Source organism: Nyctibius grandis, chromosome 4 (assembly GCF_013368605.1).
Source record: "Nyctibius grandis isolate bNycGra1 chromosome 4, bNycGra1.pri, whole genome shotgun sequence".
Taxonomy (NCBI): domain Eukaryota; kingdom Metazoa; phylum Chordata; class Aves; order Nyctibiiformes; family Nyctibiidae; genus Nyctibius; species Nyctibius grandis.
In genome coordinates this window covers 35,889,592-36,033,770 of record NC_090661.1, presented here as the reverse complement: position 1 = coordinate 36,033,770, position 144,179 = coordinate 35,889,592, and the positions used below count along the sequence as shown (strand labels likewise).

General features: G+C 38.8%; 1 long non-coding RNA gene across 9 annotated transcripts; it reads right to left on the bottom strand.

Moving 5' to 3' along the window:
- Positions 1-35,992: 35,992 nt before the first annotated feature.
- Positions 35,993-92,270, bottom strand: LOC137662180 (uncharacterized). 9 transcript variants are annotated; one of them, XR_011047966.1, is made up of 11 exons: positions 92,025-92,270; positions 91,231-91,308; positions 89,172-89,256; positions 72,767-72,885; positions 70,333-70,402; positions 69,295-69,459; positions 50,291-50,352; positions 39,879-39,979; positions 39,674-39,732; positions 37,742-37,851; positions 35,993-36,126 (listed from the first exon to the last, which is right to left on the bottom strand). It is a non-coding gene; the product is annotated as an uncharacterized lncRNA (long non-coding RNA). The 9 variants fall into 9 exon arrangements; XR_011047964.1 differs by lacking the exon at positions 91,231-91,308; XR_011047965.1 differs by lacking the exons at positions 89,172-89,256; positions 91,231-91,308; positions 92,025-92,270 and adding an exon at positions 44,059-44,295 and having other exon boundaries at positions 39,879-39,974; positions 72,767-73,166.
- Positions 92,271-144,179: the final 51,909 nt, after the last annotated feature.

The following is a 144,179-nucleotide window of genomic DNA, read 5'->3' as shown; positions in this document are numbered from 1 at the left end:
TCAGAAACGTATGTCAGAATGTCACTTGATACCGTGATTACAATTATCACAAGCCCTGATTTGGATGCACTCTGTCTCAGAAGTTTGACGAGCTGGGCGGCAGCTTGGAGAGCTGTGTTTAAGTATGTGGAGCGAACTGTTGCAGGGCTTTGGGATGTGAATCAGGGTACATCAGATGAAGAGGTGACTTTGCTTTCTGGCTGGCTCAGCATGCTGAGGAGAACAGTAAGGGAAGAGGGAGTCACAACTCCTCCCTCCCTTTCCCTCTTTGCAGATACAGGAGGAAGTTGTTCCACATATGCTGCCATATAAATGACTGCAGATGAGGAGAGTCTGAAAAAGCAAGGTAGAAACCAGGGCATTCCCTTCACTTTTTTTGTGTATGGTAATATACTTTATGTTGTAATTTTACCCTTCCTAAATCCGGTTTCTATTAGATATTTATTTCTGATTTATTTTTGGTCTGAAATTATTCATCTAAACATTTGAAATTTTCATAAATATTTTTCCTTAGACTTGACAGCCAGCAGTTGTATTGATTCTGTTGTATTCTTCCTATGAGGTTTATTTATTAACAAACTAGCCTTAGGCCAATTTCAAATGGAAAAAATCCTACCCTTCTCACCAAGTATTAATATGTGTAGGGCTCTTTCTGTAATATTGACCTCTGAAATAAAGCCATGTCCAGTTTGCTGTAGCAGTCACCCTGTTGCTTAGTGGATCATTGCTATTAAGGGGATAAATTTGGTGTCTTGGCAGTAAGTTAAAGTACGGTTTGGCAAATATATTTAGTCTTTGATGCTATTAGTTGTGCTTTCCAAACAAGAGTTTCTGGGTGGTATTTTAAAGTTATGCTGTCTGCTGCTGTTTTCCTGGATATGATAACACTGCAACGTGTCTGTTTTGTTAGAGGCCGTGCTTTATGAATACTGCACATTTACTGATCTCTTCTTCTGACCCTTTTTTTCCCAGAAGTGGAAATGACAACAAATGAACTCACACTGCAAGGACTCGAGTACCTCAAGGTACCTCGGAGCACAGCCAGGCCCTGGGGGGGAAGCGGACTGAGCCCGCAACAGGAGCTATCAGAGGGGAATAACACCCTCGTCCTCTCTCATAACTGACCCTTGGCCTTCTGTCTGGTTGGCTGCTGAAAGCCCGAAAAGGCCATTTCCATGGTCTCGCTGAGGACTCGTGCAAAACTGCGTAACTCACTGCTTTTTAAGGAGAACTTTCCTGCATTTCTGCCAGGGGCCGTGGACAGGAGGCTGGCTCCCTTGGCCGGGGTGCTCCCCTGGGACACACCGCCCACAGCCCTATGGTTGATCACTGCCCAAGTGTTTCTGTCCAGCTCAGCACATCGTGGGCACACCGCTGTCAGAGGAGGGTGGAGGGGGAAGGCCGGGAGCCCCAGGGCTGCCCCCTCCCCTCGGGACACACACATAGCAGCGAAGCAGGGCCTTACCTCCAGACCTCCTGCTGCCTCTGGGCCTCCCGGGCGTTCGGCCTCCCTGCCGACACCATTCGTGGGCACTGCATGGCCCCTCGCACAGCTGGTGAGGAGCAGAAGCTAGGAGCCCAAAATGCAAATGGGAAGGCCGCACTGATTCCATGTTGGTGTATGCTGAAATGGAGAGATGGTGGAACAGCAACATCGGTTGGACTTGATGATCTTAAAGGTCTTTTCCAACCAAAACGATTCTTTGATTCTGTGATTTTCCTATGTTCAGATTCACTGCACTTGCCTTTGTAGCTTTGGGAAACCCTTCTCCTCACCTTTCCAATAAAAATTCCACTTGCAGTGTGACAAACTTGCTCATCTAGTCCTCAGATTCTGAACATTATTGAAATAACTTGTGTTTTTTTCTTTAAGTCCTGCCTGTTTCAATTTTGTATTCTGTCTTCTGAACCAAGGTGAGACAACATCACTCTCCAAATAAGTCCTCACATATTTTGGTGTATCTAACATCTGCCAACAAAGGATTACACAGGTTCCTTTGTTGAGGTTAGGCAGCAGCATCTCAGGTAGGGAGGCTGAGGTTGTTCTATGGTGTGCTGGCCCGATACAGGACCTGGAACTTCAGCAGTTAAGAATGGTAGAAATTTTGCTTCAGAAATGGACATTCTATGGAACTTTTGCTTTTGCACAGCAGCTGCAGCCATGGATCTCAAACTGAAGGCAGAGAGAGGGGAGATAAGGTATTCACACGAAACCTCCAGGAATCAAGATAATGGTATTTCCAAATTAAAAAAAAAAAAAAAAAAAAACACACAAGTTTTTTTTCAACCCAAATCTTCAGATTTAGCTTTAAGAGCACTCCATCAGATAAATTTATTATTTCACAGCAAGACAATGTTTTTCATAGAAATCTATGATGAAGAAAAATCTTTTTAGAAATATGGAGGTAAAGAAACTTTCATCCTCTAGTCAGTTCAAATATTAAAAAATAGTCAGTTTAAATAATCAGTCAGATTAAATAATACAGGACGTATTTATGTTTTGAGCCTGTGAAATGTGAGATGTAGCCCCACTTTAGTACCATATTGATGAACTGTGTTTATAATTTCAAAAAGCACAAAAAAATATTATTTTTGAAGACTAGATGCTCTCTTCCTTTCTGGACAAAGTTTGAGCTCACATCTTGTGTAATGGTGTCTTGTAAGTTTAATTTTCACATGTTATTCTTAAATGTACCTACATTTACAGTTGTAGAAGTGGGGAAAAAATAAGTTTCAATGCAAACTTTAGCATAAATCCAGCAAGATTTATATAAGAGACCAAACATGCCAGGATTTAGCAACTTGAATCTTCAAGGAACTCTGGGGAAATTCTTTTCCCCATTTCTGTTGTTGCTGCTCATGAGCAACTCGGTTTTCCTCTACAAAGTTCATTCCTTACTCTGCCAAAAGACTGCTGGCAAACATTTTTTTACATGAAACAGACAGTCTGTAATTAAACACTTGTAGATGGTTGAACTCAGTGAGTTATGAATGCTCTGGGACATATAAACAATCCTACAACAAGAATTGCTTCCATAATTTGAGTCAACAAAGTGAATGAGTTCTAAGCACAATTTAATGAAGTCTGTAAGACAACATAGCTACACTTCGCTCTCATTAAAATGGTCGTATGAGAATACTGTACTTTCACAATATCTTTTAAAAGGTGGGGAAATCAGCAAGAAAGGAACATTTTTCATGTTTAACTCAAGATATAAGAGTTAATGTACCCTAAAGCATAGCTCAGGCTAAAGAACAAGTGTGAAACCTGTAGAAAATACCAATAATTCTTCTGCAGGCAGGATCTCAATATTTTTGCTTTTTTTTTTTTTACCTCAAATAATACCATCCCTCATTTCTGCAGATCTGAAAGACCACTCCCTTCTCACTCTTTAGTTCTGCAAGTGCTGGAACAACTTATATTAGTAGGTCTATGGTAAGGTTGACCAGCTGCTAACTTTTTGATCCTGATTTTGTCTTGTGCATCATAGAAGCTTTGCAGCAACAGGTGAAAGACACGGGGAATTTTTACACTGTTTGGCTGAGAAGTGGAGGGAAGTATTTGTGGGTTCTGTGCCATGATAATATGGCTAGGTTGCTTTTTGGATCCAATACTGTCTTCACATTGTGAAGATTTATCGGTGCTGATCAGGGTATTCATCTTGGTCAGTCCTTAGCATATTTAGCAATATGTTGCATTGCACAAGTGTAAATCTCCCATACTGATTCTAGTGTCTGAGCAGCTTTCCATCAGCTCAAAATCTGATGAGATATTGACTGTAGTCTATAGGTGTAAATGTAAGCATAATGCACTTGCCACTCTGTAGGAAAGCAACATGACTCCAGCCCAAGAGCATGCAGCAGCTCATGTGGGAGCAACCTTAAAACAGACTGGGAAATGCTGAATATTCGGGTTTGATTTTTAAAAAAATATTTTGACATTTCTGAACTGATTTTTTTCTAAACATATTGGTCTCGGAAAATGGCAATTTGAGATGAAAATAGTTTTGAAAATATCAGCCTTTTTCCCTAGGAAGGAAATTTCATCTGTCAACTAGCTGTACCATCCAAAACTGGTCAAGGGCAGAAGTAAGTAGAAAACACATGTCCTAAATACATACCTCTCTGTCTATTGCTGAGCCCAAGGAGTTTAACTCAAATGGGAATAATTTGGATTGGGCTGTTTGCCCTTTTTTTAATGGTCTAATTTTGCAGCAGTAGCCATGACTATCATAACAACCAACACAAAGAAAAACATGGAATTGGACTCAGAATTAGTACATTCTGTCTGCCCATGAGGGAGAAATCCAACCCAAACCTTCACTCCCAAACACACGCTAAATTTTCAGGAGGCTTGACTGGGGATTCATAGTTCCTAACTCAAGTTCATCTCTGCTACCAGTAGTTATATCAGATATGGTTATGACAAACAACATGCATGCTTTCATATTTCTTTAGCAGGTTTGTGTTCTACACCACCTTGGTGTTATACAGTTACAAAGAAAGAGAGAGAAGGTGTCTTTAAGCCAAATTCTTTGTCCTCATAATTTTGGCAGCATCAGGGTCTTTTGAATTAGCTTTTGTATTTAAGCCCAACAGGTCACGCTGCTCTCATTTCTGACTTCTCTTCACTAGGAATGATCACTAACAGTTGTTCAGACAGCAGGAAACCCGCTTTGTCCTTTCAACCCAGTGGTGGCAGGCTCTGCTGAGAGTCTGTCTCCCTTCTATTCCTAATGCCTGGGCCTCTACAGTGTCCTGTGTGGGTTTCACTGTCAGCTGCTCTGTTCAGTAGTTACAGCAGAGGACTTCTCTCCCAGCCGCATACAGATATTTACATTCCTTGTTTATTAATGCCTGGAATAGAAGCCAGAAGAATAAAACTGTATGACTCAACATCCTGCCTGATCTTTCCTTAAGGTAAGGAAATGCTTTTTCTACCTATCAAGTAAAAAGAGAGAATATGAATGAACAACAAACAAAACAGAGTAGGCATGACACAACCACAACATTATATTGCCTCCTTTCTAAAGGGTCAGTCTCTGATCTTGGATACATCCAGCTTTAAAAATTTCCCACCATTGCAGCTGAGGGTGATAGGCAACGGACCTTCTGCTTGGGAAGGAGCCTGCTCTCTCTCCTCCCTTCCACTCCTTCGAGGTCTTTTGCAAGGTAGATTTGTAATTACCTCTGTTGGTGTTAGATTAATTCTTTCACCACCACCTGTTGGGTCTCTTTGCTTTCTTCTCCCACTTGAAATAATAATATCTTTGAATAAGGTTTTCCTGTTTTACAGTAGGGTTAGCATTTGGACTGGGGAAATACTGTAGGCAGAAGATTATTGCTAACAATCCATGTTTTCTGAAAGAAGAGTAGGCTGTTTCTTGGCAGCACCATCTGTGAGAAATGGGATCCTCCCTCCTCACTATCTCTGGATGTGTTTAAGAAAAGACTGGACAAGGCACTTATTGCCATGGTCTAGTTGACATGGTGGTGTCAGGGCAATGGTTGGACTCGATGATTCCAGAGGTCTCTTCCAACCTGATTGATTCTGTGACTCTGTGACTCTGTGATTCCCTATTGCCAGGTCCCACACATCACATTATTTTTCCCTCTGTATTGTGTCGTCTCTTAAACTAATAACTAAATGTGAAGATGTAGAAACAAAGTCAGCTGCAAACCTTACTCATGTACTCACCATCCTGGGTGTAAGGGCCACAGCACTGTCAAAGTGCCAGGAAGCTGGAGGCACATATGCCTCACTGAGGTCCCCAGTATGGGACCCTACAGCTGTCCAGGTATCACACAAGTGTGTAATAGCCTGGCACCGCTACGCCCAGCTGTGGAAAGCTGTAGGAAGAGGGCTCATTACATCTGGGAAGAGTGATGCTTCAGATGACAAATCTCGGTCAGGTCTGAGGTGGTTCACAATTCAGAATAAAACGCAGGATGATATTAGCTGTTTGCCTGTAATCAGCATGTTGAGCCTGTAGTACAACGTAGAGCTGAACGTGGAGTTAAAAGCCCCTCTTTAAAGAAAAGCCTGCTATGCAGTGTTTCTGGACATACTTTGATACTCTTTTCTTCCACTCTGTGCATGAGTTATTTCTTTATTTTCAGGGAACAAAGGGAAGTAAGCAATGAGTTTTTGAACCTTGAAACAGGTGAACCATGCATGAGGGAGAGAGATGCTGGACACAACCACAGCATAGCCTGTTCCCTCTCAGCTCTTTCCCCTCCAGCTTAAAAACTGCTCAAAAAAATTAAAAGGAACTGCAAGTGCTTGAGGTGCCAGGGAGTGAAAAGATCAATTTTCATTGAATTCATTCTCTATGCAGAATTTAATGAAAAAAATTGAAGTGAAATATTTGGAAGAAAGGCAAGTTCTTTTCAGTTCTCCTGGGAAATTGGGACAAATGGAGCTTGAACTTCTTGCTTGGAAATGCCTCTTCTGAGAGGGATCACAGAAAATTTTAAGGGACAAATTGGAGCTGATGGATGACTTGTGGTTGTGACTTTTCAGTGGAGAGGAGGAAAGGACGTTTTTAATTTCAGGTTCATGGAAAAATCTCATAAAAGAAGGAAAAGAGTGGTAAACATGAACATGAAATGACTCAGGGGGTTTAAAATGCAATGCAAAGCCTAAAAATGTGACCAGTGACAACCAGGCAGACAAGCTATAAATATTAGTCATGAGAAGCTGGCCTGATAGAAATGGCTTTAGGAATCTGAGGGGGAAAAGTACATTACATTCAAGGTTTTGAACCCAAGTCCTAAATAAATGCTTGATACACTCATTGGGTTACATATTTCTGTTACTATGTTTATAAATTTCCTTTCCAGAAGAGTCTGTTCTGGACAGCATGTCTGACCTCCTGCATAACTCAGGCCATACAGTTTCACCCAGTCTTTTCTGCATCAAACCCAAAAACTCGCAGCTGAATTAGAGCCTATCTTTCACAAGGGCAGGACATCTTGCATAGAAGATTCCAGCCAATGGTTAGCAGAGCTGTGACCAGTTGTGTTTGCTGTTAAGAGCTTCCATCCTATTTCCAAGTTGAACCTAGCAGCTTTCAAGTGCAAGCCATTGGGCCCTTATATGCCTTTGACTACTAGATTTAAGCACTCTTTAGTCTTGATTATTGACCTATCTTTTTGATGTATTACCCCTGGCTCTCCACATTTCCATTCACAGAATGGGAATGCCAGTGCAGAGTAGGTTATGGGAGGAGAAACTTCCTCTGTTCATGCAGATGTTGTCCACTGTTTGGCACTGCGCAATACCTGGTTCAATAGACAGATAAACTGCAGAAGATGATGGTTTGATGAATAGAACTGTGGTGCATAGAAATGTTTCCTCTACTTAAATGTGACCCCCATGAGAATCAGTGATGTTTCTGGAACAAGACAGACCTTCCTTATATACTTACTTTATATGAAACATAGCTGATCATGATTACTTATTATCAATAATTTTAAGTATTTTAGATCAGTGAGGGGATTTTATTTCTTTGACAAACTATACTATGCACCTATCTACATGCATATCATTAAAACCCAATTTTTAAAGATCAGTGAGAGAAGGAAAGATATGTCCAGGTCTAAGCATTTTGTGTTCCGACTTGTTTAAAAATCTAGTGGTAACTCTGCATTTGGCATGGGTTTTGGAGTCAAACTTATTTTACACAGACCATAAGTTAGCCTATGATCTGTCAAATTGCAGCAGAGACTGACTTAAGATTCCAGTCAAGCTCCTTTGAAATAATTTTTATGGGTTTTGTGCCAGTTTCCCATTTTACCTTCTTGAAACAGAATATACAGAATTTCATATGGTCTAAGGGTTTTGGTTTTTTATTAAAGTTGCATCAACTTTGGGAATAAATCTACTTAAAAGATAGAGTTCTAGTTTCAGCCACACATATCAAAGGTGTGCTACTACAGATTTTTCCCTCCAAGCAGCACTATAGTTCTCCTTTCTGTATTACAAATCTTGAAAAAGAATTGTGCTTTTTCTTTTTTCTAGAATCCTACTAGGAAGACAGCTCACATCTGATAGGAGTATTTTAATCTTGCTCTGTAAAAATGTCTGGTTTTACTATAAAATAATTACCATGAGCTTATTAGTGTGCTTGGCTCAGGCACTGCAGACAGTGCAGCCTGGATACATGCCTAATGACGTGCAGCCCCATTTCCTGGCAAATTTGTATACAGCCACAGAGGAGTTTGAAAAAAAAGTATAGCAATGAATTCCTGCAGATGGATAGAGATAAAAATTAAAAGTAGTACCTTAAGAAGAACAGGGAACACCAAGTGTATAGAAATTTTTTTTTGGTCATCTTCACTACTAATAGCAAACTTTATCTGGATCTATGAATCTGTGAAATGATTCACACTCTTTAAGGGGAGATATCTTTGAAGTTTCTTCTCATCACTAAAGAGGATTTCCGCTCTATGGATTTCATTATTGGAAGGTGCCTCCTGCAGGAATTTTTCATTATTCACCCCTCAGTACCCCCTGCAAGATCTTCCCATCAGCATGTCACTTATTGTCAGTTTTCCCATAGAATGCAATGGGGGATGAGGAGAAAGCCATCCGCTGCCGAAGGTAATCTGCCCTTGTTCTGCACCAGTAACATCATATTGAACTGTGGGCAAATTGCTCTTATGGAGCATATAGGTTAACGGAATTAAATCAGATTAATATGGTGGTAAAACATTTCACATCAGTTTTTTATTAATTTAAAATATCTCTTGTGTCATCTTCTTCCCGAACTGTTTTAAGTTTTCAGATTGCTGGAGAGCCTTGACGTATAAGCCCATTGCTTGTCCTCCTTAATGCTTTGGCAGAGTTGCTACAGAAAAAAGACATGCAGGAAAAGCACAATAACTGCTTTTGCATCCCCAGTTTATTGACCCTTTTTTGATTATGGCCACAAAGAGAGACGAAGTATTACCATGCTTGTTTACAGTGTTAATTGCTTGCCTGCCAGTCATTGATTGTCTCTGCTACATATCCACTTGTTAGTCCAAAAGAAAACAAGAGCAGAAGAAAACCATTCAGACATTCCAGCTTTATACAGCTGCACCTCCATTGCCATAAGAACCAGATAGGAATTCTTTCCACAACATATTTCAGTGAAAAACTTACAGCTTTTGGGACTGTCATTTTTGCATACCTGGCATCACCAGCCATCATGGTTTCAATGAACATGAGGGAATTCCAACCAGACTGTCTCTTTTAGGCTCTTCTGCAAAGGGATCCTGGCAAGCAGCAGGTCTTTTGCTTTCTTCCTCATATGGTGTATGCTGTAAGAAAAAGAAATTGCATTAAAAGTTTACCAAGTTTTCTCTTCCTTTTTTCTGCCTCCCCTCACAAGGTCCTGAATACGTGCTAGAGCTCAGCAGAGTGCTGATGCTGATGTTAGAAAAAATACATCAGTGTTTATTGCGAATTACTCTCCCCTGCTGTTCAGCAAATCACTTACAAGCTGATCGTGATTTCTTCACATGGTTTTGACATTTTTAAGTATTTGCCTGGATAATTATCTGGGAGAATTTCTCGTCTGCTGTTGTTTGCCTTGATGGCTCAGTAGTCATCTTTTGTGTTGTATAGCTGGTCATTTAATTCATGAGAGACCATATTTTCTGTCTGAACAAAATAACAGATATATTCTGGATAGGAATTTTGAAGTGAGTAAACAGGTGGGGTAAAATTTAAGGATTAAGAAAAATTTTGTGGGATTGTTGCAGTTTTCTTATTACTCACAAATCTTAGCATGGCACTGTAAGTAAAAGCAAATGGTGATGGTGTCTTTTATTCATGAGAATATTAACAAATATGAACAAGGAAGAATTTTTTTATTGTAACTTTCTCATCTCTAGCCAAAACACTATTTCTTCACTGCCACTCAGCATTTGCAACTGGATACTTCTGGGATAAGCTTGAAGAGGAGAGGCATGCTTTGCAGTTTAAAGTATACAATAATTTATTTTTCTTTCTGAGGGTGGGCTTCTGAGCTATCTGAAGAAATAATACTAGTTTCTTCTTGGACTTTCTTCATGGGATGTGGGTTTTTTGTTGGTTGTCTCAGCCTGAAGGCTGTTGAAGGGGCTGGTTTTGATCCTCAGTCACACCCCAGTATTTTCGATTTAGGATTAGAATCACTTCAGCCACATTTCTTAGAATTGCTCTTGGCTGTGTCTTGCCCTGCACTGCTTTTCATTAGGAAGGCACTGTCCCTGATCTGTTTGAGAAGTGAATGACTTTTCACTGTTGTAGTCACAAATACTCACAGGTTCCCACAAATATTGGTGTTATTTGTGCACTCTCTTCTTTGTCATGCAAATAGGAGAAAGACTTTGACTCCTATTCCTTCCTTTAGAGGCCTTCTAGTCTGCCAAATTTCAATTTACTTTATTCTGACATTGCATTTATGATGTTCATTAAACTTTATATGTGCTCAGCTGGATTAGGCAGTTTTCAGATGGTGTTTTTTCTCAGAACAGCTATATTTTAATTCTTCCTTTCTGAGGCTCTACCTTCAAATTAAATTTCTGCTTTCATCCTGACTAGGTTAACTGGGCAGTCCCAACTGACCTAGTCTCAAACGCCTGCTTGGAAGCCAGCAGCTGAAAACGTGGTTGGAAGATAGAGTCCACAGCCTATGGGGATGGTCCTCTGTTCTAGCAGTGCTTTGCCATCTATTTTATTTTTTATTGTGTGTATGGGGGAACCTTCATATTCCTGTTTCCTATTTTCTTCCTCTGATGCCCAGGATTTGTGTGAAAGATGGCAGATTTTTTTTTTATTATTATTCTTGAAGAATGTGCTGACAACTTCTTTCCCAGTCCAACAAAAAACAACTCTGTTCTCTTTTGGAGAGGCATTTACTCACTGTTGTTCTGTATTACAAACCAGGAGGATGATGTGGATCCTTCGCCACTTAGTGATGCCTGTTAAATGCTCACTTGAGAGAGTTTCTTTTCACTTTTGCAGTTTTTTATGCCTTACATGTGCTTTTATAGTGATCTCTTTCAGGTCAGAAGTGATCTTGAATACATTGATCTAAGAAGCCTTGCTGATGAAAGTTTGTTGGCATACAAACACTAATGTAAGATTGTGTCTTCTCTTTGACACTGTAGCTGTGGAATATCCACGGGAAAGCACATCAAGCAAAGGTGCCAGGAGGGTATGGTGCAATCAAAACATGTTAGAGAGTCAAAGAAACTCCTCTGGCTGAAGCAGGAAAAATGTACAGGAAATACATACATTAGCTAAACAGCAATGTCGAAACATGCAGGACATGATAACAGATTACAAATAGCGTAGCAGTTAGAATGGACATAAGGGAATGGTACTGATGGTCTTTTTCCTTATGCCAAAGTTATCACAAAAACTGACTGATGTTGAAACTGATGATCTCCTAAATAAGCTTGGATTTGATGAAACAGGAGTTTTTGATGAAATTTTATTTAATTGACAGTACTTTGAAATGCTTAAATAACAAGCTAAAGTTTCTGGCTTCAGAGAACATTTGACAGAGCAAACTAACATTTTTAGTTTTAATGTCACTTGAGATATTTTAATGAAAAATACAGCAACCAGGATATTAGCTGACATTCTCAGATTTGGAATAATTCCTAACACTTTATGATAAGGAAGCCTCAAGTTTTTAGAACAATATGTAGTTCAAAAGCAATTGTTGGATGTTCTGCTGAGTTTCATTTAATCCCTGGTTGGACTTGTTCATCTCCATTTAGTAGAAATACACAGACCAAAAATAAGCAAGGGATGTGCTCTGATTACCATGTTAATCCAAGGGTTTTATTTTTATCCTGTTTTCACTCTCTCTTTGTTAGATATACACATTGTCCCAGCTTAGACAAGTGAGTACTTCAGTGAAAGGGCCATTCTTTTGTTATAGTTTGGTATATGTTTTGTATACGCATTTGTGATGGACATTACAGTAATTCATACATAAATACCCTGCTCAAAGAGAATAAAATATAACAAAAGAAAGTAGAAGGCCATTTGCCTCTCCTCCCTATTTAGTTAAAATATTAATTGTTTGTAGTGATGGGTTTCCTAGGGACTCCTGATCTTAGCTTGTGGGCCTGTTATGTTAAGCACTAAGCAAACACATAGTAAGAAGACAATCTCTGCCTCAGAATTTAGGCCTAGGGGCAAGTGCAGGGCAAGCAAATAAAATGGCATTTATTGAATAAGAACAATAAGACAAATTAATATGTTCTTACACCATTGTGTATTTTAGCTGTTTCATATTTGTAATTTAAATTACAGTTCCTAAATACTTAGTGCTGTAACAAAAAACTCGATGTTACAAATCCAAATTTCTTCAAAGGCGTTTGAATTATTTGTGGGCACTTTCACTGTGAAACTTGCAACTAATCCTCATGGCATCTTTTAAATATACCTTATCATTATGTTTCTGCCTCGTCAAAACTAATAAACTCTATTAGCCATGTATAAGGATCACAGAGAAGGAAATTGATCGTGTTAATTATACATTTTTGTAAGTATTTTACAAAAGTTTTGTTTGCTGTATAAAACCCCTGATTCTCCTTTAGCTAACATGTAAAGGCAGCTGGATGCTTCTGCATGTAAGCGATGGCTTGAGGCAAGTAGTGGCAGAACATGCTTTTGAGAGAAATTAGTATTTGTAGCATGACTTCTGGAAAACTTTATTTTCTCTGCTTGACATTTTGACCGGGATCACCAGAAGCAGCAAACTATTCTAGTAACACCCAGCATTAGTCCATACTTAGGGTCCTTTATATTGATGCTGCCTGTCCCACATATGCAACAAAGTTCAAGGTCCCAGGATCTCATGACAATGTAGACAAGGAGTGGCAATTTTTATATATGTACTCTGGACTGAATGTAAATATTAGTTGTTATTGAAGACACTTTTAAGAAATGGTTAAATCCCTGGAAGTAGAGAGAGAAAATGACAGTGAACTCTAGCACAAACACCGGGAATACAGGGTAGGAAAAGAGCATAAATAACAAGCTAAATCTCATACACAAACAAAAAAACACTGGCAACAACATTGGCTCTGAGGTGGCAAAGGGGGAAGAGCGGCGGGTGGAGAATTTTGTTATTTTATTCCTTCTGTATTCGAAGTAACGTGGCCGCACTTTCAGGGTAGCCAGAACTGTTGAGAAAGAAGGAAAGAAATGGGTAGCCACTACTGTTGAAGAAAAGGGTGACAACACATTTATAACTGGCTGCCAAAAATGCTCGTTGATAAAGAACTTTTCATGCACATTTGATATTTCTGCCTCTTGAAGAAAATTTACCAGTGACTCTCTGAATGGAAATGTTCAGTTTTCTAAGCTGAAAGAAGTCATAAATACTCTACTTTTCTGCAGACATGAGAGATGATGGCATAAAATCAGGGCTTCTTTCATCTTTCTGATTCCATTTCTTAAGTCAGATTTGTAAAGATAAAGCATTTGGAAGAAGATTCATGTTGCTAAATAACATGAATGTTTATTTTAGTCACAGTTTGCTGAGAAAAATAAACTGTATTGCAGATCCATGATGTTTCTGTCAAAAGCTTAGAAAAAATAATAAAATGCTGACATTTTGGAATAAATTACACCTTATTTAAATAAATTCCACTTTAATTAAAAAAAACCCCAACAAACCAAAACAAAACAAAACAACAAAGGCAGGAAAAAACCATCCACTCTGCCTTGGTGATGTAGCTACCAAATTTAGGCACTGGATACATGCAATTACATCATTGGGAATCTATAACATGAGACCTCAGTGCATTCCAGTCCCAGTTTGCGCTCGGGGAAGACGAACACGGTGTTCACATATGAGTGTTGTCCATATATGGCTGGAAATCCCAGCGTGCGCAGCCTCCCAGTCGCCCTCTGCGCCGGTGCAGCTCAGCCCTCCGTACGTAACTGGGACAGACAGAGCCGCCACAGCTCGCTCCGCCAGAAGCCTTCCTCCGGGAATGTCAGGAATGCCCTCAGCGTTTATTCAGCAGGAACCTATTGGCTGAAGGCACACAGCAGCAATTGCATGTGTTTCTTTAACAAAGACGTTTGGGTCTCTTCAAAACAGAGAGATGTACTGCTTAGTTATATGGGTAGATGATAATTTGTTTTCAATGATATTAAATCCGTTAAACAAGAGATCAATTTTTGTATACCTATTTTTATTGTTTGCTTCTTGTATACAAACTATTGTTGTCTTCTAGCCCCACTGTAGCAGATATCTATTTCTGAAATGATTTTAATATATATGAATCTAACAGTAGCCACAATGGCGAATTATTTCTTCTTAGAGTCATCTTGGGGAATGGCAGATCAGAATGATAAGAATTGATAAGTTTAAGGACCAAATTTTTTGCTGCCTTGCTATTAAAAACAATTAAGATAATGAGCGATTCATGTATCTGCACGCTGCTGAACAGTCAATAGTGACAAAGGACTACAAATTTGCTTCTGAGACCAAGTTATGATCCATTCAGAATGTGAATGTGATTTGACAGATAGTGAAAAAGGAAACAAAAATCTTTAACTTTGTTTTCTTTGAAGAAATGTTTGTATTAGTGAATGGATAGATTAAGTCACCAAGAGATGTAAAACTTCGAGGCTGCCCATAAACAGCTACATTAGGAAAACGCTCAAAGAAATCCAAATAAATTTTCAGTGTCTTACAAAAGCATGTTGCTCTGGCTTGCTCAAGGCTTGTTACTGTAAGTGCTGAGCACTCCAGCCTAAAGGCAAAGGGCACTAGTCCTGTTAATTTCAACAGTATCAATTATGTGTGTAAATCTAAACAAGCCCCAAAATTCTCTGAAGATTTGCCACCTTGCAAGTTCAAGCATTGGCAGCAGCTATGATGCAAACTGTAGCGTATACGTAGAGCCCAGGACTCAGAGAGAACTGGATAAACTACTGGCCAAAACTAGTTCTTCTGTCCTTTTCTGAGTTGGCATTACCCACAGAGAGATTTTATGAATTAAGAACGTATTCAAAGTTAGTGGTTAGTGAGGTGCATACACAGTGCTCTTTTCTCATCTCAGTATGTGGCATATTATTTCCTATCATGATGGGAGGCTTATATTCAGTCTATGTGGTGTTTGTTCTCTGGTAAGTTGACTCCGAAGCCTGAAAAGACAAGATTTTGCATAAAAATTCACAGTACTCCACCACCACCTCTGCATGAATGCATCTTTAATTATGCATTTAAGAACTGGGATGTGTGTAGAGGATAGCAGAGCACAGCTCTACTCCCTGAAGTGGGTACCAACTGCAACTGCCTGTTGCAAACTATGATGATTTTGCTTCTTTACTCTGCAACTTCTAGGATGGTATCAAATTCAGGTGTTTCCTCCTTGATTTAAATCACAAAACACTCATAAATAAGAATCCACAAATGTCTAGTGAAGATTCAGATCCAATAAATCTTGCTGTGATTGAGCTGGAACAGTTTAACTGAAATAGCTGTTTTCCTCAAATCCTAAAAAGTATAACCTATGGAAGAAGCTGGCAGTACAGCTGTCCTCACGGAAATCCTGTGCACCTTTACATAAGTTTATTTCCTACATTTATACATATATGTGTGTTTGTGAGTGTATGCATGCATTTTTTGGTGTGTGCATATTTCTGTGTGTGCAGAGTATAGCTGAAAGGGGATAGATCACATTTTAGAGGCTTTTACTCCACCACAGAAGCAGTATATAGTATTCTTTGCTTGTACAAACAGTGACCCAAGATCTGACTTAGGGTTAAATGCATGTCCACATACCCAAATAATAGCTTTATTTTAACTGGTCTGATATACTGCGAATTCCTCATAATTTGACTGGAAGCCAGATATTTGCCAGATTAGCCAAAAGTTGTTCATGTGCCCAAATATAAATGAAAAAAATCCATTCGGCTTTTGGACAGTAGCATCACATACAATACACATAAACACATACATATGTATGTATGTATTGACTATAAAGATTACAGTTCCAATTTCTGTATGGCCAGTGGTTTGAGAAAATTGATTCTTATTCCTGGGATGAAAGTATGTATTTCACACCTCATCTTTGCCAGAATTATTTCTTACCAAAAATTTCTGATTACACTGTGTTTCCTCTGTGTTGTGGTCTTAACCCGGCAGGTAGCCAAATACCACACAGCCACTCGCTCACTCTCCCCGTGGGGAAAGGGGGAGAGAATCAGACAGGTAAATGTAAAGAGACTCATGGGTGGAGATAAAAACAATTTAATAATTGAAATAAAACAAAATTATATAATAATAATAATATTAATAATAATAATAACAGAATATGCAAACAAGCGATGCACTGTGCAATTGCTCACCACCCACTAATGTCCAGCCCATCCCTGGCTAGTGATCCCAGAGGAGAGAAATCCCGAAATCGCAATCCTGGAAGAGCAAGAGCCAGCTTCCGGGCTAATCGTCATCTATATATTGAGCATGATGTTTCATGCTATGGAATATTCCGTAGGCCAGTTTGGATCTGTTGCTCTGGCTGTGCTCCCTCCCAGCTTCGTGTGCACCCGCACACTAGCAAAGCATGGGAGGTTGAAAAGTCCTTGATTTCTTAGCAACAGCTAAAAACATCAGTGTACTATCAACATTCTTCTCATACCAAATCCCATACTAAATCCAAAACATAGCGCTATTCTATCTACTAAGTAGAAAATTAGCTCTATCCCAGCTGAAACCAGGATGCTCTGAGACAGTAGGTCAGTAGGCCATGAATGATTGACATTTCACTAACCGGACCACAGAAACAATCAAATGCTTCTTTATTGTTAACTTTTGTTTAGTTTGACAGACCAAAAAGAGACATAGGGAACGGGTATTTTTATTTACTTAATTATGAGAGTAGAAGCCATGTTACATCATCTTTGCCGTCTCTCTTTTCATTGGTAGAAATTCATGTAGTTTATTTGTTAATAGAATGGTGAAGAGTTAACACACAATCCTTATGGCCTCACGTGTTTTTCATGTTCTGGTTTGGAAACTCACAGAAAGATTACTACTGGCATGTTATTAAAAAGACTGATATGTCTTTGAAGTGAAGTGCAGCCTCCGTCATCATCTTTTACCAAATAACAGTACAAATCCTGATTAAACACTTTTCATGAATTTTCTTTTAATAGACTTCACTTTTACAGTAGGAAAAAAGAATGCAAAGTAATGATTTGAAAAGATAAAATACCACATGCTATTTTGGAGGAACTCTATGGTAACTCTAAGGCAACATGCTAACTCTGCAGGAAACCAAAGTAACTGAGCAATAAGTTGTGTCATCACTACCTCTGTTATCTCTTGATAAATATGGAAAGAATATTGCAAAGATCTCACCAGACATATTCTTTTTATCGAATAAAGTGATATAGGCCAGAGAATTGCTGCTTCATTTTGCATTTTCTTGTGATAGCAAGTTGCAAGGTTTTATATTTATCATAGTTTGCTGTTGAAAGTCTAACCATCTCCTTACAATTTGGAAAGAGAAAGAGCTGCCTGTTCCTTTTTCTGTGTGTCTACACTGACATGCACTCGTATCAAGTACCTTATTCTTCTCGTTCACTTTTTCTCAACCAGCTGTTCCTGGCCACTGATCGATATAGGCTGGATACCAGTTCTGTATATTGGTAAGGACTGTTATCTGCTTTGTTATATACACAAAGACATTGATGAACAGGCCAAAGGAAAAGAGAGAATGCTGTTGCATCCATCCATATGCTAACTGCATAATTGCGCAAGATCCCAGAGTTCTTGCTGGGCTGCTTTGGCTACATGTCCATCCAGCTTGCACCCTCCCAACATGCTGGGTCAGTTGTACTGCCAATACAGCAAAGAGAAGATAACAGAGTCCAGCAGCTACAGAGATGCAGCTTTAAGATTTTTTAATATTCTTAGTATAATTGAGACAGAAAAGAACTGTCATTACAGGAACAATAAAACTGGAAAAAGTTCTAGATTTGAAAGTAGTTCCAGAATATGGGTTGCATAAAAGTAGGGCAACACACACCCTACACGCTCATGCATGTAACTGTAAGATGAACATAGAAATACAGAATTATGTAGGCTGGAAAGGATCTCTGGAGTTCATTTAGTCCATTGTACTGCTCAGACCAGCCCCGTTGTACGGTACTTTTTGGCAGTATCAGCAAGGCGTCTTTTAAATAAGGCCTAAAGACCACTTCCACGTCAGACCAGTTCTGTAAAAGAGTATTAAAGGGTAAACTGTTTTCCCCATAGTCAAGGGATCCAGAGAACACAAGAACATTACTGAAGTGTTACAATACTAACGAGGAGTAAAACAACTGAGAAATTGCTACTGCTGTCATGTTGCTTCTGAGCTACAATATAGTCAGTAGGTAAAAAAACAATTTAGCCTGTGCCCAGGAGTGGCAGCCAAGCCAAGAGCAAAAATATAGAAGCTCTTATTGGTTGTTAAAAGGCAAAACAGCAAACCACATAACATCAGCCTCCCCACATATCAGATGAAGCATAAGTTGTGACTACTTCAACAAAACAAGGGATACCTCAGATCCATAAAAATAGCTATCCATTCTACAGTATGGATTACTTTTATACTAGCTGACAGAATTAAAATAATCTATGCTGACTTTGGGTAGGACAGTAACCTTTTTCATTGTTTAGGAATGTTTGGGTTACATTAATAATGGGAGAAATCCAGATGATCTTAGACAGTGGCATGGAATAGTAGTTTGTTATAGGCCTTTTATAGATTTGGCTGCTTCTCTTCATGTAGTAAAAGACAAAACCAAAAAGGTCAGGAACATAGATCTGTAAAACGGCTATTGCCTTTAACTGTCGATTGGGTACAACACTACAAGAAGATAATAAAAAACTATAAAACGTCTGCTCTTACGTGAGATATTACTCCAGAAATTGCCAGAGTTGCCCAGAATTGAAATTTAGTCAAAGTTTTTCCTTCTACCTGCTCAAAAGCTACAACATATGAATGGAATTGCAAGGATAAAGGGAAGCCAAGAAAGTTTTGTCTTGAATTTTCCATATATTTGTCCTTTGTTTCTCAGAAATGCAGGTGATCTCACAATAAATGTATGGTAAACAGCATGTAATAAGAACAGCTACATATATCCATCTAGTTTCCATATTAAAATGACATTTATATAACAATACAGTGACTTTATTACTTAATGGAAGATAACTATGATACTGAAAGAAGGAGTATAAAAATGCTATTTTTGAGGATTAATAAACAGATATCTATTTTTAAAAAATTGCGTCCACTATTCTGAGTAAATCTGGAATAGCTGCTGATCCCATTCATTCCTAATATTTGCTTAATACTGAAGGACTGAAATATAGTGAGCAGCTAGAATGTATTGAGTTCTGTCCAGAGGCAGATCAGGAGCGAGTTGAGAGTTTCTGGGTGCGAATTAAGGGGCAGGCTGGCGGGGGTGATACTGTTGTGGGTGTCTATTACAGGCCACCGGATCAGGATGAGGAGGGTGATGAGGCCTTCTACAGGCAGCTGAGAGCAGTCTCGCAATTACAGGGCCTGGTTGTTGTGGGGGATTTCAACTACCCTGATATTTGCTGGGAGGCCTACTCAGCCAGCCATCCTCAGTCCAGGAGGTTCCTCCAGTGCATTGATGATAACTTTCTGATGCAAATGGTGGATGAGCCAACTAGGAGAGGAGCGCTGCTGGATCTTATCCTCACTAACAAGGAGGGTCTGGTTGAAGAGGTGAAGGTTGAGGGCAGCCTTGGTTGTAGCGACCATGAGATGGTAGAGTTCAGGATCTCATGTGGCAGGAACAGAATAGCTAGCAGAATCGCAACCCTGGACTTCAGTAGGGCCAACTTTGGCCTTTTCAAGCAATTGCTAGGGGAAATCCCATGGGACAGGGTACTAGAAGGTAAGGGGGCCCAAGATAGTTGGTTAGCATTCAAGGACTGCTTCTTCCGAGCTCAAGATCAGAGCATCCCAACAAGTAGGAAGTCAAGGAAGGGTACCAGGAGACCTGCATGGTTAAACAGGGAACTGCTGGGCAAACTCAAGTGGAAGAGGAGGGTGTACAGATCGTGGAAGGAGGGGCTGGCCACTTGGGAGGAATATAAGTCTGTTGTCAGAGGATGTAGGGAGGCAACTAGGAAAGCTAAGGCCTCCTTGGAATTAAACCTTGCAAGAGAGGTCAAGGACAACAGGAAGGGCTTCTTCAAATACATTGCAGGTAAAGCCAACACTAGAGGCAATGTAGGCCCACTGATGAATGAGGTGGGGGTCCTGGAGACAGAGGATAAAAAGAAGGCGGAGTTACTGAATGCCTTCTTTGCCTCTGTCTATACTGTTGGAGGCTGTCCTGAGGAGCCCCGGACCCCTGCGGCCTCAGAAGAAGTCAGGATAGAGGAGGAATCTGTCTTGGTTGATGAGGGCTGGGTCAGGGACCAATTAAGCAACCTGGACGTCCATAAATCCATGGGCCCTGATGGGATGCACCCGCGGGTGCTGAGGGAGCTGGCGGAAGTCATTGCTAGGCCACTCTCCATCATCTTTGCTAAGTCGTGGGCAACGGGAGAGGTGCCTGAGGACTGGAGGAAAGCAAATGTCACTCCAGTCTTCAAAAAGGGCAGGAAGGAGGACCCGGGTAACTATAGACCGGTCAGCCTCACCTCCATCCCTGGAAAGGTGATGGAGCAACTTGTTCTTGGTGCTGTCTCTAGGCACATCAAGGATAGGGGGATCATTAGGGGCACTCAGCATGGCTTCACCAAGGGGAAGTCTTGCTCAACCAACTTGATAGCCTTTTATGAGGATGTTACCCGGTGGATAGATGATGGTAAAGCTGTGGATGTGGTCTATCTCAATTTCAGTAAAGCGTTTGACACAGTCTCCCACAGCATCCTCGCAGCTAAACTGGGGAAGTGTGGTCTGGATGATCGGGTAGTGAGGTGGATTGTAAACTGGCTGAAGGAAAGAAGCCAGAGAGTAGTGGCAGCGGGACAGAGTCCAGTTGGAGGTCTGTGTCTAGCGGAGTTCCGCAAGGGTCGGTACTGGGACCAGTTCTATTCAATATATTCATTAATGACTTGGATGAGGGATTAGAGTGCGCTGTCAGCAAGTTCGCTGATGACACCAAACTGGGAGGAGTGGCTGACGCACCGGAAGGCTGCGCAGCCATTCAGAGAGACCTGGACAGGCTGGAGAGTTGGGCGGAGAGAAATTTAATGAAATATAACAAGGGCAAGTGTAGAGTCCTGCATCTGGGCAAGAACAACCCCATGTATGAGTACAAGTTGGGGGCAGACCTGTTGGAGACCAGCGTAGGGGAAAGGGACCTGGGGGTCCTAGTGGACAACAGGATGACCATGAGCCAGCAGTGTGCCCTTGTGGCCAAGAAGGCCAATGGCATCCTGGGGTGGATTAGAAGGGGTGTGGTCAGCAGGTCGAGAGAGGTTCTCCTCCCCCTCTACTCTGCCCTGGTGAGGCCGCATCTGGAGTATTGTGTCCAGTTCTGGGCCCCTCAGTTCAAGAAGGACAGGGAACTGCTAGAGAGAGTCCAGCGCAGAGCCACGAAGATGATTAAGGGAGTGGAACATCTCCCTTATGAGGAGAGGCTGAGGGAGCTGGTTCTCTTTAGCTTAGAGAAGAGGAGACTGAGGGGTGACCTCATTAATGTTTATAAATATGTAAAGGGCAAGTGTCAAGAGGATGGAGCCAGGCTCTTCTCAGTGACATCCCTTGACAGGACAAGGGGCAATGGGTGCAAGCTGGAGCACAGGAGGTTCCACTTAAATTTGAGGAAAAACTTCTTTACTGTAAGGGTGACTGAACACTGGAACAGGCTGCCCAGAGAGGCTGTGGAGTCTCCTTCTCTGGAGACATTCAAAACCTGCCTGGACGCGTTCCTGTGTGATATGGTCTAGGCAATCCTGCTCCGGCAGGGGGATTGGACTAGATGATCTTTCGAGGTCCCTTCCAATCCCTAACATTCTGTGATTCTGTGATTCTGTGATACATGCTGTATTCCTTTGTTCGCCTCAGCTCAGAAGCAACATTTCTCAAATTTGACATTATAAGGATATTTAAAAAAACTGGATGCTTTTAGTTTAGTCTATCTTATTTTGTATTATTTTATTTTATGAGAAAGTATGCACAGCAAAAAAAGATCTGCTGTTCCTAGTGACTGTACTACAGGTTACATTGAGGTGGCATGTTGTCTGCCTTCAAGTTTACTTCTCTTCCTTCTCCTATGTTTTGTCAGGGAATGATGTACTGTTTTAGTGCTGCCTGCCTAACTTACTTTTGCAGTACCTTTGTCCTACTGGAAGGTTAAACATGGAGTAGGAAATATTTGCTCCCAAAAAGCAGAAACTGAGCTCTTCCAAAAGTTTGTAACGTAAGAAAAAAATTTTCTCCCTTTTACTGTGGTTTGTTGAAGCTTGTTTTCTTTCATGTTTTATAATAAGCTATGGCATTTAATAATGCCTTCAATAAACATCACTAACATTTTTTTCCTCTTTAGATGCCAATGATTAATGTTTTCTATGTATTCAAAGTATTTGTTTTATGCCACAACCACAAATACAGTTTTCCACAAAAACAGTTCCCAGTTAAACCCTCCATTTACTCTAGTGTTTATTTGATGATCAGAAGTTCTCTATTGTATTGCAAGCAACAAAGTGAGCATGTTCATCAATTAATGGATATATTTAGACGCCTTTCTTAAAATCTTCACTCCCTTTGTTTTGTTAGTAAGGAGAAAAGAGCTCTTAAATACATCCCAGCAATAGAAGCTGAAAACAGTTTCTTCAGATGACATGCTGATCTTTTTAAAAAATAGGTTGGTAAAATGGGACAGACATGCCAGGGCACTGCAGTTAGGCCACAGTCAAGGCCATGCTGTGCTCTTATTTTCTCTGTTAGAGAGCAGTGGTTCTCAGGGTTCATCGAGGCAGGAATAACTCTTACGGCTAAATATATCAGATGTTTCTGGCTGAAGACCGAGGCCTAAATGATAAAGCATTGCCACTTGCACACATCTGATGATACTCAAATTCTGTGTAATTTATCATGTTAGGCAGGTGATATGTTCTGGGAAAACAAAACGTCACACTGCTTCAGTACATCCTGATCTTTTCATCCAGCCTTTCTATGGAGGCTATGACATGGACTAAAGATGTCTTCCCCACCTGACATGACAACATCAGTGCCTCTTCCAGAAAGAGTTGCTTCACAGTAAATGTGTTCTGGTTTGTTCCAGTAAATCTGGTAATGACAGAAATGAATCTTTTCCAATCTGGTTTTCTAGATGTATGAGTGTAGAGGGAGGAATTTAAACACAAACCAGAGCCATTGACTATTCATCAGGGAAATATTTTATATACACAGTTAGGATTCCTTTACCAAGCTTGTACCTTAGTATATTCCATTTACATTGTACAGATCTCACTTCCCAAATATTGTGCAGTCCCATGTCATTTCCCTGACCTTGTTTTTCTTTTAGGATATAGCAAAAGAGTAAAAGCTTCTCATCTCCCGTATTAGCTGACTGCTTCCTTTATGGCAGGGCTGAGAAACCTATGGCTCATCAGCCTTTACTTCGTACAAATTACTACACATTTTTTGGGATATTAAAATTAGATGCCACAAAGAAGGAGGAAAACGTATAGCCTGCTAACAAAGTTTGAAAGGTTTCTCCAGTCCTCAAGAAAGAATAGGGTCCTCATACGTGCTCTATGGCAACTCATAAGAAGAATGTGCAAAACATACAAACAAGAGCAAAGCCAGGATGAGGCCCTGACACATTGGGTACTATGTCCTTAGCCAGAAAAAACTTCCACTGGCTTTCATGCACTAGAGAGGATATGTACAGTGCCAGTTTATAATCTCAGCTGCACCAGTTCGCACTCCCGAAATTACATTTCTTTCAGCTACTGCTAGAATTAGAACAGATTTCAAGTAACAAGGACACTTATTTCAGGCATATGATTTCAAAATGTTTCAGCAACAGTACTTTGAACTAATGAGATTTTGATCCAAAAGAAGCAGAGAGCAAAAGAGTTAATAGATTTTCCACTTATTTTCATCAAGCTCAGTGACAAGTAAACTCTCAGCTCAGCTGTCAGGCAGACAGCAGCTCAGCTCTGAAATGATGGAAGGTGGAACCTGTTCATTTTCTTGCATGCCTCTTTATGGCCAACAGTTCATTCTCTAAAAATATGACTGTGGAAAAAGTTAGAAATATTTCAATTGATTCAGGTCTCCCTTGTAAATCAGGAATTTACTCCACTGATATAAACAAAGTCTCAGCATTATGAAATCACTTAAATCAGACTTTATGTTAGCTTGAATAGTCTTACTTTACTTTAATTTTTAAAATCATCAATATTCAGATTTTGCATTGCTTTTCAGGACTTTATATCTAAAAACTGCAGCAAGGAATTTGTCAGAGTGGGCAGAAGGAGTTAATATAGAAATGTAAATTATTACAACTGAAAGGATGTTCTCCAGCTTCAGTTAGTTTCTGTGATTTATATCCTAAAAATAAAAATGAGTAGCTGAAAATAATACATTAAAAAAAACCAACAGTAACTTTGTCTCTCTTATATTCTCAGTCTTTGTTGTTTTGCTTGGAGACTTGGTACATGGAATTTTATCTATAAATCAAACTCTTGGAAATAAACTTGCTGAAATCACAATCAGAGTCAAATATTTATGTGATGATTTTTGTGAGAAGTTCAGTAAATACTTGTCATCAGCTAGACTCTCAAGAAAACATCCCAGGTTCTTTTTTCTTCAACTTGGAAAAATATGATTCAGTCATGAACAAGAAAATTATGCTTGACAAAACAGCTACCTAGCAGGTCTGCACAGGAGCACCTTCACCACGCTGCCCAGTTTTTAAAACTTTCATAGTGTGCTCATATTCCTTTGACACTTCCCACAGTAGACACTTGGACAGTCTTTTACAGACCTCCTCTGCCTTCCTTCCCCATACTGATCCCATTTGCCCCTTTTCATTACTCTCTCCTCCCTAAGCTTTCTGTCAGTTACATTTGATGGCTCCTTGCTTTTTATCTTAATCACCCTGCCTTATCCCAGCAGCAAAAATTCAGATCCCATTTCCATACCCTTCTTTTATTGTCTTCTTCTCATGTTGTTTGTCCTCACCCTTTACCTTCCAAATCTTCCCTTCTCCACCATTCCTGTTCCCACTTCCATATCTCTGTTATCACCTTTCCTCACTTTACACCTATCCATTTGTCTTGACATCCCTTCTCTAGCTGTATCTTAGCTGCTTGCTCCATGTCTAATAAAATTTTAGTTATCCAGATTTTCTCCATAGCTTATTCTTTTTAGTGCCTGGCTCTCAGAGAGATGAGATCAATTTCTTTCCTTCTTTGTTTATGGCATTGAGTTTGCAGCTACCCTGCCTGGCCTAGGAGTGCTTCTTCCCTCATGTCCTCTGTCATGGATCAGATCTTGCTTGTTTAGGTCCTGGTATATAGTGCCAACAGCCATTGTCCTGATAGTGGCTTATTGATTCCTTTCAATTCTCCAGCAATTTCTCTCTTCAACAACCTCTCTTTTCCTACCCCTTATCTCCTGAGGTGTTTGGGTCTTCATTTTCTGCTTCCATATGCTGGCTAGCATCTGGCCACTGTTCCCAGGAACCACAGCAACATAGGTAAACACATGGATAAATAAATAAATAAATAGCACACATCATATTTCATTATGAGGCAAAAATAAGCTGCTATTTCTAAAAGTTTTTCTCAAAAGACTCAAATGCCTGTAAGTTAGATATAAATTAGAAGTTTATATAAATTTAGAGCACACAGGAAGTGTGAGAGATTAAGAAGCTATGTATTGAGCATTTTACAGAGACAGGCAACCTTGGTCCATGCTGGAATCCTCTCAGGTTTTGTGTGTTATCTGAATACCAAGACAAACAGGAATTGTTTTTGCATCATTTACAAACAAGGAGGGAAAAGGAAAAAAGTAAAATGGCAATGAAAACCACTAGTCTGCAAGTCTGTGCAGTTGCATTCAAAGCTGTAACTGCATGGTCAGTGCAAACCTCTGCTTACGTTTAGCTGCTGACAAAAAAAAAGCAAATAAGATGTCAGACTTATCAAGGAATGAGAGAGGAATGAATGTGGAAAAATATGCACCTCTGTGGTCTAAAGTAATGGTACAGCTTCACCTTAAATATTGTGATTAATTCTGCATACGCCATCTCAAAAAAGGAGATTGCAGAATTATAGCAAGTCTAATAAAGAAGACAAGAGTAGATAAACTGATCTTTACAGTTCATAGACTGCACAGATTCACAGTGGTTGTTGTCTATGTGGGGACAGAAACCAGTATCTTCACCAGAACCTTTCCTAAACACGAGCGTAGTTCAGTTTCAATAGGTAGGTCTTCACACAGGCTATTAGTTTGGTGAGGTCTAAAGAGACTTTAAACATACTTCGAGAGAAAAGGTGCTGTATAAATGTAGATTGATAAACTTTGCCTACAGATAATAGTTATCTTAATTTTGTTATTTTTCAGATTTCCAGAGAATGAACAGCTACTGTCTTAGTGTTCAACTCTGCATATTTACATAAAGCTTTTCCATGTAACTCCTCATTCCTGAGAAATAAAACATGCCTGTTTAGAAAAGTTCTGAGGCACATTCCTTTAAATTTTCATCTTTAACCTTTTCCTTGCTTTCTATTTATATTGCACAAATACAAAGTTAAAAAGCTAGGCAAATCTATATAACTGAGGTGCAGGCAACTGCATGAAATTTATTCTCCTTGTGTTCCCATTGGTTGTTTCAAAAACTCACTCCTTTGAGTGTCAGAAACTTTTTAACTTCCCATCTAAATTAATGCTTTATTCTTCATATTGTATGTCTCTTTCTTCCTCACTGATACTTATTATGGCTGTGCCTCGAGAAAACAACTACACATCTTCTCTACTTTTGCTTTGCTAGATTCTATAAACTGTCTAATTTCATTCCAGTCCCCTAAGTTTCCTCAAACAATGGGGAGCAGAACTGTACACAATTTTCATTTTGGATTTGGTCTCCCAGTGCTGTGTGCAAAAACATGAATACTTTCTCTTGTAAAAGTCTTTCCTGGTACATCCTAAGATTGCCTAGACAGTTGACTTTTTCCTGGAGATTTAGTCATCCTGTGATTGATTGATTAATACAAATGAATTTCTCATCTTCTTTTATTTGCTTGAACTTTATCCCAGCCTACTTGATTAGGCATTTCAATGCAGGCCACACCAGTTCAGTTCACATATATTTATTTTTAACTAGTAAACCTTGTATGGGAAAGTTGAGGGCTGGTTACTTTCTGTTAGTCACGAGCCCCCTGTTATTAATAAATTGTTTGTTGTTGTCATAAAAACGGAAATCACTGACAATATTAAATCACTAATTCCTCTCACCACTTCTTGACTGTCAGCAGCTGAACTACTAATTCTGCCTGTTACTAGCTGAATGCTTGTTTTGTAACTGCAACTATATTTTACTGATAGCAATGTTACTAACACAGTTCTGCTAATCTGAAGGTTTCCTACAAGTCCCTGTGAACTCAGCCTAGCCAAATCATGATAAAAAATCTTCCATTTTTTTCTTTATCAAAACTTATAAGAACTAATGTGTCAATGATGCATAGAATTTTATGGATTTTCAACATATAAAAGGAAACAAACTGCACATTCCTGAAAGAATCTAAAGGACTCTCTTAAGGTTTTCCTCATTTAGAACATAGAGCAAATAACATTATTAGGCCTGTGCTCATTTCCACAAAGAATGAAAAATAGTTTACAACACTTCAGATAACTGTCCAGTCTGCTGAGACTTAGAGTGCCATTTCATTCAATGTCTTCATAGACATAAATGATATAATAATTACAAATATTCGTAGTAAACATCTGTTGCATTTTGAACTTGAAGTCAGAACAACAAAGACATCAGGACAGCTGTAAAATGTCACTTAAGTCACAGGCCCATAGATTCCTTTCTAGCTGAGTCAATAAATAGGTAATGTTTGCATGTTTAATCACAAGTTGAGAAGTTGTGAGTGACAAACAGGACCAGTTGCATAAGGAAAGGAAAATCTGTATTACAGGAGGTGGTATAAAAGTACATTCCGAGAGTTTTCTGATTCCCCAGTGAAAGTATCACTAACTGTCTAGCAGGGACGGTTGAGTCACCTTGTTCTAAGCGAACTAAACTTTGTTTTGGATAAATTTATGCCTTGTAATTTTCATATTTCATATCATGGTTTTCTATTTGGATTGGCTCTAGAGCTGGCAGCTTAGAGATAGTTAGGGAATAAACTTATAGCACTTGCAATTTGAGCAGAGGAAATAAAATTAATCACTTTCTTTACACCAAGTTTCTCATCTTACTACTACAACAGGAAAGTTCAAAAGCTGATTAGGTAAGATCCAAATGAGACAGGCAGAGTGCTGGGAAGTAAATCTTCTGATGTTTGTGCCTAAAAATAAAAATTCTATTAAATAGTATATTTGTGTTTGAAGAATTCATCAGACTTAGAATCTGATTCCATTTCATAGGTCATGAAATTAAAATAATTCTATGCAAGATAAAAAGATACAAAGATCAAATAAAGAAGATGGTATCACAGTAATTGAGAAAAAGTTCTAATGCAACCTCTTAGCAGTAGTGAAGAGTTTGAAGTTTAGTTTCCAGCTTCAGAGGCTAACATACATTGAAGTAATTGCTATTCAAAACATTTACCTAATCAAAGCAATCTGCCCACTAACCAATATTTTCAAAGACATCCCTAAGAACTGTTTAAATCAATATTGATAAAAAATCCTTACATAATAAAGATTTCCCTCTTCCTAAAAAAGTTAAATTGAGCTTGGCCTTAAAAAAACTTATTCCTGTTCCACAACACAGAACATGGATGAAACCCACGGTGGAGAAATATACAGCTGAAACAAGTTACAAAGAGGCAGAGATGGATTCCCTCTCAGCATTTAAGCATAGCCTCATAGTTCAAATGCACGTTGGGGGATGTTGCTCAGTTAGGGCCAAATATGATCCCTCGACACCACACTGGGGGCAAGTTTCCACTGCGATTGCTTTGTGCTCTTCTTGCTAGACACACGAAGGATTTCTGAGGTCTTCTGGTTTCACCAGCACCACATTCACTTTAAAACAAAATAAGATGTTTAAATTGAAAGTTAGTTTGTCCTGTATTAAAAAAGGCAGAATCTGTCATATATTTGATAATTAAACTATGTTGAAAATTCTCTAAGCATTTTTGTAATGTTAAATTGCCACTAATTTTACAGTGGATTTTTCCTTTGTAGAGGGAGAATCCCTAGTGCTTTGGTTCTTAGAGGATGATTAAAATTATAAAGAATAGATGTGAGAAATGCTCAAGACCTTCAAAGTCTAACATAGTTTTTTCAAAGATAATTTCCAATCTGTTTTTTAAAATTATTTATTAGAATCTGCATCAATCTTCCTGGCATTCACGTGGAAAGGGGAGTTCGTAAGTTTAAGTGTTGAAGGCCAGGTTGGATGGGGCTTTGAGCAACGTGATTTAGTGAAAGATGTCCCTGTGCACAGCAGGGGAGTTGGACTAGATGATCTTCAAATGACCCTTCCAGCCCAAACCATTCTATGATTCTATGAAGTCTAGAGTAGGACAAAAGAAATACACATGCTTCCACCTTTCACTGCTTGGAATCAAATACTTCAGGACCAAGCACAATAAATTACCAGATTGAAATTCAGTATGTAAGGAAAATGAAAGAAACCTCTTCCAGGTAAGAGTTATTATTTTATCTGTCTCTTTAAATCATTGATATTCGAAACAAGCACTTCAAAGATTTAGAACGTGAAAACTCTCCTAAGTAAATAACTCCCTAAGCAAAGCACAAGCAAACAAATGACGCAATGTACTGCATCTATCACCAACCCAGACTTTTAAGCTACCTACCAGCCTATACATGAAAAATAAGATATCAATGGCAGTTTCCACACTAGGCTGCAGGAGTAAATGCAGTGACGTCAAAGACAGATACAGCACATTTTACAACTGAAGTAAACAAATTAATTCTAAGGCCAAAAAAAAAAAACACTAGCAGTTGTGCAAATGTCATACTATCAACTATTGTTTCAGCAGAGTGGTTGTGGGGTCCAAGCGGTGCTTTGGCAAAGCCTTTGTGTGGAGGGCTGGCTGCCAAGAGCAGCTGTGCAGTGACAAGTCTGGAATGTCCTCTGAGTAAGGCTGGCTGCAAATCTCTGAGGACTGTGAGAGTGGGAGGTTCTTGAATAGCTTGAGAAATATGAAAGCCCCATTCAATAATTAAACAAAAAATGATTAAACTTAGTCATATAAAAAGGAAACATGAAAATAACTTTGTAACAATGTTGCTGTTTCTTCACCCTGGAAAAACAAATTTCATGCGTGTTCAGTATGCTTCCTCTAAGGTTCACTTTTTCCAAATGGTAGATTTATGAGGGTAGGGTTCAAATCGCACATCAAACTTTAGTAGGTTAAGTTGCATTCAGCATTCTGATCTTTCTATAGCAAAACATAGCTTCATATTTTTACACACTATAATACAGTATTCCAACTTCCTTATTGGCTGGAATTAGACCTTTCCATATATTTTAGAAGTGTTGCTATGCTTCATGAACTCCTAATTCTGCTCTCTAGGCTCAATACAAGGCGTCACTGATTGTGTAATGAGGTTAATCACTGTAACATCAGTATAAGCCAGCTTCTCAGATAAATAAAAACAACTTCTGTACTAATGTCCTGCTTTGCTATTTTGAAATCTAGTAAGAGAACATGCATTCCAGCCCAAAGTTATCTTCAGAAAAAAAAATTATATCTATACCACAAAAGCCTTTTGAAGAGAAGCGACAAAGAATAATGGAGAATATATTTACCTGTATATTTTTAACTGTATCATATAAATTGAATTTAGAATAGAAATGAGGCAGTAATTGTGAAGTCCTGAACAGAAATTATCTATGTGACCATGGAAAGAAATGACTCCGGGAACCAGAAAGTTTCTGAATATCCAGAAAAGTGAATGGACAGAAGTGCATGAGCTGCTGTTACTACTATAGTTTAGATACATATGTTATAGTTACTTATAAGAAAACATCTCTCCATCCAGAGAATGCTATGAAAACTTGATATATCTCAGTATAACTGTACAGCAGCTTTGTTCAATTAGCAAGAAAATATATTTGGTTGCTTTATTATATTCCCTTGGGCTTTGTAGGTAAGAATCTCTCGTAAGTCCTTTCATATGCAAAGATACATGCAGCAGAGGGCATTAACCTGAGGCTTCACAGATGTACAAAGACGCAACACGAAGTAACAAAACAAAAGTCCTGTTAATGAAACAGGAACTACTCTAAAATATGGTACTCTTCAAACACAGACCAGATAGATTCAGGAACAAAGGCCCTCGTTTAGAAACTGAAGTTCAGCTGACTAAGTTTGAAACTATTAGGTACAAGTATTTAGGGCAGAGTGATCTTCCTCCTATAGATTTCAATGAATTGTTCCAGAAAATTAAATTTTAATAAATTAAATTGTAGCGCATTTCTCCTACATTTGATAGCATGATTTTCAGAGTTTTTTCTGTAAAGTTATATTCCTTTATGTGCTACAAGGCTTCATTGTGTCCATTTAAGGCATTTGCAGATACATCAGCTGATGTGCAATCTGTTGAAAACAGCTTGTTCGTAACCAGCCTAACTAAGTACAGACACCTCCATCACCACACAGTGGCCACCAACCACGGCTATCAGTGATCTATCTGCAGCTGTTCTCTTCCAACTCCAGATTGACAGTAACTAAAAAGGTATGAGATGTGGCTTCTTCCTTAAAACCGCAACACTGTTCATTTGCAGATTTTTTTTGACTCAGGTGCATTTGCACACATAAGGCTACAGAACTGTAAAGTTCATTATTTCATTGGAGAGAATTGCAGCATTTCTGCTTGCCTCCCCCTCCTACATTCAACACGGCTTGGAAGAAGATTATTAGGAGCTTTCAGTGTTATAACACAGCCATCTGTAGGATAAAGCAAAAAAAAGTTTATAAATTATGTAGCTGTGTGCAGTCTTGTAGGAACAGCAGACTGAGAATATGTCATAAATTGACTTGAACATTGAGAAACAACAGTTGAATTCATGTCAATTATATTATTCACTAGTAATTCATTTTACACTGCCCATTGGAGGTTGATAAATGAAAGTTTATCCTGAAATTGTAAAAAAAAACATATTAGTGAAAATTAATAATCCTTTTGACACAAGATACTTATAATAAGTCATTTCTTATAAGGAGAGATAGGAATCTCTTGTTAGTTTATATATTAAAAATGTCAACACTTTCTCTCTGTATTCCACATATGATCATTATTTTCTGAAGGCATTGAGACTATTAATGTTTGCAACATAGCCATGTCTTAAAATGTTAAAGGCAAGAAAATTCCAAGTTATAATATTAAATGTCATCTAATATCTAGTGCCATCCTTGTTTATTCTTTCTAGCACCAGGGAGCTCTACAGGACCTGTACCTCTAATGGGTAAAGAAACACGCTATATTCAAGACGTTGGCCTCCCAAAATGTTGAATACAACCTCATCAGCGTTGCCAGTTTTTCAGCACTGACATCTTCATGCAGGTGCTACATGTGGGAAGTATGTGGTCATAGTTTCAGCTTTGCAGAGAGAACTAATTGACTTTCACACAGGATTTTGATATTTCGAAATCTGGGTTTGTTCCAGTTTGGAACAAAAGCCAAACATTTCATAATTATCTGTGAAAAGCAATAAAGCTTCAGTGTGGGAGCAGGTCATCCCCTAGGCTTCCCCAAAGCATTGGCCCTGTGAGCACTGAGATCTCTTGGGTTGGGGTAGGAAGGGGGATTGCCCTGGAAGGCTGCTCCTGACGGACCTGCTCCAGAGCTGCACCCTTCGGCTGCTGGAGCCCCAGCCCTAGAGCAGCTCCCCAGCTGCCTGGCTTTGGAGGGAACCAGGGGAAAATGCCACTGTCTCAGTAAAACATTTCAATCTGTCTGAACTGGCAAATTCATAACAGAAAATGTTTTGTCAGAACTTTTCCAGTCTGTTCCATTTGTAATTAAAGGCTTGTGTTTTACTGTAAAGGAGATTACTGTGCTGTGTGTAGCGTGCTCCTGGGTAACAGCAACAGTGCTGTCATGTGGGTATTAAAGAAGTGGGGGGTGGTGGAGGTTTCCTGGGCCTTTCCATCCCAACTTCATACCATATAAAGTACCAAACAAATTTCCTCTTTCTTTAGAATTCCTTCCCTCAACATAAATGAAGGTCAAAATTGCTTATAACCACATCTACACTGGCACAGGCTTCTGAGAAGAAACTGCATCAGAAATGGTATGAGTCTGCAGCAGGAACAGTAACGAGAACATCCTGGGCCAGGACAGGCAGCAGCTGAATCCTGGTCATGCAGAGTAGTTTGTGTAACATATGACAGAAAATTCTCTCTTGTGGTAGTGAAGGAGCACTGTTTCAGTGCACCAAAAATAATTAAATATAACTTTTGCAAAACCAATTTTCATATCTTTACAAACTCTTAATACCAGTTATTGTTATTTAAGAGTGATGGTTATGAACATTTAAATATGTTTTTCCTCCTTGCAAACTAGAAAATTGGCATGGCCCAGTAGGATGCAGACTGAAAACACGCAAGCCAGACTTGGCCTTTAGAGCCATGCAGTTTCTTCCATGTTCTTTTTAACCTTCTGGTTCACTGCTGTTGATACATTGCATAGAGAAAGAACAATAGAGTATGAAGGCCACAGATCTTTGGGATTCCCAGCAAAATTCCTCAAGGACTGCCTAATGGAATCCTTTTCTTTTTTTGTTTTCTGTTAAAAAGTGAAAAATACTGAGACGAAACTTTTAAAAATAGATTAGATTTTTGATCAAATAAATGTGTCAGTGAAAAGTGTCTCCTTCTCTTGAAATCTTTTGTCGTTTTCCAGGAATACAGTTTTTATTTTTAGTTTGGGGATTTTTTTTTCTGAATGGAAAGTCATATATTTTAATAGGAAAAAAAAAGGCTTTTTTAGTGCATAGCCCTTATCCAAGCTTATGTCTAGTGTTTGTAATCTATGGTGTATGTAAGATGTATATTGGGAGCAACACAGCCAGTCACAAAACAGGGAGCACTAGAAGACACTTTACATCAAAGGCACAATCCATCTCAGTGCAGGATGGTGCAGGATCTGCTTTCCTGAAATGCACATTGCACTAATTTGTTGTCTACAACAACAGGTTACAGAATCGTTCCTTGCTGAGTTGGCCAGTACATAGAAGGTCACAATGGAAACTTATTTCTGCTTGTACTTCAGTCTTCTCAGCATGGGGCATGGGTCAGAGTTGCAAGAGACTGAGACAGACTAACAAAAATAGTGTTAGCTTATGCTTGCTCGCATATGCTTGGTCAGACCTTGCTCTTCCATGATCAGAAATCAGTGCTCCTCACATGCATGTACATATTTGTCCCCCTAGGCCACACTTACCTCTTTCTAAATGCAGCAGTCGGGGAGCAGGGGTGAGGAGGGAACAGCACCTGACCCAGAAAAACACACTGAGAACAGAATAGTCAGAGCTGTTTGCCAGAGTAATGTCAACAGACAGCCTTAGCAGCCTGTGGCTTTCAAGTAAGGATCTAGATTTGGTAGGTCTGCACTACGGAAGTTGTACCAAAGACAAAGTTTTACCAGTTTAGACATCTCTCCCCCAGGTACCCACATGACAGCAGCTTTATTTCTCTTTTGTGGGCACATATTGTGTGACCTCTCCCATTCTTGCCCAGTGAAGAACAGTCAACTGGCCTACCCACTGCTTCTCACATAGCAGCTATGTCCTCTTATCAAAGAAAGTGCATCCACTCCCCTGTAGGACTGTGACTAAGTCTGTCAATACTCCATGGAGCTATGTTCAAGATATTAAAAGATGGCGTAAGTCTTTGGGGAAGGCTCTGAGCACTTTCCATGGAGTTCAGACACCTCCTAAGCAAACCCTTCTTACACACCTGAGATGGATAAAGAGAATACTGCTAACAACAATGCAGATCCTCTTCTCTGTCATGTCAAAGCACCTCACAAAGCACTGAGGTCTCTCTAGAGGTGGTAGAGGTGGTGATGGTGTGAGTTTGGGCTTCGGAGGAAGGGTAATAAAACCCACTCTCTGCCATTCACCCAAACTGGTAGTTTTACTGCTTTGCTACATCTTTCATAGCCAGTTGTTCTTTAGATTCTTTATGAGTTTATAGCTCTTTCATGTGCTCACCTTGTTGTTTTCATTAACTTTCCTGTCAGCTGCTTGAAGTGAGCTGTAACCTCAAGAGTGACAGTCACCATAGGACTAGTGGTTGTGTCCAACACAGGATCATTACAGGACTAACACACTACACTGTAGAAGTTCACAGTGAAGAACCACTGAGGTTCTGTGAAAGGCATTTTGCATCCCAGTGCAGCCCCGATGAAGCTCAAAGATAAGTGAGGTTCCTTGCTTTACATTAAAATACACTGGAGTAACTGCTGGTTTCTGCACATGTGATACTACCTCATGGGACTCCAGACCTGCAGGGATGATGGAGCTCAGGAATGACAGAAGTGACTAAAAGCAGTCCTCCTTATTAGACAAGAAATGTTCAGCTGCAAATTACATTACTTCGATGACAGAAGTTAATAGAAGTGCAAATGCATTGCCTCTGTGGCCTGAGATAATCTGAGCTGAAATGTGATGGATATAAATCCTAACAGGATCTAGGTGAAAAAGCTTATACTTATGAAGTGCTTGACTTACTATATTGTTTTCCCAGAAGAGGAATGGTCTCAAGGGAGAAACAGGGTAGAAAGTGTGCTAAGTATAATGCCTAAGTGCCACTGAAATGACAAGACACAGGTAGTCTCCTTTAGCCCATCCTGTTTAATGTCAGTGACAATAAAAATGTCATAAAGATGATGTCAGGCTAACAGGAGAGCAAGTTTGTTCACAGAACTGTGATAGCATGCACGGGGAATCCAGAGCACCAGTGAGTCATTCTGTTGAAAGAAAGCAATGATGAGAAGATTGAAGAAAGGGAAACTTTCTATACAATTTCTTAGCAATGTAGAGTGGGAGAAAAAAGACACCCCAGAGCATGAACCAATGCAGACTCTAAAATGGAAAAGTAAGAAATGTTTATTTACTGAAACCTGTCAAGTTGAATTCCAGCTTGACGTATCTCTCTCCTCCAGACCTCCTGTACATAGGAGAAGGGCACTTATCCTGTGATATATAACTGGGGGGTGGGAAGAAGAAAAATACAGAAAAACATGGAATAGGGACATAAAGTACTGCATGCTTAAACCATTTTGGATTTGTTCCAAGAAAAAGCTTTTTGGCTTCATGCTCTGAGGCCCATATAAAGTAATGAAATTCTCCCTATTCTCCAAAAAAAATAATTTGAGGACCGTTACGTGACCTTACACAGCTTTAAAATAACTGCAATTCCACTGAATCAGGATCTTGCTACTTAGCATATTGGTATTTTTTAGGTTATCAAGAAAATTAATGTTTAGAAGAATATATTCTATTATATATTATATATATAGAATATAATCAATATTCTATTGATTCTGGTAAGTAGTGCCAACAGACAGACACAGACACACATTTACACACATGCACTGATAGGCTGCTTTGCCAGGATGGATGCCAACTGTGCAGATCCAATTATTTATCACACTGTCCAGCCTTGCTTTCTTATACACTCTTCTCTGACCATCTGGACTCCTGTTTCTTACCTTCTTCTAAAATTACAAGGTCACTGGGACCAGAACTAGCATCTTCTTCAAGAGGAGTGTAGCGGGATGAATGTCCGCAAAATATTATGGCTTGTAGATGTGATAAAAACATCAGCAAGCAGGCCATGAGTTGACACTAAAGCACACAGGTTCTAATGAGATTTCTTTAAATTTTAATGACTCTTTAAAACAAAACCAAACCAAATACTACTCTTTCAATGCTATAAATGACCACAATTTTCCTAAGGTGCCACAGGTTTTTCAGAAGTATGATAAACCTGTTGCATACTTATTAGACATACTTCATACTCTGAGGGATAAATCACACCTACCTAGAATGTCTGTGGCTTCTAGATATAAAACATAGGATTGAAATATGAATATAGTAATACATGTAAATATCATAAATACACTTTTGATTGTATATTAGACCATGCCTTTGTAAAGTTTATACATGATTTTCTCCAGCTCAATTGTTTATGGCTTCTGGATTTCAAAATTAGATAAGGAAAACCAGGGTGTTAGCCAAAATGCTGGAAATAAGGGCTTCACTGTGAGTGTACCACATCATTAGTACATTTTATATGACTGTTTAATTGAGATTTTTTTCCTAATGGGTGTAAGCACTGTTACATTACGTAACAGCAAGAATTCCCTGACAGGAAATTGTACCAGTGATGAACAACTCTGATAAGAGATTTCTACTAATGTGATAGAAATCACATTAATGTGATCATTAACGTGAATGCATTAATACTGCAAGAGAAAATGCAGCTAGCCTTAGAATTTATTACATGAGATGCTAATATGCTGGTAAAAAAAAAAAAAAAAACAAAACATTCAGTAGGAATCCAAGTCACTAAAGGCTTACTATTTAAACAAGTGCTGCTTTTTAAACACTTGCTGAACTTGCAGATCATGAATCAGAGTGTAATCCTCTCGTGTTTTTCCTCTAAATCAAGTCAATGTTTCTCTCTTTATCTAGAAAAGAAAAAATTATTGTAGATTGGACAATTTCCTAAGAGTTTCAGGGATGAAGAGAATTCAGATATATCAACAAGGCAAAGACAAGTGTTTCTCTGAGTTGTATGGAAATCAAGCACCTGCAGCTTAATGCTGTCTGACATACAAAGATGTTCTGATAGGATCTTTTATTTTACTTGGCTTGTTGGCTGTGATCAATGTAATATGCCTGAATAGCAGCTCTGTTCCTGTTCTAGCAATCCTTGCATGCTTTTTGAAAGGTTGGCATTTTAAAGGTCATGGATGCATAGATTAAGAAATACCTTTATAAAAAATTGTGTTTGTTTATAAACACCTATGCAGCTTTGGAAATCTCAATCATGACAGTACTCCTGCTCCTCTCTCCTGTAGGCCAGATTTTTTCTGCTTTATTTTTTATCTTCTGTGGTTAAAATTACTTTTGTCTTCTTCACCAAGCTGTGAATGTTGCAACAAAAACCGCACTGGTGATTTTCTTATTCTTTTTGTAATCTAGATTCTCACATGAAAGAAGCATACTGTACTTAGCAAAAAGATGAGGTTGAGCAAAGCCAAGTCAAGTATCAAGTATTGTAACATTCTAATCTAAATTAATTCTCATTCCTCATCTTGCTTTTTACATCTGTTGAAATATGGTTTCTGTTATGATTTTGGAAGATTTCCATTTACTGCAAGTTTCAGACAGTATTGATGAGGTCACTGTTTACTTTGAAGAGTTCTTTGATAGGAAAAAAGAGAACACAATGGAACATTCAAGAAGCATGGCATGTAATACATTATTAAATTAATCATATGAGAGTTATATAGAGACGTAACCTCTCTATAGCCTTAGGGCATAGCCTTAGGGGACAGCTGCTCCACAACTCCACATGACAGCGGGTTCTCTTGTAATTGCAACGCGTGATGTTGCTTACTGATAGATAGTATTCATGGGAATTCTGCCTACCAAAGCCACTGCGTACAGCTGTATAAACCAGATAAGCAGACTGGAGAACAACAGGGCAACGTGTGCTATCCCACACACACCTTTTTGTGCGATATTTCTGCAGCTAATACTTAGGTAGCAGAAGTCACATTCTTCATATTAACTGGAAGTGGCTGAAACACACATGGCCCATGCTTCCCTGATAGTCCCCCAAGAACAGACTTGGATTAGAGTCAAAAGCCTTATCTAGGCATAAGTCATGATTAGACATTCAAGTTGAGGCTTCAGAGTCAGTCTGCAGTTATGTGCTGCTATTGACAGGGCCATCATGCTGTTCCCATGTGCCCAGCCTCATCTTTTAACCCTCCTCACTGGGAGCCCTCCAGCAACCATACTGCTGTGGTGGGTCAGATAATCTCACTGATTTGTCTAAAAACTGGCTCTTTTTTTAAGTTTTAGTTTAGCATGTGGGATTTATTTAGTTAGGTATTTAATGCAAAAAATACTTGAGAACATCAATTGCATGTAAGCAGAGCCCCAGTGTCATTATCTGGTATCTATATCCCAGGTAGTCAATGGAAACATCTGAAGTGTGAAGTACTGCTGTACTGTGTTGCTCTGCTAAAGTACAGATGCAAAAGGATGTTCATGCAGCAATCTTCTTTCATACAGCTTCTAATTAATTCACATACTGTGAGGTGTGCAGTGAAGATCCCATATCTTCCAGGGCATATAACTTTATTTGAAGATTCACCTTTTAACTTTTGAGATAAGCTGGCAGCTAGATGATGAAATGGCCATACTTGACAATCAAACCATCATGAACAAAAAACACTTTTCTTCATAAGAATATATAAAGCATGCCTATATACTTACACCTCAGAAATTTTTTTAGTGATAAGTTTCATACATTCTTCAGGATAGACTGTGAAGTGCTGTATTTGTAAATATAGAAACACACTGTTAAGGTGTAGCCAAGAAAAGTATATTTAGAGGCAAACATTGAGGAAGGAGCATAAACAAGACAAGGATATTTAAAATGCAACAAGGCCACGAAGACGCTCCATCTGTAAAACTGCACCTTTTCTGGGACACCAGAGATCCTTAGGGATTTGCACATTCTTGAAGTGGTTTGAAAGGAAGGCTGATGGACCAGTTGGCGTATACACAAGCACACCTGCACTAGAGAGAGTTTTAGAGGAAGTAAGATTATTTTCATAATTTGAAATTTTCAAGATATACATTTAAAGCATAGGGAACTTCCAAGAAAAAAAGTTTTATTTCCTCCAAATAATGTTGTTAAATCCTGAATATGTGCTTGTGTATGTATGCATATACAGTCAGAGGCATATACAGTTATGCATGCCTAGATGTAAAAGGAAATAAGATCTTAAGCTTGAAGAAGTATCACAAAAAAGTTTTTAGAATAGTGAACTAGATGAGAAAAATTATAAAAAGCCATGCATTTCAGGTGAGACAAATTAAGTTTTAAACCTTTTGGAAGCAATCAGTACCTTTAGCAGAGGTAAAGGAGCACATAGCTTTCCTCAAAAACCCATTTAGATTAATTTTTAAAAATGCATGAAATCTAGCTGATTCTTGCTACTGAGCTACTCTGCTCTAGTCATAAGAGAGGAAGAAAACTGGCATGCGTAAACATAAATTTGGCTGCATTAGTAGGAAATCTACTGTAGTCATAAATGGAAAGTATTCAAACTAAAATGTCAGTAGTAGAAGATGACAGGAGTCAGTGTTAGAGGTCCAGATTTGAAATATTTACACAAATATAATGTAGACAGTGATGTGGAAAGCAAAGACTTCCAAGTTTGCAGATAGCACTTAATTAGCAAGTACTGCAAATAACGAAGGAATGTACGGTCAGAAATCAGACTGAAATGGAGAAAAAGCTTGAGCTGTCAGGTGAGAGAAGCTCTAATTACAATGGAGTTTTCAAAAGGCAACATACAGAACATTTTTAATGTTAAACTTTTCTGAAAGACTTAACAACATTTAAAAATTTTAGTAATAACTAAATACTTATAGTTGTTGCTGCTGTTTGTTTTATTGCTGTTTGCTTTTTCAGAGGCATCAGACTTCTGGCTCTAATGAGTGAGTCACAGAACTGCAGCCATTCCACTGTCCCTTGCAGGAGCTTTGGCCTAGATAAACCAAAACACTTAAGCATCTAAGGGATTTTGACCAAACAGAGCCTTAAATCATTATGCGACTATTCCACAAAAAAAGAATCTACCAAGGAAGCTGCCCATGGTGCCTGACTGTCTGCTTCTGTGCATGCTCAGCACAGCCTCTGCCTGGGCAGTAAGTCCATAGGGAGCTGCTCTCTAAGTCTCACACACCATGCTGAGGCTCATTCAGAACTAAGGAGGCAGAAGGATGTTCCCTCTTCAACAGCTCAATCCCCAGCTCAGCTAGGTTCAACACTCAATCAAGATAGGTGGAGAAATGAGTTCTGTATTTGTTCAAGGCTATTTCTAAAACCATAGAAATGCTGACTATTCCAACCTCCTTCTCACAGCAGACCTCGCTCAGGTCAGTTGTGGCTTTGTTTAGTCAAATCTTGAAAATCTCCAGGGATGGAGATTGCCACCTCTTTTCTGGGTACCTGTTCAAGTACTGTGCTACTCTCTTGGCTAAAAAGTTTCTCCTTCTAGTCAGGCTGAGCCTCTCAGGCTGCAGTTTGTGCCAACTCCCTGTTTTTATGTTGACTACCACTATTGAGAAGAGTTTGACATTTTTCCTAACTCCTCTTCAAGTAGTTGTAGGCTCCCCATTTAAATCCCTTTTACTGAGGAGCTAAGAAGTCCTTGCTTAGCCAAACAGGTCTTCTGCTGAAATTCCCCATCTTCCTGCACAACAGGATAGTTTGTTCCTGAGTTCTCAAAGAGTTTTCTTTAAAAATCAGCCAGTTCTCTTGGGCACCTTTCCCCCTCATGGCACCATTCTGCCTAGCAATTCCCTAAATAAATCGAATTCTGCTCTCCTAGACTGCTGCTTCCCTTCCCAGTCTTCGTCTGGATCCTGGACTCAATCACATCATGATTGCTGCTGCCTGAGCTGTCCTCTCTGATTGCTTTTGTCACCAGTTCTTCCCTGTTTTGAACCACAGGAAAAGTGGAGCATTACACCAGTTGGTCCCTCTAGAATTTGCACTGGGAAATTATGGATTATAATAGCAGTCAAAATAGTCTCCCTATCGTTAACATTCTTTAGTCTGCCTCTTCATCAAACATGGATAAATTTGGGTTAATATTTACTGATAAATGTAAAATGCTGCTATAAGCAATGTATCATTGCAGATGACTATCATGCTTAAGAGGTTATTCAGCTAAAATGTGAATCTTAAGCTGTGGGTTCTCTTTCCAAAGAGTGCTACAAAGAGTTCACTTTGAAATGCTGATATTAAAATAAAAGGAACTGTACATATGATTTAAAAATTGGAATTTTGTTTATGATTTAAAGCTGAACTGAGTCAAACATGTCAAAGCATTCTTGAACATGGCCTATAACTACATCACTATCTTTTTCTTCCTCCAGAAAAAGTAACCCTATCTTTGGGAGGTGTATGAGAAGGAGGTTTTTGTGGGAAACTGGATTGACAGCAAAGGATACCATTTTCTTGCTATTGTTACGCAGACATGCAACTTCTCCCAGAGAAACCAGACTGCTATTCAGAATTCAAAGCAGTACTGAGAGTCAATGACATGTAGTAGTTATAGTCTAGAAGCTGAGAAACGTAATTAAAACCCACCTTCACTAAGAGTATGGTACTAACCATTTGCAGACCAGTTAATATCCCTGGTACTTTAAAAGAGTGAGAATACCATAGCAATATCTCTGCTATACAGCATCCTATTGCTTTGGAGTCCCGTGCATCACACAGGCATTCCAGGGAGTTCCCCAGCCTCAGAGTGCACTTTGCATTCACATATTGTTGATTATCAGCAAACAGACAAATGAAAAATTAGTAACAGGCAACATCCAAAGATAAGAGCATTCTGCTCCTTGCTGTGTTATTCCAACTTTATTTCACTTAGTCCCACTGATTTTGCAAGTGTGGTAACGCAGCAGTAGACCAAACTGTAGAGTGGACTAAGCAAAGAAAACACTCAGCATGTGGCAAGGTAACAGAGTTCTGAGATCAGCTGCTAGCTCTAGCTGCATCTGTGCTGTCATCTTAGCCTGAGGTTTGAACTTACTTACACTTGAGCCCAAATTCCTTAATCATCAGATCTGCCTGCAAGTTGGCTTTTACTTGTTCTCCAGCTGAGAAAGCCAAGTGGCTTTCCAGGTAGGGAAATTTAGGCACTACTTTACATCTGTTCTGACAGCAGAGATAATACAATTCCAGATAATTTTGTTAGTGAATTTATGTCCAAATATGAGCAGGTCTACAGCAGGTGATATAGGTAGACCTATTGTGACCAGGCTTTAAAAATACTGAAATTTCCAAGACTTCAGCCATGAATGAATATGTGACTAAAAATATCATCCACAGCTTTTACTTATTACTGTCTATTTGCAGAGAAAATTATCTTGTCAAGGCTTGAAAACATTCTGCCATGCACTTACACATGGGCCCTAATGTTCTTCTACATTATTTCCCAGCACAGAATGTTTCTGCTTTGAAATGCACCACAAATACCATCCTCCAATTGATAACGGCTGCCCCCGTAGTAACAGTAAACAAAAACTGACAAATTTCTGGACAGAAATTACTCTCCGAACAAATTACCACAGGTTGACAAGCAACACAAAATCTCATCTGTTTAAGCTCACTCTGAGCTCTTGCATCAAGACCATGTCTAAGTTTCTTTCCATGTGCTACGACTAAGATAATAAGGTGTATGTTTTCTTCTTTTGTTTCACACTTATGCAGTATCCAGTATGATACTTTAATGACTAGGCCTTCGTAGATAAAGAACCATGTGTAGCAAGTAGTTCATTTGTGTAAACAGAGCTTTTGTGACTATGCTGTTCTGAACTAATGGATCAGTACAGAAATTGGATAGCGATATTCTGATTGCCCTGGGATGCAGGAAACAGTAACTCACACAACTCTGAGGATGCAGCCTGTCCTTCAGAATCAGGCTGGCTGCTCACACAAATGTGAAAAGAGGTAGGTGTGAAAATGCATTTCCTTTTCAGGGTGAAAATGGTTATTCAGACTGTCAGTCTGCAGTGGTACTAGGAGTCTTCACTTTAGGCTAGCATGTCACATGGTAAACATAAATACACCCCACCTGAGGAACCTGCTTCCCATGGAGAGCAGTGCACTTTGTCTCCACTCAGCACCACATTCTGTGTCATTTTCCAAGCAAGCTAAGATGATGAATAGATGTGCAGATGTCAAGCAGCCGGGTGAACCAAGTCCAACAGAGGAATATACAAAACGAACTTTCATCCAATACTCTTGGCAGCAGCTTACGTGAGATTTGCAAGAGTTGTTGTTAATTCCCATCCCGGAAAAGTCACTATTTCTGCAAGCACAAACAGATGATTTTGCTGGTTGGGCACCTAAGGGTCAAACCCCTCCCTCCAAGAGTGCTTGATCAGTCCTGCAAAATGGAACTGCTTCATCTGGCCACGCTGAGGGAGGCCTCCCCTGGGCAGACCCATCCAGAGAAGCAGAGCTAGGGGTGCCTTCCAGCCCTTAGCAGCACTTCAGTCGTGTGCCTTGGGCAAGACCTGTACATACTGGCCCAAAAGGAGCTGTGGTGCACTCCGGTCTGCTCCCCAGGCTGGACTGTGGAGAGGCAGGACCCACAGCAAGCAGGGCCTGACTAGGCTGCACAGTCTCAGTCTTTTGGATCAGGAACTTGAAATTTAGTGGGTTTTGTCCTGTTAAGAAGTACTTCAGTGGCTTGCATAGTTAGTTTACAGATGGGTGAAACATCCTTTTTTTTTTTCCTTTTTTATTCCCTCTTTCATTTTTACCTGGGTATGAAACCAGCCACATTTCTGAACACTTGAAAATGCTGCAGGACAAGAAAATGATTCCCAACTAGCTCTGATTAAAAGCCCTTATTTAGAAAAAAAATCTTTTCACTCTAGAAAACAAGTCTATTTCTATATCTTGATCAATCATAGGGAAAAATATGACACACTTCCAGTCTTCTGCTTTACATTAATAACTGGCAGCAGATATCTGCTTCCACTCACTTCATAATGCTTGAATGAATACTTCTAAGCTAAAAATGTGCCCCTGGCTTTTACTTACAGATCAAAAAAATAAACAAATACAAACCAGCGCTGGCTTACTCTGTGTTTTTTAATGACAATTAAAAAATCTGAAATTCACAAAATGTTGATGTCTGAGCAATAAATCCAATAAAAGAGAAAGTGGGTCAAACTGAAGCCATCTAAGGCTCATCTTGAAGTTAATCAGGGTGAATAATATTTTCCTTAGTAATAGTAACTATTTTCCTGTTGATGGAACAATATTATTTTATTTTGTATGTTTGATTATTGGTTGAAATGATTTAGACTGATACAGGCTCCAAAAATGACACTTTTGCACATGAGTTCAGACTGATAAACAGAAAAAGAAAACAAGAAAGAGGATGAGGGATTAATAATACACTCCTGTGGCTACATGATCAATAGACATTTCCTTGATAACAAATGGTTGTTTTGAGGGTCCTTGCCCTAAGGCATCGATAAGCTGGAGCTGTTTTTAAAAAGCTCTCTGGCGGTCACAAGTAGAACAAAATGCCTGTTGGTCTCAGACTGTCAGTAATGTGATGTTTGTAACCATACAGAAGAGCACATTATTAGGCAGGAGTTTGTTGAACAAAATGTTTACTTCTTTTTACCTGAGGGGCTGTCAGTTTACGATACAGACTGTATCCTATTAAATAAAAATCACTGCTTGTCTTTTACAAATAAACATATGTTTTCAGTTCTGATTAGGCTGATGATTTGATTATAATTAAACATTTGCTTTTTTTTCTAGCAATGGTTAACTAAGACCTGTCCTGGGTATGGAGGCAATTCATGAAAACCACTGCTATGGTATGGACCAATACAAAATTAAAATAAATTAAAATGTCAAATATGCCTGAAACAAATCCAAAAGAACCAAGAATCTGAACATTTGTCATTCTCACTCTGTAATTTACTTGTAGTTTTCAGGTGTCTGTCATAGGTAGACTGTTTGAGAATAAAATTGCTCAAGATACAACTGCAAACAGTATTCTGTAATTTAGCACTGAGGGTTAACAGACTAACAAAATATTTAGCTCCTCAGTTTTATTTTATTGTTGTCCCCTGTGCAATGGAACTACTAATTATGAACATCAATTAATACAGGGAGTCTATTTCTTTCATAGAAGTATCTGTGAAATGATGAAACACTGTTAAAAATCTGTAAAATTAAAGTTTATGATGATAGTTTTAGAGTACAAGAAAAATTTCAAACTAAATCCTGAAGTCCTGATATGGAGGGGGCAATCAATAACGTATTATCAGTTTCAATAGGAATTTAACTTAGTACTGTGGAACAAGTGACGTTTCATGGCCAACAGGGAGGTCATTACATTTTTCCACCCTGAAAGATTTAATCCATACAGAATTTCTGCCTTTCCTCAACCTTTTATTAATCCTTCCAATCACAGGCACTCTTCAACTCCTTTCTTCAGACAATACGTTGCCCAAGATGAATGGCTTTTATGGACCAGATTTTGGATCCAGGCTATGGACCCTAGGATCTTTTTAGCAGACTATATTTATATGTAAGGTTACATTCTTTTGTAAAAGCAAAACAGATTTTCAGGTTTGGGGCACTGTTCTGCAAGTCTCTCTGTATTTAAAGGAAAAAAAATTCTTACAAATTCAGAGTTAATTTCATTTCACGTGCCTATAAAAGGCTAAAAATAAGTGTTTCAGCTTCTCATTTGAACTCAGTGGGGACCAGCAGGTCAGTTATATCAGAAATTTGTTTATTAAGCATCATTAACAGTTAAATGCTTTTGAAAGCTTATATATTATTATATTTATATTACACTATTTGATGCTTTACATACTGCTGCAAAAATTCTCATTAAACACAAATCAGAAGCAAATATTTTTATGAAAGATTTTTAAGTTGTGCAAAAGCATCTGTATATATAGAGCATATGGCTGATATGATCAGCTTCTCAGAGACAGGGCCTGCGTCTGTTAAACAACTTTTCTTCAGATGTTATTTTATGACACCTTAGAACTGAGTTCTTCCCTTCTTTATATTGTTTATCTTTGTGCAACTATGTGGAAGACAGTATGGTTGAACTACCACTGCTTAACCAAGAAGCTATTTCTGTCTCTGTTTGCCCCCTTTGCCTTCCTGACAATCTGATCAGGTCAAACATTTAACCTCACAGTTCAGAGATCAGCTAAGACTTGCCCTCATTTGACCCATGTGAACAATAATAAGACCCCATTTCCAATAGTCTTTGCCCTAACCAACCCAGCTACAATGGCAATTAACTTGGCAAGGTTTAAAGCCACTTTGAAAATTGCTCAGTGTCTGAGGAATGTTAATAGCAGAACAGCTGTTTTCAAGAATCTCACACTTTGTGTTTCTTGTATTAAGAATTTTACTAATTCCTCCCTCATTGTTTGTTCTCATATGACATAAGATATAAACAGATCTACTGACCTCAAAAATGTGTTTTTCTTGCAAAAGGAGTAATTTCTTATAAGAAAAACAGTATTTAGTTAAAATGTCTAAAAAAGTTTTGTTTTGTTTTCTGCATAAGGGTCTAATTTGGTTTCCTGAGTTTCTACTAACACATGCTTTGAGCATGGGTTTGGACCAGATGATGTCCAAGGTCCATTCTAACCTAAACTATTCCATAAGGGTCTTCCGTTGTTGAAGTAAAAGTTGGTTTAGACTCTTTTTCTGCTCAGTACAGCACAGGCTGTGAAGGAACCAATTTCAGCAGCTGGATCGCACTAGCCCTGACTTAGTTTCTCAGTCCAGTTCTAACCTGCTGCACACAGGACTGGTTTATAAATCACATATCTCAGCACTTATAACCCAATGCACCCAACATGAGTCCTTCCCATATTAATGAAGTGCTTCCTTCACCAGAGCAAGACATACTCTAGCCTAGATAAACACCCTTCACTTTAAGGAAAAAAGAATTGAAACATTTAATTATCTTTTGTCTTTGGAAACAAGATTAATCTGGAGTTTGAAGCCCAGGATGGCACTTTCTGTCATGAATGAGAAGATAAAGTCTGATATATTGCCACTCATACAGGTTATGATGTGAACATTATATAAATCAGAAGGAAAGCCTACCAGTTTTCCACTGAGTTATAAAGATTGGTTTTCCAACTTTAGAAGGTTATGAGAACCTAACACTGGAAACCACAGCATTCATTTACATTGCACACTAAAATAAAGCATTAAAAATATAAAAACAGTTCCAGTAATAAGCATTTACACATTAGTAAATGTCAAAATTGTATTTGTAATGCAGCACTGCTGAGTATGGGCATTATGACAATATTTAGTTACAGGACTGAACAATACTGTTTCCACATGACTCCTGCCTTCAAGTTCCCCTCATGGTCCTTTGGCGTTCAAGCTCCAGTCCAAAAAATTAGACTTTCCCAGGGCTCAGCACCAGTCCAGTCACCCCACAGCCCTATTTTCCTATATCCCAATGCCTGTGATCTCCATTTCCCTCCTTACAGACAGATGTTTCAAGTCTCAGTCTTGTCCACCAAGTTCCTTGTCCTAACACACTCCTCCTGCAATCACCTCTGGTCATCTTTGTAGTGGAAACAGAAAGCTTTGTCCTTTACACTGCCTGAGCAAGGAGACGGGGGATTGAGAGTGCTGAGGTCTCACTGCATGCACTTTTGGTACCAGTCCCTGGCTCGATCTACTGCAAAAAAAGCTCAGCTCACTACAAGCTGCTGTCTTGATCAGTACAGAAAAGAGTCTTTCAAAACTGTGACTTCAGAAGTCTAGTGAACCTCTACTCAGCATTTGCAAACTGGGATTTTTAAATTAGGGTTATTATTATTTTTGTTTTCTCTTGAAAGATTCTTAATTTATTCAAGATGCAGTTCCACATCAACAGCAAAGAGCACAGGCTGGACACCTCAGTCACCCCTGCCAAATTTTATGGTTCTGTTTCAAATCTTTAAAATTTCACATGAAAGAGGTAAGGAGAATATTTTGACATGGACAGAATGATGTATTTTCCCCTAATTTTGTTCTTGGAGATAGTAATTTTGACTGAATTTTTCCAGAAAGATTCAGTCTGAGGCAGATACCCAGTATGCAAAATTTCAGGCCAAATAGTTAAAGTTTGGCAAAGTTAGAAGCAACAGAATAATGATTTTGTAATGGAACTTCTGGGCAATTTTAATAGATGGTGCCACCAACCAAATCTACAACACATACAAAAGGTACTTAAAATTTTATTACTTTTCTGGAAATCACTAACTATTTTTTTTTCATCTCCCAGAAATAGCTTGGTACAAATTTTCTGGATCTGCTGTGTTCATGAATACTCCAAGTGACTGCTGAACACAACTAAATACATCACTGGAAGCATGAGTTTCATCAAGGAAGAAGGACAAGGATTTCTTACAGGAATGAGCTGGTGAGGGACCGGGCACGTGCAAATACACATATTCACAAGACTGTCCACATCCTTTGCACTATGACAAACATTTCCATAAAAGAAGAAATTACTTTTAATGCAATTCCAGACACAGTAAAGGTTTTAAAATTATTGCTAGAGACCGCTGGACTAGAGACAGCACTGAACATTATTTGGATTCATATGAAGATGCAAGTGTGAAGTTTCATACTACTTTAAGATATATTTGTATACAATTTTTATGCATACATAATTGCATATGTACTTAGACCCACTAAACAGAGCCGTTATACTCATGCATCATTTTGCATGGCAAATTCAAGAGTAAAAAATTTTTGCAAAATCACTCTTTCAGCTCTTCAAAGCAGAGTTTATTCAGGCCTAATGTAACCCTTTTTCCTTATGATGTTGTTGAAATGGAATTTACTTGATTAACTTGTTACATTAGTGCTTAATTTAGTACGAACAGTAGTCCTTGTACATATTTTCAGCACTTGCCAGCAAACTGATTGACTAATGCTTCAACTTTCAGAGACTTTCAGACATCTTTAAATTGTGCAATACAAAGTCAATGTAGAGAAGCTAAACTGAATAATTTTTAATTCCTGGAAAAGAAAATCCATGGTTTATGACCAAAGGCAATGATCACATATTGATTATTCCACTTGTGAACTTATACTTTGAACAGGAAGAGCAAGCTGTACTGACGAGAAGATTGTTTACTCACCCTATCTAGAAACTTCTTGTCTTCTTTGTCATGGCATCAGGTCCACTGATGCCACAATCCCCTACCCAACAGCAACTGAACTGAGAAACTCAATTTGGTTTTCACAGGTCAGGTAGCCCTAAGACAAAAAAAGCTTTCACTTACCAAGCTCATGTAGTGTCAGAATGGCTGAATTTATTCAGTGTGCCCATTAGTGATTCCTGAAGCTAGACAGTAACAAATAAAAAGTTGTTTTATACATTATTTTCTACACTTTAAAATAGTTAAAATTTTAAAGTGGCTACAGTTTATCAGAATCTACAGGGAAGGAGTTCAAGTGTTTCAAAAACATTAGTTGTTAAATAACAGAATGAAATAGGCAGCAGAAGCCACACTGAGCATGGTTTTGTACTGCTTCCAAAAATGTGAACATCTAAACCATTTCAGTTTCCATTCTCACACCTCCTGTCCTCTTGTAGAGCATCTTTAACCTATTGTCCACTCATGCCTCCCAGCTGGAAACTGTTTTCATGACCTCAAGAGACAGAGAAATGCTTGAGGCATGCCCAGTAGCAGTGCTGTTACCTACACTGGCAGCACCTCAGCCAGATTGCCACTGCCAAGGCTTGACTTGATGTTGTACCATTTAGAAAAGAAACAAATCTTTAACCTGGTAGTGCCACTGGGTATCAGCTTGGGTTTGTTAAAAATACTAGGATTTTTGTCATTTACTCCACAGAAACAACATGCCACAAACTTTTTAAGCTGAAGGAAAATGCTGAGGTACCCATAAGAGGTCAGGGAGGATCAGGGAAAAAAAAAAGCAATATACTCTGAAGTTAAACTGACTTGTTCATGGAAAAAAATTGAAGAGTGAACATCGCCCAGGGAACATTTTGCTACTTGCCTGTGTGACATCTTTTCAGCAGATGAGAAATGGAGTCCATTTAGACAAAAGACCAGCAGCTGATGTGTACAAAGAAGGATTAACAACGCAAGATCTTACTTATCGCCCACTCATAAGACCCAGTTTGTTGGCATAAATGCATAAGAAAGAGTGGTATTGCATGTTGATTGAGGGGTACTGGTGGCTCTCACATCACACTGGAGCACCACAACCTTCCAGCAGAGAGCATGTACTGAAAGAACATCATAACAGCGTGGGAGACAGTTACAGCTGGGTCAAGGTCCCATTCTACTTTACTCTGTAAATCAACAGGTTTATTCCTGCAGAGGTGGCAAAACTAGGCCCCCAAAAGAATTATAGTACTAAACATTTCCTGCTCTTTCCAAGAAGATGAACTTTCACAACGACAGTTTTGCAATCCTGTAGATCATTTGCTGCACTAAGATTCACTGTCACAAAAGCTTTAGTCCACTTTCAAGAAGACTGAAGAACCTAAGTACCTAGATTATTGAAAACGGGAATTAGAGTATGTCTGCATTAGATAATGCAGTGTCGTGTTTGAGATATCGAGATTATCTCCAAGCATCCTGCACAGTGCACTGCTAGCTCCTGCCCTCAAAGCATGGCAGCTCTGTGATCATACAGACTCTGATTCTTAGTCTAACGTATTCTGCCTAGGCCAGGGAATCTCAGAGCAGTAGTATATTGTATTGTGATGAAATCTGCTTTTTTGTGCCCTTGTAAAACTGCTTTTTATTAAAAAAAATAAATCTGTTCTCTCACCATTAATTTAATGATGCATGAATTTGCAAAAGTTACATTAAAAAAGTAATATAAACTGATTTTGACAAAGTACTTTAGAATTTATAAAAAACAATGAGGACAGTGCAAGGCAAGGAAATGCCAGTTAGGAAGGGGATCAGGCGCTAAATGAGTGAGTTATAAAGGCTCCTCCATGCAAGGAGAAGTATACTGTCGTACTGGAAGAGTATGTCTTGGCTTGGAGTAAGTAGAACTGCATTTCCAAAAAAGCAGTAGCTGCATCTGTGACCTGGAAGTCTAGTTATTTTGGGAGTAGAATATTTTTTTGAAGTTTACAGTTTATTGTCAATAGCTTTGTGATCTCAGTTCTGCTGCTGTTCCATGCACATCTTGCACACAAAATTCCCACTGACTGGCATTCTTGTAGACACTTTTAGTGAAGTGGCTCAGTATTGAAGTCCACTTCTGAGGCTTGTGAGAGTTGCTAGATATAATCTTCTTTTTTGTGTAGATCTCAAAAGCTAATCTACATCCAGGGCTATACACCCAATATCAGAGGCTGGCTAAGGTAATTACTGTGGGGACATAGAAACAGAAACAGAAAAAAGGGGTAGTTTCCAAAGACTAGAATCAAACAGAAATATTCCTCTTCTTTGGGAACAGGTTGCTATGCAGCAACACATCCTCTGAGTCATCAGTAGAAGAAAGCAAACTGTCTTCTGCCTTGTCTACTAAAAGATTATTCCTCAATGATTTGTCTTTTTAAGTATCTAAAATTAGCATCCATCTTATTTAACATAGAAAGCCCTCTTGGGAACAAGGAAAGTTTGCTCATTGATGGTGTGCTTTCTGAAAAACTTATTTCATTGTCTCAATCAGTGAGAGCCTAATGAAAGGGCTGTTTGTATTGGAGCTAAATTTTAATCTCTGCAGAAGTCTGTAAAAGCAAAGTCCCTGAACCACCACAAACTCTTGGCAGCTGTATGTTCTTTTGAAAGTGCTGGACATGGTGAACTTATCCTCACGGTTCAGCTTGTTAATATTTGCATAAGAAATGAAAAATGAATCTATGTCTGAATATAGTGAGTGACTTTCTGAGAAACTAAGAAGAACATACAGAAAGGAAAAAAACCTCACAGTTGAGTTTTCTGCTTTGGATTCGCGTAATGGAAAATGTTATTCCCCAGTCATCTTCTTGACTCCTATTTATTACACAATGTCCTCTTGCTTTCCAGTTCAGTTCATGCAGGCTTTCATGTTTCTGCTGAACAATTTCTTAGATACCATAGGACAAAAACTTAGATCTGCTTTTTTAACATGTAGACAAGTTTAGGCCAGACACTCAGCTGGATAAAACTACAAAATCTCAGAAGAGTCAGTATACCAGAAATTGCACTTCCTCCGTCTACCTACCGATTAGTAAACTGCCAAACATCTTTAGCCATACTCATCTCCTTTGCTTTATTTTTCTAACAATGAAACACCAGAAATCCATATCCCCCAGGTTTTATTCCTGAACAGTAGAATTCCCATAAACATTGAGTTGCTGATGCTTGCTTGACACAATCTTTTCTCAAGCTACATTATTCTAGGATAAAAATGAATCACTTTTTCCAGGGCAGGTGAAGGCATTCAATACTCTTGAGGACTGTATTCAGTAGAATCATGGGGAGAAGGGCTTCAGGATCTTGCTGAACATTACACAATGCTCTGTATCACTAAAATATTTAACATCATGGGCTGATACACATGTTCCTTTTCTGAGATTTCAAAAAGTCCCAAAAGTTATGATGGTAATGCTTAGCTTAACTGACTTCTATTTCTTAATCCAGTCATTGTCATAATAAATTTTCTGTACACTAAAGAGAGAAAAGGTGTGAACACATGGAGTTTCTCGGGGTAGTGGAGATTAAAGGGAAATTAAAAGAAGGTGACATCTTCCCTGAAGGACTATTTTCATACTTATTTTAAAGCCTGGAAAACCAGCACTGGCATTAATCAGAAATCATACGTGTCACCAACATAAACTTGATGTCTATTCCTAAGCAGGCTCAGGGTGTGAGTTAGCCTGAATCTGTGACTTCTCTGTATGTGTGTGTTCACATGTGTGTATGTACATACCCATCTGTGTTTAAAGCTGAGCTCAGCTTTTCGAGATGGGTTTTATTCTGGTATTGCTTGAATCTCATTTTGTTGCTTCTTGGGGAAACAGTCTATCACCAGGACAGTTGACTGACTTTTTGAAACAATAGGAAGACATAATATCCAATAAGGTTGTTATTAAAATAAAATTGGAAAGGATTAATGAATCTATAGATTTTGACTACAGAAAGTGGGAAATCATATGCTTATAGTAACAATATTGCTTTGTTCTCTTCTCTATGATGTTAACCTGGTGATTTTGAAAAGGCAGAGGTGGTATAATTTTCCTCAGGTAGGAAGAGGGTCATCACTAGCTGCCTCTCCCTCCCTCTGTCCGCCTCTCTGCCTCTCATTAATTTCTCTCATCTTTCTCTCTCCCTTTGAGGAAAACTTACCTGTTTTTTGCAGTAACTCCAAGAAAAGCTGTTATCTACAACAGCTCAAGTGTCAGATCTATCCTTTCTAGTATTGACAGGGTATTTTGACAAGTATGGAGCGTGCAATTTCAGCTGACGTGAAGTCAAAATAGTTGGGTACCGTACCTTGAAAATCAGAACCCTGGGTTTTTTTTTCCTCTAGCTTCTCTGATATGGTAGTAGCAATAGTAGTAGACAGAACAAAAAGAGTAAAAAATAGTAAAGTGTAGCAGTAATATTACCAAGTTACTGAAAAACTACCCAGCATGAAGGCATGTCTACTATCCTACAGCCAACATTAAAAAAAAAAACAACTACGAAAGCTGCCACCAAAATTTCTGACTAGAAAAGAATTAAAAGCTCTTGCATATTTTGTCAAATGCATCTATTCTGAACAGCAATAATTCCACAGGTGTTCACCATTCACTCCAGGGAAGGAGATGGCAGGGCAGGGATAGCTCTGAGAATTGATAGTGAAATATTCGCTTCTCAGAAGTCAATGGGAAAATCCTACTGAACTTCAGTGGGAGAAGAGTTTCTGCCAGAAGTTAAGAGGGGGGATGGCCGTATTACTCTATTTTTTTGAGACTAATCTGCATTCATTTTCCTAGTACAATGGAGAGCTCGGAAGCAGTTTTCTTGCTGACTGATTGCTGGATGTTGAGGTTGCCTAAGGCAAAAGCACTCCTAGTTCAGGCTAAAAATTTTTCTTTGCAGCTCAGATTGCTGACAAAGAAATATAGGAATCTTGCTCCTTATGCAAATGTTTCTCACAGGTTTGAGACTGCACCTCCAAGAAATATTAAGGGGGCTTAGCTACAAAGGGGTTGGATTTTATTCTTTGCTTATACATCATCTGGCACAATGAGGCTAGGAATTAGTGTAATACAAGTCATACAAGCTAATGAGAAGAGAGTAGTACAGTTGGCAAGGTGTTTGCTGCTTTTGTAGGCAAAGAAATGTAATAACATCCTTCACAAATTGCAATCCCCTGTTCTTCACCTTAATGAAACACCTTCTGTATGGATGGACAATTTGCCTTTTATGGAAAAACACCTCATAATGACTTTGTTACCAGTCACAATAAAAATAGATAGCTGGCTCCGTAAAGACTGGCTTCCATAAAGGCAAAGATTTCCTCTGCTGCAAGAATCCTGAGAGCCAAGGTATAATTAGAATGGACAGGCCTGGGCATGCCTTTTGAAGCTTGTTTCTTTGCTGTTCTGAAAAAGAACAGCATTTTCCCTTATCTAATTGCCTACTGGCATATTTGTGAAGAAGACACCCCACAGCTTCAAGATATATGTGCCTTGTCAGCCACAGTGAGACGATAGATGCTTACAACTGCACCAGAGCAGCAGAGAGAAAGATTTCAGTCTAGATGGTTAGCTGTCCATCCACCCTGCATTCTGTACAAAATCAGAACCACAAAGCCTATGCTGTCTAAGGTTTTGCACTGGCAACATTTTCCGTGGAAGTAAAGGCTTCACTTCTGTCAACTGCAGGTTGAACAGGAAGAACAATATTTTTTGAAAAGAAAACAGACGTATTATTTCATCTGTTTTCCCATTCCTCAGAAGACACTTCTAGTAGTTCATGTTGGTAAGGGCCTATGAGAGAAAAAGTACTTTTAAGTGAGGGGAAAAGATGTTTGTGATTTGTATTTTTCATATTAGATAAATAGTAATACATGCTAAATTACCCATTAATGAAATCTGCTGCATCATCATTATATGAGCTTTGACTGTTAGTTTGAAAGAAAAGAAAAAATAAAAAAAAAAAAAAAAAGATATTTTCAGTTTAGAGTTGAAAACATAACATTAACATTCTATTTCAGTGTGATTGGCACAAGTTCTGGAGGACCACATTGCACATTTTGGACACAGGACTTTTGTTTTTAGTTTTGCTGTAGTTGATAAGAACTAGGAATACATGTTTACTGCATCTATATTTTACACCTGACATTAAAAGAGTGCTTTATATTTCACCTGCAAAAATCTATTAATGCATTTAGTTGCACGTGAAAGCTCTACTTATGTCTACAGAAGCAGATCGGGAAGGAGGAAGTACAGTAAATAACCCTGTTCTGATCAAATTAATTGATCAATTAACATTAAACAATGTTGAAACTATGATACTTGTCAGTATATAGCACCAGGATTCTGTTTTCACCAAGCAGAAGACTTGCTTTTTCACTGTTATTGTGGGGACAATTTTGAGGGCATCTCAGTGCCTAGCACACTCTTTGTGATATCCTAAAAGGAATAGGATTAATAGAAATACCCCAGGGCATGCTAGCAGAACCCACCTGTATTCCATCACCAGCTAATATCTATTACTCATGAAGAGTAGAAATTTTTAATATTGTACTTCTGAAATGCATCTACAGAAGAACACTGATGGTCATTACTGAACGAACTTATATCAGTTCTGTAGTATACTCACTGCCTTTTGTAGCTGTTCCTTTTCTTCTTTATGTTTAATCCCTTCAAATTACTGGAAAAGTAACGGTCTGGCCAAGCAGTAAGACACAACGTGTAGCGCTCTGTCCCTCTGTCCTTAACATAAACACAGAGTTATATCTGCCTGATTACACGGGAAACTCAAGGGAGAGCCAGCTCTCTTAATCTCATATGAATGAAACTTTCATTAAGGCCGATAAAAATGTTGAACCGACATGAAAGAAACTAGAGCCCCTAACCTGAGAAACAAACACTTCTGTCTTTTACCATTAGCAGACCTATGAGGATATTGGCCTATGAGCTCATGAAAGACGAACTCTGAAAACAGGAGGTCAACAGACTCACAGTCTTTCCTGTTTCCTGCCTCAGAGCTCTCCTACTGGGGCTAACTATTGCCCCTTGCTGAATTCCTGACTTGACATAACCTAACTCCCCTGCTCACTCTCCCTGTCATATAAGCTGACGGAGAAGGTCTCCCCCTGGAGTTCTCCTTTATTTGGCTCTTCTTTGCCAAACTAAACTTTCTTACAGGCTTCCACCATTTCTCCTACTATTCCCAGGGTTTAGTGAAGCCATGAATGCTTGGCTGAGCAACAGCTAACTTGACCCAAATCACATTAATATGTTGACTTGACAAATTAATGACAAATGTACTATTCACCATCTTTTACCTGTTTTTCTCTTTCAAAAGGCTGCCAAATGGCTGTCATTAGGTAATGTCAGAGATGCTGATTTCTTCAACAGTCCATGTGTCTTAACCATTCTTTTTAATTAAGTAAAACAGTAAGATTACTAAGCTATTAAGAGTTGTCTTCAAAATGCTCCCAGTCAACAGAAGACAATTTCAGCCATGCAGTGGCAATTTGATATCCATTATAAAAAGATCACCTCACGCAGTCTCATTTCTAGATAAAAAATGCCCTGCACAGCTGACCCCAGGGTTGCTATACACAACAGGCAAGCCAGGTAGTGTATATGGTCTGTTCTCTAGGTGGGTTTAGTTTATCAAGAAAGTGTAAGAATGATGTGCTCTAAGTCTCTGTTTGGTATCTTCTGTGCTTTGAAAGAGAATTTCTGATTTCTGGCTATTGCGGGAGTATCTTTGACTTGCTCTATATTCATTGTGTTTCTCTATAGTTCATTACGTGGCTTTCTCCTCACGGATGTTTGACTTAAGTCCATAATATGACAAATAAATTCATCAACTTTTAATAATAAAATTGTCAATTTTCTTTTCTCCAGAACCTTATCTTACAGAATAAGGTCATGGTTATGTGGAGAAGAGAAAAAGAGGTAGGCAGTTACTGTCTGGAAGATAAAACTACCTGTGTCTCTTTCTCCACAATTGTCTCCTTGATATATATTTAGTTAAACCCTGTGCTCAGCTTGCATTTAGCTTGGACATCTGCTACTTCTGTTTAGACCTGAAGTGTGGCTTGTGTGTCTAATCTTTCTAGCTGTATCAGTTTCTCTAATAAGAGAAATTATCACTACCTACAAATCTTGTCTTGCTTAAATCCTTGGACTATAATAGCTACACCAACAGTGCCTGCAGATACAGGAACCTGTCAGAAATTACTGTTACATCTTATACACACAGTATAACAAACGAAAAATATCAAAAATATACAGTTATGATGAAAAAAATAACTCATGATTTCACACAATCATATGTTGCATCTCCAGTTACAATAAAAATTACAAATTAATCTAGTAACTTCATACCAGAAAGAGGGTTATGTGGGCGACTCATGTCTGAAAATGCAACACCACAAGACTGACAAAAATAGATGCATGACTATCTCCTCACCACACATGACCTGAGACACACTGCATTTTCTGCTAATTCAGTGTCAACCATTGATACAAAACTACTGCTTTAAGTGTATCTCATCTATGAGACATGACTGTATGCAAAAAGCAGCTTCTTAGTCAGCAGAACAGTTCTCTCTGCATTCAGCATCTGAGCTGCTTAGTTCCCAGACAAAAATAGTATCTGACTACACTTGGTTTCTATTAGCACTGCAGAGTTAATGCAGGGATAACTAAATTAAATGAAGGTTCCTTTCTTTTTGGTCCATGTTTGTGTTTAAGGCACAATTCATAAAAGCAATAGGATGGCAGAGCAGTCACCTCAAATATCATATTTGTCACCATTAGCACAGAAAAGAGATCTTAAGTGGATTTTCAAGGCAGAAAAGTACCCTTGGGCTAAGGTTAATTTAGGCCAACTGATCTAAATATTCAGGAGAAAATATGTACAGTTGCTGCCTCATAATACAGTTGCTGCCATCCTTGAGTAGAACCATGTTACTACAAGAAATATGTTGTCCCTGAAAAAATTCAGTGTCTTCATTTACTGTTTCAAAGGATTAAAAGCCAGGGGTAAAATCCACAGAGTGCCTAAAGTGGAGTTTCTATAGAACTGAGGCACTGAACCTAAGAGTGAAATTGTCAAAAACTCTGCCTAGTCCCACAGGCACTTGTGGTCTACAGATGTCCAGGTTTTTGCTAGTCAAGGAATGTAGGTTGTTCAGCTTTGTTGTGTGCCTGGAACTTAAGACATTATGACAAAGCTTAATGCCTGTTGATGATTCTCAGATTTTTTGTATGTAAATGAGGTAAATCACTTGTATGTAAAATGAGATAAATCAGTACGATCATGATTTTTAGAACACCATAGCTCATGAAGAGATGGCAGCGAAAAGAAGAAGCTGAACCCAGTTCTGCACACATCTTTAGAGGCTGCTGTAAATCAAGAGCACATGATCAAGGGCATATCCATATGGGGGGAAGTGGATATCCACAGGTGTTGGGAGATGAATCAGGTCCAGGTGTGAACCCTCTAAGATGGGTTAGCACTCTATTGAGACATGCCTGCAAGCATCTTAATCCAGGAGACTGTTTCACGGTGTGAGTCCCATTCTGACACGAGTGTTTCCATGACATTTAGTCACTTACATATCGTTAAAAGGAAGAAGGCCAGCAAAGGGGGCATTGCAGTCTGCTACAGACTTGCCAGTGCATGGGAGGAATAGTGTAGTCTTTTATAAACAATTGGAACAAGCCTTATAATGGCAGGCCCTGGTCCCCACATGGAAATCTGTCCACCATGACATTTGTTGGAAAGGCAACGTTAGGAGGCACAAGCAATCAGGAGATATTTGGAGTGCACCAAGGAAAATTTTGTGGTGGTGAAGTTGGACTAACCAGCTAGGGGGGCCCGTTGTTCACAAATAAGGAAGAGTTGATATGAAGGTTTATGTTTGCATTGGCTGCAGTGGCAATGACATGGTAGAGCTTAAGAACCTGGGGGAAGTGAGGACAGCAAGTAGGAGAATAATGACCCTAGGCTTGAAGAGATCTAGTTTCAGCTTATTCCTGGTTTTCTGAAGATCAAAGGGGCCTAGAAAAGCTGCCTGGCTTTCAAAGACAACCTCCTGAAAGCACAAGAGCAGTTCATGCCATTGTGCAAGAAACCAGGCAGGCATGTTAGGAGTGAATAAATACTCAGCTGAATGGGAAACCCTTGACTGAGCTCTGTTTTGGGTATATGTAAGGTGGATGACTCTAACAAGGCTTTCTAGACAGTCAGTCTCCCATAGTTCCCCTTTAGAGAGATACAGATTGTATGAGTAAACTACAGAGCAGATGGACACCTGGTCAGATCACCAGGCATCATGGATGGCAAGCTGACAGGAGCCAGCAGCAGAACAACAGCATCCTGGACTATATTAGCAAGAATGTGTAACATTCAGAAAAGTGATTATTCCCCTCTATTTGGCAATTGTGAAATTGTGTTTGGAGTGCTATGTCCAGTTGTTATCTCCCTTGTACATACTAAATTAAGTCCAGTGGAAAACCACCAAGATTATCAGGGGATCAGGGAAGTAAAGAGAGAAGCAGAGACAAATTTTTTTCAGCCTGAAGAAGAGATCAAAGGGGAATCTAATTGTTGTCTTCAACTTGCAGAGGAATGGAAGGGGTTATAGAAAAGACAGAGCCAAATTTTTCTTAGAGGTGTATACAGTGGAAAAAATGAAATGTGATGAACAGAAATTGCAGCACAGGAAATTCTGTATAGATACAAGGAAAAAACATCTTCACAGTGAAGGTGATAAACCACTGAAACAAGTTGCTCAGAGAGGCTGTGGAATCTCCATCCCTGGACACATTCCTTCAACTGTATATGGCACTGGACAATCTTCCCTAACAAGTTTTGAGTTGCTTTGAGGAGCAGGTTGGACTAGTTGACCTTCAGAGGGAAATTCCAATGTAAATTGCTATACAATTCAATGAGTTAAGATATATTCTTCTCTTCAGCACCTCCTATTGACTATTATAAGCTGCTCCCACTTAAGTTGCTGGCTCCCATGACTCCCATTTGGAGGATGTGATATAGCTCTTACAGAGCAATGTAAACCTCTAAGTTTTATAATACCAGGCCTCTTTTTAGAATCAGACCTCTAAGTTTTATAATACTGAAAGTTTCTGAGAAACTATACAGAATGTACCATAGCCCCTGGTATCCTAAACCAAAATAATTAAATTAATCCTACTGTATTATAGCCTGGGTACATGGATTCACAAGACAAGGGTTGTAGAATCACACCCTGTACTACGATGTAATTACTAGCACCAATGCTGAGACTGATCTGTGTGTTTGTGGCCATATACCCTATAGTAACCAGAGCATGGAGATTTAAAGCAGCTGCAATGGTGAAAATGGGAAGAGAACAACTTTCAGTTTAAAAACACAACTTGAGGGTGGTTTCTGTTAATTAAGGAATTGTTGTGGTTGTATCTGTGGTTTATCTTCTTTTTTTTTGGTTACAGAATTTACTTGCTACAAAGTCTTGGCAAGCAAAATCAAGCCTGCATTTATCTTTAAAATATTCAATATAACACACAAAACCAGATTCTGGGAGTTTTAGTCATCCTGAGTAGAGTCTGGATAGAGCAACTAGAATCAAAGGCATACCTTGAGGAATAAGCTACAGCTCAGTTTGAGCCAGAGTGGCAAAATGAGACTCATAAAGACCTACTAAGTGAAAGAAGTAAAATCTTGGCTAATCAGCTCTACACTATGTGAGTCAGTTAACTGTTGTCTATAGCAGATCATATTTTGGGGAACATAAGCAGTTTGTGTTTTGATCCAGCACTGCTTTCACCAAAATACCTATGTTTTAAAGTCAGTTTCCCCTACTTCTTTTCTGCATCTTTCGATTACAAGATGATAGTGGGGAGTACCTAAAGAAAAACATTACCTATCAAGATTTTACAAAATTAAAAAGAAAACAGTCTTGGACTTTTTAAAAGTATTCTGTGATTCTTACTCGAATTGCCTGGAAACATGAGTGAATTTACCTTTTGTGAAAATGCTTAACATACAAAGCAGAATACTCTAGCAAGTTACTTTAAAAAATAGCTTTTCTAACCAATTTTTTTTCTTTTGCCTGAGCACACTAAACACTATTCTAAGTAGATTGCTGGCTGGATGCCATTCAGACATGTAAAGGCACTGAGACTGTGAAATAAATAATCTTAATAATTTTATCAGGCATTTTATGTTGCAACATGTTTGAAAACACTGAAGGAAAGTAGATTAATGGGTCTTTATATCTAGCTGTTTTCAAAATAGTTGCAGTGTAAGCCAAGTAAAATGAAGGTTCCCTCTTAGACATCTATGTTAACCCAACCATTTATCCATTGCTGTTCTTAACAAGATCAACAGTGAGTCATAGCTATTTTTCCCCCTAAAAATTAGCAGTGGTATCCATGTACAACCCTTGTACACAACTGGAGATATCAGGGTCAGTTTTTAATTCTTGGTCAGATTTCTCTGACCAATAAGAATAATGTCATTTGAATCCATAAAGAGCAAACTTTAAAAGTATATCAGACTGGTTTTGGTAATTAAGTGTGAATGCAACTGTGAATCGAAAGTGCATCTTCATATACAACTGGCCTATTACATATTAATACCACAAGACGGAAGACTTTGTCACAAGAATATTGAACACTGACTGCTGTTTAAACTACTGCGTCTGCATTGCTTTGTAAACTGTCCCAAGGGGTGGACCAGAGACCAAAATAAATATCTGTGTACAACACTTGCCTTGCTCAAGGTAGGCCAGGCTTATGTTCCAGAGAGAATGTAGGAAAACCCCACATTCACACTAAAATGCAGCCTTGCCAAATCAAGGCTTCCAGCTATCCCATTAGCCTTTGCAATGATAAGTTCAAGCAGAAGGGCTAAGAATGGTTTTGCTCCGCAGAATACTTGGAGTCCATTCTAAACTCTGGAATTACATAAATTTTAGACAATCTGAGCTTAGGCTAAATGCAGACTGGTGTCCCAGACACCAGGTTATAGGTCTACCAAACATCCTGAAAATCATACTGCAGCTATGGGGTAGACATAACTTGTGAAGTTCAAATGTGACCCAAAGCACAGAGGAGTAAACCATTAATTTAAATGTCCAAAATATTTTGAAACATCATGGAAAATAATAAAGACATCTTGGCCCTTCATTTTTCATCTTTTTTGCTCTCTTCATTCTTGTGCATTTGGGGGTTTTTTTATGCTTTTCCTTCAGTTAACAGTATAACTTTTTTTAAGCTCATACAGCTATTAACTTTGCTTAGTAAATCAGAAGTAACAATGGACTAAGTCTACTCTCATTTAATTAGGCTTGACATTAATGACTTCATGACAAACTTGATAGGTACAGAGCAGAGAAAGCTAAGTCAAGATGATGCCTAGTCATTTGTTATTGCTTTAAATTGCACAATGTATCAGAATTTGCATCTAGACGAAATAAACTTCCATTTTGTTTTGGTAGTTTGCTACATTCACTTTCACTGATGCAAATATGTCTGTAAGACCACAACATCACAGACTCATTCAGGTTGGGAGGGACCTCAGAGAGGTCTCTAGGGCAGCCTCCTGCTCAAAGCACGGCCAACACTGGATTCAAATCAGGTTGTTCAGTTCCACAGCCTCTCTAGTTTACCACTTCCAATGAAAAGTTATCCCCATGGAGACAATTTTTCCTTATATCTAGATAGAATCTCCCTGTTTCAATTTATTATCATTGTTTCTCATTCTCCCACTGTGCAGCTCAGCATTGCTCTGTCTTCACAGTAACCTTCTTGTAGGTATTGGAAGGCTGCTATTAAAAGCTGTCTCTTGTGCAGGCTGAACCAGCCTAGTTCCCTCAGCCTCTCCTCACTGGGTAAATGCTCCAGCCTCCAGCCATCTTGGTGGCTCTTTGCTGAACTGGCTGCAGTTTATCAATGTCTTTCTTGTATTGGAGGCCCGTAACTGGAAGCACTATTCCAGATGTGAGCTAATGAGTGTTGACTAAAGGAGTATAATCAATTCCTATGGCTATGCTCCTATTGATACAGGCTAGTATGCGGTTAGCCTTCAGCCAATAAACAGGACCAACCTCTTGCTCACAAAGGCTAAATATAAGTAAGATACTTAAAAACACAGTTACATCATGTGAAATCTTGCTTGTGCATATACTTGTTCTCAGGCTAGCCAGAAGGAATCAAAACTTTCAGCATGATACTACATTCACTTTTTTTTCCTTTGGTAAGAGTAAATGAAAACCTTTACAAAATTATATTCTAAGAAGTAGCACTAATGTACCAAAAATTGGCTATGTTTTAAAGCATTTTCTATTTTTTGCTAATTAAAGCCTTAGTTTTCCAGACATGCTACAATATAAGTCATTAATACAGGAGAGACATGGACTCTACTTTGCTTGGCAAGCCTCAGAGCGTAAAACTCCTTAACTGTATTTTACACCTACAGTCTTCAAGCCTTGGCAGACAGTTTACAATGGCGAGATCTGAAAGTAGGTAAAATTTCTGGCATTAGACTAGAGTGCAGTGTTTAAAGCTCAGATCCACCAGCAAGCTGAAACATGATTTAAGAAGGATAACTTTGTTGTTTTTTCTCACAATGTCCCATAGAGCACATGCCAACTCATATAAAGCCAAATTCTGCTGTCAACTATACCAAAGTAAATCCAAAAGTACTTCAATGAAGTTCATTGAATTACACTACATTCATGTTTATGTTCAGAAGAAAAATGCTCCTTAATTTCTAAGACAAGCTGGTCACAAGGTGTTATGAACACACAGCCTTTCAAAGCCTAGCGATTTATCAAAAAGGTAGGTCTTGCAGAGTGCTGCAAGAGTTCCTGGGTCAGGGCCTAGACTGGAGATTATCAAGGTGCCATCTGTGAGGTAAGGCAGAACAATTATCCCTGTTCAGAAACTTCGCCAGCCTTGGCTGTAGCATGATGCACCACAGTTTAAGCCTTTCTCATGAAGGGTCTGACATGTGAGGGGTTGGCTGAGAGCATTCTCAGAGACAGATATCAACAGCTATGGACCCGAATTTAGCGTGCACTGACTTCTTATGCCGCAGTGACTTTATCACACCTCTGAGTCCTGAATTTTCTCCTCTGGACATGAACTGTCTCAACTGAGAGTGTATTTCTATCTCTGGATCCTCCATGAGGTCTGTAACCACTGAGCTGCATAGGTTGTAGCTATATCAATGTGTAGCTATACTAACTGTAAAGAGGGGAGGTAGAAGGGGTGCTGTTAAATTCATCACCCAGAGAAGGAAATAACCCCATGTTTTAGGAAGAATGAAGGGCATTTGACTCAGCTGAGGGTTGCTGGCTTCCCTGCACAGATCTGTTCTGCTCCCTGTCCAGATCTGGCACAGCAGTATTCAGTAAAGTTTCATGCTCTCTCACACCCACTGCTCATGTCCCCAAATGAGCCCCCGTGCTGATTTACCATCACTCCTAGAAGAGCTGGGGGCTCCTTGTTGTCTTGGCCTATCACTTTCCATTCCTCCCTACCCATGAGGAGGTTGTGCCACACTGATCCCCCCACCCCAACATGTCTTACTATCCTTATCCCCCTAATGACCATCATATGCAGAGCTTACATAGAGATCAGGCCAGTTGTAACAGTGTGTCACTTTTGAAGATGTTTTAGGCAATGCTTTCTCACAACGATTGTCACAAAAGTCTCAGACCAGCAAAAGAGGACAGCTAAGGAATCATGGACAGATGAGAAGACAGGGGTGCCAGGAAGACACAGATTGCTGCACCATCCTTGTCAGAGACACTTTGCACTGAATCCACTTTGTCCCAAATACCATTCACTGACTTGCAACAACCCAGGTGGCAAACACTGGAATCTTTTGCCCAAGGGCACCCAAGCCTACGCTGCCTGGATAGTGCGCTCATCACCAGACAGTAGGCTGGGCTGGGCTGGGGAAAGTGAGGACTCTCCAAAAACACTAATGAACTTGTGCTTGTAGGCAGCCAAGAAACAAGAATCTGCAATCCAGTCTAGCCACTGACAAGGCTGGTGAGTTCAGTGTCCTAGCTTTAGTGCCTGAGACTTATCTGCAGCTGATACTCCATATTCATTTGCATCAGCAGACCAGTGAGCAGGAACCAGAACCCAGGGCTCTCTCTTAGATGAGCAGCCTAACCACTAGCCTACAGAAATACTCTCCTCTTAGTGCTTTCTCTCTCTCTGTTTACATTGCTCTCTACACAGTAGAAATACCTCAACAGAAGGGGCAGAGCTCACTACCTGAGTGATTCACTACCCTGTCCAGGAGACATTCTCGTCAATCTTTCAGTTCAGATGGAGTCCCAAAAATACAAGCAATGTAATGTACTACTTACAGCTCTATCATATCGAGCTGCTTTCTCAGCACATCTTATTAGATTTCTCAGTAACAATCAAGAAGATTTTTTTTTTTTAAATAGACTGCTGCAGGAGGGGATGCTGCTGATAGCTTCTCATTTGAGACAAGGTGTTAAACTGGCCTAGAGACTTTAACAAGAAGCAGCGTTAGTGAACTTGCCGTACTTTCAATGACAGCAGAAGCTGCACACATGGCTGCTTGCATTAAAGGGCATATGTCTCTGAACTCTGGTCCAAGGGAAGTCCAGCTCAGATAATTGCCATTAATTAACCTCTGTCTGCAGTTAGGCAGCTGAGCTCATCCAAAACACTTCGTGCAATCAAAACACCTCCCAGAGGGATGGTTCAGCTTCTTCATATCCCTGCACTGGCTCCATCAGGCTAGGACCTGTTTGTAGGTGCAGAGCTGCCATATTCCTTGTGCCAGCTCTGACTTATTGGTGAGCCAGTTCAGCTCATAAAACCAGCTGAAAAAATGTTCATTCTTTTGCTGGATGAGTTTTGTGTCACTTCAGAAGCTGAATTAGCTTTTTACTAGGCATCCAATGAAAGGCAGAGCTGGCAGAAGTGAGAAAGTGTTCTATGTGGCTGAGCACAGAGGAAAGAGCAGTGGAGGAAAGGGAATAGGGAATTCAGTGCTTTGGAGTAACCACGGCATTCAGAAAAAGGCTGCATTCAAGTGGGTGCTTAAATTAAGAGTTTTTACAGAAATAGTGTATTGCAATCTTTCTGAATAAAAGTTATAATGTAATGGAAAGGTATACTCAATCACCACCAAAAAAAAGTCAAGCCAGAATCAGCAACAAAGATGTTATGGGAAGATCGAACGCAATAACTTCAGTGGTGTAGGGATTCATATCAAAGAAAGACCTAAATAAAGTGAGTTTGTACATATGTCATGCCTTCAGCCTTCCTTCATCTTACCCTGATGGGAGACAAAATTAAAGAAAAAAACCCAGCCTGGTCAAGATGAAATAAAATAACCTCTTAACAACTGCACAGTTACGTGCAGTTGTGTTGTCTGGCTAGAAGTAACCCTACGAATTAGATAAGGGCACATTTAAACTGTAAAAGCCTCTATTCAGTGCAAAAGAATGCAATAGTGAGCTTCTGTCTGAAGCCAAAAAGTTAATGTGTAAAGTTTTTTGAATCCTAAGAGTCCTGTGTTACAAATAGGATCTGCAAAATGCAGCTGACAAGTGTCTTAAATTCTTGAGGTATCCAAAAGATCATTCTACGCAACAGCAGTGTTACAGCATCAATACGAACCTGTGCTGAACTGAAAAACCATCAGGCTGACTCAGCACTCATGTCATTCTATCTTAGATGTGCTATCTCCTGGAGAAGAGAAAACCTTTTGAGGTAAATCATCTCGGGTTTGTCTCAAATAACCTTTTTCTTTTTTTTTTTTTTTTTTACCTCCTTGTTATGTCTGCTAGAAACCTGAGCTCAGTGTGCTACTGAAGCTACAAAAGGTCTTGCAGAATTGAGTAGGATTACACTCTAGGCATTACATTTAGGATTATACTCCAGGCATGGCTGTCACATAAAACCCTGCTGAAGGTAGTCACAAACCTAGAACAGTCCAATAAAATTGTTGCAAAATGAGAGGGCTGCAAGTGGCTAGCAATGTCAATGTATTTCATCTTCAGGAATTTGTCTCTGAGTGGATTGTTTAAGAATTTGCTAAGTGGCATGTGGCATTCTTCCCCATCCTCTCATTCCCAGAAGGGACTGCTGCCAGTCTGCCTATGCATGCTCAGAGTCCCGAGCAGCAACTTTGACTCAGATCTTAGTCAAGACTCTACGTCAAATCAATGTCTAAATATTACACTTGTTCTTGCACAGCATCTCAAAGCCTTTGACTTTTTCATCATTCAGATTCTCCTAATTTTCTGTCTGGAGGACAAAAGTATCCTTCTCTTTGTCCTTTGTAAATGCAGTCTTTTCCTCATTAAGCCTCTTCTGAATGCTCTTACACAGAGAAGTTCCCTAATCTGCTCTTTCAGTCATACCATACTTCTCTTAGAATTTCACCAGTCATTAAGTACCATGTCCCATCTACCATCTCTCATTCAGTATTGAAAACAAGGGGTCAGCTCCTTCCATCAGCCATCCCAGATGATTGTTTATATTATAGTCTAGCATTTGAAGCAAGCACCCTTTCTGTTTTCTGCTGTTCTGCTTTGAGGATTGTTCTGTACTAACCTGCAAAGCGGTGTTACTACTGTCCTTAGTGCCTCAGTTCTTGACTAGTGTGAAGCCTATGAAAAACTTTACAAGTTTTCGGGTGCCAGCACTAAGGACTGCACATTGATAGGGCTGACTGCGTGAGATTTGCTTACACAGCGTCATTTTAGGCATTGTGCACTTTCTGCTGCTGCTTCAGAGGGATGCCACCATTTCCCTAAGTCCTGTGTCAGTCCTGTGCAGTTATCTCGGGTGGTGGGAGGCATCCTAAATGACACTGGGCACCTTCATGTAGGCAACTGAATCCCTCTTATACTGTCTTGTTTCCTTGTATCGGCTTTCCTGACTTCATTCACAATTGTAATATATTAGTTTTGGGAGGGAGTGAAATGCAGCATCCATGAGAACTAAAAGTCCTATACGATGATGCACACAAAAATGATGTGATGAAGGCTGCTAATTAAATCCAGGTGCTCCAGCAGGACTGTGAGTAGTGGCTGGGACATGAAAACTGTGGGCAAGTGGAATACTCACCTCTCCACAGACAAGCAAGATGCTGGAAGAGAGCCCTGGCGTTTTGTGGCTGTAATCGACTGCCCTTCTGTTGATAGTATGTTTCTTCAACAAAATTGAGGCATAATCTTCACATCAGCTGTTTCCTGCCTCTAGTATATCACTAGGAGTGTACCACGGGTCACGCTAGGACAATATTATATGAATGTTCATTAGGAATTTAATTCCAGACTGTGCTCATTTTGTGTGCATCCTAATAATGAGCATTTTTGCACAATATTATAACTAAGTTTTTTATTGGCAGGAAAAACAAGCAGTGTAAGTCTATTTGAACAAGTGCTTACAGAAAATAGCCTCTAAATGTGTACATGTGGATTCAGAATTAAAACTTGATTTTTAAAAGTTAAAATAATTCAGCCATAATTCAGTCAGAAACTATACAAACTTCACCTTTCCAAGTAAAGAAATTGAAAATGCATAGTAATAGCAGTGCACTGAAATTTACAGGTTTTTCACCTGTTTTGAAGTCTAATTGTCACATGTTTGATGTAGGTGTTGATTTTGTTGAAACTGTATGTACAGCCAGTGCAAACAGTCCAATAATCCTGAGCCTTTATTTGGCTCCATAATAATTTTAATATCTTTCTCCACATTTATTGCTGGCAACATCATACCTCCACAGAAGTTGAGTTGTGCTTTTTGTGTCAGTTTTGTTCTTGATTTACAGGAAAGCTCTTTAATTGAACTCTTACGAATACACTGTGCATTCAGAACCTTTGCAAATAGAAGATGCATTTAAGATGTTAATATAGTCTGCACTGTGGAACATGGATGCTCACTGTCTGGTATGTAGAGCACTTAAATTCAAATAATGAAAATAATCAGAATATTTGCAACTCTCTATTACATGTTCACATGATTTGAGCATCAAGACTGTTAGAAGATGTCTTACAGCCTCAGACAGAACAAGTCTCTTTCACTCCCTGTCTCTCTAAGTATTCAGGGTTTTGCCTCACTACTGCTTCATTCATCTCACAGGCATATTTCGTCTTTCCTTACCAGAACATATTAATGGAGTTTTCCTGAAGGTCAGCCAAAGGGACAGACTGTGACATAGATTTCCAATATGCTGTAGGAAAATGAGAAAGGGACATGTGTGAAAACAGTACAATATCCTTCCTGTATTTTCCAAGTTGCACTACAAACTAGATGATGAGCAGAGTGTTTGTTTTAATGTGTTTTAATGGAAAAGATAATACGTTATAAAGAAAACAATTCTGGGTAATAAAAACATTTTTTAAGGGAACATAAACAACATCATAGAAAAAAAAAGATCATGGAATTAAAACTTCACTGTTCACAATGAGCCATTTTTCTGTGATCAATTACTTGTTTGCATATAGATATGAATTTTGCATTGGTAGGTGCAATCCATATCTTTTTACACTTCACATTTTGCTGTTTTTCACTTTTAACACCAGATGAGCCTCGCCAGAGTAGGCTTGGTTTGTAGGATTAGGGACGTAGTAGTCTGCAGTAAAACGATGAAGGAAATTTTGGGTGACTAGTAATTTTCACATAATTAAGGTTGTTGCTTGGTTTTGAGGTTTCTTATGCTCATTCTAACAACACAGGCGCAATTTTGCTTATAAATGGGCACAAGTATTTAGATTCAATATTAACTCTGTAGTAAGGTTTGTGTCAGCCTTTTGTAGCTTCTCTCCAAATCTCAGACTTTTTGCCAAACACAAGCGCATAGAACACAATTTTAAAAAACACTAGTGTTTTCTATTGTCTTTTCCTCATAATCTTCCTTGAGAAAGAAAATGGCATCTTGAGATAGTGTCTTCTCATGTAGGTCTTACACACCAAGACTGTCCTATGAGTTAGGACATGATCAACAGATATCCACCCATGCAAGGACACCAAACACATGCAAAAGCTCATTGTCTTATGCATGGTGTTGTTACCATAAGTACGTATGACATCCCAAAGACCTCAGTTGCAACAGCTGATGCTCTTCATTTGAGAACACACAAAAGCTTCCATATGTAGGAATAGACACTAGTAGCCAAGCATGGATATAGTAACAAATAACTATATTAGAAATAGCATATGCATAATGGAAGTCAGGATTTTTCTGCCTTTTTGCAGGTGCAAAAACAGAAGCCCAGGGCTGTGGAAACCAGCTGCCAAGGACCAGCTAGAGGACTGGTAGCTGAGCTGGGAACAAGCTCCAGACCTGTGCTCTGCCACCTGTGTCATGGTGGCTCTGCTGCATTCAGCTTTGCCTTCATGACAGAGAAATGGGTGAGATTTAGCAGGCTCCTCAGTCCCTCCCTCCTCTGATGAATACCATTAAAATATCAGCAGATACTGATTATCTTTTGAAGTGCAACCATGAGATATAACTGGAGAGGAATGTATGGCAAAACTGTTTTGAAACACTCCTGAACTTTGAAGGTGAGATGTAAATTCAAACTGTGGTCGAAGCCACATCTGCCTAGCAAAAAGTCTTGAAAGGAACAGGCTTTCTGTTTGAAGAACCTATTTTTGGTTCTCTGTGACAGCTACAACTGACCTTCTCAAATAATCTTCTTGTATCAATTTAAAGAATGTGTGGCCTCATTCCAAGGAAACTCTGGCAAATGTGGTGAGCTTCCTAGGAAGAGCATGATTTAGAAAAGGTCACAAATGGTATGCAAATCTGGCAACTGCTAGCTGGATTATTCCCCTTTAGTGTACGTATTTCTTTACAGGATAAATACCTCTTTAAAAGTATACAAGACCAGCTATCATTCCATCAGTACAAGTGAGGAGATGTTAGGTTTAGGTCACATTTTTTTTTTAAAACACATGGCTAGCAAGGCTGATAAATCACTTCTATGTACGTGAAACACACACTGACGTAATAAAATTGTGACACAAGCACCATGTAGTCTGGCCAAGCTAGAATTACTTTTAATTACTTCTGCTAAAATCCCAGTGATAGAAAAAATTTACAAGTAAAACTAGAAAAATATGCCCAAAAATCGCATCACCTCCTGTCTTCATTGGACAGCATTTTCAGTGTTTTTCAAAAGAAACAAGCAAATGAAGATGCTACATCGATGGCTTTTTGAAGACCTGAGAAAAAAATGACAGGGCTATATTCTGTATGAGTGACTTTTCTCTGGTCATTTTGGTATGGAATGAATTACTTAAATCCAAATGGGATTTGTTTTGGAAGAAATTCCCGTAAAAACACTTATACTATATGCTTGTTTGTCATGGAGTTTACAAGTGAATGAGGAGGAAGGGAGGTGGTAGCAGTTATTCCAATATAAAAACCAATGTAAATATTCACAAGCATTATACATAACACACATAAAATAGGTTAAGATAACTTAATTCATGTTATGAAATCATATTTTTTGAAAACAATAACAAATAAAAAAATCTGTCTGTACAATTTTAATTTGATCCCATGTGTTAAGATTCAGATTTTACTTACAAGATCACACAATTTTTTCTTCCCATATCTTTCGCCTGTAGAAGAATCCTGCTTTCTTTTTGCAGGGGAGGAGGTGAATCAAAGTGTCACACGTGAAGGCATCTCATACGCAGAGCCCTCTGCATCATTTTTCATCAACAAGAAGATGCACAGGGGAAGAAGTCAGAAGTGTTGAGATTAGAAAAAGAAGGTCCTGTGACTAAGGGAGTTGCATATTCCCCTGGAGAACAGGTTTCTATCCCTGCCTCTGCCAAAGGATTGCCGAGTAATGTTTATATCCAAGCACTAAGGTTCAGATGAGCTTTAGATGTTACTGCTGACACTGAAAAGACTATCAGTCAGGCATGTGGCTTCAGGAGAGAAAATCTAAGTTAGGTCCCCGTTTTCCCTCCACTCCTTGTAGAATGGGGAGCCTGAGGCAGATGGGAGCAGGTGTCACAACACCAAACATGCAGAATGGACATAAATCATCAGGAAGCACTGAATAGAGGTGTCCAGTTGCAACCCTTTCCTTTCTGGATGAGGCAGCTCCCTGAGACTGGGATTCATAGCCCAGAACCCTATTTGACTTCACTTGTCCCACTCAGCAGATGCCTAATCTACAGGGTAGTGCTCATATTCTCTAAAATGTATGATAACTAGGATGCTTACCCAAAAAACAGAAGCTATATTTCTGAGGCTTTTCTCAGCATAGCACAACTCAAATTTATATAATAATTTCTCAGGAGAGAAAACCAGTCTATCATAAGATCAAAAAACAAATAGAGATTTATAACCAATACATGCCTGGCTTGTCAACCCCACCAACGACATTTCTTCCCCTATGACCCAGTCCTGACCTTCATTTGTTTTGTCCTCTTTTTCTCCCACTTTCTTTTCCTTACTCTTGTGTCTTTCCCAGTCAATTCCAGGTTCCAGGACCTGTGTCAGTCCATTCCTACATTTCATCCAATAATTCATAGGTCCAGACTTCTTGGCCAGATACTACCCAGGCATTGGTTTCCTGCTAAAACATTATGAGCCTCTGGTTGCAATGTGTCCCTTAAGCTCCTTTATTTGTTCCCTTCCCAGGTTAGCTGTCTCTTTGGCTTTTGTAACATACATCTTCCTTATCCATGTTGTCTGTGCCTAGCTGAAGGGGATGTGAGCTGCAAAAAAGAGACATTTGAGTTCTCATGACCAAATATTTCCTCATAAGTATTTGGAAACATTGTGGACATTTTTTGGTAATATTTTAAAACTATTTAATTTTCAGCAGCCTGAAATTCCTTTTTTTTGTGTCTTTGAAGCATTTCTTTCAGCTTCTTCATGTACATTTTGGATTTGGGGGACTTGGGAGGAGAAGGGTGTGTTAGCATCTTCCCAGAACAAGTATTTTAATCATTGTGAGCACACAAGTGAATTGGAATCAGAAACAAATAGAAAATAAATGTTACGATTCATACTGCAATATTTCTAAAATAACTACGTCATAGTGAAGAAATTCCATGCATTCTGAACCACTATGTGTTTCTCTGCCTATGGTTTTCAATAGTAGTTATTGTCAAGCAACCACAGAGTCAACCTCCAGATGAGGCACATAGTGAGAGAGTTCAGGGAAATGCATACCTGAGAAAATGTATGTAGTTAGTAGTCAGCAACTACAGAGTGTCACTGCACCTGTGGTGGCTGACACTGTCTACTTCACTATCATGAACACAGAGCAAGGAAGTGCATGTAGAGCAAGGCATTATATTTATCATAGACAGTCATTTCCAAAATTAATAGGTCATATGTTGTGTTGTCATGTAGTTTTCACAGCTCAATGTTCATGGTAGAGAGACCATCCTTCCATAAAATGTACGAGCTCTAAGAAAAGGAGAAGGTCAGGAAGGACAGTACATTTTTGTCTCAGAGTGGCAAACCACACTGCAGTAATTTCAAGAAACAAACACAGGCAATCCTCTGCTATCTCACTTGCCTCAATTGCTTCTAAGTTAGGCTGAGGGAAGAAGGCTACAAGATGGGACCTGCCCAGTATTGAACAGTATTTCTAGTAGCATGTTTTCCTTACCCTTTCATCCTTGGTTGACCTGAAAACATACTGCAGTAAAGTTTTGTTTCTGGGTGTTCATCTCAAATTGCATTTCTAGCATTATTTTATACACTGCAAATTATATTACAGGAAATGTAAAACATTTCTGCAGTGTAATCTTTCAAGTGTTCTCAAAAGGAAAATAGTTCAATGGATATTTCTTTAACATCTGGCCTGTTTGATCTTTGTGAGAAATCATCATGTGAAGCAATATACTACAGAACCTTTCTATTTTGTATCATTCACCGATTACCTGTTTCTGGGCACTCTTGGAAACAGAACATTGCAATGAGGGATCAAACAATATTTTATATGTATAGAATTGTATTATTAAATTAATGTAATTCTCTTATTCACCTATGAAAAGTGGGTTGCTCTGCAATTCATAGATGGAAACAGAATGGTAAAGAAATCTCAGTTAACTGAGATAAAAGAGATTTACAGTACAAAGCCGGCATGAAAACCATTTTATCTTACTTCAATGGCAGCATATGATGCCTTTCTAAAGATGGACTGCAGTTTCCATTTTAGGATTCATTTACAGAATACTGTCATTACATAAACCACATGCTTTTTACTGTACTACTGAGTAATTAGTTATGGAAAATTCAGTTGTGCCAGCACTGAATTACATTTATAAACACTGAAAATGCAGCTACCCATCTAAAGGAAGAAAATGAACTGTTCAGCAATGTAAATAGTTTAGGAAAGAGATTTCTAACAGATCTTCAGATTGATGGCCTTTTTAAGGGAGGCACTGTGCCAAAGACATTAGATGTATTACGTAACATAAAAATAATTATCGCACATACACAAAGCAAAAAAACTAATCCCTGTCCTTGAAAAATGATGCTCCAGAAAAGCAGCCAGGTTTCAAGCTATACACGAGAATTCAAATGATTAACTTTATGGTTATGATTATTCTAAGATATGGTATTTTTACCACAGGGCTTAAAAAGCACAGTCATACACCTCTTGAATTCTGCATCTGATTATACATGAGAACAGTGCAAAATCCACTAAATTTCAAGATCACCTTGGGGCTGCAGTAGCAACAGTGTCATCAATTAACATTCCAGGGAAATTCTCAGTTTGGAAGGCAAAACAGGAATAATAAATATATAAGCACATATATCTAGACAAAAGCTCCAGGCTGAGTCTTGCATATAACATCTTGAGGTACAGCTTGAGTTTAAGGTCTGAAACTAGATTTACACACAGATGTGCAAACTACGTATGGATGTCTGTCCTCTGCTCAAGCAATACAAGTTCTTGCATAAAACTTGGCTCCTAATCACTATTTACCTGCCTTATGTTGCATTGTGTCTCTGAAAAAAAAAAAGAGAGAAAAAAAATAATTTTAAAAATGTATTCACACCCTTTTGAGGAACTGATGCTGTATGTGTTCCTTAGTTATACCGGTAATTTCACTAAACTGTATTTGGAAGAAGACAGCAATTAGACTTTAAGGCACATCTCAGCAAGTCATATGGTTTTAGCATAATCTTAGAGGCTTTAAAAAAAGATAAAAATAACAGCTCAGATATTTCTGACAATATATTATTAGAAAAATTAAAAAATCCTTTTGCATTATGGTCCCAGTAAGGAATTTCTGTTATAATAGTTGAACTTTATTATACCGTGTGGCTCAGCAGTGTCTCGAATAATGGCCAGACTCTCCAGCAGACTTAATGATTTAGTGGACTCTCCCCATCCAGTGTTTAATCTCCCAGTGTACTCTTCCTGGACAGTAGCTCCTGATGTTATTTAAACTGAGACTTTTGGTTTGAAAGCAGCAGTTCTACCTGACACAAAAGAAATCCTCCCTCTTGATTGAATCAGTAAGTTCTGTGTTAAGTGACAGCTTGTCTTATCTGGCAGTTTCTCCTTGAATATTTTGCTGGTCCCTCCCAGAAAACATAGAAATATTCTGGCAAAGGAATGGGACTGAAAAGAGGGTTCTTTGTTCCGAGTTTCTGTACAGCTTGACAGGGAAGATATAAAGATATCTGTAGGTCACTGAAGGTTAGTATTTCCTCTGACGTTATTGGTTTGACAAATGAAGAGAAAACAAACACCCCAACCGTAGGAACAGAATGGCAGCGTCATTGCAAATCCAGAAGCAGATAACACTGCTAAACAACTGAAGGTAAGATTTCAGTGGTATCCAAAGCAGCATCCAACTGAGGATCTGGATCAAAACTTTCTCTGGAGATTTATGTAGGACAAAGAGCTTTTCTGTTCTTTCTTTGGGCACCTGATGCTAAATCCAGATGGCTGACTCCTGGTATTGGACACAGTGGCTGCCCACTCATTTGTTGTGGAAACATTTTCCCTCAGCCAAAAGTAAGTCCATTTTGATATTATTGAACACAGATCGAGGGAGCAAGCAGCCACATTACTTGTTCAGTCATTCACATATTCATCTGAGTAAGTTAAGAAAATGAACCCATCAAATTTTCCTCTGTCTAATCAATAGACAGGCAACATAGTCACATGGTTTTAAATAAGATAAAAGGTATGTCCATATTAAATAGAACACTTCTTTTAAAGGCTTTCCTTTTTTTCTGTTTGTTTGGGTTTTTGATGGGGTTTATTTTCCCCTCAAATAAAGGGTGCTGCACTGTCTGTACTCTGTATAAAATGATTAGATGGAGTTACTATTCTTATCTGAAACCCATAAAAACAATTCTCCTTTATTTAAGAAGATAATAGCTGTTTCACCAGGTTTCATTCTACTTTAACTGAATTTATTGTAAAATAATTGTAAGAAGGTGTACTTCTTTAACATGCCACAAGCTATAATGAGACGAACAAAGACTGGATATAGGTCCTGTCCCTATCTCAGGACTGCTTAGCCTATACATGACGGCCACTGTCTAATTCTACATCCCACAGATTCATGGTTAAAAGACAGAAAAGGCTAAAGCTCTTACTATGCAGAGCCAGAACAAGCAGGCAAGTGATGCTTATTAGGGTGAAAAGGTCTCCCATGGCTTCAGCTAGACTTGGGGGTAATATTCCCTGCTTCATCGTCCCCCTTATTTTGCCTGACTGTGCTTTTCATGATCTCTGTTCCTTTTGCCGCCTCTTTTGCTGCAATTTTCAAGTCCTCCTTTGATCTCTTTTTTTTCCTGCCTCCATCCCTGTTATCTGCTCTCTGTCTTGAATATTTGACTTACATAATTATGGATATCTGAATAGAGTTAGATTTGAAGTAGTTACCCAGAATAGAGCTCCAGCAGGTCATTGTAATTGTCACTTTAGCAGTCATGGTATGCAGCGAGAGAAGATATAAGAGCAGTGACAGTTGGTCACAATCCAGTGACAGTCGGTCACATAATCCGCCAATGATACGTGTGTGTACTCTCTCTGACTTCCCTGATGAGTTTAAATCCAGAGAAGGGACCTGAAGCTTTCAAATTAATTGTAATGGAAAAGCGTGAAGGAGAGGAGTCAAAACCATCAGCCCATAAGGATTGCCCTGTTGTGTGAAGTGCAGAAGTCTGTCCCCAGCAGCGGCTGAAGGAGAGGATAAGTAGGGAAAAAATCATAGAATTATAGAATCATTTTGGTTGGAAAAGACCTTTAAGATCATCAAATCCAACCATTAACCTAACACTATAAAGTCCACCACTAAACAATATCCCTAAGCACCACATCTACTCGCCTTTTAAATACGTCCAGGGATGGTGACTCCACCACTTCCCTGGGCAGCCTGTTCCAATGCTTCATAACACTTTCGGTGAAGAAATTTTTCCTAATATCCAATCTAAACCTCCCCTGGCACAACTTGAGGCCATTTCCTCTCGTCCTATCACTTGTTACTTGGGAGAAGAGACTGACACCCTCCTTGCTACAACCTCCTTTCAGGTAGTTGTAGAGAGCGATAAGGTCTCCCCTGAGCCTCCTTTTCTCTAGACTAAACAACCCCAGTTCCCTCAGATGCTCCTCATAAGACTTGTTCTCCAGACCCTTCACCAGCTTCATTGCCCTTCTTTGGACTCGCTCCAGCCTCAATGTCTTTCTTTTAGTGAGGGGCACAAAACTGAACACAGTTTTCAAGGTGCGGCCTCACCAGTGCTGAGTACAGAGGGATGATCACTTCCCTACTCCTGTTGGCCCCACTATTTCTGATACAAGCCAAGATGCTGTTGGCCTTCTTAGCTACTTGGGCACACTGCTGGCTCATATTCAGCCGGCCATTGATCAACACCCCCAGGTCCTTTTCCGCCAGGCACCTTTCCAGCCACTCTTCCCCAAGCCTGTAGTGTTGCATGGGATTGTTGTGCCCCAAGTGCAGGACCCGACACTTGGCCTTCTTGAACGTCATACAGTTGGCCTCAGCCCATCGATCCAGACTGTCCAGATCCCTCTGCAGAGCCTTCCTACCCTCAAGCAGATCAACACTCCTGCTCAACTTGGTGTCATCTGCGAACTTACTGAGGGTGCACTCGATCCCCTCGTCCAGATCATTGATAAAGATATTGAACAGAACTGGCCCCAGTACTGAGCCCTGGGGAACACCACTTGTGACCGGACGCCAAATGGATTTAACTCCATTCACAACAACTCTTTGGGCCCAGCCATCCAGACAGTTTTTTACACAGCGAAGTGTACACCCGTCCAAGCCATGAGAAGTCAGTTTCTCCAGGCAAATGCTGTGGGAGACGGTGTCAAAGGCTTTACTAAAGTCCAGGTAGACAACATTCACAGCCTTTCCTTCATCCAGTAAGTGGGTCATCTTGTCAAAGAAGGAGATCAGGGTAGTCAAGCAGGATTTGTCTTTCATAAACCCATGCTGACTGGGCCTGATCACTTGGTTGTCCTGTACGTGCCTAATGATGGCACTCAAGATGATCTGCTCCATAATCTTCCCTGGCACCGATGTGACCCTGACGTTTTATGAGATGCATTTCCTTTGCCCACTCCCATCATCCAGAGTGGATAAAGCAGAGGTGAACTCTCTGGCACTCCATGTTCTCTATATGAACTGGTTGTCCATGGATTTATCTAATCCCTGTTGAACCAGCAAATGCTCTCTGTATCTACAACTGTCTGTGGTAGCAATGGTCAGCAGTTTACTACCTATGGTGTAAAGAAGTATTTTTGTTTTTTCACCTATTTTAAACCAGTCTCTTACTGGTTCCTTTGAGAATCCTTTGGTTCGTACACAGCAGTGATCAACACTGTCACTCCTTCACTATTTTCATAATTCTATGAAACTTTTTCAACTGACCCTCTCAGCTATCTCCTCTCCAAACTGAAGAATCCCATACTTTCTAGTCTCTCCTTGCTTGATCTGTTATTAAACACTGGGCAATGAGAAAAAAATGATGGCAAACCTGGGTGGCAAAGATGTCAGTGTGCCTGAAAGGTCCTGGGAAATGAGAGTGTTTTGAAAAATCCCGTTATTTGCCTGAACCGCACTTCTTTTCCAAGCTCGGTGAGCAAGGAGTGCTTTGTCACTCACAGTCCAAAACCAGGTTTTCTTTCCTGCCTTTATATGACACATTAAGAGCTTTTTGATTCTTCAGACTTTTCATTCCTCTTTCTAACATATTCTGCTACGGCATAGGATGTCAGGGTCTGGAGGACACCAATATGCCTTACTTGCCTTGACCGGACACCTGGGGTGGGCCCCACCCTGCCCACAGCCCAGAACCCCATTTCATCCCCCTGGGGCCGTCAGTCCCTGCTCCAGTGATGCCCCAGCAATGCTGGGCTCCAGCTCTCCACAGTCCTGCCCTGCCCAGCCACACGCCCCACTGATCTGGACTCTGACCCACAGACTGACACACAGCTTGACCTCAGACCCACCTCATCACCATGAATCTACCTGGTGATCACTGGCCATGATCCTGATGCTGACCTGACACTTGGCTTCCAGACTTTGGACCTGCCCCGTCACCACACACTTGCCTGATGATAACCTAGGCTCTGGGCTAAAGCTGGCTGACACTTCTGGGTCTTCCCTGCTCCCTTGCTGGCGGTGGTGGGACAGGCACTACCCCACTGGTTCCCTGCCCAGCTGGCCGTGGTATTGAACTCAGCTGCTGGCTCTCCAGCCCTCAGGGAGCAGCCAGCCCCTACTGCACCCTGATGTGAAAGGTAGAGAATTCTGTAATTACATTCCCAATGCATGAAAAAGCATACAAAGCACTGAAATTATCTTTAATCTGCCTTTGTGCTGTTGCACATGACAATTACCCTGAAGACAAAAGGATACAAACAAGAGGGACAGGAGATGCCAGAGAGAAAGAAGATGGGCAAGAAATGCATATTCCCTCTTTGCCTGCTGGGCTTCAGAAATACTTTAAGTTGTATGTACGTACCAAATCGAGATAAATACTGACATTTCAAACTCACTCCTTTACAGAATTTTTTATAGAGATGCTTTCAACACTTTATATTCTGCCTTCAGTATCCCTATACTCTAACATTTTTAATGAGGCTGGAAAAAAGAATAATTAATAGGGACCAAAAAAAACCCCTGTTATTGCTTAATATCTACAGGATGTATAGAAGCGGCTTTTAAAACAGCCAATAGCAGACACAAAAACAACTGGCAATGCAGCTAAAACTCTCTCAGAATCCTATACCCTCCTCAGCTCTAGGACTGAGTCAGGAAGTCCAGCACATTGAGAAAAGAATACCTTTCCAAAAAATCCTAAATTTTTGTGTACTTTACTGTTATCAATGTTATGATGGCACTAAGATGTTAGTTTTGTACGTCTGTAACAAAAGCCATCATTATAGGTTGCTACTGGGCCATTGTAATCAAAGGAAATATAAAGACTTGAAAATTAATCCCAAATGAATGGATTCATTCATTTGAAAAAAAATCCAAATCAAACATCCCAGATGTTTGAATCCCAAATATTTCCTGAGATACATGGTTGTTGGAAGCACTTGGAAGTTTTAATTAAAACTTTGTTTACAGAATGAATGCTGATTCTTAGAACTGCTAGCTACCGTCAACAAGCTACCTGGACTGACGAGGCAAAACAAAAAGTTAGAGAAATCGTCTGGATTCAGAGTTTTTAATATTACTGTGGAGAGTGTGGATTTGCCAAATAACCATATTTGGGAATGCTGTTTAAAAAGGCTAAGAATGTTAATAAAGTTATGGGAATATCAGGTCAAAGCTAAATAGATGAAAGAATATCCATTGGCACATGTACCAACAACTGCATCACAACCAACTCAGGAAAGCACCGCTGTATCAGTTACAGCCACTTCATATTCTTCAACGCTTTTCTTTACCAATGTAAGGGATTAAAAATATGTGGATTTTTTTCTTGCTTTGGGTTGTTGGTTTTTTTTGTGGAAGGCTTAATTTCTAAAATATCCACTTAATGTCAGATAAAGTTAACAGAAGTCATCTGTGAAAAAAATACCCAACCACAATAATCAATGGAAATTTCTTAAAGTGGCTGGCAGCCACTCCTGTGGTTCTCTCCATTTTCTCCCCCGCTCCTCATCAGCTCTGCTGTGGGCTGTCTCTGCAAGTACTGTGGGACCCCAGTCCCCTTTGAGGGCTGTCAGTGGGCTTGGCTTGTTGTGGTCTCAGGGGAAAGAGATATTGCCACCAAGGCCACAAAAAGGTAAGGCTCCTGAAGGGTTCACACACGTCAAATAATAAAGCTCCTTACTAAGATGATTCACACACTACTTATGTTAAAAACACGGAGTATTTTATTAGAAATTAAGACAGCCATGAGTCTTGAGTGGGTCTCTAGGGTCAGCCCTATCAACACAACCAAGTAGCTTCAACCCTTTGTAGTGCCAGTGGGAGCCACATCTCTGCCCAGACCTCACAGCCTCCACACTCAGGCTCCACTTTGCCCATTAACAAGTCTTTTCTTGTCAAACAGCTCAACTGAAGGAGTCTCCATGGCTCTCCTACTTTGCCTCCCTCCAGAGTACAACACCTCCCCTGCCCCAACACAGGCTTTTCTTCCCTGTTCTGTTCTGTGGAGGCAAGGAAGTCCTTTGCTGGGTGTCAAGCCAGTGGTAACACTGAATGGTCACACTGCCAGCATATCCAAATACACTGTGAACTGGATCTGTTTTGTTCACATTTCACAGGAAATTAGTGTAATAACTAGATCCAAGAAGGTGAAAATATATTATTTTGACCAAAGTAAAACATTCATTTCTACAGGATCAGACATCTCATCTTTACAACTTCTTCCCTTCAAAAGATTACAAATGTACAAGTTAAAATGACAAGGTAAAAAAAAAATAATTTCAGGAGGACTGAAACTAAATATTTTGGAACAATTTGCTTAACACTCAAAAAGCTCAAATTCATTCCTTCATCCTTATTTGGAAGGTAACAAAATATCAAAAACTTAGGATTGCCTATGGTACTGAAGTTTAACGTTTCATACAGATCTAACAGGCTACAACACCGTGCAGCAAGCAGGCTACCAGGAGGGTTGTGTACTCTTCAGTATGCCACAGTTTTGTCAGAGGACAGGAGTTTCTTCTCTGACTGTATGACTTGGTATATCTTTGGCTAACTTTGTTTCCCTTACCAAGTAATTGTAAGTACCAGCAACATCAAACTTACAGCATGTCTTCAATTTTTCAGCTGCTTTGAAACATTTGGTTTGTGGCTAGGCCCTATCAAATACTCTGTAAGCATCAGAAGGCAAAGATGGGAGTCATCACAACAGGAAAGAAGAACGCAAGTAATATGTCATTGTGGGAACCAGATTACTTTTCTGGGCCCTTGTCACTAAAAGCTGCAGCTGTCATCCCTACTTGCTGGGCCATTTCTTTCATGCCGATCCTTGGAAAGTGAGTCATGACTCACTTCCTCTGGTCCTGATGCTTCCTCTGAGCAGGGAGACGTTGCTCGCTGCCTAGCGACCATGTTTGTACATGTGATGGCTGCTCATGCTTGTCACAGAGGAATTTTCTGCCATGAATCCTAAGACAATGCTTGAAAATAGCATGTACATCAGAGCTACAGTTCCCTGGCATTGCTTTCATGTCCTAGTTTTGGAGCAATGGTTAATTAGGCCACCCTATCTTACTGGAAAATTTTCACTCTTCCCTCTTACTCAACTCTGTATTTCAGCAGAAAAATTAGAAACCACATCAAGAGCCTTCATTTTTCCTTTCCTAAACAAAATCAGGCTGCCAACAACTCAAAAGTCTCGAAGAGAGACATAGTGGTCCAATGTGGGGATTTTTTTCTTGCAGTGCTGGACTCTGTAAGGGCACAGTATTGTGGGAACACAATCTGCTTCAAATTTTAGCATGAACACCAGTTTTCAGTTCAACCAATATTTCTTCAGAAATCCAGGCTTACTGAAATAATATTTTAACAGTTGTCTAAAATCAAACGCTTATTCAGACAGTGTTCCAGCTCAATTTTCTATTGACCAAGCAGATACATTTCATAGAATCATAGAATAGTTTGGGTTGGAAGGGACCTTTTAAGGTCATCTAGTCCAACCCCCTTGCAATGAGCAGGGGCATTTTCAACTAGATCAGGTTGCTCAGAGCCCCATCCAACCTGACCTTGAATGTTTCCAGGGATGGGGTGTCTACCACCTCTCTGGGCAGCCTGTTCCAATGTCTCACCACCCTCATTGTAAAAAATTTCTTCACAGAATCACAGAATCACAGAATGGTTAAGGGTTGGAAGGGACCTCTGGAGATCATCTAGTCCAAGCCCCTGCCAAAGCAGGTTCACCTAGAGCATGTTGCACAGGGTTGTGTCCAGGCGGGTTTTGAATATCTCCAGAGAAGGAGACTTCACAGCCTCCCTGGGCAGCCTGTTCCACTGCTCTGCCACCCTCAAAGTAAAGAAGTTCCTCCTCATATTTAGATGGAATTTCCCATGTTTCAGCTTGTGCCCATTGCCCCTTGTCCTGTCACTGTCTTCCTTATATCTATTCTAAATCTACCCAGTTTTAGTTTAAAACCACTACCCCTTGTCCTATCACAATAGGCCTTGCTAAAAAGTTTGTCCCCATCTTTCTTATAAGTCCATTACAAGTACTGAAAGATTGCAGGAAGGTGTCCCTGGAGCCTTCTCTTCTCCAGGCTAAACAAACCCAAACCTCTCAGTCTTTCCTCATAGGAGAAGTTTTCCATCCATCTGATCATTTTTGTGACCCACTCCAACAGGTCCATGCCTTTCCTGAACTGAGGGCCCCAGAGCTGGATGCAGTACACCAGGTGGGTACTCATCAGAGCAGAGCAGAGGGGCAGAATCAGCTTCCTCGACCTGCTGGCCACGCTGCTTTTGATGCAGACCAGGATACGGTTGGCTTTCTGGGCTGCAAGCACACATTGCCGGCTCATGTCCAGCTTTTCATCCACCGGTACCTCCAAGTCCTTCTTGGCAGGGCTGCTCTCAATCCCTTCAGCCCCCAGCCTGTATTGATAGCAAGGGTTGCCCCAATCCATGTGCAGAACCTTGTCCTTCAGACATGTGCTTGGTCACTGACCACAGATCAGGCTGGCCAGCTGCATAAGACAGAGCAGGAGAGAGCTGTCACATCTGGTGTAAATAAAGTGCATATTGTAGATAGATGAGTTTCAAGCAGAATGCAGCAGGTTTGATAAGGCCGGCCTTCCCAAAAACCATCTTGGTTAAGAATTGAAGCACTTGTAATCTGAAACAGTGAAATTATTTCCTCTGCGGAAAACCACTAGGACCTGCAGAACCAGTATCACTTTACAAATCTGCCAACAAATGGTTTATTAAACCAAAGGAGTTGACTGATCTCCTAGGAAAACATGGATTTTGTACAGCAGCATGACCTTTAGTCAGACAGGTATTTTATAGATATTATTTCCATTTATAATTACCTAAAATAATGTCTTATTATTGTTGGCTGTGATTTCAATAAAGAACCCCGATATTTGAAAGTATTCTGGAGTGTGAGAAACAGGATGCATATATAGCACACCTCGGTGCTGGAACGGGTGACTGTTAAAAGACCATTTCATTGATGTGTTCTGCAGAAAACCTCCAGCTCCAAGGTGAACACATTCTGTGTTGGTAGCCAACATTCCTGAAATACATCATAGTTCACAAGTAAGAACTTCTCTCACATCCTGTAAGTCTGCAGAATGGGAAAACATTGCTCCATAATAGAACTTATTTTCATGACTATAAATGAACAAATATCTCCAGAAAAAAATAAAAGGCAAGGATATGTATTTGTTGAACAATGCTAAGTGATACATTTTGAGAAAAATCACAACACAGCCTTGGAGGATAATTTTGCAAAACACATAGGCTTTTGTAAGTCAGTGGATTTTTCTTTTTTCAGAATTAAGTAGTACTCTTGACAAAAATTTGCTGACTTCTTCCACTAAGCTGTCACGTGACTGGAAACAGTTACGTACCACTAGGATTTTTCAGTGTTGCTCTCTTATCATAAGTCAGGTAATACATCTCCTCACAATTAAACAAAAAAGGAGGTGGGAGCATAGAAAGCTTTGTTCATGCCACGACAGAGCAAGAACCTGACACCCAGGTAGCAGGCAGCAGTCACCGTGCTCCCCGATGACAACGCTGTATGCTACACAAGACACAGCTTCTGACACAAATTTCAAAGACCTTGAAACAAGTTCTGATCATATTTAGAAAGCAGTCAGTAACACTTACTTTAGATAGCCAGTAAAGGATGAATCCAGGCATAAATGCACAAAGTCGTTTTTAGAACTCAGTCATCCTGAGTGAGGATGCTCCACTCCATTATAAATAAGGGTTTACATATTTAGCATTTAGCATTGAAAATGATGATGTCTATATTTATGGTATTATTATCAACCACATTTACAATGTATTCTCTCACAGGCAGTACTGGAGTTAGATTGGACAATTACAGTATTTACAGAATTACAGTTTTGTTCCTGTATTTCAGCCTAAATTAAACACCAGAAACTTTTGTTTTTCCAGAATAAGTGCTTATCTATCAGAAATTATTAGTTTTATTCTCTTTGACGTTACACTGCCATTATTTCTTTTACATCACATAGTGTATTTCTAATTTCTACCAGTGCAAATGAAAGAAAACTCAAATCTTCTGTTTCTCACTATGCATTCAATAAAATGTTCTGCCACTGCCTCAGATCTCTATCTGGAAGTTAATGATCTCATTACACTTTCTACAGGAATGCTGGAATAACCCCGACATCCTGATTTTAATTACTTTTAAAAACTCCATTGAAATTAAAACATCTCCGGGGCAGTTTTGCTGCTGCTGAGTTCAGGTTGAAGATTAGATATACTTCCCTACAGTCAGGAGAACTATGTAAAAAAACCAAGTTTCCTGTCGCTGTTGTTTGTATCGCTTTAAAAATTACACCCAGATTAAACACACATGTTCTGAAAAGCCTAACAGGTACATCTTTCACATAGTGCCGTCACAGAAAGTCACATATGGCAAGCACTGATTTTCAGGAAGGCTCTGTAAGTTTTAGCAGTCAGAATGTGTGCCATTCAATATGCTTCATTTTGCAAGAGTAATGCAAACTCCAAAGTCCTGTCCTTCTGACAAAGAACTAAGCGATAGTTTGACAGTGAGCTCTTAATGTGTATCCAAACCATAAAGGCCTAACTGAATATCTGTTTGGCGGGTGGATAATTCCCATAGACTCCTTGTGGTCTTAAACTGGGACCACAGTGAAAAGAAGTTTCTGGAATAAAAATGGCTATCCCTTCAAAATACTTTTGCAAAGCAAAATCAACTATGTCATTTTTAGGGACTCCTTATGTGAGAATAAGAGGAATAAGAGAACAACTAAAGTAAAAAAAAAAGCTTTCTGTCACTTACAAAGATAATTTGGTAATAGACTCAGTAAACTGGAAATCTAGAAATCGTATTAGAAAATAGGTTTATTTTAAGCTAACGCTGCTTAAGGTAGGTATTTTAACTGTGGATCAAGGTCTTGATGTTTCACTGCCCCAGAGTATAGGTCTTCTCTATACTATTAATATATTTTATTGCTACTCCAGAAGTAAAGTCAGATGGCTTAAGCAGTTTTAGAAGGCACTTCGAATACATTTCAATTTATATAAACATTAACTATCTACAAGTTCTAAATAATCCCTTAAATTGTCTTTTGTGAACTGCAGGAACTTGAGAGTCAGGAATATACAGAGAATACACAGAATGACAGAGGTAGTACTTCCAGGAGTTATCTGGAAAGTGAAAAAAGGGAAAGAGTTTGAAATGCCCTACTCTTCTGGGGATGATGATCTTTAACATGACAGTTTAAAATAATGCTCTTATTTCCAAAATAAGAGCCATATCTGAAAAGTTAGTCTGTTGTTGTCAGCTGAATTTGGAATCCCATCTAACAAGTCTTGGGTAGGGGAGGAGAATAATCTCTGCTCCTCATATCTGAAACAAATCAAGTTGTTTAAAAAAAAAAAAAAATCTCCCTTCACAAGGTCTTGGAGCAGTTCAATAGTTTGCTGAGCTTTTGAGGAACAAGTTTGTACATGACCCCAGGACTACAAGCATAAGCAGAGTGCAATTACTTGGATAGGGAATTTGTCTCTGATAAAGGTTACTGTTTCTTGACTCCATCACCAGATGTAATAATTTCATTCTGCTGTCCAACTGAAATGGATCCCTTCTCTTAATGTACTTATTGTTCCACAGACTTATCTTTCATATATTTAACTTTTCATAGAAGGATTCCAATACAATTTAGAAAATACTTTTCCTCACTTTTGCTTCCTCAACAGGCATTTTTCAGGTGAGCCAACTGAAAGACAAGAGATCTCTAAGGACACATTAGCAGATCGTTGGCAAGGAATGGAAGCCGAGAACCTAACCTCTGATTTAACAAGGAGAAGAGTATCCAATAAGTAGATATACCCATCTATATATTTTTATGAATTTATGTCCTTGTTTTGGAGAGGTTTGTTAGTATATGCATTAAAAATAATCATGAAATTATGCCAAAAATGCTATATTCTACCCCCAATTTAGTTTTTAATTCATGGGTATCATATAGCAAATTTCTTAATGACTAGGGATTTTTATTCCCTTCTAGGAATGAATAAACATAGCTTAGAAAAATAAGAAGTATCTGAGAAGAAGTGTATAAAAGTACAACCAACTCCTTTTCAGGGATATGCATTCTGGACAGTTCTATAAATTCATTTGTTTGCTTTTTATTTTTCAAAGAGAATAGATTTCCCCCCTTCCCACTCCCATGTATAGCAGACAACAGAAATTTTTCTGTTTCTATGAGAAAAGTTATTCTTGTAGGTCCCTAAGTTCTCATCAAAAAGGTTAGCAAAATACCACAATTTAACAAAAGCAAAAAAAAACCACAAACCTCGGTTATCCTGAAAACAAGTCCAAACCTCCTACTCAGAAAGCCTCTGCCAAATTACAGCACAAAATGGTCCCATGATGAGAATCTTGAAAAGCAAAAGTGAAGTTTTAGTTTACAGAGAAAAAAAACGAGTAAGAGAAAAACTTTGCATGATAATCTGAAAAAAAAATGTAACTTGCAACAGAAGGAGCATAAATCATAGCAAGTTATTCTTGTTCTAAAGCTTATTTTACTATGACCTGGTTGAATAATGCTTTGTTTCGGAATGGACCTTAATTAATAACTGAGACCTGAATGCATCAGAAATCTGATTCAGATCCAGTGTGAGAATGTGTAAATTTTATGTCATAATGCAAAATAAATTTTTAAAAAAATAGTGAATCTATCAAAATTATTAACTTGGCCCTAAGCTACCTATATTGTCACATAAGATTCTAGGTAGAACTTAACTATATCCTTAAAGCACTTTGCATTTAACTCTTCATGCATTTAACGTGAACAAAACACACATTGATTTTCTACTATATTGTCCAGAGGAAAAAGTCCTAGATCAAATCTGCAGAAAATTTGTCAAGGAAACTCTGAATACATGAAGACTGATGACAATAGAAACTCTCAGATTTCCATAGGAAATAACTTTTCTTTGTGTCCATCCCTCAAGAGCTAGAAACTTTGGTAATTCCTTATAATTAATATCTCATTCTGCCCACAAATAATACCCAGACTTTTCTAATTGATTACTACCATAATTAAATTAAACTCAGAACAATTATTCCCAGCTTGTATTTAATTTCAAGTCTGTTCCTTATGTTGTGGACCAGAAGTGAGGCTTGTGCACTCTTAGTGTTTCTGTTTTCTTTATAGTATGAATGGATCTTGTAAAATATATTACCCTTCTCTACAAACCTTGTCACACTCATATCGATATATGATGGATACAACATTCTTTTAAGGATTTTTTTTTTACAGTTTTGCTATGGTTATCATAGAATTAAAGAATGTCCTGAGTTGGAAGGGACACACAAGGATCATCGATTCCAACTCCTGTCCCAGCATAGGACAGCCCCAGAATTCACACCATGTGTCTGAGGGCATTGTCCAAATGCTTCTTGAATGCTGTCAGGCTCGATGTCATGACTGCTTCCCTGGGTGCTCCACCACCCTCTGAGTGAAGAACCTTTTCCTAATATCCAACCTAAACCTCCCCTAGCATATCTTCCTGCCATTCCCTCGAGTTTTGTCACTGGTCACCAGGGTGAAGAGGTCAGCACCTACTCCTCCACTTCCCCTTGTGAGGAAGTTGTAGATGGCAATGAGGTCTCCCCTCAGTCTTCTTTTCTCCAGGCTGAACAGACCTAGTGACTTCAGCCGCTCCTCATACGGCTTCCCCTCTAAACCCTTCACCATCTTTGTGGCTCTCCTCTGGACACTCTCTAGTATCTTCATACCCTTTTTATACTGTGGTGCCCAAAACTGCACACAGTATTCAAGGTGACGCCATAGCAGTGCAGAGTAGAGCGGGACAATTGCCTCCCTCGACCGGCTAGCAATACTATGCTTGATGCACCCCAAGACATGGTTGGCCCTCTTGGCTGCCAGGGCACACTGTTGACTCATGTTCAAATGTATCAATTTGTGGTTGTGGACTATTCCTGAGAGTCTGTGAAGAGGAAGTAAAAAAAGAGCAAGTCTATTTCAAGAGGCTTAAATTTTTTATGCATGGTCGATGTTTCCACTGGAAATCATCTCGGGAGGTGCAAATCATAAAAAAGTTGAATATTTAGGGTTAGCCAATGCTAGGCCATTACCAACTGCAATGTACTCATTTGGTACACTCATGACAACTGGCCCTTACAAATGAAACCTCCACATCACAGCACTTGCTAGTTATCCCCCAGACTGCTTAAGAATTTTGTGCACTGGAGCACACATGCACACACAAATACAAATGGAGAAAGACTACAACAAGTAATAAGGAAGGCTGAAGGCACAAACACAAGAGCTGAAAACGTGACTCTCTTTGGGCACCTTCAGGAATTTCCTAAAGTTGGGTACAGACCTGTGAGCGAGCCACAGAAGAGAGAGTCATGCAGCACCTGGATCCTTCAAGCAAAAAACAGTGTGATAACATTGTTACCTGAAATGCAATTGACAGTGTCTCAGAGCCTGCCTTTGTATGGGTTTTGGATACATACTTGCTATGAACTTCACTTATTTTCAGTACTGCCAGCAGTTCAAAGAATTTCAGTTTTATTTTGGAACGTAACAAGTTCCATTCTTTCATTTACTGAAGTTGGCTAAAGCGACACATTAATACCTAAAGCATTATTATGTTATTTTAGTAAAAGGATTATTCCGAAGCCACTGAGGAGCACAGCCTGCTGGTATGCATGCACACCGTGTGCCCAAGTAAGGGAGCAGACAGACCTGTACCTGAGGACAGGCTAGTTTGAATTCCACAATTTTTATACATTGTAGTCTTTTGCCACTGACAAACTAAAGACAGAATTTATACTCTGTTTCCTAAAGAGGTAAGTTAAAAAAACAAAAAAAATTTTTTAAAAAGAAGAAAAAATAAAGACAGTCATTATTACGTTCTTTAGGACACTCTTAAAAGACACTATATTATTAAATTTTGCCATATTTTCATGCCAGGTCTCATTTTTTTCTGCTGCTTTGTGCAGAAGTGCAGCACAGACGACTACTGAAGCTCTGTGTACATCTCTCCTTGCTTTCAGCTAGCAAGGAAGCAGTGTTCTGGATTTGGTCTATATTAGCTGCTTCTACATGGTAAAATGTAGGTTTTGATGCTAATTCTTTAACTGTTAAATCAAAGAGCAAAACAGTTTGTACCTGGAAGTGTCAACAAGACTCAGAAGACGCTGGTTGTTTGAACTCAATCTGAATTCAGGTTGCCTACAGATGCTGGCTGCTTGAAACAGATGACACAGGAGTCATTTTAAGAAGGTCTCAAGGTGTTCCCTGCTGCCTCCTCTTGCCTGAGCCAGAAGGCAGAACTGGAGGCTACAGGGAGTGCGGGGCTTCACCTGTACTGCGAGGGGCAGCTCTCTGGAGCATGTGCACTTGGTGGACCTTTCATTTCCCTGGGGAAGATCTTCAGGTATACGACCGAGTCAGCCCCAATGTCACTCTAGCAAGATGATACTGTACACAAACAACAACTTTGGCCTTTATGCCACCCTGATAGCTGCTGCTGTCCATCACAGTGTAGATGCTTGCCTCATGATCACTAGTGAGGGATTCAATCTTACATCTCACCTAGAAGATGGCTGGAGGTATGAGATTCTGATGATCCTCATTTTTATTCATTCACACATTACTTTTGTTGACTTTGAGTTTCCCTGACATGTTAAAACATTCAGATGAACATTGACCAGACCTTGGTCCTCTGGACATTACTTTCCCAAGGTCTATAGACCTTGAAAAAGTTATTGATAAAATTTTGTGGCCATGTTAGGCTCTATTCTCAGCAAACTTGATAAAAGGGGTCTTAATGCCAGGGAAATCAGGTTAGCTACCTCTGGTGTATGACAGTCCAGATGTGTAAAAATTACAGTGACAGATAAGATGGATGAAAGTAGCATCTGAGAATGATAATGCAGATGCTTCAAAAGTGTCTTGCTTTCTCTTTATCATGCAGCAGTGGTATAAAAGAGACACATACAGCAGACAAGGTATATAGTCCAAAGCAAAAGGCTTTTGACATGAATTCTCTGTAATTGTAATGAAGTTACAGATATTTTAAGCATCACTTTAAAACACAGAGCTGATGTAGAATACTTGAGAAGGAGAACAAAAAAGTGGTGTTCTAATAACTAAACCAAACACTTAAATACAAAGACACAAAACTACTTTCTGTGTGGTATTTGGTCCTTGACAGGTTGCAAACAGGCTGGTTTTGTCTTTATTTTCTGGTTCTGCAGACTGTACTCTAAAAAAAGAATTGGTCTCAGAGTCCAAGAGCAAGTCATCTGCAAAGTTAATTTTAATGACGGAATGCAGATTGTTGTTCATTCGTTTTTTGTATATGTTCTGCTTATCTTCACAACGGTAAATATCTCTGGAATGTCAGGATTAAAATATTTAGAATGTTATTTCTAGCCATCATTGCCTACTGATCTGACTGCTTTGTTTTAGTTAAACTGCCGTTTCCTAATGAAATCAGAAGTTTCTAAAATGAACATTATGTACATCAAATGTGCTGGAGTAGTAATTTGAGCATTCTCGTATTTGAGGAAGTCCTGTGAAAAATATAAACTTTTCTACTACTCAGACTCCTCTTTAAGTTTTCCTGTGTTGTAACTCTCAAAATGTTTTTATCAGCAATGCTTTTATATCACAACCATAATTTTATCTTGTTGGAAAATGTTTCTATATGAAGTCTTTTAATCAGTCAACTCAAGCTCTGGGTATACAGCTATCATTATAAAGTACACCTTTCATAAGTGAAAAATAGCTACACAATAACAAATTTATTCCCCATCCCTTAAAATGTACTTCTTTCCTCTCCCTCTCATGCCCCAAAACTCAGAAACTGATGAGTTTTGCAGGAGACTTCCCTCCTTTAACAAATTTTATATAATAGTTCCCTTTTGTCAATGGCAACAGTGTGCATTGCTGGATGAAATGAGTGGTGTCTGTTAGTCTTTTTTCCTCACCAGCTCTTCTAGGTGCATTGCAACACTTTATCAAATGAGAAAATCCTGAAATCTCTTCACCTGACCATGGATTTCTAACTGTTATTGAAATAGGCAGACCGTCACGCACAGTGTTACCAACCCTTTTCTTTCTTTTCTGAGAATGTTCACTGTTTAAGCCAGCAACAATCAGGATCAATAGAGAAAAAACACCCTGTCCTGTCCTATCCCCTCCTGGTTACCCATTAAATGCAGCTTTGGTAGGCTCAATGCTAGATTTCCAACACACTTCTCTTTCATTTTCCACTTAGAATATTGACAGTTTTTCTGATTTAACCATGCTTACAGTCCACAGATGTCTCTCCAGGTATACAGGAATGTGTACACCCACGTAGTTCACTGGTATTCCTCTAGGAAAACACTGATCTGAACACCTTACACTTTGAAATCTGCACAAATATGCTCACAAAAGTATGCATATCTCTCCAATCAATGCAGTTATGCTCAGCTGAAGGTGCCCTAAAGGTCTTTTACAAATTATTTCTGACTGAGTGAAGCAGCCACGAAGAAGAAAATCTGTTCCGAGCTTTGATCTGGTAACTCAATCCCCACAGGTGTCAGAAGGGCTGATATGCAATCGTTTTTGAACTAAGTTATATACAGGAACGCCCTATGCCTCACCGAGCGTATCAGTAAACCTCAGAATACAAACATAAAAGTTTGCCTTTACCTGCAAGCAAACAAAAATCTATGATATACCATAAGAATATTACATAGTGTGCATATGAGAAGGCAGCAACGGCACAGCTTTGCTGAGCCTGAGCAGAAGCACATGGAAATCATCGCCACCATTTAATACAACCAGGAAGTCATGAAACAGGTAGGGTCTCATAACCCACTTTGTCAAAGATTGAGGTAGGATTCAAATAACACAAGCACTTGAACCTTGAAATATATTAAGGAGGGAAACTTGGAGTATTTCAGAATTGCATTACCAGTTGGATTCTCTCTGCGAGTTTCTAAATGACAAGGAAACTTTCCCTTTAAATACTCCTCAGTTCAGTAATGATCTATCTTTGTTTTCTGTCTTAGCTGTTCATAGTGCCCTCTTTAACATAGGATCTCATTAGTCCAATGGCACTACTATAGCATAAGATTTTAGTAATAATCCATTCAGTAGATTTGGCAAGGGGCACAGAGGCATTCTGGTCAGATTTTTCACAGCCATTTAGAATCCCATCTGAAATCAGTGATGTGCAAATACATTTGAGTATCTGAGAAAACCCCCAAGATCACTGCGGGGGTTACAGAGTGCTGGAATTAGGATTTCCCAAGTCCAAGCTGGTGCCTAAGAAATGGATCTTCTTTATTATCATTGAAATACTACGTGAAGGCAGTTTCTGTGAAAGTAGTTTTATGTTGATTTTGGTCAACGTCCAACTGAATAGATGACAATTGCACTTCTGAGTATAGGAACCAGTTACTGTGCATCAGCAGCTTTCCAGCAACAATCCAGCTGTGCTTCTTAGCCTCAGGTAAATACCAGGCAATTCCAGGTAGCCCACCTCTGCAACAAGGTAAGCATAAGCTACTTCAAATTTAACCTAGAATAAGTCTTTACACAGGAAAACTCTTTCTTAAGGAGCTTACTACCTATAAATTCACAAGCTAACTTACAGCTTTGCAATATATCCATATGGTCAGGGTATAACTGCAGTTTCTACAGACTTGGAGAGCCTGATGAGGGGAACAAACTTTCAGCTTTGGGTAACAGCCTGCATTTGTCAGGAACCTCTTAAGCACATGCCAGTCCTGTTTTGCGACTTCAGTCGGATGAGCGCGATGCTAGCATACACATTGGCCTGCTCTGTGTAGATTCACTTCATCTTATCAAGTTAGAAGGAAAGGCGCAAGTCCACAGAGGTGCGAGATGCCGAACTCCCAGGGGAGATTAGTCCCTAGAGAGGAGTCAAGCAGCTAGTGTTTTGTCTATCTAGACCTGAGCTACCAAATGGAGTCATTGTGGTCTACTCCCTCGCTTAAATAAACACCAACTGAAACTTGTCACATATGGCACCTAATTTTGTCAAAGTCCGCCTCAAAAGTACTCAGCCTTCACTTTATCAAAAAGGCTTTTGCCAGAAACAGCAGGTTAGAAACTGGAAGAAAATGAATCAGAATATCCGGATAGAAGTGGTGCTTTTTTTCACAGTGAATTTATAATTGCCATTTTCAGAGCTGTTGGAACATTACCAAGGATAAAAGACCAACACAAAGACTGCTACAGAGAGACCTTCTTTCATAACTCTAGTAGGAGCAAGCCTCTAAAGGAGAGGTTAGATGCATTTACTGCATGTACTTTAGCAAGTTTAAATACAGAAACAGTGAAAGAACTTTTATAACAATTTATATGAGCTCAACAGTGACTGCATTTTAACAGCTGCTCCTGGTCCTCTGGGACACTGCACTCTAATGGAGTCAGTTTTTATGCTGAAAGAAATGATTGAATTGTTCACATAGAGTCCCTGAAAAGGTGTCATTATGAGCAGCTGGAAATTTAGGATCTAACAACTTCAGCATCGGAAAAAAAATCATCACTGTTTTATGTTCCCCTGTGGAGATTAAAAATGAAAAGTTAAATTCTGGCAGAATCCAGATATTTTCTACAACCAGACACATTTAAATTTAACAAATTGAAATTAACATCTAGTCGCATTGTTTTCTGTGTAAACTCAACCTGATTGTACGTGATGTTTGTACCGTTTTTACAGCCATAGGTCACTGATGATTAATAATGACCTACATTCAGCATTATATCACTCTCCAGAGTTTGTACATTGCTCACTAATGAAATACAGCTACTACTTTGGGGAGATGAAGAGACTATGCTACATTTTGGAGGGTTGTGTGGAACGGGAAAGGGACCCAAATTCTTGTTTTAACTGACACCCCTGGAGACATTTAAGTGATAATTGACTATGTTGCAGTATAGCTCAGGTTTGGAGGCTAATACTTGTGTTGAAGGAAATAGTACCTTGGGCCTTTGCTAATCACTTGGGTCTCTCTCATTTTCATACCTTACACAAAAGGCCTGTGACAGCACACAGCATGCCAAGAGCACACTGAGATGACGGATTTTCCCATAGAATTTGCCATGTAGGAAATTACTTTGTCACTACCTAGAGTCCTTGGACTTCCTTTAGCAAAATCTTAGACAGTAATGATTCAGGAGTGTGCCAAGTTTAGAATGCTGATTACTTAAAAGAAGCTATGAAATACCATGCCCGTCACCTGACTTATGCCTGATGCCCATGGTGATGTAATCATTGTGTGTGTGATGTTCCAGCCTGGATAAAATGGAAAAAGTGCAGCTCTGGAGCAGATGGTGCCAGATTTTCAACAAGTAGCTCTTGCCACTCACTCTACAAACTGCTGGATACTGAGCAGTTTGGGAAATGTGGCCACTGCCTTAGATGTCTGAAAGGGAACCTCTGGTACTCTGTGGGAAATCTGGCTTTTTTTTTTTTTTTCATTATTCCTGAAGCATTAGAAAATGGTACAGATCTTTCTATGCCAGGCTGCTACAAATGGCCAGTCTTCACCTCCAGATGGGTATCAGTGCTGCTTCAGTGCTGCATTGGGGTCTTTGTAAATCGAGTGGCCTTCGTAGAAAGATATCTGGTGACCCAGTCTCTTCTTTCAAAGGCTTGAGGGTCTTTGTGAAAGAAAATTTAGCACCACAGTTTCACTATCAGACATGACAGATCATAAGATAAAGAGAATCAAGTTGCAAATTACTTTTTTTAAGTTTGGTGATGTGAACTTGTTTTGCACGTACAGGGTATTTCCAGAGAATGAATACCCTATGAGTTATCCAGTCAGACCTTAGGAATCATTTTGTTTGTCTTCTGACTGTTTCAAAACGTTTTACTGTTACGTGTCATAAAAACTTTTATCATGAATAGCTTATCATTAATCACAAGAAATTGCAGATATAGTTTACTTTAAAATGTTTCTGGTGACTATATTAGAAATGCAAATCTTAGTCATTCAATCATCAGTTGATTTATGAGTTCAAGGAAAGGAAATTTTTCTTCTGCTAGGATATAGAACAAAAAAGCTTAATCTTTGGTTCAATATATAAATTAAAGTTCAAATACAAAAGGCAGTGAAAACTTAAGAACTTGAATTTAAACTCTAGAAATTTTCCTTCCAGAACATATTTAATCAGTTATGCTCCTTAGTGACTTTGTAAGCTACAATTTCATTGAAATTACAGATGAAAATGTGTACTTGCTTACCTGTCTTCCTTCATTGTATAATTCTTCATTGCAAGCAATTTTCACAGTTTTAAATTAATCATTGATAAAGTTTCCAGCATTTTCAGAATTTGAGGAAAGAGACTATCCGTAGGCAGGAGTTATTTAAAGCCACTGAATAAACCCAAGTCACTCTAGAATTTTTGTGATAGGTAATCGTATTTATAGGACTAGATAACAGTGCCTGCGTTTTGTTGACAATAATTGTATTTAGTCTCAACCATAACCAAAGCTACAAATTCTGAGAGAAAGATTGTATAAACATATGTGATGAAAACAGAAGATAAACTGAAATATGTACTCACCAAAGGTAGAATAGGCCAGACTTAATATAGAGCCTTCCTTTGAAATTATTTTCTCCGCAAATAAAGTAGACCATATCTCTTTAGATTTCAGTAAACATTGGACAGAAGTACACTTATTAGTTCAGATGGAAAACAGTGTATTTAATTCTCTAGTTCTCTACTCTAAATTGAGTAGACCTTATATCTTTAGGTTTAGATTTAGTACTTCAGATTTCAGCAAAGCATTTAATGCAATTACACATTTAACCATAAAGTTTCTAAGCTAGGTGAAGAACTGACAATGGTAGTATTTAAAAGGGGGGGAAAACAGACAGTGCAAGGGAGGTTCCTAAAGCACTTCCTTAAGGACTGTTTAACTACAGTGTTTCATCTGTGATGTTGGGAGAAAAAGTCTGACACAAGGTTATGAGCCATCATAAATGCAGAGGAGATTGTGTACAGGAAGAATGGATGACCTCTGGGACTGGAATAATAAAAATGGTATAAACTCCACAGCAAAAACTGAAAGGTCCTGGATACAAACACAAATAAAAGGAATGTATTCTATAAGCTAAGAAATCACCAGTTGCTAAAGACCTAAAGACACAGTGCACTATTCAATAACAGAATGAGTAAGACTGTTAGTGTGATGCAAAGTGGAAAAGACAGATCAATCCTAGTGTTATCTGGGAAAATGTTTCCAGAGCAGAAAGAAATGCACCTGAGCTGGAATCCTGCACGCCATTCTGCCATCCTCCTTTAAGAAAAATGTATTTTAACTAAAAAAGGAAAAGAGAACAAATGGGATGATCAGAGGATGGAGGGTGTATCCTATGAGTAGAGATGATAAGAACAAGCATTGAGTGAGGAAGAGTTACATGGGACTTGGTTCCACTAAGTCCAAACGAACAGATACATGTCATGTGACACTTCTGAAAATATTTTCTGTTGTTCCTTCAAATACAAAAATCTATACAGAAAGGCAAAGAGCTGCAAACTCAGCTCTCATTGCCACAAGGGCAATAAAATATGTGGAAACTCATAAAAACTGTTATGGCTTTGATCTTCATATGGGTTAGTACCATTTAGGAAAAGCTATGAGGAGATATATTTATTCTAATATTTACAAATGGTGTTCTGTAACCACACAGAGCTATGAAAAACATACATTTCTGCTGAGCAAGATAACATCTCCCACAAAAGGCTCTAAGGCAGCACAGCAAATTAATTTTGTTTTCATTTCTTAAGAAAAGCCTTTCCACAGTACATTACCTTTAGCAGTACTAGAACTTGCATGTCTATTGATAACTAACTAGTGAGCAACCATCATGACACTGGAATCATGTTTTCTCTAAATTACTAGCTTACTTTGCTCCATGACTAGATATTGTGCAGCTAAATGCCAGGCTGATTTCGGTGTGAAGGGTGGAAGAAGGTACCAGTGACTTTGGTGACTAGTGGAGTGGACTTCTATGACATTGTGGGAAATGGAATGCTGTTCCAACATGTGCTAAAAAAAAAAAAAAAAGAAAATAGAAAGCTTGTTAACTCATTAAAAAGTGAGTTATTCATTGATTTATAATGGCTAATCAAAGAGTAAGTCATACTAACTGACACTGTGATTTATTAGCTTTTGAATAGGCAGGCTGTTAAGAAAGTCTTTGAAATAAGAGGGTCAGGCCTTTTAGAAGTTAGAAAGAGTTGATTCAAGGGGTCCATGAGGAAAGTTGCATTGTTGATTTTATTTATCTTCCTGATATCTTTTTACTCTATGTGCATTTATTCTGCCTTTTTTTTTTTCCTATGCTTTGGAAGACTACAAAAAAGTACGCTTAACCAACTCATAATATGTAAGCTAAATGAAGAAATCACAAAGTAAACGCACAAAAGTATTTCAGAGTCTGTACTTGTATGAAGCTAAAATACATACTTTGGAGATTGTCATTTTAGTACTGATTTCATTGGCAAATGTAGCCTGATGAAATACATCAAAGAGACAAAAGCTAGGAGAAGGCTTGAAATACGCACAGTAAGAGTTTCCCACTGTTGCAGAATACACAAACAGCTGTTTTTGTGTAAGTATTGCACTGTTTACTTTTCTATCTCTTTGATTTGGTTGCAGAAAGGATCTATAATCCGAAGAGAAAACAAATATAAAATCTGCATCAAAAAGATGCTGAAATCTTCTGCTGTTCCCTGTGTCCATCTGTGGTTCTGGTCTTTCTTTCCAGATGCACATTACCAAGCAAGCACATTACCAAGCAAAGACTTGACAGTTGTCTGTTTCTGTCCAACCACAGAATATTTTTTAAAAGACTTGACAGCAACCTTTTTTTCCTTGAGTTGACTTATGCAAACAATTTTAAAATCCACTTTGGATTTTCTTTTTTTAAATGCAAAGTGATGAGTAGCATAGAGATGTTGTGATTGTGAAGTATGTATATGGAAAGATAAAATTTTACAGTTCCTTCAACTCCTGGAATATCACATGTACCTCTGATTATCAAATTACCAAAGAACTTTGATCCAGCTTTGGAATCAGTGGTAAAGCAAACAGTTATTGCATAAAAAGACTATGCTGAGATCATTAATATGTAGCATAGTAGTCTGCAAGAATATTATTTTTCCAAGAAGGCAAGAAGAAGAGTTTCTTTAATAAAAATACAACATCTTGTAAATCAAACATAAAATAGCAGTGTAGAGAACCTGCTTATTTTAGCTGGGAAAGGCAAAATTTTGGAAGACCATGACCAGTTACAACATAAGTCATACTTTGTCACCACTTCTGACAACTTTTTTTGCCTTTTTTTAGAAAGTATTTTTATTTGAGAATTCATTCAAAACCACTAATATCAGCATACTATAAAAAATATATAATGTCCTTATCCAAAGTAGCTCTATATTATAATTAATTTTGCAACATTGCAAATCCCAATCTAAGATTTCATTACGCACTTCAAATTGAATGTTACGTACATTCATGTATAAATAATGTGTATTATCTATATCTAGAAATAATTTAATATATATTAACAAAGAATAAATACAGATTAATTATATGTTGTATATTAAAACTATTCTTAATAATTTTTAAAAAATTAACAAAGAATGTCAAGAAATCATAAAATATTTTTGATTGAGCTTTCTAAATTAATGCATAGAGTTTTGTAATCAATGTCTAGAGGAAAGGAAATCTCTTTTCCTACTATTTTGAGGAATCCTCTGACTACGAAAGCAATGTAGCTTCCTCCACTAGAGGAGGACTTTGGGATTATGCAGAAACACAGGGTAATTCTGGCATGAATCCTAGACACACATGGATTCCTTGAATCACAGTGTATTCAGTAAAGATCTGGTGTCAGTCCTGGATCAGCCTCTAGTCTGAAGTCTTCTCCTTTTTCAGGAAACTTGAAGAGGTTCAGACAATTCTAGCTAACAGATAAAAGCAGACTTCACAAATGGTCTCTGCTGCCTGGCCCTTCTCACTCCTTACATGATACTCTGTTGGCTACTGCAAGAAAGATTTTTCTTTTGGAAATTTTTTGAGGCTATGGTACACATCTAAAACTGTCATGAATGAATCAAAAAGAAAAAAAAAAAGATTGTCTAGAAACTTATTTTAAGACTTTATATGTAAAAGCTAAAGTACTTCAGAGCAAATACCTCTGGATATCACTGTTATGAAGAAATAGAACAAGTATCACTTCTTTCTGAAAACAAATCAAATCAAGAAAAAGTCTTGAAAAAATATTTCTTTCTCTTTTTCTGGGTAAAGACAGTGTAGCCAACTAACAAAAATCAAACAGGCAAAGTCAGAAGGCCTACAAGTGATTCCTTCTGGTTCTTCAATGATCTGACAGTTGAGACATTTGTTCAAAAATGTCCAGGGGAAAAAAAAAAAAAAGCTCCTCTGTAACTATATTCCAAAATTTAAAAAAATTCTAGTGCTATGCTTTAAATTAAAGTATTTACCAGAAGCGTAGTTTAAATGAAAAATACAGCCATAGAAGTTACACAAGTCACTAATGTTTTCACTTTCTATAATTCATATATCCTAAAATTATAAATAAAAATAACTACTCTTAGAAAGATTGAGCTTTTAATTTTTATTTGCTATTAGGAGTGCTTGGCGGTTTTAATCTTTCCTTTGTAAATACATAAATTAGCCAGTAATACTTTCCCTTCCATATTTGCACAAATAAGTGCATATTTGCACCGTTTCTAAATTCACTGCACCTTCTGAATTAGTGAATGAATGAAGTAATTCTGATAATATTTAACATTTAGATATTCCTTTATATCTCCATCATTTTTTATAAATATTAAGCCTTTCATCTACATGAAGAAACATTATTTCATCAGCTAGCTTTCCATTAGAAAGTCACCTACACTTTTTCAAGGTTTGTAGTCCCAAATTAGAACAACCTCATTGTCTGCCTAACAACCTAATTGTCTTATCATATCAACTTATTTGGAAGTGTAGCCCACCATAAGTGCTGAATGCTTCACTGATGCAGCATCTCACACTGAAAGACACTAATGCCTGCTTGGCAACTGAAAGGTTTTCTTGGCCCTCCATCTGTCATGCAAAACTGAAAGAAAGGTGGTAAGCAGTGGTCCACAGTTTGCCATAAGAGCAGATCATTGTTAGCTTAAATAGAAGTCAAAGCTGTAAAAACTAGAAAACCTCCTAATTTCCATAGTAGTACTTGAGAAATATCAGTTGCTGAAGCTGTAACTGGTACCACACCTATACCTGAGCTTTTTTCAGCAACTCTCTGTGGTCCAAGGAATTTAACGTGCATTTTTGAGTTTTTTCCATTTTTGATCACTTCACCAAGACTTGCCATAGAACGTTAAATAATGGCATTCAGTGAGACTATCCATAGGCAGTGTTACAACATAAAAGACAAATAGACATCACCAGTGGAGACTGGTTTTACTGATTTTTACCAGGTTACACTATATAACCATCCTGAGAATGTTATCTGATACCCAGAAAAAAGGCCAAGTATAAATTACTCAGAAATAAAAAGTTTATAATCTGCTAGCTCTTGGGAAATTTTGCCAGCTGAACTTTTCTTTGACAACTACTTTGAGCAATATGAAAATATTTATTAATTTGAGGATGATTTGCATATTACTGATGTGGGGACATCTCTCCAGCTTCACATGTCAATCAGCCCATGAATTCGTACTATTTTTTCCAACTCAGGCAAGCCAGGAATGACCATATTAGGAAAAGGCAGCCTACGCCTGTAGACAGCCTGAATCTTCCTTTACAGCTAATGGAAGCGTCATTCCAGAAGATTGATTGTGCAGAGAGACAGTGTAATACAACCTCAAATAATTGCCATTCTACCATTTTTCTATTCGCATTCCAGGACTGGTCACCAGGGCATGAGCTGTTCTTGGCTCTGTGATCCCATACCATTGCATGCTGACGCATGCCAGTTCAGATTTACACAAGGAAATCTTTGTGGTCAGAACCTGAACTTTCATGGATTAACCTACCACTATATTTAAATCACTGAAAATCAAAACCCTACTCCTCATGCCTGTGGGAAGAGAATAACATATATCTTGATTTGGTTGCCTTTGTAATAACTACAGTTCCTTGCAGGCTTACAAAGAAAAATAGTCACCTAATAATCTTGCAGATTAAAAGCAGAGGTTTATGCTAATGAGCAGGGAGAGCCAAATTCTACCTCCAGTCTGAACTATGCCTCATTTACTGACTTCAGAATACAACTCCAGGTGTGATTCATCTCACCTAATTTAACCAGAAGTTAAATTAGAATTTAAATTAACCAGAAGTTAGGCATCTATTTTACAATAGTCAACTGGAGTACCTGTAAAGTAAATAGGGAAAACGAAAAGAATCTTCTAAGATAGTATCTAAAATAGGTATGGTAAGTGCTGTCTAGATGTGCATCTCTCTTTCCACTAGTGAGTGGGATTAGATGACTCAATGAAGCAGATACTCTTTATTCTATCTTTACTACCATCCTCTGGGTCTAGGGCTTCTCAACAGTCAGCATAGGAAGATAAGCATCTTCAGCATATGACTCATCACACTTTTTTTCTTCAAAACTGATTTTGGAATAGGATAAATCACTTCTGAAGTTGCCTCTATCTCCATTGACTAAAAGAAACAATCTGGAAAAAACTCTCATCAAAAGTAACTCAAGCTACCTAGGATAAATGTCACCTGTAAACACATCTATTGGAATTAATTAAAGCAAACAATTGTAAATTGGTTTTTAGCTAAATTTTAATGTTCAGTTTGATCAGTATTAACTAGCAGTATTAGAAGAACATCGAGGAGGTATTGTCAAATTGGAAGCCAAATGAATAAGGACTGTCCCATCTGTTTAAATAAGACCAACATAAGCAAGTCATTAAAATGCCTGCTAGCATGTGATTATTAGTCTAAATTGAACGTCTGGGTAAAATATTCATGATTTACATTGTAACTACTTCATTGGTGGGTTTTATGTCTCCACTAGTTCTATCAGAATAATCAAATTCCTTCTGCTGTTTTGTTTTATTTATTTATGGAACTATAATTCTGTGACACAGCAGTAAACTAGACAATACCCATGCTGAATTGCAGCATTGCAAGTATTTTACTTTATGTTATAATTCAGTGACTTACTATGACACATTCTGTGTATCCAAACAACTGTTCTCCTTCAAAGACACTCAGTCTTTGCTTGTGGCATGAATAGTGAAGTTTACATAGATGAGCAAGCTGAACAAACTCACAGTGTGAGCAAAGCTCATTTTCTAAGAATAGGGGTTAAGGGGGCACACACTGCCGCTACACTGCATATTTGTGTTTCAAGAGGAGAGACAATTTGTTCTTGAACATCATAAAATGGAGCCTTTCAAACAAATGCAAATTTTATAGAGGAAAATTTCACATAGATACTTTTCCTTCCAACCACTTTGTTAATCTGATCACTCTCATTTGGCTTTTCATTTGTATGTTTTAAAGTTTTTACTGTTGCATAATGACAGCTATGTGAAGAATGGTCACACATACTTAGGCAATGAAAAACTGAAAGGAAAGATGCAGATCATTTACCAAATACCTAGACTGTGAGTCAATATATTTTTGGATGCCTCGAGTTTTACCAGCGTGTGATGGAAATTACAAAAATTGAGGACAGCAAGGCTACTGCTGGTAAATTATGGCTTAGAATTAAACCAAAGGATTCAAACCTTAAATCAGCAAAATAGCAAAGAAAGAGACAGTCAGGTACAAAGTCTAAAGCAACAAAAAAAAAAAAAAAAAGAAAAAAATTTTATTTGAAAAGGAGTTTGTTTGCAGCAATGGGATTAAAAAAACCCCACGATCTATAATCTTAGTTTGTCAGAAGTTGTCTGAAAGTCTATTTAATGACCAAAGAGACTTGTCTAATTCATTCACCATTTTTATCGCTTGACGTGTTATGCTGTGTTTTACAGCTGGAGAGCAAACATGCCAAAAGTTGACATTCTAAGTAGCCCTGAAAATATTTAAGTTGCAGCCATATTTTTTGTCCAAATTGCATATTTGGCTTCTCCATTTAAGAAGATACCAAAGGGCATGTGGCTTGGCCAGTCTCCAAAATGGCTGTGATACCTAGGAGTTTACCTCAAACTGATTCTTTCATACGGTCAGCAGGCAATCCGAGAACAGTAGTTATATTTTTGGAAATCCTGGTTTTGATACACAATAGAAAAAAAAAAAGGTAATGAATTTAGCAGTGTTAAATCAAATGCTGCTGGAAAGATACCCACAAACCAGTTCAGTGTAGAAATATTTTCTTGTTGGCTTAAACTCTTTAGTTTTTAATGAAAAAAAAGGAAAAATATATGACCATTCATTTATACCATAAAAGGAAAAACTACAAATTCAGTGAATTTTGGTCTCAAAGCATATCAGTTGTTCTTTACAATGTAATATGCTAAATCACTCCTTTGACTGAAGAATGGCTTTTCTGAAACAATTAGTAACTTCATTTTACAGCAGGAAGAGGACTAATTTCCACAACAGCGCATTTGAGGGCTCAGCTGCATGATTCTGATTGCATATCTTCTCCCCAGAATACTGACAGTTAAAAAGTAAACAAAAGAATGCTTAACCCCTTTCAAAATTCTCTAAGGAAAATGGCCCTGTAAAATTTCATTATATGTCTATTTCAATCATTGTAAAAAAAAAAACAAACTATGTAAATTTAAAAAATAATTAAAAAGCATAATGTATCTGAAAGATGCAGAATCACTGACCCTGGCGAATGAAATCCTCTGAACTGTTTGAATTCAAATCATCTGCAGGAAGCGGTCAAGAGGAAACCAAAACTCTGAAAAAGATTAGGCCAGAAATGTCTACCAAGGAACGGAAGAGGACAGTGTCAACATGCAGAGTCTGTACTATCAACTTTTTGATGTGACTGATTACTTAAGATTCTCAATGAATATATATTAGCAAGTGTATATGAAGATTTTTTTGCGTATTTTCAGTATTTTTTATTTTTACTCTTTCCAAATCTGAGAGGCCACAGAAGTTCAAGTACGGAACAACTGCCCAAATTCTCCAGTGACCCTCCATTTATTCAATTCAACTTTCCCTAAGGTAAAATAAGAACAAAATATCTGCCAGGTCTACAGAACAAGAAGTGTGTTCATGTTTATGAGCTGGGACAAACAATGCCAGGGCACAACTGCATTGCCAAAAGAATTTATTCTCTGCAGCCTGGGCTAGAGCAGATTGTGACAGAATAAGCAGGTTCTTAAAATGCCAAAAAGAATTCATAAGAACGATACCAATACCTGAATATGACCTCTTGCATTCCTTGTTACCACCCACTGTAATGCAGATTCAGGAATTAGTGGTGATTTTAAACCCAAAGCCATCACCCGGACTCTAGCTGTAGCGTCGGGGTTTTTTTATTTCAGTCAGTGTTCTAACTTGGCATTTCATATGCAATTCCTTCATAGGAATTTTAAGAGTAGATGATCTGAAAATTTTATTATTCAAATAAAAATTCTAAGTAAATTTGTCCAAAATACCTTCATCTGCAGTCCTAGAATAGAAGAAAGATCTTCAGTTTATCACTGGCAAAGCTATAAGAGCAATTAGAGTTACTGATAAAGCCAGACATTTGCCAAAAATTTTTTTTAATACCATATGCTAAATATAGATAACCCTAATTTCAAAAGTGTTTCATACCCATTGTCTTTTCGTTCGGGTTTTCCCCAGAAAATGGTATTCAAGACCAATTTCAACAATGATTTTCAGATTCAGTAACTTGCCTGACAGGAAGCATAACAAAGCTTTTAACTCATTTCATAAATGAAAACTTGCAAATATGATGTAGTAATGATTCTCAATTCTCAGTGGTGTTTGCCAGATTAAATTTAGTAGACTTTTTCACTTGCCTTGTGACTTACACTCACTTGTAGTATTTTTTTGTGTCAACTATAGCCTTCTTTCTGACATACTAGAATAACTCAGCAGAAGGTAGAAATGCTGTGAATGATTATTTTATTATTTCTCCATTTTAATTATTCCCATATACTGGTATATGTGGATGTCTTCCTCTCACCAAATTTTAACTTTTCCCTTACAAACAGTAATATAAGTGATACCAGCAACTGACAGATTCATGCACTGCAATACATTGATTATAAAGTGTTACTAACATTTTTCAAATCATTGATTTTCTTTCTAAAATTCTATCCAGACTCATATATATACTGGGAAAGAAGAAAAAAAAGAGAGAATGAGTGAACGAGTGAACAAACAAAAGAAAGAATGATAGTTGCAAATAGAAGACATCTGAGCTGAAATTTTTTAGTGTAATTGGAGAATTTGATACCTGTGAGAAACAGGTCACATCAGTATTACCTACAGGTGGCTCACTGTAGTGTATTTACACTATCAGCACTTCTCTAATATTACTGGAGGTTTTCTGGGAAGAAAAGCAATAAATTAAAGAATGCTACATTAGACAAAAGAAACAGAGTACAATAAACTTGTCAAATCAATCCCTCATTCTGTTCATCTCGTATCCTGAAGGTAACTATTATCTCTTTTCTAATTCAGCATGACATCTGGAGCCTTGAGCAGACCAAAAAAACGCATTTTCTGTTCTGTTGTAGAGGCGCTATTCACATTGCCGTAATCTCAACATTTTTATTTTAAAGCCCCTTAGAGCAGTTGACTGTGAATATACTGACTGTAGATAAAAATAGCAGTATACAAGTTTTTGAAAAATGCCATTCATTTTTCTTTTTTTTTAATGTGGTTATATAGATATTATATGTAAATAATTTCATTTGGTTTTAATTAATAAAGACAGAGAGATTTTTGGCAAGATCGGCAGGTTTTGTTCCATTCAAAGTTTAACACAGATTTTTAATTGGGTATTTCTGATCATGCTCTCGAGTATGCTCTATCCACCTAGAGCACATTGAGATTTCGTTAGAGAATTTTTTTTTTAACAGTAAGTAAACAACTTATTTTCTTAGTAGTTTTTTTAGGAAATACATTCAATAATATATTTTGACTACAGCACTAATCCTTAATTCCACATTTATTTCAATATGAGAGTAGATATTTTCTTACAGAAACTGCTCTAAACACCCATGTAACAAAAGAAGCATTTGTCAGTCATAGTGTGACTATAATATAAAAATGGGACAAAACATTCTTAAAGGCTAATTAGTCTACTGTATCATACACTGATAATATTCTTTGCCTTACTTCTTAATTACTTTTGGTCATACTGCAAAATAATCTGAATGGTACTATAAAAACAAAAGTACAATCAACAGTTTTTTAATATGCAAGCCCAAGAGTCACTCGAAATATCTGCTATAGGCATATTACAGTCATAGGGATTAACGGATGGTTTCAGTAATGGAATTTTGCACTTCAAAGTTATGCATGGCAACAACTTTCTGGTCATATACATACCTCTCAAAAAGATAATAGTGAACATAGTAGAGAGCCCAGGATCCTACACACCCCATCCCTATGGCAGGACAGCCTTAATAACATCTGCAGGTGTCCCCGCATTTTCCTACAGGTACATTCTGGTCACAGCTGACCTGTCCTTGTAGGTTTCCTGTCTGCTCTCGGTATGGTCCTCAGGGCTACCTCCAGTGACCACTGTAGGTATGGCTTCAGCGCCTGAACCTGAAGTAGTACTAGCATGTTGGGTGCCACGCCTGCACTCTCTGCCCAGCATAGGAGCAAAAGTCATGCACAAGACTGGTGTTCCAGCCATCCAGCACACTTAGCAAAGAGAGGCCCATCGTCAGTAAGAAACAGAAAAGGCAAGAAGGATTTGCCCAAACCTACAGAAAGGTGTCTTCAGCTGCTTGAGATCCACATCTGCAGCTCTATCCTGAGAGTATCTCCCTACAAACTTTCTTCAACAATACTCATTCATCTAATGAAAGATATCGCATGCCCCCACAAACATGTCCTTCCAATAAATACTCACTGACATAAATGCTGAAAAGGGCAGACTCAGCTTGGTGCTCCCAGGGGAGAACTCAGATTGTGGAGTCTTATTCCCCTCACACTTGTTCTCTCTACCTTTGTCCTGTCCCACTCTGGACCTGCCCTTTGACCTTTCCTTCATGTCCTTATCTCAGGTTTCATACACTTATTATTCATTGAAAATTCCTCTTTTTTTAATATATATTTCTAGAAATGTTAGATATGGGTCCAGACTAATGAGTGAGCTGAAACTAGGTCTCCTATTGAAGGCTGAGTACTGTAACCACTTAGCTGTTAGACAGGTGAAACTTTTATATCATTACTACACTGACATCCACTAAAGGCGACAACTACTGATTCTATTTGCAAAGTATCAGATGCTGTCCCTGAGTGTTAAGCATGCCCAGGGGATTTCAACATTCACAGAGTTTCAGCAGGCACTTCATGGGCTCAGTTGGGACTCAGGCACCCAGGATTAGGCAGGGATGCAATTTTGGATTCTTAGTGGCTTAGGATAAAACAGTTGTCCAGGAGTTATAGAAATGAGGAGTCATTTACAAAGAGTCACTCATGATATTGCATGGGAAGAACAGTTCAGTGCTGCGTAACACTTCATGCAGAATAATTTGATTTCATAGCTAGTCAAAATGACATTGGAAAGCCTTGTACCAATCCAGTGGAACAGATACTCTAAAACGGTCCACTCACTCGTCAGCTCAGCATCTATATTCTAGCTGGCTTAGAATGTCTGTCTTCATGTCTTCATCTCTAGCCTTTTCATTTGAACATCTCAGGTTTACAGAATTGGGTTAATAACACCTGGCATTTGTTACGTATGTTTGCTAGGGAAAAAAAAAAAATAAAAGGATTTCCTGGTAAAATAATATGACATGAATGCTCTCTGAGGTTGATTTATGTGTAGTGAGCTTCAATTGAACTTCAGAGATGAGAAAACACTGCACCTCATTATAAAAGACATTGCCCAGTACAAATAGACATAAGAATTTCAGTGACATTTCAAAGGAATATTAGAATCAGAATCACCTTAAATCTGTGCTTGAATGGCAATTTTTAACTTGCATAGTTCAGATGTTTCTCCTGGCAAAGTTTCCCCAATGTCATTATCACTTACTAAAATTTGATACCATCTGCAACCTGAGCCTGAATTCCTGACACACAGTACCAGAGAGGTAAATATTATGCCAGATTAAAAAGTAGCATGTTTTGACAATTATGAGGACAAACGTTTCTCTTTTGCAATGAGGAAGTCTCAGAAAATATGTAAACACTTAAGCAGTTAAATTGTGTACACTTATTCACAAGGGAAATAACTTAGATATGCAGCCCTGAGCTATTGCAGTTTCTTTGATTATGTATAGCTCTGTCAAACAAAACAACAGACATTTGGCTGCTTCTAAGAAATTTCATACTCATTTCTAAGCTGAAGTCATAACTTCAGGCTGTGATCCTCTCTGATCTCTAGCTCAGTGCATGTGAGTAAGCAGCTGCACAGGAGACCTCACATGTTTCTTGAAGTAACAGAGACGACATTCTTTTGAGTCAGGATTCAATCCATCACTATTGAAACCTATGCTTCTGAGGGTGTAAAACTTCTGCTAGAGCTCTACTACTGTCCTAAGTTCCCATCCACAGACTTTTCCAGGGGACAGACCAGTCTGGTGTTACTAACTCCAGTATAAAGGTGCCTGAAATTTGCTTTCTGCTAATCACAATCTGTTTATCTAAAGTCTCACCGCAATTTTAGCTGGTTACAATGTGGTTTTTTCTTTCTTAGCCTAAACTTTGTCCCTAAATTCTCCACTGAATTCTACCATATAACTGTGGTGGCTGTGGTCAAAGTTATTTTTACATACATGGACAAAGGAAGTGGAAGAAGTTTCTTCCAAAAACTTTAAAAAGCTTCTAAAAACTAAAAACTAAGGGGATAATACAGTAACTCCTTAGAATATGTATATTACTGTTTTTTCATGTTCATAGGTACATGCTACTATAACATCACTTGGCATTAAGAACAGCAAACTGAAATGTAAATAGCTACATGTCAGCTTCCCATCTTTTTTCATTGTGATTTGTTGTGGAAAGTAAAGAAAAATGACAAAATACTGATTCACATACTTCACATCACCTTGGCTAGGGACCAAGCAAGTGTTCAGCCACAATTTGCACTAGTTTTCATTTTGTTTGTTGGATTCTTTCTTGATTTTTTCTTTCATTGTTCAGTAGAACTATTAAATTTATGATGTTTTTTCTTCCCGCAGGTGAATTCGAAGAATATAAACGCAGTAAAGCTAAAATGTTATACAAGAATGTGTAAGGGTAAGGCTAGATGATATAAAGATAACAGATGACAGTAGAGAATCAGATAAGGAAAATATGAGGTAAAGGGAATTTAGAAGGAATTTATTATATTATTTTTAATTATTTTTTTTGTTAGGCACAACTGTTGAAATTTTACAATGCATACTTAATTGTCTGTACCGAGTTGCTGTACTGAGTCTAGAACAAAAGCCATCTTACTCAATCTGTTCTGGTAGCAACTAGTGGCAGTAAATGTTAAGTAGTGGTCGAATCTGATAGTCCAAAAGAGGCAAGACTGCCACAGCTCGATGCCCCAGGTCCAACCAATAATGAGGCCGAGCATGTATTCCCAATGGGCACATACACAAACACACATGCAACACACTTACACACACGTATACACACAGCCAGCTGCACAGATCAATACGGATGGAAACACACAGAACTCATGCAATCACAAACAGTACAACAGCCTCATCCAGTGTCCCTCTCTGGCTGATCAGGATGAAGGTCCATTAGTGGAAAATATATACATATGTACAACACAGATCCCTCCAGCAGCTGGGCTCAGGCACCTGGACTGCCCGGTATCAGGCCCCTGGATCCTTGGTATCTCCTGTTGCTGGTACCTGGACAGAGGAGCTGCTGAGGCTGCAGTCCCACTCCAGCTGCTGGTCTAGACCCCTCACTCAGACACACACATGAATCTTTCACACACGTACACAGGCACACGTACAAACAGGCCTCCCTGCTGACCTCCAGACCCCATGGTCTCTTCAGCACTTGGCCTGGATCCCCTGATCCCTTCAGTAGCCAACTCCTCCAGTCATCACACTCACAGAAACATACACACACCCGGCTCCCAGACCACTTCACCTATTCACCAACTAGTTCAGCTTGATATTCACTAGTGATCATATGCTGACATAAGCCCTCACTCCAGCTGCTGGCATCCCAGATGCATGGGCCCCAATGACCCACAGTCCCCACTCCAGCAGCTGCTCTTAGACCTCCATACACACATGTGGAACAGAGAATAGAGCCCTTCACCCCCCAAAAGAGTCAGAAATGGAATTTAAAGAGAAGATGGGACAGACTGCACTGACCAGGTGCAGGACATGACCAGACAAGCATACTGACCAAATGCCAGTTTATAGATGTCTTTTATCCCCCTTTCCCTCTAGTCTTCCACACTCATCCCTTCCCAAAACACCCTGAACTCTCCCTTTCCCCACCTTTGGTACCAACCCTAAACATCCCATAATAAGTTTTGCACAATCCCTAAATGCTCATTCCCTGCATCCCACGGTGACTTCCATACTGGGCTAAACCCACTCAGTCTGAAAGGAGACCTGAAGAGCTTCTCCCACAGACTCATGGATGGGGACCACCCTTGGCCCACAGGGCTGAGGCTCCCCTGCGACAGCCCAGGGAGGGGTTGGGGCAGGGTCTTCTTTCTCTGAGTAGGTTATTGGGGTTCCCACACCTGCCATTGTGCCTCTCTGCTCTTCTGTGTTCATGGAGAAGAGCCTGTAATCACATTACCTAACAGTAAATAGGACAAGTTTAGAGTGATCCTTCCTCCTGCCCACCCTTGCAGTTTACAGAAATCACTGATGCAGGCTTTTCCTGAGACAAAGATTGCTTTCAAGTCATATTGTTCAACTACCATCTCTGTATAATACCCTGAGGAAATGTATTCCACAATCTAATTACATATTGTGTGACACAGTACTTACTTTGTTTTAAACAAGCTATCCACACACTTCATTGGGTACCTCTTAGTCATCAGGCTCCGTGAAGGGTGAATGGTCATTCTTCATTCTCTCTCTCTCATTCATTGACTTGTATCATACCTCTGTCTGTTGTCTTGTTAAAATACTGACAGTCTTTGCCTACTCAGTATTTCCTTCTACAAAAGTTGTTCCATTCCTTGATAAACTCTCTGTTCTTTTTTATTTTCAAATTCTATTATATCCTTGTGTCTTAAGCTGGCTGCATGTAGTATTTAAGATCTAGGTGAACCATGAATCTGCATACAAGTATGTTTCCATTTTCTTTTCTTTCCTCTTCAAAAGTCTTATTTATCTTTCTAAACACTGACGAACATGGAACTGGCGATTGCAGAAAATTGCCCATAATATCCCACAGAAATTTCTCCTGAATGCTTTGCATCTCCAGAATGTAGTCACTATCTATTAGAACTGATGTGACCAGAAACAGGGACTGAGGGAGAAGATATTTTTTCAGCAATTTATATTCAACAGAATTCCATAACTTGGGAAAAAAAATACAAGGCCTAAATGCTTACAATGTCATTAGTATAAGTTGAGCTCTTGAGTCTGTACCTATCTGTAAGTTCTGTTTTACTTACAGATGTAATTTCAGGAGCACTCTCACAGTCCAGCCATTTCAGAGTCACCTCAGTTTTAGGTTTTGGTTATAACATCTGTATTTCTGTATCAGATTCTTCAGTGTCATTTATTAATGTGACTACTTTCTGGCTGGTACTGATTGCTCATAGGTGCTTTGTGACTGACAGGGTTCACAAAATCAAGCAGCTACCTGCCTCCATTCCAGTACCATCAATATATTCCCCAGGCCTGACAGATCACTTACAAAGAAAGAAATGTGTAGTGTTCCAGCTAGCTCCTAGTTCTCACCACAAAAGGTTTTGTATAACATGGTAATGTGTCAAATGTTGTTTTGATAAGCACTTCATATTTTGGATGTCTGTCAGTACCAGTTCTGTCAGTTCCTGCCATCACCCTTCCATATGCATAAGACCCAGAATGTAGTGTTGGGGGGTTTTGCAAGGAAAGGCCAAGATTGGCAACAGGGAGCAATGGCTTGATTGTCATACCTTCTGCTTTAGAGGCTGGCTCTTCAGTTCAGTCTTCTGAGCCACTTTTTCAGTGGTTCAGACTGCACACTCATTAATGGTTAGAACAGTTGACACAACCTGATGGATAAAGTATTCCTTCTCTCCACCTGTTACCAACTTTTTTCGAATACACATCTGTTCTCCTGTCCAAGCCATCAAGCTGAGTGAGAGGGGCATGGATAGTGCAAAAGGAATGTTCTAGGAAGAAATGTCTTTTGTATAGATTCTGTCCACTTGTTTGGCAGACAGTTTCCCAACCAGAATCCTCAGAGGTATTTTCATATTTCCTCTGTGTACCATGCACAACCTAGAGACAAAGGAATGCTTCTTGCCGCTCAAATGGCGGAGAAGACTTTTTGACATCTTCACTATCTATGGGATCAATCACCAGAATAATTTATTACCCTAATTACTGAAGTATTTATCAAGAATGTCCCCAGTGCTGAAAGTCCTGCAAGAAGCTCAATGTTTACCAGTCACCATTTAGAAGTTATAATTTCCAGTTACTATCATACACAGAATCACAGAATCACAGAATGTTAGGGATTGGAAGGGACCTTGAAAGATCATCTAGTCCAATCCCCCTGCCGGAGCAGGATTACCTAGACCATATCACACAGGAACGCGTCCAGGCGGGTTTTGAATGTCTCCAGAGAAGGAGACTCCACAACCTCTCTGGGCAGCCTGTTCCAGTCTTCGGTCACCCTCACCGTAAAGAAGTTTTTCCTCATATTTATGTGGAACCTCCTGTGTTCCAGCTTGCACCCATTGCCCCTTGTCCTGTCAAGGGATGTCACTGAGAAGAGCCTGGCTCCATCCTCATGACACTTGCCCTTTACATATTTATAAACATTAATGAGGTCACCCCTCAGTCTCCTCTTCTCCAAGCTAAAGAGACCCAGCTCCCTCAGCCTCTCCTCATAAGGGAGATGTTCCACTCCCTTAATCATCTTCGTGGCTCTGCGCTGGACTCCCTCTTTTAAATATCGTTATTAAGTCTCTTTTTATATTCATCACATATTCATTGGTTTGTTAGTTATGCAATGAGCATACCACATTTCTCACAGTAAACAGGAAGAGGAAATGCTTAGCATCACTGAAAAGAAAGCATAGCATGGTTTTATCCTTGCTCCCTCACTGCTGATACCAGTAGCAATAACAACATTTTTTGAGTGCCTCCTTATTGCTTTCATAAATTACTTGTCATTGAAAGTATGACTCAATTTTGTTAATAAAAGAAGCAATGAGAGTAATCAAAAGTATACCAAGTATACAGTATGTTCAGAGATGTTACAGAAATTAACATCAAGTTTTTCAGATTCCTTGAAGAAAAGTAAGAGAGTTCATAAGACAGATACCTGATTTCTACGTGGCTTTAGCGTCATAAATGTTATCAGAAATTAGAAAACATTAAGATCTTACAAGTTGGATTTCCTCTAATATGGTTTAGGATTAAACCCAAATCTACACTTGTCAGTTTTAATTAAAGGTAGCTATAGCATTACTTTCTCCATTCGGTCTAGTGAAGGTCAGACCCAACACTTTGACAGTGTTGGGTATCAAGTGTCTGTGGGTCTGGGCAGATAACAAGTTAAACTAGTCCACAACCTTGCTTGTAGGTCACAGATGTAGGACACCGATTAACAGACAACTGAAAATTGCCTGTCAGTATAATCTTATATAACCTAGCCCATGACAGGAATAAAGGAACATGCCCTTATTTTGGGGCAGGAGTGGGCAGTTGCTGCAGAGCCATTGACACACTACAATTTCGTATCACTCAGAATGAAATTACACAAGCTTGAAGGAGGTTATAAAGCTGTCCATGGCCAAATTAGGAAGTTTCATTCACTTCCTTCATTTATCACTGCTCCTTCCCTTTTCCTTCCTCATTTCTCATGGAGGATCCTCAAGGATTCTTTGCTCTGTTGCTTATTGAGACTCTTCACTGAATAGATTCAACTCATCCAGCATAAAACCACTTACCTTTTTTCTTCTTTAAAATTAGTAAGTTGAGTCAGTTCCTGAAGGGGTATCATGGACATTGACTCAGAATTGGTTCAAGTGTGAGGATTTCCCCCTACAGAATCATCAACATTACTTCCCATAACATCTATTGGCATATATTTTTGATGTGTTTTGGAGATAATTCAGAGCAAGAAAATTATTCCAGCAGTAGTGAGGCTGCATAATTAACAACATAGTATGACTCTCTGAATTAATTCTAATGCTGCTGCTGGGAAAGGGTAGCTACTAAAGGCTTTTCCTCCTAGCAAACTTTATCAGCCTCCAACTTTCTATCAGCCTCCATCAAAAGCTTTGAGCTTTTGTCTTCAGCTGACTCATTGTTAGGGAGGGTCAAACACCCATTCATCACATTCTAGGGAGGGGACTATGACTGGAATTACTACGCTGGCACAGCAGTGAGCAGACTCAGACAGAGCTCCAGGCTCTCCAGGCTGCTGGCAGTGCCTGGGGTGTAGGCTGGGGTAGACAAGATGTCCTTGCTTGCAGGAGGCATGCCCTGGTTGAGGAGCTGTGTTGCCAAGTCAAGGAACTATGTGAATAGCTGTACAGATTGTTCAACACCAGGGAACTTCAAAAAGAGATTGACAAGATCTTCATAGAGACCCTGCAGAAATGAGGGTCTTGCATCCTACAGTCTGAATAAATGGATAACTAGATAGGTTAAAAACTGGATAACTGGGCTCAATGGGTAATGGTTACCTGGTCATTTAGAAGTGGGGTACTGCAAGAGGTCTAGTCTGGGACCTGTACTGTTTAGCAACTTTATCAATAAGCTGCAGGTGGAGTGCACTTTCATCAAGTTTGCAAGTGGCATCAAACTGGAGAGAAAAGACCCTTGAGGGCAGGGCTGCCATTAAAAGAAACCTCGGCAGACTGGAAGAATGAACTGACGGGAAATTTATGAAATTCAACAAGGATAAATGCAGGGTCCTGCACCTGGGAAGGAAGACCCTTAGCACCCTGCAGTCTGGGAACCAAATGACTGGGAAGCAGCTCTGCTGAAAAGGACCTGGAGGTCCTGGTGAACAGGCGGGGGCAAGGTACACATGAGCCAGTAGTGTGCTCTGGCACCAAAGAAGGCCGAAAACACCAGGATTGTATTCACAGGAGCAGAGCCAGGAGAGTGAAGAAAGTGATTACTCCTTCTACATAACACTTGTTAGACCACATGTAGATCCCATGTCCAGTTCCAGACTCCCATAGTACAGGAAAGAAATTGATAAAATGCAGCAAGTTCAGCAGAAAGACATCAGGATGGTTGACGGCTGGGGCACTTACCCTGTGAGGAGAGCCGAGCTAATTGGACTTGTTCAGCCTGGAGAACAAATAGCTTTGGGGACACCTAACAGCAGCCTTGCAAGTACCTACAGGGAGATTATTAAGAAATTGGAGCCAGGCTACTCAGTGTTGCACAAGGTGGGGAACAAAAGCATGGACATTGAGTTGAAAGAAGAAGAGGTTCAGACTGAATACAAGGAGACATCACAAGAGCAGTCAAGCAGAGGAACACCTTTGCCAAAGAGGTTGTGTCATCTCCAGCTTTGAAGGTTTCAACATCCAATTGGATAAAGCCCTGTGTAACCTGGTTTGACCTATAGCTGACCCTGTCAGTGCAGGAGGTTGGACTAGAGACCTCCTGAGATCCCTTCCAATAGGAATTATCCTATGATCCTGGATTAGCAGTCACCTGTGTGGATCAAGCAAGAAAAGAAGAGTAGGTTGTTCATCATGACAATACAATGTTCTCTCCAATAGCACAGCAAGTGTCGCCTCTTGTTCCAACAAGAAATAAACTGCATGCCAGACTGAATTTTCAGAGGAGAGGAAATTACACACATTGCCTCAGTTTTCTTAGTGTATCTGGTTTTAGAAGGGAAATAATCTGCCTCATATTTGTTTGTGCTCTAGCCCCTTAAGTCACGTACCTCTTTAAAAATTGGCTTAATTTTAAGTGCTGGAGTTATATACCTCTGAGGCCAAAGGCTCTGCCTTTGTGTTTAATGTGAGCATGATTCTGAGTTTTAGCTGAACTGGAGTCACAAAGAGGAAGATTCTCTAGGCAGTCTGTCTAAGGCAGGTGTGTTTTCCTCATCTCTGGTTTTGAAGTAAACCAAAGAAGAACAAGACAATTTTTCTTGTAATTTAAGTGTGTGCCTGCAATCCATAGCCCGAAAACTTAGTGTCACAGGCAGCCACTTGTTTTGATTGACCCACGATTTCAGAAGAGATTATGCTTTTAGGTCACATTGCTTGAATTGGCTTGTGCAAGACAGTTTTAAAAATTAGGTCATAGTAAGTATAAAAGAACAACATTATAAAAAAAACCCTGAAACCCCACCACAGTAAATCTGCTCAAATGTGGCAAATAAAATGAGTCAACCTTTGTAATCTTCAGAGTTTACATTAAGTTCTAACTCTGGCACTCCAAACAGAAAAATACCTAACAATCAAGTTCCTAAATATTGCACATGAAGTAGTGAGAGGATTTAGACGTCTCAAACTTCAAACAATGCTGTGATAGATACGCTCAAAGACACTCCAAGATTTTACAAAACATTGCCACATCTGTGGTCTATCTCTGTTTCCCAAACGCTCCAGAAGTGACAGATGCAGTTAATCAAAACTGACCATTAAATAAGTCTTACTGATTGCGTTGGATTTAAAATATTCACTGTTAAAAAACAGGCAGGTTATCTTTACCAAAATGTATGGGAAGTAAATGTGAAAATATAAAATTCATATAATGTTAGTCAGAAGAGAATGCTATGGGTTACAATTATGTATCTGTCAAAGGAGACGGTTCTGATTTCGATTCAGAATTATTTTATATAAATAATATTTTTCTTGGACTGGTTTGAAAGCTTACCTTTAAGTGTTATGACTTTTTATTCTTCTTCACATTCCTAGGAAGCCGAAGGGGAAAACAACTTCTATCAAAGAGAACATTTCCAAATCAGGCCTTCTACATGCAGGCAAGCTGCATCAAAATAACAGGCCTTGAAGGCTTGGCATCCAGAGAGTGATCTGTGCCTTAAAAGTATTTGGCAGCCATTATTTTTACTGCCTGTCAGCAGGAGATCAGTGGACAGATAACCTCAAACAAGTAGCTGATTAGCCCATCCTTCAGAAGCCATCCCATAAAATCGCCAGCCTTGCCAATTATCACTTCTTTTTTTTTTCTCTTTGCATGAGGATGTTGAGGAGGTACAGCCATGAACCTAGAATCCAGATGTATTTGTTCAGTCAGATTTCCTTCTGGCCTAATCAGGAGAAGATTCTTTTGATTCACTGAGAACTTGCTCAAGCACATTTGATCCCTCTTCAGTGAGCGTATTGCATCACCTGAGACATTGCTGGACAGAACTGTCTGGTTATGTCTAACTCCACAGACATTATAAATGACTACATTCACTAAATGTACATTCCATTGATTACCTAATTTTATTGCAGTGTGTACTGTAAACTATTGGGAAGACTGAGAAATGACTGAGACTTCACAAGCATAGTGAGAATCATCTCTCTTTAGCTGATAAAGAAAAAACCTTTGATCTTCAGACCTGCCTGAAATGAGAGTGTGAGTTGCAGAAAACTGGCTAAAGATCAGTCCAAACAAGATGGAAGAGAAGCTAATAGGTGGAAAACATCTACCCTTAAATAATAATCAGAGCCAACTAAAATTTGTGAGACATATCTAAAGGCTATGCTGGAATGATGCGTTTCCTTCTGATTTGCCCATCCTGTGTCTAACAGCAAGTTTCTTCTTTTCTTTCTGGCACAGCTTGGCTGAAGTGTCTTTTATCATCTGTAGCTGGTAGCCATTTTCTCTACAGTTTTTCCCATTTCTTGGGCCTCTGTCTCATAGGGAGAATTATTCTTGCATATTTTTGGTTTCATTAGCAACAGCATTGCCTTTGAGACCTGATGGTTCTGCCTCTGCAAGTGAAGTGTTTCCTTTGCAGAGCTGTCAGCTACAGACAATCCTCCAGGACCTTTAATTACATTCCAGAAAGCAGAAGTTAAAAGACATGTTTTCAGTTTGAATCACTGAAGCTTCATAAACAGGATGTGGTTTTCTCCTGGTTTTGATATGATGTACAGTAAATGTGTTGGTTATTGAAAACTGAATAGTACATCTTTACTCTGATAATAGTTGTAACACATATAATTGATCATAAACTGCAGTGATGGAAATTATCTTATAACACGTGTACTACACTAACTGCCACTAATATGTGTATACTAAACTGCCCACAAATACATGCAATCCATACAAGACGTTCCAATAAAACTGACTGAAATTTTGACCTTTCTTATTTTATGCTACAGATGTTAGGACATATGTATCTCTGGCGAAAAAGACTTCCAATAATGATAAAAAGCCTCCCATGGCATTTAAGCATTTTCCTCCCATAAGTCCACAGGCTGTACACCAGTCTCTGAGCCAAGTTCTGAAATTCTTATTCATTTCTTCAGCAAAGATACAATGCATTCCTTCTGCTTTTGCATTCCCAACTGAAAAAGGTGTCAGTTTCGCCACATTATAACCATGGACGAATTGAAAAAGAATTTCAGGAAAAAAAAAATGAGATCTGACTAGCTGTGAGCAAATGCCAAGTGAGGCACAGGAAACCTTAGAACATATCACATTCAAATTCCCGTTCAAAGCAGCTAATTCAAATTTCATTAACTGGCCAAGATTTTGACATTCTTTGCCTCAATTCAAAGTACTGATTGTAGTGTACAACTTCTGTCAAAGAGAGGTTTTAACATGGAATGTCAATAATATCTGTTTCAGCTAGAAAAATGAAGCTCTTCAGATAAAAAAAAAGCTCTCATTTTGAAGATTTTACATTATCTATGGCAAGCTGTTATGGCAGTATGAATCCGTCCCCTGGCAATGGGACAAATACAACGTTATAATTTCAGCTCCACTTAAGAGCATAAGCAAGGCCTGATGTCCAGTCTTATTTTTTGACATAAAGAAAAGCTCTCCTTAAAGATAAAGAAACTTTGATACCAGAGATTTTTAAGCACCAGCATCTATACAGCTCTTTGTGGAAAGAGTACAATGTCCATTAACTTCAAAGCTTTCTGTCCATCACTACAGTAGAAAACATATGAGTGTGTCAAAATCTGCTCATGGTTAATATATGAGAAAATGCATCTGTCAATTTTAGATGTCATCTTCTAGCCCAGATATAGCTTTTGGTTTATTTCTCAAAGTAAAAATCATTTTAAGTGCTAAATGTTAATCATGTTTTTTTACTCTGTTTTTGTTTCTGAGCAGTTTGTTACATTACCTGACTGGAAATTATGAAGTGATTTAAAGGAGGTATGGTACGATGCTGTTAGAATGAATTGCAGGATGAGTATGAAGTCTGTACATTCTTTGATAAAGATATAGTGTGCCATGGCCCAGCAGATTTCAAGTCTCATTGACTTGGTTTTGTGTCACTTGAAAATGTTCAGAGTTTCACCAGGAAAAAAGGAAAAGCTGCTGATTCTTGTCATTTGTACAGAAGTAGTAAAGCTTGGGATTTTCAGTTGAAAAAATTATTACAGACTGGATTTTATCTGCATCTTGCAAAGAATCTAACATTCATAATACAATTCTTCAAGAGGTCCTATATATTTTTAGACAATTTGTGCCTCAAATAGACTTGAGACCAAAACACTAACATGTCCTTACTACGTGATGCTAAAGCACTTCCTTTTCTCTAGCAGATGAAGTGAGAAAACGAACATATTTTTCTGTCAGTTACTTCTTCCCTACTCTTTTTTTTTGTCACAGATATACAAATTAATTAAAAGCTAACAAATGGATTCAATAGGAAAACATTTGACTGTTACTCACATTAAGGTCTAGCATTCTGAAGGCATTTTGAAATGTTCTGTATGAATAGGCATAGGAAATTTAGTCTGAGAATATGTCTACTTAGTGTCCTGGTTTGGCCTAAACCAGGCCAATTAGTCTTAAAGAAACCAAGGTCACTGCTAAATTCCTCACTGCTTATGAGTGAAGAGCCGAAGGGGGAGTCGCACCTGCAGGGAGGAGCAGACAGGGCAGCTGGCCCAAGATTGACCAGCGAGGTATCCCATCCCATACACGTCATTCTCACTTTCCTATTTATCACTAACCCACTGCCTCCTGGAGGTGGGGCCCAGGAGGGAGGGGCCCTCTTGTCTCCCACTGATTGGTACCAGCTTTGCCAATTCTCCAGTTAAAAGCCTGCAGGTGTGATGGCAGGGGGAGCTACTGCATTTTCCCCTCTGCCCATGCTGGGGGAGCCACTTTGCCTGAGGAGAATTTCCAAGCTCTCGATCTTGGTTTTGTATATATTTGATTATTTCTATTATTCTTATTACATTCTTTTTCATTATTATAGTTTATTAAAACTGTTTTAATTTTCCAACCCGTAAGTCTCTCTCCCTTTTCCCTTTCCCTTTCCCTTCGGGTGGGGGGGGAGGGTTAACAGAGAGCGTCTGCCACAGGTTTAATAGCCAGCCCAGCTTTAAACCGTGACACTTAGGTATCCTTAAACTTCACTGTCCGCAGAGCCCTTGACACAAGAACTTATCCTGATAAAGGGTCAGAATTGCTGGTGCTGTCATTCATCTGAATATTAACTTCTACTATTATTATGGAACAAAGAATAACAAGAAAATAACCAATTGCATTGTATTTCAACATGTTCTACTAAAGTTGCTACGTTTGGATGTGGCTCTGTCTACAGTTATGCACAGTTATGGTAATTTTTAACTAGTTTTTTTCTACCTGGATAGGGTAACAGTAGAACTGATGACAACAAGGCATGGACTTCAGCACTCATTATACACATTTGCCTGAGCATTTACTTGGGTGACTAGAGCCTGTGTCATCGTGTCTTCATTGTTACTTTTATCCAAGCTGACTCAAAGCTAGCTCATCCACTGCTCTTCATGTTGCAGTCACATTGCCCTGATCAGTGGACAAAGCCTTGGACAGGCTGACGTTATGGGACATGGTAAGAGCATCCTGCTCTCCCTGCTCCCTTTGGGAAGACCACAAGTGCTGAACCTATGTTATTCTCTTGGGTGCCATAACCGCTTTTTATTAGCATCTACAGAGATAAAATCATCCCACCAAAAAAATATAAAGGCTTGGTTTATGGTTAATCTATCCTCTGCTTCCTCTTCAGTGTGTAGCTCTTTATTTGCATACCACATCTTTTCACTACATACACGTCGGGCAGTCCCAGAATAACTGCCTTTCTCAGTTGTAAGACTTCCAGCGATGATTACAGAACTGCATAGCAGCAGGTTGTTGCCAGAATTACATCCTAATGGACTACCACATCGCAACACCCATACACACAGTGGCATGTTCCCATGCTTGTAGCCTTCCTTTACTCTTCCCACCCTAAATCTACTCACAAAATGCCTTGTTTAACACCTGCTAGGCATGCACCGGGAAAAAAAAAAATTTCTAAATCAGCTTTTTTTCCACAAGATGCCAGTACTGTAGCAAACAAGACTGATAACAAGGTAGGCACAGTAGATTTTATGATTTTTTTTCAGAATACTATTGGGATGTTGGTTTCAATTTTGTAACCAGAAACATTGCTCTGGAAACCAGTTTCAAGGATCTAGTCTCATATTATCAGGAAACAGAAGTACGTGATTAGTGTAGCTAACACAAATAGATCATATCTTCTCATCTTTCTAAAGAATATTGCAATCAACTGTTTCACAATGGACTTAAAAGATTATCCAAGTAAATTACCTGGCAGATAACTTTGCCTAGGGAATCAAATCAAGAAAATTGAAAACTATTTTCAAGTTATTTGTAAACACACAAAGAGAAGGAAAAAAAGCTTTATTAACCCTTTAAATGATTGTGTAATAGTAATTCTTTTGAGGAATAAGGAAAGGAAAAGAGAAAAAGATGCCACCCGAATTTCTACTTATTTATCTAATATTAATTAGATTTTGCAACACAGGATTTGATAATCCTGTAGACTTTATTTTGTTTCCAGATTAAATTGTGTCCTAGTTTGCTATAGTCCTTGCCATATGCATGCCACCACCCCTGCAAAGCCAAAGAAAAAGCTCTAAGCAATCTCAAAAAGTCAATAGCGTCATTTTACTATGAAGATATAGCAAAATACATAATAATATAACTCCAGAAGAAAAGAATTGAGTCTGCCATGGTTTCTTGCCCAGGACTCTTCTGTAAACAGCCTTGTCTTCCCATCTACCATGTAAAATGTTCAGAAAGAAAAGGTGACAACAATTTGCTCACCTGAACTTTTCTTCCAGTGTTTCTTAACCACAGAGGAACGAGGCACAAAACAGATTAATGGAATTATTAATTTCCATCACACTTTCTGACAAGTAATATGTCCTAATCCCGACCAGAAGAGACCATTGACAGGGCAACAATTCAGTCACCAGTGTTAACTGCATTTTACTGTCTTCTGCATACAGCATGTCAGAAATCAGACAAGAGAAGGCTATCATCCTGCATGAGCACATTCCTTTAGAGAGGACTATGAAGCTTCCACTCTAGAGGATAGCAACATAGAACACGAAATAGCTAGTTGGCAAGAGACTGCATAACTGCTTTAAGGACAAAAAAAAAAGGGAGGTGAAAAAATACTCTAATAATCATATCTCCTGTTAAGCATCTCATTGCATATTTGAAGGCTTTTTACAAGAGAAACACAGCAAGTTCTGCAAAAACTTCCTAAAGACATAAGGCATATGTGAGATGGATTATAAATGGGGTAACCTCTATCTAATCTTGCTACATACTTTGATGGTTGAGGATACTTCTCCGCATGCATTTGGTTTGCCACGAAGACACAGCAGTTCCTATTGAGGCACCAGCCAGCTGGACGTTTCCGTGCTAAAGCAATGGTTAACCATTATTATGACTAATTCTGTGTCTGGCAGTCCTCCTCAGAGGAGTTAATTCACTGTAAGGAGGAAGATCAGGGTTAGGTGGAGGAATGGTGAAGGTTCCAAGTCTGACCTTGAAATTGTTTTCATGAAAAATAAAGTTATAATTAGGGTATTTTGTAATCTAAATATCTTTCCTCTCCCTTTCTCAAAATTGCTTCTAGGAACAAAACTGGATATCACAAATTTTCTGGACACAGAATGGTTAACTAGGGCATTGATATAATTTCTCATTTCACGTTCATTACGTTAGGGTTTACAGATCATAGGATCAAAGGATAATTCAGATTGGAAGGGATATCAGGAAGTTTCTGGTCCAACCTCCTGCACTGAGCAGGGTCAGCTATAGGTCCAGCCAGTGTGGTGGGTTGACCCTGGCTGGACACCAGGTGCCCGCAAAAGCCATTCTATCACTCACCTCCCCTCAGCTGGACAAGGGAGAGAAAATATAATGAAAAGGTTCATGAGTCAAGATAAGGAGAGGGAGAGATCACTCAACAATTACTATCATAAGCAAAACAGACTTGACTCTGGGAAATTAGTTTAATTTATTACCAATCAAATCAGAGTAGGGTAACGAGAAATAAAACCAGATCTTAAAAATGCTTTCCCACCTCAAACCTTTCTTCTTCCTGGGCTCAACTTTACTCCTGATTTTCTCTACCTCCTCCCCCACAAGCAGCACAGGGGGACAGGGAATGGGGGTTGCGGTCTGTTCATCACACATTGTCTCTGGCACTCCTTCCTCCTCAGGGGGATGAGTCCTCACACTCTTTCCCTGCTCCAGCTTGAGGTCCCTCCCATGGGAGACAGTCCTCCATGAACTTCTCCAATGTGGGTCCTTCCCACAGGCTGCAGTTCATGAACTGCTCCAGGGTGGCTCCCTTCCACAGGGTGCAGTCCTTCAGGAACAGACTGCTCCAGTGTTGGTCCCCCACAGGTTCACAAGTCCTCCCAGAAAACCTGCTCCAGCATGGGCTCCTCTCTCGACAGGGTCACAGGTCCTGCCAGGAGCCTGCTCCAGTGCAGGGTCTCCACAGGGTCACAGCCTCCTTTGGGCACATCCACCTGCTCTGATGTGGGGTCCTCCATGGGCTGCAGGTGGATATCTGCTCCCCCATTAACATCCATGGGCTGCAAGGGGACAGCCTACCTCACCACAGTCTTCACCACAGGCTGCAGGGGAATCTCTGTTCCAGCACCTGAAGCACCTTCTCCCCCTCCTTCTTCACTGACCTTGGTGTCTGCAGAGTTGTTTCTCTCAGGTGTTCTCACTCCTCTCTTCTGGTTGCTGCTCTGCAGCAGTTTTTTTTCCCCTTCTTAAATATGTTATCACAGAGGCACTACCACTGTCACTGATTGGCTTGGCCTTGGCCAGCAGCTGTATGGGACACAGGGGAAGCTTCTAGCATCTTCTCACAGAAGCCACTCCTGTAGCCCACCACCTGCTACCAAAACCTTGCCATGCAAACCCAATACAACCAGGTTACTCAGGGCTTTGTTCACTCTGGTCTTGATGAACCTCCAAGGCTAAAGACAGCTCAAGCTCTCTGGGCAAGCTGTTTCACTGCTTGACTGCTCTCATGATTTCTCTTTATATTCAGTCTGAACCTCTCTTGCTTCAGCTTCATGTCCTTGCTTTCTGGTCCTGCCCTCATGCGCTACTGAACAGCCTGGCTCCATTTTCTTAATAACTTCCTTGTAGGTACTGGCAGGCTGCTGTTAGGTCCCCCAAAAGCCGTACCTTCTCCTGGCTGAATAAGCCTAGTTCCCTCAGCTCTTGGTGGCTCTCTGCTGAACTTGCTGTAGTTTATCCATCTTTCCTGTACTGAGAGGGGTCCAGAACTGGATTCAGGATCTAGATGTGATCTAACAAGTGCTCTGAGTAGAGGGATTATTCACTTCCCTTGCTCTCCCATTTCCCCTCCTGTGAATACAGCCCCTGATGCTGTTGGCCATCTCTGCTGTCAGGGCACACTGTTGGCTCAAGTGCACTTTGCTACCTGATAAGACCCTGATGTCCTTACAGAAAAGTAAACCCCTTTTTCTTAAAGTCAGACTGCCTGTCCGCAGTAGATCTGCCCTTCACTCTGTCCTATGAAGAAACCTTTCACTTTTATTTTGCTTTCAACGTCAAGACAGCAACAGGTATGTTATCTAAATGGTAATCCATCATCAATGATGCTGTCATCTAAAATTTTTTGACAGAGTCCTTGTTGTGAGTGATGATATTGAAAAGGTGTAAAAGCTAACTTTTTTGATTAGTTCATCTGAGCTACCTTAACTCCCACAATGTCCTACAGCTTAGCAGGCTGAGGTCCCTGTTTGTAAATTGACTTAATATCAAGGGACAAAACGCAACTTTGTGTCCTCTTCAGAACAGGAATTTTTTCAGAGCAAAACAATATTTTCAAAAGCCTCAGAAGGAAAGGTGGGAATGCTGGTGTACATGAGGTAAAGCGAGAAGTTATGTCGTTATCTGGACGACTGACCCCTCTATTTATAACCTTTTGCAAAATAGACGCTCTCTAAATCGTAAAACAATCTGAATAGGATACACTCAGATGCCTATTGAACAATATTCAACTGCAAAATATAATAAACTATTGAAAGGAAATGTTGGGTCTTGAACTGCACCCTTCATTTATTTCTACCTAATAGCCTGTAATGGCCTTTATCACCGTTGATAGAGACACTATGGTTTTTATCCCATGAAGGCAAGATTTGCCATAAAATGGGAAAAGAACTTGATCCTTCAGAAACAAGGCATATCTGTAGTAACTCAAATATTTGATGGCTTATTTATACAGCTCCAGAATTAAGATCTAGGCATTGGTAGGAAGCCTTGAGACAGATATGGCAGATTAATTCAATGATGGTACTCACAACTATGTAGAAAATGATTGAGAAGTCCCTCTCCATAGTCTAACACGAAATAACTTGTACAAAGAAGCACCTATTTTAAGAAGTATAAGATTGTCACAATTTGAATTGTTGACTGGAACTGGGTTTGACACACTTCATAGGACATACTGTTCTTTCTTTCTCAAGTTGTTTTGACATGAAAATATGATCATCTACTAAAATAAGGGAGATGCTTGGTGCCAAAGAATGCTTAAGCAATTTTGGGGTCTGTGTGGGGGGGAAACGGTGACAAATATTCATTAAAGGATTTTCATTTTGAAATGATAATTTTACTGTCTTAACTTGTAGAGTAAATAAATGATGTTTCTTTTCCCTGAATTTTCTACAATTAAGATTTGGTAAAAAGTTCCAATAGGTTTAATTTACATGCTTATGCAATACAAAGCCTCTGAATCCTGAAGTTTTAAAAATTCTGTCTGGCAAGCCTCCTGCAATTTGAGATTAAATTGCCAACAGCTAACTGTGGCAGCTCTTGCTGCTTTAGGCATTGACGTGAAAATCCAAGGAATGTATCTTCTGCCAGAAAAGGATCTAATCCTTTAATAATTGTTCATCATTACGGTATTTTTCTGCCACTGACTTTGGCATATTCTTTTTAATTAATACTTGGACTCCTGGTAGATAGTTTCAATGTATGACTCATTTAAAACAATGGCTCTCCGTTAATAAAATAATATTCAGATTCAACCTGTATTAAATGTCTGCAAAGAAAGCATTGAAACCTCCAGGCAATGAATAAAATTGGAGTGGTAATAGAAATTGCCTTGAACTCTACAATTTCAGAGCTGAGGCCTCAGCTGAAGGAAAACGGGTTAGGATTATATCACACTACATCAGCTGTGACTCCAGCTATTAGGCACAGTTTTGTCTAAAGTCAGGGTGAATAGGTAACTGGTTTAGATAAAATAATGTGCAAACTGACTTTTTGTTCAGTGTTAAACTTAAAAAATGTTCAAGCATCTTGTCTACCTCTGTGATCTCTAACTTTTACCAAAAATACCATGAGGAAAGGACATTGTTATGAAATTTTCTAAAATCATAATGAACCAATCTTGTAAGCAGTTCCAAGAATCCCACTCTCTCAAGTTCAAATCTTTTTATTTGGACTTATGGATAATTCCTTGAAGAAAATTTCTAAATTATTTTATGTCATATTCAGACTTCCTTTAAATTAGAGACCTGTGAAAAACTCTCAATTTAGTGTTTATCCTGTACTAACTCTAATTCATATTTTACTAATATTGTTTATGGAAATATGCCTAGAAAAAGTTGTTTCCTAATCTTACTTCTATATTCCTCGTCTTTCCATATAGCGTACAGTATAAGGTGCCAGTAGTTTTCTGCGAAAACTGACGCATTTAGTGGAAATGTCAGGACATGCGGGCTCCTCAACCTTTCTTAGTCTTAGTCCTTTCTCAGCCTTTCTTCTCTTAATGAAAAAATATATGTTCAACACTCTAATACAATCTGCCTTGCTGCTGCTTATTCAATGAAACCCTCAAAACTCCTAACAGAAAAGCTGCAAGGAAGAAGTTTAGCCAACCTATTATCTTTTTTTTTGACATTTTGGAAGGCAGACTGTCATGATTTCTGCATCTCTGTTCACAGAGCCAAACAATAGAGATGTTGCTGCTCACATAAATTAGCTGCAACTGGCAGCTGATCAACAAAGACAAGAGGTAACATGAATTTCTAATGCACTTCAGCAGAAAATCAGAGTGGAAAAACACTTCAATAATCTTTGTATTCTTAAAACTACAATATACTGATACTGATATTAGTTCAAGGAGAAGCAAACACAGTGTTTATAGAATACTGTTTATGCACTATATTACAATGGTCAAAAAAAAAAAAAGTAGCATTTTAGCCTAATTTCTGGAAGAAACAAGACTTACTTCATCACACTGTCCTAATAACTTCTCTAAGGTGATTTCAACCAAAACTGACAGGAGGTAAAGACATTGTAAAGGCATTGCATTTCTACAAGCTTCACAGAGGTAGGCCAGTAGACAGAGAAAACAGATCTTATTAATACGTTATTGAAGAACTTTCCATTTACATCAAGGAATTCAGATGTCAAATAAATTACTAGTTTTGCTACTCACGTAACAACTTTCTTATGTTTCATCATCAGACTTCAGCGAAGTGACATGGAAACATTAAATGTCTCTGTTTAAATATGCAAATATTTGTATGCTGAAGTTCTCTTGCATCTTAAGTTCAGAAATTTGGTGTAGTATTTTATGTGGATGGTGTGACAGGTGTTTGATATTGAATGAGGATGTTTGCTGGCATTCACAATATCTTAATATATTATGTAATTTATCAATCAATTAATAAAGCTAGGGAAACGGTCACTCTTTAAATAAATTCCCTTGTAGAATATGCTGTACATTCAGAAATACGTATCACCATAATCTTTATCAGTTGAGAAAGAGAAATTAATCAAAACAAAAACAATAATAAATGGGAGTGATGTTTTATCTCTTATGTAATCATGGTGCATATTCATGCACTTTCAGGAATGCAGTGGTGTTCTTGTAGAACATCATGATCTGTGCTTACAGTGTATCATACAACAGCAAGGAACATACAGCTTCAGGTGCTGACTGGTTGTAACTATCAGGTTAGGGTACTGTGGAGATCCTTCCAATGCATACATATGGTAGATTTAATAAAATTCAATGTGAGAGTATTTAAATTAATATTAAGAGCATGGATATTGCAGTACTGAACCACACACAAGAAGGAAGTGAATTCCAGGCAGAGCAGATTCTACTCCTGCCTGAGGCAGTTATCATAAGACGGTATTCAATCACTTCACCTGTAACTGAGACCATCAATTAACTGCCACCTGTTTCTCTGAGAAGACACATTTCCAGTGAAAAACAAAACTAATTCGTGATAGACAGCCTGATTTCAATGGATAATCAGTGTTCAGATGTTTGCAAGGCACCACCCCAGAGTAAAAAGGCAAAAATAAAAATGAACTAATAGAAGTTAAAGAACCTTTCTTTCAAAGAAACACAAAGAATCCAGTTCCCTGAAATTTCTGATAGATAAATTATGCATTAATAATTACAGGGGGAAAGGAATAACCAGAAAGAAATGTAAGGCCCTAGTATGCAAGATATTCAAGAGGCTTGTCCCAATGAGAGCTACTGTTACAGGATGAAATTCTTCTCAAACTTTTTTTCTGAGTCATATATTAAATATTTCATCTGAGACAGAATTTACCAAAATATGGGATTATATGGAAAGTATGTGAAACATACACAAGGCAAGGCCACTAAAACATTAACCTCTTGTCTCACCAGGATTTTCCAACCTGGCCTCAATCTGGTATCCTGACTATGATTCTGTAAGTGGAGTGGATCCAAAGGAGCTTCAAAAGCTGAGTTTCTGATTCAATTGAAAAAGTAATAGACCAACCAAAGAATCATTAAAAAGCAGGTCAGAATGGATCTCAAGGGGTTATTAGTCCCTTCCCTGCCAAACATCAAAGTAGTATTTCCCAGACTTCAAGAACTAGTTTTGGGTTTTGAAAACAGAGATTGAATGCATTTTGTGGGAACAAAAGTTCCTGAATCTACCCAGAGAAAAAACTCCATATCCTTCTCTGGAGAAAACTTGATCAACTCTAAAATGACACCTTTGTCAACAATTACCAGTTTATAAAGCAAGCTGAGAACACTGATGAATATTATATTTTTGTGTGAATGAGAATAACATGCACTACCCTAACTAATACAGAATTTAGAGAACTATCAGTCATCAATGATAATCACAATTCTTATTAAAAATGCTGAAAGATGGGTGGTATCCACAGCCACTGGGAAGACTCCTTGTTCACTGTTTCCTAGAAAACTGCATGCTCTCTGTATACACTTCTGAATGTCCTGTATGACATGAAATCCTGTAGGACTCTGTATATTTTTACCAACTAGTACTGGTTGATATACCAGTGGTATTTGTACCATGGACTGTTTGTATTTATACCACTACACACGTAGGTTTATCTACTTATACCACTGTGCATCTTGTAAGATGCTGTGGCTGTGCAAGTTTTGTTAGGTGTGATTACATGCCCTCCTGACTTTAAAGAGACAATTATCGGAATGTGAGAAAATCTTCATGGCTATAGCAATCCTAGTGATGAAACTGGGGGATTACAACAAGTTGAAAAAAATGACAAATTATCGACCTATCTGATTTCAGTTCCATTTAGCAAGAATAGATCAGAAAAATGCCATTGTGTTCTATGTGTGCAGAAGCAAAAAATGTTTCTATGTATCAGCTTGAAGAGAAAAATAAGTGATGTTCTGTGTCTGTTTCAGCATTTAGCACAAGAAGTTGAATCAAAACTTGGCTCAGAGATATAAAAAAAAAAGTGACCTCTTCAGTGAAGAGTTTCTTTCCATTTACACTACGTGCAACACTAATACAAACATGAGAACAATAGAAGGAATTTATAAATTATATTTTTCCCCTTCAGAGAAGAAAAGCCAGTGCGCACAACCAATGAGAATAAGGAGATAAGAAGCATTTGGAAATTCCTCAGTGTAGTAATAACACTGTGCTGACATAACCTATGGGAATCCACTCATGTAATAGTCATTATAGTCTAGATATTTGTTAACATGATAAAGCTCTTAGAACATGTTCTACAGTCTGCTAATAAAACTGATTAATGCCCAGTAGGACTGTGCACTGTGCTGTGACATGGTGGAAAATATGTAATGTTTAATAATGTGATTCATTAGACTCTATACAAAATGTTTATTTTTAATATTTTGCGAGTAACAAATCATTTAAACTCACAGCTTTCCATTCCTAATTTTTATAGATACTGTTATCCTATGGGTAACAATACTGTAATACAATATATTTTATAGGAACTGATAGAGCTACTGAAATACGCAGACCTATGTTGTTTCTAGTCATTATATTAACATCTGACCTTACAGTCTACACAAAAATGAAATGAAGGATTAAAAAAAAAAAAACAACAAAGTAAATTAAGTGAAAGAGACCAGCGATGTTCAATTGCATACAGACATGAAGACAAAACAGTAATAAATTGAATCAGTCAAAATCAATGTAGAAGAGAATGGCAGAGCTGCACATGTTTACTCATCAAAAATGCCTGTCTTTTAGCCCTGCATTACTCCACTACCGAAAGGCATTCCCAGGAGCATTTCACCTGGATTTGAGCCAGCTTCTCTTAGGTGCTTGCAGGGGGGTCAGGAATTAGACTTAAATAGCCTAAATTTTGTTCAATTCCATACATTTGCTTTTGCTCAACAATGCTTAATCTACAAAAAAAAAACCCTTAAGATTTTAAAATACGTCTGTGGAACAGCTGAGACAAGTTTTAATTTTTGTTTGCACTTTTACAGTCCTCTGTCTCTTTTGTCCCTCTGTTTCTTGTATATAATTTTTGTGATCTGATCTTGAAAGATTTTTTTTCCTCAAGATGAGACTTGAGATAACTTCAAGGAAGTAAAATAGAAGAAAACCTGGTGTGCACATTCCTTTACAAAGATTTAATCTTCCCAGATGGTGAAATCAAGACTTTTGGAGAGTAGACAGCCTAAGTTTATAATACAAGATCTAATGGAAAAAGCATCTCTTACTATATCCTTTCCTTGATGACGGCTTAAGATGGCGACTGGGCAAATAAAATAAAAGCAGGTAAGAGTAAACATGAAAAATAATTCCTCTCAAGTGACACGCTAAGCAAGCATTTACATGATCATAGTCAGTGGTTTATGCTGCCACATTTTATCTGTGCAAGTTTTCTACTATTAAAGATTTTAACAGATAGGGCACTATCTGATCATACTTAAAACAAGTGGGACTATTGATTTTTGTAAGAGAAGACCAAGTCTGCACATTTTAAAACTATGAATCATTCAAAACCTTTTTTATCTTATACTCTGAGCAGTTTAATTTTACAAATATATAGAAGGCTGTTCTGGAAGCTTACAAGGTTTAAATAACAGGTAACAGGTTTAAATAGTTACATTTTACTTCAATTCCACTAAAGTAGATCTAATTAGTGATCTAATTGCTGGCTGATACTTGTCTCTGATGAAAAGCAAGCTACTTTATCTTTTGATTGAACTTTCTTATTCATTTATAACATTACTGAGGTATCATTGTTATCATAAATAACTTTTATTTCATGCTTACAGTGATTTTCCAACAGTCATTTCCAGTTTATTCAAATCTAAAAAAACCTACCAGCCAAGTGACCTATGGCCTGCTATCAACTACAAATGCCTTTATTTAACTTGGCTGTAGAATCTGTGCATGAAAAAGCTTTCTCCGCTGTTTTAACTGTGTGCATCGTAGTCTAACAGTTAGCAAACCAGCCCTGGGAAGCAGGTCTTGTAGCTTTTGCTTCCCCCAATCTGGCAAATGGCTCATTACACAAATTTGCAATAGCTACCGAGGGTCTGTTTTTTTGGATCTGCTGTCTAACAGAATTGTCAGGGATTGTGCGAGAAGTCTTGGAAAATGGTAACTCTTGAAAACTCACCCTCTAATCCATTCTCCCTACTCATTATCCCAGGTATCCAGAAAATGCAAAGGACGTGTACACCTTGCCACTTGCACGTCATGTCAGGCAGCTAATGCTAGTTAGAACTGTCTCATGACTGTGACAGATTACTTCTGATTAAGATAGAAACATTTTGGGAAGTAATCTTGCAGTAATAACTTTGGGCTAAATAATACTAATCATTAATAATTACTAATATGCAGTAAGCTCCTTTTGCTTCTGTTTATCTTGTTGTCATCTACATGAAATCCTGTTATAAAAGTAGTACCCAGAAGCTAGACCCATGCAATGAACTTTGCCTAGACTTTAGATCAGATTAACTGAAAATGACAGCTATAAATACCCAATGACTGTGCTTTAAAGAAATAATTTGTTGTGGGAAGAAAAATGATGTCTTGCTTTTGTTTGGTCATGATGTGACAGCATTGAATTGTGTGTCCATTAATAACTAAAATTCCTAGGGAGGGTACATGAAGAGACAGCATCTATTCACATTTATCATATTCTTCCCCTTCCCCATATACCCTGATTTAAGCTCAACACGTCCATAAGCAGATTGCATAATTGGATGTAGAAAGGCCAGAACTGTATCCACTCATCTAGCAAAAAAAAACCCCAAACAACCCAGCTCTCTGAAGATACATGAGAAAAACTGAGAAATTGTATATGTTTGATTTTTTTCACAGAATCACAGAATGGTTAAGGTTGGAAGGGACCTTTGGAAGTCATCTGGTCCAACCCCACTCCTCAGGCAAGGCCACCTAGAGCTGGTTGTCCAGGACTGGCTTTTGACTGTCTCCAAGGAGGGAGACTCGACAATCTCCCTGGGCAACCTGTGCCAGTGTTCAGCCACCCTCACAGTGAAAAGGTGTTTTCTGACGTTCAGATGGCACCTCTTGTGTTTCAGCATGTGCCCATTGCCTCCTGTCCTGTCACTGGTCACCACTGAGAGGAGCCTGGCTCTGTTCTCTTTGCATCCTCCCTTCAGGTATTTATACACATTGATAAGATCCCCCCGAGCCTTCTCTTCTCCAGGCTGAACAGTTCCAGCTCTCTCACCCTTTCCTCATAGGAGAGATGCTCCAGTCCTGTAATCATCTTTGTGGCCCTTTGTTGGACTCTCTCCAGTATGTCCATGTCTCTCTTGAACTGGGAAGCCCAGAACTGGACACAGCACTCCAGAGGTGGCCTCACCAGTGCTGAGGCCACACCTGTAGCACTAACCTCCTGAAGTACTTGATTTAAAATTCCTTTTAATTTATGTATTCTTTGCTGATTTACATTTCATAATAATCTGTGTCCATAGAAGTTACACAATTATGGCATTTTGAACTACACAAATAATTTTAATTTCCTCCTGTAATTAGCCAGCAGCTTCTCTGTATTCTTTTTTTTCTTATCTAGAACCTTTTTTTAGATTGAATTTTATACCAACAACTTGTTGAACTCTTGACTACTGAGAAATTACATAACGGGTTTTAATCCTACAAGTGAAAAAAGAAAAATCCTTCAAATCTACAAATATAACAATCCACCATTGCCTTTTGAATAGTAGGATTTGGGCCACAGATTTTAGTCTTTTTTCTTTCATCTTCAATACAGAGAAATGTTATTCACTTATAAATCCCTCCTGCAAAGTGATTAAGACCCTAAAGTTTGTACAAAAGATTCGTACAAAAGATTCATACAAAGTTAGTCATTCAGTGATATACAAAAGGAAGCCCTCACAAGTTTCTTATGGAGTTTTTGAATGCAGACTATAGAGAATTGTGATTGATTTGATTTTATCTGTAAGCATATTTGCCACTCCTGAAAAAAAAAAGATGCTAACTCTAAAAAATTAAAAAAACTTTATGAATAATGCAAAAGCTCTTCAGATTTTGCAGAGGTTTATATCTTTAAAATACATCCTTTATAAAGACTATTAAAAAGTCTGTGCCCTAATTTTGCCCTTAGCACTCTTATTATCTCTGGAAGAACATGCTGATTGACTCACCTGGAATATGCAACATATAAAGGTTTAAATGACATAATGCACTTCAAAACAGTTTAGAAAGCTCTATTTTCTGCTTTGGCAAATACACCTGTAATTAAATCTTGTGGGGTCTAATTTAACCTCTTGTATTCAGAGGCAGATGCTTCAGAGAATGAAACGCACATCACAATTGGCAAAAGTGCACATCAAGGATAATAGGATTGTTTTAATTATGTTCATAATGATTCCTCATAAATCTCCCAATATTACTACCAAAAATATGTACCATAATAAAGCAACAATCTGTTTTCATCTGAAAGAAAAACTGCTCTGGTCAGCGCAAAATCAGGCTGCACTACATATTTATCACTGGTCATTCACAGGAAAAACAACTAGGTCTTTCCTTCCAGTTGATCAGTTTTGGGATACTTAAGGCTTTCGTTAATTTAAAATTATCCTTTCCAAAAATCTTCATATTTCTCTGATTAATAGATAACTAAATATTATTCCACGGAACATGTATTAGAATACACATAGTTTCTTTAATCTTCTCTAGTTTTGGGCCTGAACTTGCTCCCATTGAATTTAATATGATTCACCTGAAGAATTTTCCCTCCCAGTTACTTAAATCATCATTCTCACAACTCCCTGCATTCAGTCGAAATGTCTTCCTGTGACTGACTGCACCATTTAAATTGCAATCTCCATTGAAAAGTAGGGCTTGAAAAGCAGGCCTTTTTTTTTTCTGTTTTTCTTTTCTTTAATTTTTACACCCCTGCAAACCTGCCAGGGCTGACCAGACCTCTGTGGAGCAAATATAAGCCTAGCAGCAGTAAGCTTCTTTCTTTTAATTGCCTTCTATAGGCTGTAAGTCAAAAGAGGTTCATGAGCCACAGGCTGAAAACGCCTGGTCTAAATTCCTAATGGAGTGGGAGTCTGAGCCCTTTCTCAGATACCAACTTGCCCAACAGGCAAGCGTGTTCTCACGTCCGGGTGCAGCCTGAACTTGTTAGAGGGGTCTCATATGCCCAGGTTCTCTCTTGCATCATTCCTGTGGGTCATGCAAAGATTCTTGGGAATACCAAAGGCTACTGCAGCCCAATTTACCAGCAAATATAGTGAACTCGGCTCTTCCAAAGCATAGGTGATCACAAGCAAACAGTCAACAATACAGGCGTTTGAAAAGTGTAAAGCTAAGGACTCGGAGAGCATAAGCCCACTTGCTGGCCCCTAGTTCCTCGCACAGGTTGCATCTCTGTCTGAGCACGTGCTTTCTGGATTTGTTGTGGTGAGGGTTTTAGAAGATCACAAACTCTATGTTAAAGTGTTATCTATAATGATGGCTGCAGTTAAAAGGCTTCCTCCCACAGAACGTTTGTGTTACACGCTTTCTCACATGCATTCTAGATTTTTTCTTTCAGAGGATTACTTTTTATTATTCCAATTCTTTTGTATTTCAATATTTTTCAGTCCTTCAAATCTGAGGAAAAAATCAATTGCAGCCATTACTTTAAAAGAGCAATTAACAATTATAGTAAGAAAAAACAAGTGAGCTAGGAATACTCTTTGTATACTGCTATGACAACATAACCCTTATTTACCTTGCTCTCTTGTCAGATAGACAGGCAAACAACCTCTTAGATGAGGTTGAAATAAATTGTCGGCAGTCCTGTCATCATTGAAATTAGAGAAACATTGTCAAGCTATCTTAGCCTCACAATCTTAGCCTCACTTTCTATTTTCCAATTATTGATTCTTGGAGTAATTTACACTCTCCCTTTTCTGAATATAGATAGTTCTTTTTAAATATGTACCGGCAATTGCCACATTTCCTTTGAAGCTTTAATTAGAACACTTTTCATTCAAAGTATTGTTAGCAAATATTTACCACTTTAAAATCCCTTTCTTTACATATATTTAACATTTTTGACGCTATACATGTACATTTACTTCTGTGCTTAAGTATTTATAAAATTAGAGCCCAAAAGTACATATTATTCTAAATTTAACATAAACACAAGACAAAGCAGCTTGCCAAGGGAACATCCACTGTTCAGTTTCATTGATGGAAAGACCCTGTTCCTGTGTCTGCCAGTCTTCAGTTCTCATTATTCTTTTTAGAGTTAAAAATATTGCAAACTAGGAAATGAAGCATTAAATCATTTTCTGGGGTTTTTTAACCAATTTTCTAGCAAAATGTAAGGGTGCAGGCAGAGATGATGCTGTGGATTGGAGAATTGCGAGAAACTGATATTTTAGTTGCTTCCTCCTACCCCTTGCCACCATATGACAATGACATAAGATTTACTATTGATGGGAAAGAGAAGAAACCTTTGGCCTCCCCACATATTTAATTTCTCCCAGTGTGGCACATGAAGCCCACCTAAACACATCACAGCTATAGCCAACCTGACACTGACGATGCACAAGAATTAGATTTGTTGTGCAGTCACAGACCAAGTACCACATGCAGGAATACCATTAACTTCCTCCAGCTTCTCTTTCCAACATGATTCCATTGGGTTACACAGGCCTCACTTCCAAAAGGAATTTGAAAAAGTAATTCAAACTTCAGAACTTAACCTATCTTTGACTTTTCTGCTGAGGTCACCAAGAACTGTGGCCATTAAAGAGTTTATTTTAACATCTGAAAACAGGGACTAGGGAGAAGAGGTGAACCATCCCTTGTCTTCATTCCTAACTGAAGTGGAATCATTATTTTTTGATGCACACATCCAGGTGTTTATCGTGAGTGACAAAAATGGGACCTAATGGACTATCCTCAGGTGACTCCATGATACATATGCAGGCTGAGGTCCGCGGTTTTTTGCAGATGGAGCTCCCAGAGAGATCAATCTTCCACAGTCCACTCACATGCTGTGGCTGTAACATAGCTTCGAAAGCTATAAATATTCCCTGCTGGACTGATCATTTGACCAGATATTTTTCACCAACATAAGCCTAAACACATTCTTGTGTTCTCCTGTTGCCTGTCAGCAGATAAACACCAGTAAGTATGCTTTTAACTGTCAAATTCTGTTGTGGAGTTCTGCAGCACTGGCAACACCACTTACCGGTGGCAGATGTCTCCTATGGAATTTGCTCTCGTGTGCTCTTTGCCAGATTCCAGCTTTATTGACCTCCAGAATGCAACATAAATCAGCACATATTGTTTTGTTTTCGTTTGCAGCTATTTGGGAGGTTTAGTATTTCATCCCAAAGCATCTGCAGCAGAACTCTGTGATGTGTATTGATGTTACTGCTGTATTATTTTTAAGCTATTTTAGTGTTTCTCAGCAGCAGCTGTCAAAGTAGTATCTGGTATAAAAGTAAGGAAACAAATAAGTAAATCTGATTTTTGCTAGCAAGATAACACCAAGATCTTGACACAAGTTTAGAAGACATCCTTTGAATGTGACACAGTCTAAACATGCTCTGCGTGAAACTATTTCCTGACAAAACAGCAGAAATTTAGGAGTCAGTAGGACCACAGTACAGTGTCTAGCAGCTAACCTCTAAAATTATAATTATGAATTTTTCTGCTAGAAGTTTGACCACTGTCAAGGCATGAACAAACACCTGCCAAAGCCTTCCTCACTCCTCAGAACTCAGAGAAATTATGGTAGGCAGCCTTGCATTTACACATGCATAAGAAAAAAATTTGTTTCTGACTGTGGTGTTTGCCAGTAGTCTATCATCAGCTCTTCATCCTGCATTAGTGCAGTATTTGAGTAAATCCAGCCCAGAGCTGAATTAATTTATTAAAGGAAAATCTTTTGAATTAAACTTTTTTTAGCCACAGAAGAACAGAGACTTGCTACAGAGCAGAGATACTCATTTGGTAGAATAATGTTCTTGCTTGTTACTCTTCTGTGCTTCCTTGTAGAAACACAAAGAATATACAAATTATCTCATTGCTGCTTTTAGAAATTTAATAATCTGGCCTCATTGATGAGCTTGCTCTGTAGTATTCAACAGACAAGAACTGTTGATATACGAAATAGAATAAAATGGTAAAACCACAGTGGAATCCTTTCTAATGTAAGAATCATTGCTGTGGGCAGTAACAAGCTGCGGTTACTAGCACATCTCAGTGCTCTTCATCTAGACACATCAGAGAGTCATTAATATACCAGTTTAAATTCCACTACAAAATAGAGTTTGGGGATCACACTTGAGAGCCTTATATGTCCTAAATAAAAAAATAAAATAATATACTGCACACTCTCTTGTAATTCAAGTGTCTGCTGTAGTAAACACAAGATGGGTGGACTCTTTAAGCAAAATTGCAGCACACTCTTACAACAGAACATGCATTTTCAACATGAGTGACCTTATCTTAAAGGCACCCTTGTATTTCTTTCATTTGGCCCTTATGGTGACCAGCCCTGGTTCACATTTCAGGAAATGTCTTAAACTGGTCATTCATCACTCAAGCAGGGGAAGGCTGAATCACGCAACTTTGCAACATTCCAACATGGAGAAACACAATGGCAGATTATGCTTTGTTCTCATTGCAGAATTCAGGCTGAAGAGATTCAGCCTTTCAACAAAACCTGGCCACAGAGCTCAAAACAATCTTAATCTTATTTCATGTTGTTGTAAGACTGTGCTGAATTGTACACATGAAATAAAACTCGTGTGTCTTTTTGTTTGAGACTTTGCCTGGCAACCCATAATATTATTTCATGTCTCTCTTTTTGCACTTGAAGCTCAGGTAAGGAAATGGCCTTTAAGGGAAAAACTTCTGTAAGGTTCCTCATTAGCTAGATATGAAGAAACTTTTTTCTGTATCGGCACTAGTAGGCTGTAGTATGAGGTGAACACCGTCTGCAGGTTTTGAAGCACAGGCCACACTCATTCCCTCTGCCAGGGTACGTAATTTTTTAGGTAAAGCCTTTAACGGGGTCTTAGGAAATGTTCATCCCAGTTCCACAACCCGTAAAAGCAAAAGAGACATCAGCCATGGGGAGCTTGTTATTTTTGGCTGCTGGTATATTCTGAATTGCAGAACTGATCTCTAGAAGGAGGGAAAGATGAGTTGTGAGATGAGTTGTCTGTGAGCTTCGAATCAGGGCTGGGTAAGTTTCAGGAAAGAACTGAGGTGAAGATTTCTCATAATTTCAAACAATTTTGGTTGAGATTTTATCTGATCTGAACATGGAAAAGAAATAAGAATAACTTAGCTGTACCATTAGTTCTCATTCCCCAAAAGATTTTTCATCACTAATTTTAGAAAATAAAATTATCTAAATTAATCCATCTGCTTTGAGTAATGCTGAAATTTGAGGAAATCATAAGCACTATCAAAAGGAAAAAAAGTTATATTGTCTGAGTAAAGTATGCTATATAAAAAGACAGATTCCGTACGTTGCAAACATGCATGCCTCCGTAATCATATAAGGAGAAACACCATAGTGTTCTGTCTCCCTCAAAAAGACCTGAAAACTAGGTAGGGCTTATTTGGCTCTATCTCAGGTACAGCAGGGCAAAATAATGTTGTCATATATATTACAGAAACCTACATCACGCTGATGCTTTCAAATTTGAGCTTCAAAATGAAGTTAATTTCAATTGTGCATTTAAGCAGCATTTGCCCATTGACTTTTTAAAAGACGCATTAATGGACTTTGGTAATAAAAATGGCACATAACATGAAAAGAAGATTTTAAACAAACAAATTGTACTGTATATTCTATGGCAGAAGAAATGTAAACTTGAGAGAAGTTTACTGCTAAGAAAAGGCTGTCATTATTAATTATTCAAAAAAAGAACAGGAAGCAATACTGATGATAACTATACATTTTTGTACACACACACACTTTCTTCATTTCTAACTGCTAAAAAGCAAACTTATATGCAGCATTTCAGTTAGTTACAGAAATGTTTCTAGTTACTTTACTATAAAGTAAATCACAATGCCTTTAAATTGAAAACCTGATCAGAAGCTATATCACATCTGTGTGATGCTGTGTGCTCTTTACTGTACTCTGGCCATCCAGATTGAAAATGCAAAATCAAATTCTTGCGAGCCTACGAGGTGGGAGATTTTCAAACATGGGTAAGTCACTTGAAGATTTACAGTCAATAAAATTCATATGACATAACCTATACATGCATGGGTGTAAACAAACATGTTTACGACCCTGCACATCAGCCCGGACAAACACGTCAGATTCAGTGCAGAAGCCAGGCAGGTACCTTAGCATTACACTGCATTTGACCTAATATATCCTGTCAGCACAGGCAAGTAGCCTTGGCTCACAACAGCCCAACATGACGCATGTCTGTTCAGCCACAAGCACAGGCAGAGAAAGAAACTATCGGCATTCATCTGTGTCAGCACATACAATCGGCACTTCTGAAAACCCTAGCTAAGGCTTACACAGCTCCCACTTACCTTTCAAAATGCACTCCCACGTGGTGCTTAAGTGCCTCCCCAGGCTCCTGTATGCACTTTGTCCAGCAGTGAAGTTATTCTGTAGGGATGAACTTACTCTTAGCTCTCCCCAGACCTGCCATCAGTAAGGAAGGAGGCAGCAGCTATAGGTGGGCTGTGGACAATCCATCATTAGAGTCACCCAGCATGTTCCAAGTTTGAGGTTATACAA